Source organism: Coregonus clupeaformis, chromosome 31 (assembly GCF_020615455.1).
Source record: "Coregonus clupeaformis isolate EN_2021a chromosome 31, ASM2061545v1, whole genome shotgun sequence".
In the NCBI taxonomy this organism is placed as follows: domain Eukaryota; kingdom Metazoa; phylum Chordata; class Actinopteri; order Salmoniformes; family Salmonidae; genus Coregonus; species Coregonus clupeaformis.
This window is the reverse complement of record NC_059222.1, coordinates 24,854,944-24,999,122: the sequence shown is the minus strand read 5'-3', so window position 1 is coordinate 24,999,122 and position 144,179 is coordinate 24,854,944. Positions and strand designations below refer to the sequence as shown.

Below are 144,179 nucleotides of genomic sequence, written 5' to 3'. Positions count from 1 at the left end.
TAATGCTTTCCAGATGTTTCAGCAAGGCAAAGTAAAGTTCATCTAACACACCATTTGCAAACGTCAGCCAAAATTATAAACTGTTCAGATACTACACTACTAAATACTAATTGAGTGTATGTAAACTTATGATCCACTGGGAATGTGATGAAATAAATACATGCTGAAATAAATCATTCTCTCTACTATTATTCTGACATTTCACATTCTTAAAATAAAGTGGTGATCCTAACTGACCTAAAACAGGGAATTTTTACTAGGATTAAATGTCAGGAATTGTGAGAAACTGAGTTGAAATGTATTTGGCTAAGGTGTATGTAAACTTCCGAATTCAACTGTATGACATTTATGCCGCTCGTAGCATTGAATGCAAGGGAAGCCAGCAAGCATTTGGCCTCCCTTGACAAAAAAAGTATAAAACATTAGCCAATCAGCGTTGAGCTAAACTGAGCGAGCTCAACTGTGAATGGTCCTGGAAAAAAAATATGTTTCAAGGGAAGCCAGCTGGGATTTGACGTCTCTTCTATCAAATTGCTTTGAGAGCATACGTCATTAACAAAATCAACTTGAATTGTTGCATCTCGTTGTGTTGTTGTCCTCCGGTGGCTAGTTAGCTAGCTAAAATTGGCCATGGATGGAGATAGGAATTTGGACTTGTGGTTTTATTTAATTATCTTTCCTGGCCAATGATTATAACGGCGATTCTGATCCAACCGTTATTTCATACATTGTTGTGCCCCTGGCCTGAGAGGATGGAAGTTCATTATGTACAGTAGCTAGATGTAGAAGGCTAATGTTAACTAGCTAATGTTGCCCATGAATGGAAGTTAGGCTAGCGAGCAAGCATTTTAACCAGGTAGTGTAGGACAACAAAAAATAAAAGTGTGTACTGAATGACAGAGTGATAGACCGTTTCGTCAACATGAAAGAGAGGATGGCATTGGCGTTTCTCTATAAGTAGTCAAAATGTTTTTCTACTTGCACAAATTCGCGCAAGCGCACGCACAGACACACGCACGGGCGCAAACAGAAATGACAGCCACATCATATTTAGCTTATGTTGATTGGACTAAATTGTTTTTGGTATCTTTTAGTTGTCACTCTATTAGACTAAGCATAAATGATTTGATGATGTTGAAATGTTGAAGTTGAAATGGTCCTGGAAAAGTGGAGGCAGCTCCTGTTATGTTTCACTATATTGGATCAGTCCAATATATTGGTATCACTCCGCGGCGGAGGGATACATCCGAGGTGAGGATTTACAGATTTACTCCCGTGTACACCTGTGTCACGGCTGGGGTCCGCCCCTATATATAGACCCCATGGCCGCGACACGCGTTCTCTTTCATTTTCTCGGCGGACATCCGTATGGTTTGAGGTACAAACTTTCTTAAGTTCGCTTGGTAAGTCACTGTTAAGTGTAATATCTTGCGTGGAAGTATACTCACTGGCTGTTTGCAGCCTGGAGCAGCTGGCCACATGGCCAGCCCCTCCTCTTGAGTGCTCCACTCGCTGCGCACGGTTGATCTGTGTCTTCCGCCCTTGTTTTGTCGTACTTGTGTTTCGTTAGCGTTACACTACGACTACGTGTGCATCCATTATTCTGGTGGCTCTTGCTGCACAAACTGTAATTTACCTTACAGAACTGACTGGCTTGTTCTATGTGTGTGTTGTGAATTGCTTTAACATGCTGGTTCTCTGCTAATTACCCTGTAGGGTTTTTTCTTGTTCTTTCCCCTGCAGAGTGTAAGAGTATCGTAGTGGGCTTTCCACTATGTTGAGACATTAACTTTGGAGTTCCTTAATGGAGTTACTCCATCATATGGTGCTCTTTTTACTGCTTGGATATTAAACCGGCTAGGTAACATTGCAAAACAAAAACAAAAAATACAAATAAATCAAATTCATTACCTGGTTGCTGTTTTCTTTGTCTTCCTGTTTTTACCACACATGTCTTCCTGTTTTTATCACACGTGTCTTCCTGTTTTTACCACACGTGTCTTCCTGTTTTTACCACACGTGTCTTCCCCGGTTTTTGCAGAGGTACTGGGTAATTTATCCCTCACCGGGATCCTATTCCTCCAAACGGTTCACGACATAAGTTCTCCCAGAGTGTAGGACCCCTGCTCTGTGGCCTTGTTGGCTTGGCTGAGCTTATGGTTTCCCTTTGTGACAGGTGTGATGGTGGCATTTTTATTTGGATTTCACAAAATAGTCCAAATTGGTGAAGTGAAATGAAAAAAATTACTTGTTTCAAAAAACTACAAAATAAATAATGGACAAGTGGTGCGTGCATATGTATTCACCCCCTTTGCTATGAAGCCCCTAAATAAGATCTGGTGCAACCAATTACCTTCAGAAGTCACATAATTAGTTAAATAAAGTCCACAAGTGTGCAATCTAAGTGTCACATGATCTGTCACATGATCTCGGTGTATATATACACCTGTTCTGAAAGGCCCCAGAGTCTGCAACACCACTAAGCAAGGGACACCCCCAAGCAAGTGGCACCATGAAGACCAAGAAGCTCTCCAAACAGGTCAGGTACCAAACAAGTTGTGGAGAAGTACAGTTCAGGGTTGGGTTATAAAAAAATATCAGAAACTTTGAACATCCCACGGAGCACCATTAAATCCATTATTAAAACATTTAAAGAATATGGCACCACAACAAACCTGCCAAGAGAGGTCCGCCCACCAAAACTCACAGACCAGTCAAGGAGGGCATTAATCAGAGAGGCAACAAAGAGACCAAAAATAAACCTGAAGGAGCTGCAAAGCTCCACAGCGGAGAGTGGAGTATCTGTCCATAGGACCACTTTAAGCTGTACACTCCACAGAGCTGGGCTTTACGGAAGAGTGGCCAGAAAAAAGCCATTGCTTAAAGAAAAAAATAAGTGTTCGCCAAAAGGCATGTGGGAGACTCCCCAAACATATGGAAGAAGGTACTCTGGTCAGATGAGACTAAAATTGAGCTTTTTGGCCATCAAGGAAAACGCTATGTCTAGCGCAAACCCAACACCTCTCATCACCCCGAGAACACCATTGCCACAGTGAAGCATGGTGATGGCAGCATCATGCAGTGGGGATGTTTTTCATTGGCAGGGACTGGGAAACTGGTCAGAATTGAAGGAATGATGGATGGCGCTAAATACAGGGAAATTGAGTTAGACCTGTTTCAGTCTCCAGAGATTTGAGACTGGGACGGAGGTTCACCTTCCAGCAGGACAATGACCCTAAGCATACTGCTAAAGCAATCCTCTAGTGGTTTAAGGGGAAACATTTAAATGTCTTGGAATGGCCTAGTCAAAGCCCAGACCTCAATCCAATTGAGAATCTGTGGTATGACTTAAAGATTGCTGTACACCAGCAGAACCCATCCAACGCGAAGGAGCTGGAGCAGTTTTGCCTTGAAGAATGGGCAAAAATCACAGTGGCTAGATGTGCCAAGTTGATAGAGACATACCCCAAGAGACTTGCAGCTGTAATTGCTGCAAAAGGTGGCTCTACAAAGTATTGACTTTGGGGGGATGAATAGTTATGCACGCTCAAGTTTTCTGTTTTTTTTGTCTTATTTGTTGTTTGTTTCACAATTAAAAAATATTTTGCATCTTCAAAGTGGTAAGCTTGTTGTGTAAATCAAATGATACAAACCCCCACAAAAATCCATTTTAATTCCAGGTTGTAAGGCAACAAAATAGGAAAAATGCCAAAGGGGGTGAATCCTTCGAAAGCCACTGTAGGTAGGTTCTGCTCCACTTATTTTGTGGTCCCAAAAAGAGACGGAGGGTTTCAACCGATTCTGGTATTTTGCAACCTAAATGAGTACTTGAAGGTAATGAGGTTCCACATGCTGTCTCCAGCCCACGTGTTGCAGGCCGTGTCTAGGGACCAGTGGTTTGTTACGCTGGACCTGAGGGATGCGTACTTCCATGTTCCTGTTCACCCAGCTCATTGGCAGTACCTCCGATTCGCTTTCGAAGGGACGGCTTACAATTTCATGGTTGATCCCTTTGGCCTCTCCTTGGCACCCCGCACTTTCACAAAATGCATGGACGCTTTCAAATCAAATTAAATTAAATTTTATTGGCCACATGCGCTGAATACAACAGGTGCAGACATTACAGTGAAATGCTTACTTACAGCCCTTAACCAACAGTGCATTTATTTTTAATAAAAAAGTAGAATAAAACAAAAAAGTGTTGAGAAAAAAAGAGCAGAAGTAAAATAAAATAACAGGAGGGAGGCTATATATACAGGGGGTACCGGTGCAGAGTCAATGTGCGGGGGCACCGGCTAGTTGAGGTAGTTGAAGTAATATGTACATGTGGGTAGAGTTAAAGTGACTATGCATAAATAACTAACAGAGTAGCAGCAGCGTAAAAAGATGGGGTTGGGGGGGGGGCAGTGCAAATAGTCCGGGTAGCCATTATTAGCTGTTCAGGAGTCTTATGGATTGGGGGTAGAAGCTGTTGAGAAGTCTTTTGGACCTAGACTTGGCACTCCGGTACCGCTTGCCGTGCGGTAGCAGAGAGAACAGTCTATGACTAGGGTGGCTGTAGTCTTTGACAATTTTGAGGGCCTTCCTCTGACACCGCCTGGTATAGAGGTCCTGGATTGCAGGAAGCTTGGCTCCAGTGATGTACTGGGCCGTACACACTACCCTCTGTAGTGCCTTACGGTCGGAGGCCAAGCAGTTGCCATACCAGGCGGTGATGCAACCAGTCAGGATGCTCTCGATGGTGCAGCTGTAGAATTTTTTGAGGATCTGAGGACCCATGCCAAATCTTTTCAGTCTCCTGAGGGGGAATAGGCTTTGTCGTGCCCTCTTCACGACTGTCTTGGTGTGTTTGGACCATGATAGTTCATTAGTGATGTGGGCACCAAGGAACTTGAAGCTCTCAACCTGTTCCACTACAGCCCCGTCGATGAGAATGGGGGCGTGCTCAGTCCTCTTTTTTTTCCTGTAGTCCACAATCATCTCCTTTGTCTTGGTCACGTTGAGGGAGAGGTTGTTATCCTGGCACCACACGGCCAGGTCTCTGACCTCCTCCCTCATCGTTGTCGGTGATCAGGCCTACCACTGTTGTGTCGTCGGCAAACTTAATGATGGTGTTGGAGTCGTGCCTGGCCATGCAGTCATGGGTGAACAGGGAGTACAGGAGGGGACTGAGCACGCACCCCTGAGGGGCCCCCGTGTTGAGGATCAGTGTGGCAGATGTGTTGTTATCTACCCTTACCACCTGGGGGCGGCCCGTCAGGAAGTCCAGGATCCAGTTGCAGAGGGAGGTGTTTAGTCCCAGGAGCTTAGTGATGAGCTTTGAGGGCACTATGGTGTTGAATGCTGAGCTGTAGTCAATGAATAGCATTCTCACGTAGGTGTTCCTCTGGTCCAGGTGGGAAAGGGCAGTGTGGAGTGCAATAGAGATTGCATCATCTGTGGATCTGTTGGGGCGGTATGCAAATTGGAGTGGGTCTAGGGTTTCTGGGATAATGGTGTTGATGTGAGCCATGACCAGCCTTTCAACGCACTTCATGGCTACAGACGTCAGTGCTACGGGTCGGTAGTCATTTAGGCAGGTTATCTTAGAGTCCTTGGGCACGGGGACTGTGGTGGTCTGTTTGAAACATGTTGGTATTACAGACTCAGTCAGGGACATGTTGAAAATGTCAGTGAAGACACTTGCTAGTTGGTCAGCACATGCTCGGAGTGCACGTCCTGGTAATCCGTCTGGCCCTGCGGCCTTGTGAATGTTGACCTGCTTAAAAGTCTTACTCACATCGGCTACGGAGAGCGTGAGCACATAGTCATCCGGAACAGCTGGTGCTCTCATGCATGCTTCAGTGTTGCTTGCCTCAAAGCAAGTATAGAAGTGGTTTAGCTCATCTGGAAGTCTTGTGTCACTGGGCAGCTCGCGGCTGTGCTTCCCTTTGTAGTCTGTAATAGTTTTCAAGCCCTGCCACATCCGACGAGCGTCAGAGCCGGTGTAGTACGATTCAACCTTAGTCCTGTATTGACTCTTTGCCTGTTTGATGGTTCGTCGGAGGGCATAGCGGGATTTCTTATAAGCGTCCGGGTTAGAGTCCCGCTCCTTGAAAGCGGCAGCTCTACCCTTTAGCTCAGTGCGGATGTTGCCTGTAATCCATGGCTTCTGGTTGGGGTATGTACGTACTGTCACTGTGGGGACGACATCATCGATGCACTTATTGATGAAGCCAGTGACTGATGTGGTGTACTCCTCAATGCTATCTGAAGAATCCCGGAACATGTTCCAGTCTGTGCTAGCAAAACAGTCCTGTAGCTTAGCATCTGCATCATCTGACCACTTTTTTATTAACCGAGTCACTGGTGCTTCCTGCTTTAGTTTTTGCTTATAAGCAGGAATCAGGAGGATAGAGTTATGGTCAGATTTGCCAAATGGTGGGCGAGGGAGAGCTTTGTATGCGTCTCTGTGTGTGGAGTAAAGGTGGTCTAGAGTTTATTTTCCTCTGGTTGCACATTTCACATGCTGGTAGAAATTAGGTAGAACTGATTTAAGTTTCCCTGCATTAAAGTCCCCGGCCACTAGGAGCGCTGCCTCTGGATGAGCGTTTTCCTGTTGACTTATGGCCTTATACAGCTCATTCAGTGCAATCTTAATGCCAGCATTGGTTTGTGGTGGTAAATAGACAGCTATGAAAAATATAGATGAAAACTCTCTTGGTAAATAGTGTGGTCTACAGCTTATCATAAGATACTCTACCTCAGGCAAGCAAAACCTTGAGACTTCCTTAGTATTTGATTTTGTGCACCAGCTGTTGTTTACAAATATACACAGACCGCCACCCCTTGTCTTACCGCTAGTTGTATGTTGTCCATGTCGTCGTTTCCTGGCACCTCTCACGTCCCGAGGATTGTTGATCCTCAATTACCTGGACGATTGGCTGATTTGTGCCTCAACCAGGACCCTGGTCATGTCAGACAGAGACACGCTCCTGTCCCACATCGGCGGGCTGGGCATTACTGTTAATGACAAGAAGAGTCGTCTGACGCCCACCCAGAGGCTGGTCTTCATTGGCATGGAACTGGACTCAGTCCTCATAGATCACGCCTGCCCACCAGAAGGGTTCAGGCGGCGTTATCTTGCCTCAACCACTTTCGGCAAAGGCAGGTGGTATCCGCTCTGACCTGCCAACGCCTATTGGGCTTGCTGACGGCGGCCTCGTTGCTGATTCCCCTGGGCCTTCTACATCTCCGGCCTCTTCAACGGTGGTTCAACTCCCACCGGTTGCACCCGAAGCGCCACTTTCACCGGCAGCTACGGATGACCGCACAGTGCCTCAGGGCATTGTTGAGGTGGTGCTGTCGCTCCTTTCTCTCAGGTGGGGTGGAGATGCTGAGGATGTGTCGCCTGGAGCTGGTCAGCACAGAAGCCTCCCAGATCGGCTGGGGGGGTGTGACCAAGGGCAGGTCGGCCAGCCGCTGTTGGCTACCCCCTTGGAGCAGCAGGCACATCAATACACTAGAGCTCCGAGCTGTACTGCTGGCCCTGCGGTCTTTCCTTCCCCATCTGAAGGGAAGACATGTCCTGGTGAGAACGGACAACACCACAGTGGTGGCTTACATCAACCATCAGGGTGGACTGAGATCCCACCGTCACCATCTTATGGCACGGGAGCTCCTTCTCTGGGCTCAGGGACGTCTAGCGTCTCTACGTGCAGCGCACGTACCTGGCATCCTGAATGTGGCAGCAGATATGGTCTCGAGGGAGTGCCCGCCACCTTGGGACTGGAGCCTACATTGGGCAATGCACACTTCCCCCTTTGATACTCCATGTCGGAGCCACCAGGGCCTCTGGGCTTGGATGCTGTGGCTCACGATTGGCCAGGGCTGGAGCTTTACGCATTCCCCCCTTTTCCCCTGATCCAGGCAGTGCTGGACAGGACCAGGATGGCGGAGCATCGTCTGCTGCTGGTGGCCCCATACTGGCCCAGACGACCCTGGTTCAGCCTTCTCCTGTCCCTGTTGTCTGGGACACCTTGGCAACTGCCCCTGAGACCCGACTTTACGCCTTTACGCCCTGCTGTCTCAGGCCGGGGGAACTCTATGGCTTCTGAGACCACACCGCCTCAGTCTGTGGACTTGGCCACTGAACGGCACCAATGGTCCATGTTAGGACTACAGCAGGGCGTAATGAACACCATGCAGAGCGCAAGGGCACTGGCTACAACCGCGGCATACCAGTTGTGCTGGCGGTTGTTCTGCTCTTGGTGCACTGGTATTGAGGTTGTGCCCGAGTCATGCGGGGTACAGTATGTCCTCCAATACCTGCAGTCTCGCTTGGATGAGGGCTTGGCTGCCTCTACACTGAGAGGGTATTTGGCCGCTATATCTGCCTGCCATGTGGGGTGGATGGACAGGCCAGTGGGGCGCCATCCTTGGTCTCCAGGTTTATGAAGGTTGCCTGCGTCCAGCTAGAACCCGCTCAACCCATCATTGCACACACACACACACACGTGTCTCCAGAGTGGCGCAGTGGTCTAAGGCACTGCATCGCAGTGCTAGCTGTGCCACTAGAGATCCTGGTTCAAATCCATGCTCTGTTGTAGCCGGCTGCGACTGGGAGACCCATGGGGCGGCGCACAATTGGTCCAGGGTAGGGGAGGGAATGGCCGGCAGGGATGTAGCTCAGTTGGTAGAGCATGGCGTTTGCAACGCCAAGGTTGTGGCTTCGATTCCCACGGGGAGCCAGTATAAAAAAATAATGTATGCACTAACTGTAATTTGCTCTGGATAAGAGTGTCGACTAAAATGTAAATGCACAGGCACACATGAATGCACTCACATGCAAATCATTATGACAGTATACTGTGTCCTGTACATGCAGAGAGGAGGCGGAGGTTCAGCATTTCATCACATGATGATTGAACCCCATTTGCAAAGGTCAGCCAGTTGGATATTAAAGCTATCATAGCTGCTCATAGACCACACAGCTGAGTTCTTCCTCTCTCTTTTCCCTTTCCCCACACTCCCACATTCCCTCTCCTCATTACTCCTTCCCTCCACACCCTCCCTGTCCTCACACGACTCCCCCTCTCACTCTTCTCTCTCTCTCTTACTCCCCCCCGCTACGCTGACTCATACTCCAAAGCCTGCCAGCCGTGCCACTCTGCCCACACAGGCTCCCTCCGCTCTGCTCTCCTCTTGCCACCTGCTGCACAACCAACCAGGAACACTGCAGCAGATAATTACGGCGACTCCCCAGGCAGAATCCGACTGTGAGCCCAGGTTTCCCAGATAGCAAGCACATGCACAGATAGGAGTCTGTCTGTGCCGAGCACACACCCCTTTGCCCTCCGACTCGCCAAGTGTCCTTTTGGGTGGTGGTATAATTTGTATTTTTTTGTATACAGTTTTTGTCATTGTTGTTCTGAACCCACTGCCTGCAAGTCCTTGTGACATCGTCAAGTTTGCCACTACCCACCCCGTCCGTTGGTTGCGCCTGTTGGTCAAGAGGTCTGCCCTGTACTGAGCTTGCGCGCTCCCGGGTTGCAACTGTTTCCCAGTCTACTCTGTACGGAGATTGCGTATGCCCAGTATCCAAACATGCATGGCTTAAGATGCGGTCACCGGTTGAGTGTGTGTAGCTAGCTAACTAGCATATTTACATAAATGATCAACATCAATGATCAGCTGATAGCCCACCCTCTTTTTCCGATGTCAATCATGTCTTTAGGAGGCACGGTAACTAGCTTGCTTACATGCAGCCTTTATTTTCATTTTGAGCACATTTTAATTCTGGCGCTGCCCTACCAGATAGGCAGGCTGAGGCAGGCAGGATGCCGAGGTTCTGGAAAGCACATCTCTGGTCCATTCGGATCCAGGTCTAATGAGTCAATTAGCTCCAGAATTAGCATGATTAAATACCAAAGTGACTAACCAAGCTGGTAGCGCCTAGCAGACCCAGAGTAGCCAAGGGAGGTGATAGGTGGAATTGATGAGGACCCATGGTTGTAGAAAAACAGTACTTGAATTTATTGCAGATGAAGAATTTCAGGATACATGGCTTGTCTTGAAAACAGTTGTCCATAGCAGCAATATTCAGGTTACAAAAAAAACAAAAACAAATACGGATGACGGCGAGTCTAAAGCTCAGCCCTTCAATAGGGTTCCTATCACAGCTAAGACCTCATTTACACCTTGCATGATCCCTATCAGAACAGCTGTGATAGGATAACATTACGAAAACGGGCCTCGTATTTACTTGCAATTACACCTGGTATTAAAATGCGTGCACTCTGGATTGTGTCTGCATTGTGTTCGGATCTCAATTTTCCCTCCCATTTAAGCAGATTATTTTGTGGTCACAATTCAAGTAGTAAATTAAATATTACCTATACATCACATGGTATTGGGTGCTAGGCTATTTCAATGTTTTTTCACAGGTCCATTATTTTCCCATTTCCATCTTATAAGACAGTGGTAGTCACTAATATTTCTGAGGGAGACACTTTTGTAAAACAAAATCACTGGGCAAATTGATTCATATGGCTAATATATGATATCAAATATGTTCATACATGATATTTAAGATACTATTAACATGGACTATCAAACAATTTAAATATCTGATTCTCTATTTAGGACACTTGGGGGTATCAGAAACAAATGTGTGAAAAATATTTTATGAATCTTTTGAATCTGACCTTATTGCCATTATCTCAATAAAAGTTATAGCACAAAGATATGCCAAATCAGATAATGGCATATTCAGTCTGACGGAAGTATGCTTTGGAGTGATTGAAATGGATCAGAAAGGTATTGGAAAGTTCAGGAAAACATCAGGGATCAGGGCTATGCACAGACCTTTCAGGGGGTAGGTACTCAAAATTTAAAAAGGGCACCCACTTGAAAAAAGATCTCGTACTCTTTTAGTTTTTGTTGCATAGGCCTATTTATTTCTGCAACATCACAGTCACTCATTAACACAAATTGTAAGCAAATTCTGTTAAATTCCAGCTGTTCGATACCAAGTGTGCTACAGCTCATAAGAGAATTTGGCCAATTTTCTGGATAGAAAGTGAATTGTAAGAGTAAGAGTGAGGCTATTCCTCTGAACCATCACAGCTTTCCAACCCACCTTGGTACTGCTCCCTTCATATGGAAACCACAAGGTATGAAATACCTAGGGATAAATATCAGGTCACCGATCAATAAGATATTTGATCTAAATGGACCAGGTCTCCTAAAAACCATTAGGGATGACATTAAGAGATGTATAGTTCTACAATTATCACTATGGGGACGAGCAGAGGTGATAAAGATGAACTATGGTTCCTATGTCAGCTATACCACTTCAGTTCCCTCAGTACTGGTTTAAAGAGATACTTCGTTTATTTTCTGGCTTCTTGTGGAAAGATAATAAACCAAGAATGAACCATAAAATACTGTCCATGTCAAGAAACAAGGGTGGAATAGGTGTTCCTGATGTTTATTTGTATTACTTGTCTTATAATGCAAGATACCCATAGGGGTTATACAAATGGATGGAATAGTAGGCAGCTGGGAGTGGTTAGAGGAAAACATTTTAACAGAACATAGCAATTTTAATACTCAAATATGATCATTATGATATTACCCCAAGTTCCACTGTGAGATAGATAACACACTACTAGAGTTTTCATGTGAAGTGGCAAAGATACTGTATAAAAGGTTATCTATCAATGGAGCATCCCTCCCTTCATGTCCAATATGGAACAACCCCTTGTTTACTGCAGGGAGAAAGACATTGGCTAATATTATATGGCAACGCCAAAACATCAGTCAGGTGGGACAGGTCGTAAGGGATGGTGATATCAAATAAGTTAAAGAGTTGATAGCAGAGTTTGGCCTGAATTATATGGCATTTCTACCCTATTTGCAGCTCAAATCAATAATAAAAGGTATTTCCTCCAAGGGTATTGATGTGGGATCTAAAAGTGTGATAGACAACAAACTGAGGGGTGCTGCTAATGAGAAAGGAACGGTTTCCACCTTATACAGGCTGGTTGGCCTCTCCTCCCCAAACAGCAACATCCCTACTCAGTTATGTTGGGAACAGGACTTGGGTGTATCTCACCGCAGTACAGTGGGATGCAATATGGAAAGCACAACATCTATATCCAGCTGTGTAAGGTATAACATTATTCAAATGAAGGTCTTGCATATGGCTTATATTATACCTCACAGATAGAAAAAAATTGATCTAAGCCTTTCAGATTTATGTTAGCATGGCTGCGGTGTGGTTGGTACACTAATGCATCTGTTATGGAAATGTCCAGCTGTCAAAATATTTTGGACTGAGGTAGATGATATGATGTCTGGAATTTTGAATGTATGTATCCCACCTGGGGGGGGGTACAGTTCACAATTGAATACAGACAGTTAATATATTAGGCTATGCTCTTTGATCTACATATGTTCTTATAATGTCCCAGAGACCCTCTAGACCATTGTCATAGTCCTGGAGGGCTGATGCCGTCTGTAACCATGTTTGTAAGTGACAGTCTCTTCCCATTCAACTATTTTTGTTCAACAAAATGTTCAGTAATAGACACATGAATCCAGTTCATATTGCGAGGTTTGTTTTCTTTGCGCAATTCTCTCTCTCTCTCTCTCTCTCTCTCTCTCTCTCTCTCTCTCTCTCTCTCTCTCTCTCTCTCTCTCTCTCTCTCTCTCTCTCTCTCTCTCTCTCTCTCTCTCTCTCTCTCTCTGGTGACTTAAAGAAGAGTAAAGTTAAGACATAAATACCATTAAGTCACATTTTTGTCATTTGAATAATGATTTAGTCAAATCAAATCAACTTTTACTGGTCACATACACATGTTTAGCAGATGTTATTACGGGTGTAGCGAAATGCTTGTGTTTATAGCTCCAACAGTGCAGTAAGATTTAACAATTTACAACAATACACATAATACACACAATCTAAAAGTAAAAGAATGGAATTCAGAAATATATAAATATTAGGACGAGCAATGTCGGAGTGGCATAGACTAAAATACAGTAGAATATAATACAGTATATACATGTGAGATGAGTAAAGCAAAAATATGTAAACATTATTACAGTTTTTCTCGATTGCTAAGACACATTTCTTGAAATCTGCTCTCCTTTTCTCTTAACTGTGAACACAAAACCCAATTTTCAAGCTACATTCACAAAACCTCAGACTCTTCTTGCAAAACCAAACGTTCACCTCAAAACAGTTCAATCTGTGCTCAAAACTGAACTATGTTGTCAAATCGTGCCCCGAGTCAATCAAAATAAAAAACACTACTGAACAGTCACTAAACACTACGTAGAAAAATAGAAAACACAATGCTCAGGACATGAAGCTGGAGAAATAAATGTTTATTGTTCACTGTAGGCTAAATGCATGTTGCAAAACAAAACAAAAAACCTGTGCATTTAGCACTTGTACAAAAAGACAAAACAGAAATCTTGTGCATTTACATGTAGCACTTGTAAAAACAAACAGAAATCTTATGCGTTTGCCACTTGTGTACAGTAAGCCCATGTAAAAATAAAGTACAAAAATATACAAATAAGTGCATTACTCAGCCACAGCATCATGTCTCCGTACTGGGTCAGGCCACAGGACTTCATCCACATCACAGGCCACATTTTGTCTGGCCAGGCAACGGGGAAAAAACCCCTGGCATGCCGTATCCAGGCTTGGCATGCCTCCACACCTATGTCACCACAGGCAAGTCCCATGGCTTGCAGGAGATTTACCCTGGTGTAAGGTTGGCGTTCATATACCTTCCACCGCCATGAGGAGAATAATTCCTCAATGGGGTTTAGGAAAGGGGAGTACGGTGGAAGGCAAAGATTGATAAAACCTTGGTTGATATTGTACCACTCTCTAACCTGGAGGGCTCTGTGAAAACTCACATTGTCCCAAACAACAACATAGATGGGATGCTCATCCTGCTGCCCTAACAAAGCATCTCGCATGTGATTGAGGAAAATGAGGAGCTGGTGAGTGTTGTAGGGCCCCAGGTTGGCATGATGGTGGACAACCCCATGATTGCTGATGGCAGCACATAATGTGACATTGCCACCACGCTGCCCAGGAACACCAACAATGGCCCGATGGCCAATCACATTACGGCCTCTCCTTCTCCTTTTGGTGAGATTAAACCCAGCTTCATCCATGTAGATGTATTGATGGGGTCTTTCCATTGCATCCAGTTGAAAAACCCTCTGTATAAATAGATATAGTTTTGTAAGTGATACGGAAAAAGTGATTTAGGCCACTACAGTAAATCACTACTTAGAGTAATCAACATTGAATGTGTCTGGATATATGCCAACCTGTACATACTGGAATCTTTGCTCTTTGACTCTGTCTGAGTTGCGATCAAAGGGCACTCTGTATAGCTGTTTCATGCGCAGTCTGTTGCGCTTGAGGACACGATCAACAGTAGAGAGGCTGACACTGTTGATACCCTCAAAATTTAAATGGTCCTCAATGATCTTCTGCTGAATTTCGCTCAGTTTAATGGCATTGTTCTCACGGACCATATCAACAATTAGGGTCTCTTGGTGTGGGGAGAACATACCTGTCCTCCCACCCCCATGTGGCAGTCTTTCAATTCTACAAAAAGAGAACATGGAGTTACAAAAATACTAGGCCTACAAACAGTTAGACCAACCCTCCATTACAATACTACAGTACATTGGTACAGTGATGTACTGAAACATATATTTACTTACAGTATACTGTGGTACAGTATATAGTATGTCATACAGTAATTGCTGTCAACATTTACATACTGTACTATAATGTCAAAAAAAGGTAATTACCTGTTCTCTTCTCTAAATCTTCGGATTATGGTGGACACTGTGAATCTACTGATGTTTGGTTGTACCCTTTGTCCAGCCTCCCTCATGCTCATACCATGGACAAGAACATGGTCAATCACAGTAGCTCTGATTTCATCAGATATTAATGTTCTTTGTCTTCGCTGACCACCTCGACCACCTCGACCTCCTCTCACACGAACTCTTCCTCTCAGATTTCTATCCATTGTAGGGCCTCACAAACCAGTGCTCTCTGAACTGGCTTACTGTATATGTTTCCTCACATCATTAGCCACAAGTGTGATCAATTTTGAGTTGTTGTGTTCAAGTGGTGACACCTGTGCTCTAATTGTGTTTGACTTTTGTCACCTGTGCTCACCATTATGCAGCACGGGTGCATCACAATGAAAATGTGTTGGCAAGTTATGTCTAAACAGGTGAAAAGTGCTTATGGTTTTGCCAAAAGAGTGATTGATTCAATCAGTGGGTTCAGGCAACTGAGCATTTGGTTCAGACAATAGGGTTTAGTGTTTTAGCAATTGAGAAAAACTGTAAAGTGACTAGTGTTCCATTATTAAAGTGGCCAGTGATTTCAAGTCTATGTAAATAGGGCAGCAGCCTCTAAGGTGCAGGGTTACGTAACCCAGGTGGAAGCCGCCTAGTGATGGCTATTTAACAGTCTGATGGCCTCGAGATAGAAGCTGTTTTTCAGTCTCTCGGTCCCAGCTTTAATGCACCTGTACTGACCTCGCCTCCTGGATGATAACGGGGTGAACAGGCATTGGCTCGGGTGGTTGTTGTCCTTGATGATCTTTTTGGCTATCCTGTGACATCGGGTGCTCTAGGTGTCCTGGAGGGCAGGTAGTTTGCCCCCGGTGATGTGTTGGGCAGACCGCACCACACTCTGGAGAGCCCTGCGGTTGCGGGCGGTGCAGTTGCCGTACCAGGCGGTGATACAGCCTGACAGGATGCTCTCAATTGTGCATCTGTAAAAGTTTGTGAGGGTTTTAGGTGCCAAGACACATTTCTTCACCCTCCTGAGGTTGAAGAGGCGCTGTTGCGCCTTCTTCACCACACTGTCTGTATGGGTGGACCTTTTCAGATCATCAGTGATGTGTATGCCGAGGAACTTGAAGCTTTCCACCTTCTCCACTGTGGTCCCGTCGATGTGGACGTGCTCCCTCTGCGGTTTCCTGAAGTCCACGATCAGTTCCTTTGTTTTGTTGACGTTGAATGAGACATTATTTTCCTGGCACCACATTCCCAGGGCCCTCACCTCCTCCCTGTAGGCTGTCTCGTCCTTGTTGGTAACCAGGCCTACTACTGTTGTGGCATCTGCAAACTTGATGATTGAGTTGGAAGCTTGCGTAGCCACGGGTGAAGTCATGGGTGAACAGGGAGTACAGGAGGGGGCTGAGCACGCACCCTTGTGGGGCCCCTGTGTTGAGGATCAGCGAATGGAGGTGTTGTTTCCTACCTTCACCACCTGGGGGCGGCCCGTCAGGAAGTCCAGGACCCAGTTGCACAGGGCGGGGTTCAGACCAAGGGCCTCGAGCTTAATGATGAGCTATGGTGTTGAATGCTGAGCTATAGTCAATGAACAGCATTCTTACATAGGTATTCCTCTTATCCATATGGGATAGGGCAGTGTGCAGTGGATGGCGATTGCATCGTCTGTGGATCTATTGGTCCGGTAAGCAAAATGAAGTGGGTCTTAACTAGACTCTGAAAGCACTTCATGATGACAGAAGTGAGTGCTACGGGGCGATAGTCATTTAGTTCAGTTACCTTTGCTTTCTTGTGTACAGGAATGATGGTGGACATTTTGAAGCAAGTGGGGACAGCAGACTGGGATATGGAGAAATTGAATATACCGGTAAACACTCCAGCCAGCTCGTCTGCGCATGCTCTGAGGACGCGGCTAGGGATGCCGTCTGGGCCGGCAGCCTTGCGAGGGTTAATACGCTTAAATGTCTTACTCCCGTCAGCCACAGAGAAGGAGAGCCCACAGTCCTTAGTAGTGGGCCGCGTCGGTGGCACTGTGTTATCCTCAAGGCGGGCAAAGAAGGTGTTTAGCTTGTCCGGAAGTAAGACGTCGGTGTCCGCGACATGGCTGGTTTTCCCTTTGTAGTCCGTGATTGTCTGTAGACCCTGCCACATACGTCTCGTTTCTGAGCCGTTGAATTGCGACTCCACTTTGTCTCTATACTGACGTTTTGCCTGTTTGATTGCCTTATGGAGGGAATAACTACACTGTTTGATTTCGGCCATATTCCCAGTCACCTTGCCATGGTTAAATGCTGTGGTTCGCGCTTTCTGTTTTGCACGAATGCTGCCATCTATCCACGGTTTCTGGCTAGGGTAGGTTTTAATAGTCACAGTGGGTACAACATCTCCTATACACTTCCTGATGAACTCAGTCACCATATCCGTGTATTCGTCAACATATCCCAGTCCGCGTGATCAAAACAATCTTGAAGCATGGATTCCGATTGATCAGATCAGCGTTGAATAGTCCTTAGCATGGGTACTTCCTGTTTGAGTTTCTGCCTATAGGAAGGGAGGAGCAAAATGGAGTCGTGATCAGATTTGCCGAAGGGAGGGCGGGGGAGGGCCTTGTAGGCATTTCGAAAAGCTGAGTAGCAGTGGTCTAATGTTTTCTCAGAGCGAGTGCTACAGTCAATGTGTTGGTAGAACTTCGGTAGCGTTTTCCTCAAATTTGCTTTGTTAAAGTCCCCAGCTACAATAAATGCAGCCTCAGGATATGTGGTTTCCAGTTTGCATAAAGTCCAGTGTAGTTCTTTGAGGGCCATCGTGGTATCGGCTTGGGGGGGGGGGATATACACGGCTGTGACTATAACCGAAGATAATTCTCTTGGGAGGTAATACGGTCTGCATTTGATTGTGAGGTATTCTAGGTCGGGTGAACAAAAGGACTTGAGTTTCTGTATGTTATCACAATCACACCATGAGTAGTTAATCATGAAACACCCCCCCCTCCTTTCTTCTTCCCAGAGAGTTCTTTATTCCTGTCTGCGCGATGTACTGAGAACCCAGCTGGCTGTATGGACGAAGACAGTATATCCCGAGAGAGCCATGTTTCCGTGAAACAGAGTATGTTACAATCCCTGATGTCTAGTTATTGTCAAAATAATGAATACAGTGTCCATTTTAGTCAACTAAATACCCTTTCATTTTAGTCACATTTTAGTCACATCACATTTGTATTGCCTCATGAACCTATAGTAAACATAAATCAGTGACTTCCATGTGAACAAACATATATAGCCTTGTCTGACCAACATATTTTTCTGCATAACATCCTATTCTCTGCCCAACAGAATAAATATTATATTATGTTATAGAAGAATTATCTGGCGAGAGAGAGAGAGAGATAGAGAGAGAGAGAGAGAGAGAGAGAGAGAGAACTATGTCTGTGGAACATTGTTATCAATGTTCCACAGATGCCGCAGCCACATTGATGTCCAAAAGTAGAAAGGGGGCTAATGACTTTGAACGGGAGCTGCTAATGACTGTTTCACCCAGTGATGTAGTTGAGTCCAGTGAAGGCTGCTGAGGGGAGGACGGCTCATAATAATGGCTGGAATGGAGTCAATGGAGTGGTATTACCCACATGGAAACCACGTGTTTGATATGTTTGCTACCATTCCATTGACTCCATTCCAGCCATTATTATGAGCCGTCCTCCCCTCAGCAGCCTCCACTAGTTGAGTCACTAAACCTTGAGTCCGAATCAAGTCTCCTGTGCTCGAGTACGAGTACGAGTCCGAGTCACGAATGGTCAAGTCACGAGTCGAGTCACGAGTCCCTATGGCTGAAGTCCGAGTCCCAGTGCTCAAGTCTGAGTCACTGGGTCCACATTAACTCAAAATAAAGTTATTTACCCAGTTAGATATAGCGTGGTGGCAAGAGGGATTTAGTCAATAAATTGCTTGCTATCCATTTTCCTTTCTTTCTGTTTGCATATAGGCTACTGGTAATGTTACCAGGGCCACGTTCAACAACCCTGTGTTTGGGCACAGCAGACCTCAGATATGCCCTTAAATATTTGTATGTGCAACCTTTGATGTGCAATTATCACAACATAGGTTGTAATATGGCTTTTATCCTGGCTTGGCTCCCCCAGTGATTTTACTGCTTTCAAAACGCAGGGCTCACGGTTTTTCAAATTACTCTACATATTCACTGCAGTTTACAGCCTAGAGTTGTGTACTCACTTGAAAACTAAATAAAAATTTGTCATTGCATTATGTTGTTGTAGGAAGATAGGTAGGATAATTGTCTTGTCCCTAAAAATGTAAAAGGTAAAATCAATAGGGGTGCTTTGTCGGGGTCTGGAAGCGCAGCCTGGAGAGAGCACACACCTGTCATTTCATAATCTGAAAAGGCTTTGATCCATTTTTTTGAGGTGTAATATTTATTTTTTTACAAAACATTAGGAACACCTGCTCTTTCCATGACACAGACTGACCAGGTGAATCCAGGTGAAAGCTTGTGTCACTTGTTAAATCCACTTCAATCAGTGTAGATGAAGGGGAGGAGACAGGTTAAAGAAGGATTTTTAAGCCTTGAGACAATTGAGACATGGATTGTGTATGTGTGCAGAGGGTGAATGGGCAAGACAAAATATATAAGTGCCTTTGAACGGAGTACGGTAGTAGGTGTCAGGCGTACCGGTTTGATTGTGTCAAAAACTGGAACGCTGCTAGGTATTTCACGCTCAACAGTTTCACGTGTGTATCAAGAAGGACATCCAGCCAACTTCACAGAACTGTGGGAAGCAATGGAGACAACATGGGCCAGCATCTCTGTGGAATGCTTTCGACACCTTGTAGAGTCCATGCCCCAACGAATTAAGGCTGTTCTAAGGGCAAAAGAGGGTGCGACTCAATATTAGGAAGGTGTTCCTAATGTTTTGTACACTCAGTGTATATATTCAGTGAGGGAAAAAAGTATTTGATCCCCTGCTGATTTTGTATGTTTGCCCACTGACAAAGAAATAATCAGTCTATAATTTTAATGGTAGGTTTATTTGAACAGTGAGAGACAGAATAACAACAACAAAATCCAGAAAAACGCATATCAAAAATTTTATAAATTGATTTGCATTTTAATGAGGGAAATAAGTATTTGACCCCCTCTCAATCAGAAAGATTTCTGGCTCCCAGGTGTCTTTTATACAGGTAACGAGATGAGATTAGGAGCACACTCTTAAAGGGAGTGCTCCTAATCTCAGCTTGTTACCTGTATAAAAGACACCTGTCCACAGAAGCAATCAATCAATCAGATTCAAAACTCTCCACCATGGCCAAGACCAAAGAGCTCTCCAAGGATGTCAGGGACAAGATTGTAGACCTACACAAGGATGGAATGGGCTACAAGACCATCGCCAAGCAGCTTGGTGAGAAGGTGACAACAGTTGGTGTGATTATTCGCAAATGGAAGAAACACAAAATAACTGTCAATCTCCCTCAGCCTGGGGCTCCATGCAAGATCTCACCTCGTGGAGTTGCAATGATCATGAGAACGGTGAGTAATCAGCCCAGAACTACACGGGAGGATCTTGTCAATGATCTCAAGGCAGCGGGGACCATAGTCACCAAGAAAACAATTGGTAACACACTACGCCATGAAGGACTGAAATCCTGCAGCGCCCGCAAGGTCCCCCTGCTCAAGAAAGCACATATACAGGCCCGTCTGAAGTTTGCCAATGAACATCTGAATGATTCAGAGGAGAACTGGTGAAAGTGTTGTGGTCAGATGAGGAGGAATGCTGCCTATGACCCCAAGAACACCAACCCCACCGTCAAACATGGAGGTGGAAACATTATGCTTTGGGGGTGTTTTTCTGCTAAGGGGACAGGACAACTTCACTGCATCAAAGGGACGATGGACGGGGCCATGTACCGTCAAATCTTGGGTGAGAACCTCCTTCCCTCAGCCAGGGCATTGAAAATGGGTCCTGGATGGGTATTCCAGCATGACAATGACCCAAAACACACGGCCAAGGCAACAAAGGAGTGGCTCAAGAAGAAGCACATTAAGGTCCTGGAGTGGCCTAGTCAGTCTCCAGACCTTAATCCCATAGACAATCTGTGGAGTGAGCTGAAGGTTCGAGTTGCCAAACGTCAGCCTCAAAACCTTAATGACTTGGAGAAGATCTGCAAAGAGAAGGGGGACAAAATCCCTCCTGAGATGTGTGCAAACCTGGTGGCCAACTACAAGAAACATCTGACCTCTGTGATTGCCAACAAGGGTTTTGCCACTAAGTACTAAGTCATGTTTTGCAGAGGGGTCAAATACTTATTTCCCTCATTAAAATGCAAATCAATTTATAACATTTTTGACATGATATATATATATGCTCAACAAAAAAATAAATGCAACATTTAAAGTGTTGGTCCCCTGAACAAGAATATAAACGCAACATGTAAAGTGTTGGTCACATGTTCCATGAGCTGAAATAAAAGATCCCAGAAATTTTCCATATGCACAAAAAGCGTATTTCTCTCAAATTTGGTGCACAAATTTGTTTACAACCCTGTTAGTGAGCATATCTCCTTTGCCAAGATAATCCATCCACCTGACAGGTGTGGCATATCAAGAAGCTGAATAAACAGCATGATCATTACACAGGTGCACCTTGTGCTGGTAACAATAAAAGGCCACTCTAAAATGGGCAGTTTTGTCACACAACACAATGCCACAGATGTCTCAAGTTTTGAAGGAGTATGCTGTAGGCATGCTGACTGCAGGAATGTCCATCAGTGCTGCTGCCAGATAATTTTATATGAATTTCTCTACCATTAGCCGCGTCCAACATTGTTTTAGAGAATTTGGCAGTACGTCCAACCGGCCTCACAATCGCAGACTACGTGTAACCACGCCAGCCCAGGACCTCCACATCTGGCTTCTTCACCTGCGGTATCATCTGAGACTAGCCACCCGGACAGCTGATGAAACTGTGGGTTTGCACAACAAAATACATTCTGCACAAACTGTCAGAAACCGTCTCAGGGAAGCTCATCTGCATGCTCGTTGTCCTCACCAGGTTCTTGACCTGACTGCAGTTTGGCATCATAACCGACTTCAGTGGGCAAATGCTAAGCTTCAATGGCCACTGGCATGCTGGGGAAGTGTGCTGTTAACGGATGAATCCCGGTTTCAACTGTACCGGGCAGATGGCAGACAGCATGTATGGGAAGGAGATGTGTCGCGCTGCATGAGGCAAATGGTGGTCACACCGGTTTTCTGATCCACACCCTTACCTTTTTTTAAGCTATCTGTGACCAACATATGCATATCCCAGTCATGTGAAATCCATAGAATAGGAACTAATAAATGTATTTCAATTGACTGATTTCCTTATATAAACTGTAACTCAGTAAAATATTTGACATTGTTGCATGTTGCATTTATATTTTTGTTCAGTGTATCAACACTAACAGTCAAAAGTTTGGACACACCTACACATTCAAGGCTTTTTCTTAATTTTTTAATATTTTTTACATTGTAGAATAATAGTGAAGGCATCAAAACTATGAAATAACACATATGGAATCATGTAGTAACCAAAAAAGTGTTAAACAAATCAAAATATATTTGAGATTTGAGATTCTTCAAATAGCCACCCTTTGCCTTGATGACAGCGTTGCACACTCTTGGCATTCTCTCAACCAGCTTCATGAGGTAGTCACCTGATATGCATTTCAATAAACAGGTGTGCCTTCTTAAAAGTTAATTTGTGGAATTTATTTCCTTCTTAATGCGTTTGAGCAAATCAGTTGTGTTGTGACATGGTAGGGGGGGTATACAGAAGATAGCCCTATATGGCAAGAACAGCTCAAATAAGCAAAGAGAAACGACAGTCCATCATTACTTTAAGACATGAAGGTCAATACTGAACATTTCAAGAACTTTGAACGTTTCTTCAAGTGCAGTCGCAAAAACCATCAAGCGCTATGATGAAACTGGCTCTCATGAGGGCCGCCACAGGAATGGAAGACCAAGAGTTACCTCTGCTGCAGAGGATAAGTTCATTAGAGTTACCAGCCTCAGAAATTGCAGCCCAAATAAGTTCAAGTAACAGACACATCTCAACATAAACTGTTCAGAGGGGACTGTGTGAATCAGGCCTTCATCGTCGAATTGCTGCAAAGAAACCACTACTAAAGGACACCAATAAGAAGAAGAGACCTGATTGGGCCAAGAAACATGAGCAATGGACATTAGACCGGTGGAAATGTGTCCTTTGGTCTGAAGTCCATATTGGAGATTTTTGGTTCAAAACTGCCGTGTCTTTGTGAGACGCGGTGTGGGCGAACGGATGATCTCCGCATGTGTAGTTCCCACCGTAAAGCATGGAGGAGGAGGTGTTATGGTGTGGGGGTGCTTTGCTGGTGACACTATCTGTGATTTATTTTGTATTCAAGGCACACTTAACCAGCATGGCTACCACAGCATTCTGCAGCAATACGCCATCCCATCTGGTTTGGGCTTAGTGGGACTATCATTTGTTTTCAACAGGACAATGACCCAACACACCTCCAGGCTGTGTAAGGGCTATTTTACCAAGAAGGAGAGTGATGGAGTGCTGCATCAGATGACCTGGCCTCCACAATCCCCTGACCTCAACCCAATTGAGTTGGTTTGGGATGAGTCGGACGGCAGAGTGAAGGTAAAGCAGCCAAGAAGTGCTCAGCATATGTGGGAACTCCTTCAAGACTGTTGGAAAAGCATTCCAGGTGAAGCTGGTTGAGAGAATACCAAGAGTGTGCAAAGCTGTCATCAAGGCAAAGGGTGGCTATCTCAAATATAAAAGATATCTTGATTTGTTTAACACTTCTTTGGTTATTACATGATTCCACATGTGTTATTTCATCGTTTTGATGTCTTCACTATTATTCTACAATGTAAAAAATATTAAAAATAAAGAAAAACCCTTGAATGTGTAGGTGTGTCCAGACTTTTGACTGGTACTGTATATATATATATATATATATACTGTATATTTATAGGCTATATATGTAGAAATTCTGTTTAAAAAAGACCTAGCAAAATAGCCTATCAGAAATAACATCGCCTGTAGCCTACCGGATAATGTAAAGACACGTGTATGAAATTAATTGATGGGGAAAGTCTGAACGGGAGAGAGACACGATTAGGCCTGTATTGTGATAGTGATGAGGAAGACGAAATTGAAAACCATTCAACAAAAATTATATGCCACCTGTCCTGTAGCCTATAAATACTGATCCGTCGTTGATAAAATTTTTTAAAGCAGGTGGTTAAATGTTGACACCACATTTTAATTTGTGTGCGATAGTCTGCTCTGCCCTTGCTCTTTTTCAATAGGTGGAACACTGAGGCGGAGTTTGAATAACGCTGGAATATTTTTAGGCGGGGCACTGACGACGTTAACCACTGAATGTGGTCAGGCTGGCCTGATTGCTTTTACACTGAGCTGAGATAGGAACACAATGCGAGCTCGTCCACCTCTGGAGGTGCTCAGGCAAATCTGCTTACATTCCGAACATACAGTATATGCATATGCAATGCAATGCAATATAATGCAATATTCATTGTGTGCATTTAGACTTGGCATTGACATGCGTTCCTTGTTATGCGAATGCAAATGTAGATACAGTTTGCATTTTTTATGCAAGGTATAAATGGGGTCTAAGACTACTGTAGGCCTAAATGCTAAACAGCATACCTATGAATTACCCCTTTTCCAGCTCTAAACAGAGCCTAACTCTCCCCCTTGGCAGGACTAAGGAGAGTCACCCAGGAAAGCTAACATAAACTGCCTGTACATACAGGACGCAACAAACAAACTGGTATAGAACGAGTTGTAAAATAGTGTTCAACCCTGAACTTTACTTTGTTAATTAGACCAGGCAATACTATGGAAACCATGATATGAGTTAATTGCATTCATTCGTTTAAATGTGCATATTTTAGTCAAGTACACTTTAGTTTAAAAGACAGAGCTGCATCAAAAAGGCTGTGTTTATACAGGCAGCCCAATTCTCATCTTTGTTTCACTAATTGGTCTTTTGACCAATTAGATCAGCTCTGAAAAAGATGTGATGTGAAAGATCTGATGTGATTTGCCAAAAGACCAATTAGTGGAAGAAAAATCAGAATTGGGCTGCCTGTCTAAACGCAGCCATTGACTGATACTTTTAAGCATTTTGGATTATCATGTTGTTAGAAAGTACATTTTAAACACATTTAAAAATGGTAATGAGGCCAGGCTATAGGCTGCATCATCACACTTAGACAGCCACTGAAATTGATTTCAGGAAATGGAGTTGGCAGGGCTGTGGCACAGTATGATGGGAATGGAGAGGAGGAGTGGAGGAAGGGGAGTAGGGTAAAAAGAAAATGGGTCTGGATAGAAGTGGAATCATAGTGGCACAATCCAATACCAGAGCTGTTGAATACTGAGTGGGACATCATCACAGAGCCTGTGCCTTCGAATGCTTGCTCGCTAGTCAAATATTCTGAGTGCACTGCCTTTCAAATAGCCTGTCTGCCCCAAATGTAATGAAAATAATGATCACATCCCTGTATTGATTGAGAGAGAGCGATGTGAATATTGCCCTCTCCTGTGAGGAGAGTGCATCTCCTTCCCCTGTGTGTTGTACCATTCCTTTGACATACACAGCATCCATCACACATTAGTTGCAGATGGAGGTGAAAGGAATTATGGGTCTAACGTGTGACAGAGCCTCCCACACCCACACACATTTACAGCAACACTTCAAACAACCAAACACGCATGCAAACATGTAAACACAAACATGCACACGCAGAGACACACACACCTAAAACAACATGTACGAACATCCGACAAAACACAAACCTGGACCTAACAATACCTTAACCCTCACCAACTCAAGACATGTTTAGTTCTAAATGATGTATAAGAAGCAGAACTGAAAATGAAATCCTCAAAAACTCTCACAGGCAGTAATTTGGTTGTGAGAGGATCACCAAGAGGTACAGTCTATAGTGGATCATTTACGCATTGGATAATACAGTGCTGTAATCTCTCTCCATCGTCCTAGCCGGATTGAGAATGTATGGGAATTTAATGTATATGAGTGTGATTAGACCGAGATCAAACAAGACCATTGTGAGTGAGGAGCCAACTCCTCCTTCTGCATCTAGGAATTCCTGCCAACTGTGCTGGAGCTTTGGAGCTGTGGAGCGCTACTGCCTGTGTGCATTTGGCAAGGGGATATAGTGTCCACTACTGGCCCCAAAGAGCAATTCAGGAACAACTGGTCCATACCCAGAGGTCTCCTGAATGAGAGGATGGCAAGACCAAGAGGGTGGCAAGAGTGGGCACTCGCAAACTCCCCATCATGTATTTAAAAGGATTGATGTCAGCATTGGCTTGTGGGAGTTTCCACCATTGTTACATCAATGCGAGAAAGTGTGCAAGTGCACATTTCAGAAGAAGGGTGGAAAATGGGGACTCACACCAAGAAAGAGGTCTGTTGTTGTTGGAAAGTAGTGAATGTACACAACAGGTTAGGAGTATGTATTCATGTATTCTTTGATCCACATCAATTCCTACTGAAGGTATTCATTGAGGGAAACCAGTACGCACACGTTATAAGGTGAATAGCAGTTGAAATGTAGTGATGGTTTGGGCAGAGCATTTCTAATGTCTTCACATCACTTCACAGATCTCTAAGGAGTTACTAAGCTACAGTGGTGGAAAAAGTACCCAATTGTCATACTTTACTCAAGTAAAGATACCTTAATAGAAAATGACTCAAGTAAAAGTGAGTCACCCAGTAAAATACTACTTGAGTAAAAGTCTATAAGTATTTGGTTTTAGATATAGTTCAGTATCAAAAGTAAATGTAATTGCTAAAATATACTTAAGTATCAAAAGTAAAAGTATAAATAATTTCAAATTCCTTGTCCCGTTCGTTTACAGGTGGGACGGACCAAGGCGCAGCGTGATATGCCAACATGTTTATTTAACGAATATACACACAACAAAAGAAACGGGAAGTCCAAGGTAGCACACAAACAACATACCTTACACGGAACAAGATCCCACAACCCACTAGTGCCAATAGGCTACCTAAGTAGGGTCCCCAATCAGAGACAACGAGTAACAGCTGCCTCTGATTGGGAACCACACAGGCCAACATAGATCTATACATACTAGATCCAAACCTAGAAAATAACACATAGGAACATATACAACATGGAAAATCACACCCTGACTCAACAAATAAGAGTCCTCAGAGTCAGGGCGGATCCGGCTCCGGGCGTGACCACCACTTACTCTCCACCTCCCTGTTGCGCCCCTGGTCTGGTCTGGACCTCGGCGCGCTGCTTCCCCTCTCCTTCCTCCCACGACGTACCAAGCCCTGTCTGGACCCTGGTGTGGGAGACCCCGAACCTGGAGAGGGGCTGACGTCTGGGTCTGGACTGGAACCGCTGACTGGAGCTGGACCCGACGACGGTGGATCGAACTGCTCTGGCTCCGGAGTGGAGCCGCTAACCGGAGCTGGATCAGGCACCGGTGGAGCGGACTGCTCTGGCTCCAGAGTGGAGCGGCTGACCGGAGCTGGACTGGACCCCAGTGGAGCGGATTGCTCTGGCTCCGGAGTGGATCCGCTGACCGGAGTTGGACCGGACCCCGGTGGAGCGGATTGCTCTGGCTCCGGAGTGGATCTGCTGACCGGAGCTGGACTGGACCCCGGTGGAGCGGATTGCTCTGGCTCCGGAGTGGAGCAGCTGACCGGTGCCGGACCAGGCACCGGTGGAACAGGCACCGGGCCGTGCCGACTGGACACACGCACCACTGGCTTGGGCGGGAGCAGGAACGGGCCGGACCGGGCTGACGACGCGCACCACTGGCTTGGTGCGGGGAGCAGGAACGGACTGTACCGGACTGGCGACGCGCACCACTGGCCTGGTGCGGGGAGCAGGAACAGGCCGGGCCGGGCTGGCGACGTGCACCACTGGCTTGGTGCGAGGGGCAGGAACAGGCCGGGCCGGGCTGGCGACGCGCACCACTGGCTTGGTGCGAGGAACAGGAACAGGCCGGGCCGGGCTGGCAACGCGCACCACTGGCTTGGTGCGAGGGACAGGAACAGGCCGGACCTTGCTGGCGACGCGCACCACTGGCTTGGTGCGAGGGACAGGAACGGGTCGAGCCGTACTGGGAACACGCACCACTGGCTTAGTGCGGGGAGCAGGAACGGGTCGGGCCATACTGGGAACACGCACCACTGGCTTAGTGCGGGGAGCAGGAACGGGCCGGACCAGACTGGCGACACGCACCACTTGCTTGGTGCGAGGAGCGGGACTGGGTTCCTTTATAAACCCCTGCTCCTTCTGCTGCCTAACCAGCTCCTCTCGCCGTGCCTCTACACTCTCCTTCTCCCTTATAGCCTCCTGTAGCGCCTCCCTCTGACCTAATAACTGCTGCTCCCTCTGAACCAATAGCCCCCGTAACCTGGTGGCCTCCTCTCCTAACCTGCAGATCCGCCCTGTCGCTGCCTCCTGCTGCCTTGTCGTCCACACCGTGTGCCCCCCAAAAAAATTATCTTGGGGTTGCCTCTCGGGTCTCCGTCGTCGGCACTCCTCTTCCCGTGAGGACTCCTCCGGGAGCCCCCACGATTTAGGGAACAGAAACTCGTCGTCGTCATCCTCTGACTCCTCAGTGTAGTACTGTTCCCACTCCTCTTCCCAAGGTCGTAGGGACCCAATCCGAAACCCAACCGGGTGCAGTGGTCGGGGCTCTTCTCTATCGCTCCCCGACCACCGCTTTAGACCCCCCCAAAAAAATTATTGGGGCTGCTTCTCGGGCCTCCTCCTCGGCCGGCTTCCGTGTTGCCTTCGTTCCTCTCCTGCCTGGGCATGGCCCTTTCCCCGCGAATATCTCCTCCCATGACCACAGTTTGCCCACCTGTGACATCGCTACTCGCTCTTCCTGGGCACGCTGCTTGGTCCTCATTTGATGGGATCTTCTGTCACGTTCATTTACAGACGGGACGGACCAAGGCGCAGCGTGATATGCCAACATGTTTATTTAACAAATAAACACACAACAAAACAACAAACGAAACGTGAAGTCCAAGGTAGCACACAAACAACATACCTTACACGGAACAAGATCCCACAACCCACTAGTGCCAATAGGCTACCTAAGTATGGTCCCCAATCAGAGACAACGAGCAACAGCTGCCTCTGATTGGGAACCACACAGGCCAACATAGATCTATACATACTAGATCCAAACCTAGAAAATAACACATAGGAACATACACAACAAGGAAAATCACACCCTGACTCAACAAATAAGAGTCCTCAGAGTCAGGGCGTGACATTCCTTATATTAATTAAGCAAACCAGACGGCACCATTTTGTTTTTTTATGGATAGTCAGGGGCACACTCCAACACTCAGACATAATTTACAAGCGAAGCATTTGTGTTTAGTGAGTCCGCCAGATCATAGGGATGACCAGGGATGTTCTCTTGATAAGTGTGTGAATTGCACCCATTTCCTGTCCTGCTAAGCATTCAAAATGTAACTAGTACTTTTGGGTGTCAGTGAAAATGTATGGAATAAAAAGTATATTATTTTCTTTAGGAATGTAGTGAAGTAAACGTAAATGTTGTCCAAAATATAAATAGTAAAGTAAAGTACAGATACTCAAAATAACTACATAAGTAGTACTTTAAAGTATTGTTACTTAAGTACTTTACACCACTGCTCAGCTAAATGATAACAAGCTATGGTGAAGAGTCAGTCAATAAAACAATTTACATTACATTTACATTTTAGTCATTTAGCAGACGCTCTTATCCAGAGCGACTTACAGTTAGTGAGTGCATACATTTTCATACTGGCCCCCGTGGAAATCAAACCCACAACCCTGGCATTGCAAACGCCATGCTCTACCAACTGAGCTACACGGGACTATTGAAGAAACACTATGTGGTAAACATATTGTCAGTATATTGCTTATGAGTCGCCTGAAAAGAATAGACCTCCTGGCTTTCACTGGCTCCTATCCCCCTGTATGTAATGGGCCCGGCTTCTCCCACCCTCGCCGTGATTTTTCACAGTTTTCCAGGGACACAGCACCATCCAATGGATAATTGATGAAATCATCCCAGAGATCCCCAAAATGGAGTCCGCGTGGCCTGGGTGTGCCCCACTACACACAACGCGCCATCATAGGAAAAAGGTAAGAAAATGTATACTCTCACTACTGCAAATCATTCTGGATTAGAGCACCTGCTAAATGACTAAAATGTAAATGTAAATCATAGTTTGTGGTCCAGTGACACGCTGGGGCTAAAATTAGACTGTGGCATCCACAGGGTGCCGGTTTTGCCTGACGGCCACACACTGGGGAGTCCAGGATGATGGAGAGGGTGATTACAACACAAAGGAGCCCTGTTAATACTGTATGAGGATGAGTGAGAGAGGGAGAGAAAGGTGGAGCGTGGTTCTAAATGGGACGGTATACACTACATTACCAAAAGTATGTGGACACCTGCTCGTCAAACATCTCATTCCAAAATCATGGCCATTAATATGGAGTTGGTCCCCCCTTTGCTGCAATAACAGCCTCCACTCTTCTGGGAAGGCTTTCCACTAGATGTTGGAACATTGCTGCGGGGACTTACTTCCATTCAGCCACAAGAGCATTAGTGAGGTCAGGCGCTGATGTTGGCGATAAAGCCTGGCTCGCAGTCGGTGTTCCAATTCATCCCAAAGGTGTTTGATGGGGTTGAGATCAGGGCTCTGTGCAAGCCAGTCAAGTTCTTCCACACCGATCTCGACAAACCATTTCTGTATGGACCTCGCTTTGTGCACGGGGGCATTGTCATGCTGCCACAAAGTTGGAAGCACAGAATCATCTAGCATGTCATTGTATGCTGTAGCGTTAAGATTTCCCTTCACTGGAACTAAGGGGCCTAGCCCGAACCATGAAAAACAGCCCCAGATCATTATTCGTCCTCCACTAAACTTTACAGTTGGCACTATGCATTGGGGCAGGTAGCATTCTCTTGGCATCTGCCAAACCCAGATTTGTCCGTTGGACTGCCAGATGATGAAGCCTGATTCATCACTGCAGAGAACACGTTTCCACTGCTCCAGACTCCAATGGCGGCGAGCTTTACACCACTCCAGCCGACACTTGGCGTTGCACATGGTGATCTTAGGCTTGTGTGCGGCTGCTCGGCCATGGAAACCCATTTCATGAAGCTCCCAATGAACAGTTCTTGTGCTAATGTTTTTACCAGAGGCAATTTGAACTCAGTAGTGAGTGTTACAGACGATTTATACGCGCTACGCGCTTCAGCACTCAGCCATCCCGTTCTGTGAGCTTGTGTAGCTTACCACTTGGTGGCTGAGCCGTTGTTGCTCCTAGACGTTTCCACTTTACAATAACAGCACTTACAGTTGACCGGGGCAGCTCTAGCAGGGCAGAAATTTGATGAACTGACTCGTTAAAAAGGTGGCATCCTATGACGGTGCCACGTTGAAAGTCACTGAGCTCTTCAGTAAGGCCATTCTACAGCCAATGTTTGTCTATGGAGATTGCATGGCGGTGTGCTCGATGTTATACACCTGTCAGCAACGGGTGTGGCTGAAATAGCCGAATCCACTAATTTGAAGGGGTGTCCACCTACTTTTGTATATACAGTATATTGTACAGTCAGGTCCATACATATTTGGACATTGACCAAGTTATTATTATTTTAGCTGTCTACCACAGCGTATTGGAATTGAAATGAAATAATGAATATGAGCTGAAAGTGCAGACTTTCAGCTTTAATTTTAGGTTATTCACATCCAGATCGGGTGAACGGTGTAGGAATTACAGCACTTTTTATATGTGGTCCCCCCCCCCCCCCCTTTTTAAGGGACCAAAGGTAATTGGACAATTGGCTGTTCAGCTGTTACATGGCCAGGTGTGTGTTATTCCCTAATTAGTTCATTTACAAGTAAGCAGATAAAAAGTCTAGAGTTGATTTCAAGTGTGGCATTTGCATTTGGAATCTGTTGCTGTTAACCCTCAATATGAAGTCCAAAGAGCTGCCACTGCCAGTGAAGCAAGCCATCGTTAGTCTGAAAAATCAAAACAAACCCATCAGAGAGATAGCAAAAACATTAGCTGTGGCCAAATCAAATATTTGGTACATTCTTAAAAAGAAAAAACGAACTGGTGAGCTCAGGAACACCAAAAGGCCCGGAAGACCACGGAAAACAACTGTGGTGGATGACAGAATAATTATTTCCCTGGTGAAGAAAAACCCCTTCACAACAGTTGACCAGATCAAGAACACCCTCCAGGAGGTATGCGTGTCAACAATCAAGAGAAGACTTCACCAGAGTAAATACAGCGGGTTTACCACAAGATGTAAACCATTGGTACGCCTCAAAAACAGGAAGACCAGATTAGAGTATGCCAAAAAAAATCTAAAAAAGCCTGTACAGTTCTGGAACAACATCCTATGGACAGATGAGACAAAGATCAACTTGTACCAGAATGATGGGAAGAGAAGAGTATGGAGAAGGGAAGGAACTGCTCATGATCCGAAGCATACCACCCCATCTATGAAGCATGGTGGAGGTAGTGTTATGGCGTGGGCATGTATGGTTGCCAATGGAACGGGTTCCCTTGTATTTATTGATGATGTGACTGCTGACAAAAGCAGCAGGATGAATTCTGAAGTGTTTAGGGCTATATTATCTACTCAGATTCAGCCAAATGCTTCAAACCTCATTGGACGGCGCTTCACAGTGCAGATGGTCAATGACCCGAAGCATACTGCGAAAGCAACCCAATACCTTTTTAAGGCAAAGAAGTGGAATGTTCTGCAATGGCCAAGTCAATCAACTGACCTGAATCCAATTGAGCATGCATTTCACTTGCTGAAGGCAAAACTGAAGTTAAAATGCCCCAAGAACAAGCAGGAACTGAACACAGCTGTAGTAAAGGCTTGACAGAGCTTCACCAGGGAAGAAACCCAGCATCTGGTGATGTCTATGGGTACCAGACTTCAGGCAATCATTGACTGCAAAGGATTTGCAACCAAGTATTAAAACTCACAATTTAATTTATGATTATGTTAGTTTGTCCAATTACTTTTGAGCCCCTAAAATTGGAGGGCTATGTATAAAAATGGTTGTAATTCCTACACGGTTCATACAATAATTTTGACAAAACCCTTAAATTAAAGACGAAAGTCTACACTTAAAGCACATCTTGATTGTTTGCTTTCAAATCCATTGTGCTGACGTACAGAGCCAAAATGATGCAAATTGTGTCACTGTCCAAATACTTATGGACCTGACTGTATCTCTGGTCCTCCCCTGTCACCCAGCTGATGACAGATGGGGGAAGCACTGGAACTTCTTCAGCATAGGCAGTGCCCACTGAATGAAAAGCCCTTGTCCTATTATACAGTGTCTCCATAGATTATGTATTGAAATTGTCATGAATCCCGCTTCCTGAGTCTGTTTCTGCCTGTGTTGCCTGTTTTCTGTTCTGGTGTCTGTTTCCTGAGGTTCCTGAACGCACCCTGTCTGGTTGCCAGGCGACGAAGCTAGGCGGGAGATCTCTCTATTACCCGCACTTGCATCTCATCAGCTATCTGCACACCTGGTCCTGATCATCACCTCTCCACTTCATAAGCTCTGACCTGACATCCATTCCCTGCCGGATCGTTAGCCATGAACAGTATGTTGTATCAGCCTCAAGTTTACTAGAGTTAGTTTTGTTCTGTACTTTTTGCTTGCCGTGTACTCACCTCCATTTACTCTGTCTACAGTCATTCTCCCGGAACATTCACCACACCCCTGCCTGGTCGTCGGTGGCTTCTGTGACACCATTGGATCTGCCTATTCACTCCCACCAACTCACCTCCGCTGCCCGCTCCGTCTCCTGGATTATTCTGCTTCCACATTTTGAGTCTGTAAATAAATACTCACCTTCGTTCTACTCACCTTGTCCTGGTCTGCTTCTGGGTTCTGCTTTAGAGAATCGTGACAGAAATATAGTAAAGGAATATGCTGGGAGAGAGATTAAAGAACTAATAAAAGTTCTATAGAGCAATCCTTTAAAATCGAACAAAAATGTTAGCTTTAGATTCTTTAGAGGTTGGTATAAAATGCTACCGGGGTTAGTATAGAAATACTACTATTTGATCTAGACAGAACATTTTCTATATCAAGAGATTCACAGATAAACAGGAAAACGTTGGAAATCTGACTGACTGAATGTCTGACTTTCCAGTAATATTGGTATTCTCCACTGTCTGAAAATGTTTGGTCGACACCCTGAACAGCAAACCGTGTTGTTATGAGAAATAAAAAATGGAGATGAATTTCAAATGAACCCGTCTCCTATGTTTATTGGAGTGAAATCGACAAGAAAACTGGAGAATGAGTCTGGAGGAGGCACACAGACAGACAGACAGACATGTCGGACGGACGGACAGACGGAAGGACGGACAGGTGGAAGGACGGACAGACAGACAGAGGTTCACAGAGAAGGGTGTGTTGCTGAGCATGTTTCTTGCTCTTTGGCAGTCAGTGTACCTGTCTCCCTGCTCAACAGGAGTGGTTGAGGCCTCCTCTCACACCAGACAGGGTTGATAATAGGACTTGACGTATATGAGGCACCAGCTCTGAACTCTCTCCCATCTGCCCTAGAATAGGAGGTGCTATGTTCATTTTGGAAACGCAGCAAAACACAGATGAAAGGGTCATTTTATAAAATGAAAACAACCTTACCAAAAAACAGCTGTCAAACTATTGTTATGCAACAGCTCACTGCATATAGGCAGAGGAATTAACCAGCAGGTCTATGTACTCTCTATTTCTACCACCTACATCTCTTCAGTAGAGTTCTTCCACTGTATCTGTCCTACCCTAAAAACCCATGTTCCACCATGCAACCATAGCTCAGTATGATGTATCCATTTATTTAAAACTATTTACCAACCATACATCTACCCAAAGCACAATTCATCTATTCATTCTGAGTAGCTCATCTATCTGCCCTAAATAACACAGCCCACTTTAGATATTCAGAATATTGCCCATACAGTGCTATGAAAAAGTATTTGCCCCCTTTCTAATTTTCTCTACTTTTGCATATTTGTTATAATGAATGTTATCAGATCTTCAACCAAAACCTAATATTAGATAAAGGGAACATAAGTGAACAAATAACACAACAATTACATATTAATTTCATTTATTTCATAAACAAAGTTATGCAACACCCAATTCCCCTGTGTGAAAAAGTAATTGCTCCCTTACACTCAATAACTGGTTGTGCCACCTTTAGCTGCAATGACTCCAACCAAAAAGCTTCCTGTAGTTGTTGATCAGTCTCTCACGTCGCTGTGGAGGAATTTTGTCCCACTCTTCCATGCAGAACTGCTTTAACTCAGTGACGTGTGGGTTTTCAAGCATGAACTGCTCGTTTCAAGTTCTGCCACAACATCTCAATTGGGATTAGGTCTGGACTTTGACTAGGCCATTCCAAAACTTCCAATTTGTTGCTTTTTAGCAATTTTCATGTAGACTTGATTGTGTGTTTTGGATCATTGTCTTGCTGCATGACCCAGCTGTGCTTCAGCTTCAGCTCACAGACAGATGGTCTGACATTCTCCTGTAGAATTCTTTGATAGAGAGCAGAATTCATGGTTCCATCTATTAAGGCAAGTCGTCCAGGTCCTGAGGCAGTAAAGCATCCCCAAACCATCACACCACCACCAAAAAAATTTATAAAAATAAAAATAAAAAGTTAATATTCTGTGGTTGTCGTCGTCGTCGGGTGAGGTTGTGTCTCTCTCTGGCGGGAGGTAAGCTTGGCTTATATGGCTTATATGGTGTCGAGTAAAGCTTAAACGATGTAGTTAGATTGTAGTTAGGTGTTGTAGGTAGTTATCGTGGGTTATTGTATGTAATTATTTTAGGTATTGTATTCGGCTGAGCCCGGTGAAGCACGAGGCTAGCTAACCCACTACCTGGACTAGCTAGCGGGTAGCTACTGGTAACTATTAGCAACTGTGGATAGTTGTTTCACGCTTGAGTGTACCTGTAATTACGCCAGCTATCTGCCTACAATAATTACATACAATAATGCTTACCATTCAGCTGTTTTTCTAACCTCATTGTCTGAAGCGTTAACGTTAGGTAGTAAGTAGCTACTGTGCTCGAAATGTAGCTAGCTTGTTGCTACCTGGATAGCTACTAAACAATAGCTGGAACGACCTAGCGAACAGACGCGAACTGGCTGAATCGATTCAGTGGCTAGCGTTGCACTTGGCTAGCTAACAGTAGCTGCTAAGGGTAAGTTATAACCTGCATTTGTGTTATGTTTTTACATACTGGTAGCCAGAGTCATTCAAGGGAATTCGGGACATGGGTGACTAGTTAACGTGGACATTCTCTCTTTTTCCCCTGACCCATCTGTCTATCTCCTCATTTGAATTCCATGCTGTCACAGTCACTAGCCCATTCAAGCTTAACATCCTTATCATTTATCGCCCTCCAGGTTCCCTTGGAGAGTTCATCAATGATTTAACCTCCCTACGTCTACCTTTGACTAATTTCTCTCTGCCTCCTTCTTTCCACTCCCCTCCTCTTTTGACCTCACCCTCTCACCGTCCCCCCCTACTCACAAGGCAGGCAATACGCTTGACCTCATCTTTACTAGATGCTGTTCTTCTACTAATCTCACTGCAACTCCCCTCCATGTCTCCGACCACTACTTTGTATCCTTTTCTCTCTCGCTCTCCTCCAACACTACACACTCTGCCCCTACTCAGATGGTAATGCGCCGTCGCAACCTTCGCTCTCTCTCTCCCGCTACTCTCTCCTCTTCCATCCTATCATCTCTTCCCTCTGCTCAATCCTTCTCCCTCCAATCTCCTGATTCTGCCTCCTCAACCCTCCTCTCCTCCCTTTCTGCATCCTTTGACCCCTATCCTCCCGGCCGGCTCGGTCCTCCCCTCCTGCTCCGTGGCTTGATGACTCATTGCGAGCTCACATAACAGGGCTCCGGGCAGCCGAGCGGAAATGGAGGAAAACTAGACTCCCTGCGGACCTGGCATCTTTTCACTCCCTCCTCTCTACATTTTCTTCCTCTGTTTCTGCTGCTAAAGCCACTTTCTACCACTCTTAACCCTAGGAAGCTCGTTGCCACCTTCTCCTCCCTGCTGAATCCTCCCCCCCCCCCCCCTTCCTCTCTGTGGATGACTTCATCAACCATTTTGAAAAGAAGGTTGACGACATCCGATTCTCGTATGTTAAGTCAAATGACACTGCTGGTCCTGCTCACACTGCCCTACCCTATCCTTTGACTTCTTTCTCCCCTCTCTCTCCAGATGAAATCTTACGACTTGTGATGGCCGGCCGCCCAACAACCTGCCCGCTTGACCCTATCCCCTCCTCTCTTCTCCAGACCATCTCCGGTGACCTTCTCCCTTACCTCACCTCGCTCATCAACTCATCCTTGACCGCTGGCTATGTCCCTTCCGCCTTCAAGAGAGCGAGAGTTGCACCTCTTCTCAAAAAACCAACACTCGATCCCTCCGATGTCAACAACTACAGACCAGTATCCCTTCTTTCTTTTCTCTCCAAAACTCTTGAGCGTGCCGTCTTTAGCCAACTCTCGTGCTATCTCTCTCAGAATGACCTTCTTGATCCAAACCAGTCAGGTTTCAAGACTGGTCATTCAACTGAGACTGCTCTTCTCTGTGTCACGGAGGCTCTCCGCACTGCTAAAGCTAACTCTCTCTCCTCTGCTCTTGTCCTTCTAGACCTGTCTGCTGCCTTTGATACTGTGAACCATCAGATCCTCCTCTCCACCCTCTCCGAGTTGGGCATCTCCGGCGCAGCTCACTCTTGGATTGCGTCCTACCTGACCGGTCGCTCCTACTAAGTGGCGTGGCGAGAATCTGTCTCCGCACTACGTGCTCTCACCACTGGTGTCCCCCAGGGCTCAGTTCTAGGCCCTCTCCTATTCTCGCTATACACCAAGTCACTTGGCTCTGTCATATCCTCACATGGCCTCTCCTATCATTGCTACGCAGACGACACACAACTAATCTTCTTCTTTTCCCCTTCTGATAACCAGGTGGCGAATCGCATCTCTGCATGTCTAGCAGATATATCAGTGTGGATGACGGATCACCACCTCAAGCTGAACCTCGGCAAGACGGAGCTGCTCTTCCTCCCGGGGAAGGACTGCCCGTTCCATGATCTCGCCATCACGGTTGACAACTCCGTTGTGTCCTCCTCCCAGAGTGCGAAGAGCCTTGGCATGACCCTGGACAACACCCTGTCATTCTCCGCTAACATCAAGGCGGTGACCCGATCCTGTAGGTTCATGCTCTACAACATTCGGAGAGTACGACCCTGCTTTACACAGGAAGCGGCACATGTCCTAATCCAGGCACTTGTCATCTCCCGTCTGGATTACTGCAACTCGCTGTTGGCTGGGCTCCCTGCCTGTGCCATTAAACCCCTACAACTCATCCAGAATGCCGCAGCCCATCTGGTGTTCAACCTTCCCAAGTTCTCTCACGTCACCCCGCTCCTCCGCACACTCCACTGGCTTCCAGTTGAAGCTCGCATCTGCTACAAGACCATGGTGCTTGCCTACGGAGCTGTGAGGGGAACGGCACCTCCGTACCTTCAGGCTCTGATCAGTCCCTACACCCAAACGAGGGCATTGCGTTCATCCACATCTGGCCTGCTGGCCCCCCTACCTCTGCGGAAGCACAGTTCCCGCTCAGCCCAGTCAAAACTGTTCGCTGCTCTGGCACCCCAATGGTGGAACAAGCTCCCTCATGACGCCAGGACAGCGGAGTCACTCACCACCTTCCGGAGACACTTGAAACCCCACCTCTTTAAGGAATACCTGGGATAGGATAAAGTAATCCTTCTACCCCCCCTTACCCCACCCCAAAGAAAGATTAAAAAACATATTGTAAAGTGGTTATCCCACTGGCTATAAGGTGAATGTACCAATTTGTAAGTCGCTCTGGATAAGAGCATCTGCTAAATGACGTAAATGTAAAATGTAAAATGCTTGACCTTTGGTATGATGTTCTTACTGTGGAATGCAGAGTTTGGTTTTCGCCAGGCATTACTGGAACCATGTCGTCCAAAAAGTTATACTTTTGAATAATCTGTCCATAGAACATTCTTCCAAGAGTCTTGATGATCATCCAGATGCTTTTTGGCAAACTTGAGTCATCTTTTTGGACGAGATGGGTCCCATTATGCCTGGCGAAAACCAAACACTGCCTCCACAGTAAGAACATCATACCAAAGGTCAAGCATGGTGGTGGTGGTGTGATAGTTTGGCGATGCTTTGCTGCCTCAGGACCTGGACGACTTGCCTTAATAGAAGGAACCATGAATTCTGCTCTGTATCAGAGAATTCTACAGGAGAATGTCAGACCATCCGTGTGTGAGCTGAAGCTGAAGCACAGCTGGGTCATGCAGCAAGACAATGATCCAAAACACACAATCAAGTCTACATGAAAATTGCTAAAAAGCAACAAATTGGAAGTTTTGGAATGGCCTAGTCAAAGTCCAGATCTAATCCCAATTGAGATGTTGTGGCAGAACTTGAAACGAGCAGTTCATGCTTGAAAACCCACACGTCACTGAGTTAAAGCAGTTCTGCATGGAAGAGTTGGCCAAATTTCCTCCACAGCGACGTGAGAGACTGATCAACAACTACAGGAAGCATTTGGTTGGAGTCATTGCAGCTAAAGGTGGCAAACCAGTTATTGAGTGTAAGTGGGCAATTACTTTTTCACACAGGGGAATTGAGTGTTGCATAACTTTGTTTATGAAATCAATTAAATAAATATGTAATTGTTGTGTTATTTGTTCACTTATGTTCCCTTTATCTAATATTAGGTTTTGGTTGAAGATCTGATAACATTCATTATAACAAATATGCAAAAGTAGAGAAAATTAGAAAGGGGGCAAATACTTTTTCATAGCACTGTATATCTACCCTTATTACAATTCCTCCATGAACACGACATTTAGTCTTGCTTTGACACGGTTTTCATACTGCTCAGTTGCAAATGCTAACGTTAATTCAAACATACCTGTGATTGCTAATTATTTTGGAACGAAAGGCAGATATGAGGAGATTAACCGCTATCTCATTAATGACATCCTCTCGGTAAACAAATCATTTTTAAAACCGGGATGTACCGATTGCACGGCTATTCATGTGACCGCCATTATTCGGCATGGTACACGATATCCAACGACCAAAAATATAAAAAGGATGCAACGGCTTTACGACCTTGTTCGAAACGAGGCAATGAACACTGATAAATGGCTGAATTAAATCAAAACCAAGTTGGAAATGTGGTACACTGACGATATGGATGGCAAGCTTGTGGAGAAGGGGCGAGATGACCATAGGCATCTGGCTGTCAGGTTGGCAACATTGTTTCCGTCTCTGATATCCGAGGAAAACCTCAGAGCCCACCGTATCCGTTTCATCACTAGCTCTAAACACAGATGCGTGGACAGCATTGTAGCATTCCAAGAGGGCCTGCTCAACCTTTGGAAAGTGACCGAAGTTGGACCCAGCCACAAAATCAACGATGAGTTGATGAGATTCTTTGACCATTGCCAGAAATTTGTTGAGGATGTAGAGAACAACCAAACTGCCCTGGAAGAGGTCCACCTCTTCAAGGCCTCAGCAGAGATGAAAAGAGTGCAGATGAAGATGGCTGACAAGCTGCAAGTTCCATACAATCGGATCACACCACATCTGGTGGAGGCTACATTCTTGTTGTGCTCATATGAGTTTGCCATCAAATCTTTGACCTCCCCCTGGTGCAACCTGTTTGATGAGACTGACGCCCAAGTACTGGAGTACAAGAATGACCTGAAACAGTACTGGAAGAGGGGCTATGGTCATGACATCAACCGCAAGTCCAGTTGCACTCTCTTTCATGACCTGTTCAATCGTCTTGATCAGGCTGCTCATGAGATCAGGTTTGGGCATTTATCTGAGGCCATGACCATCCAGGTGGGCCATGCCGAGACCCTCCTGCCCCTGTTGGCCCTCATGGGCTTCTTCAGAGACGAGACGGCCCTGACTGCTGACAACTTTGACGTGCAACATGGCCGCACCTTCCGTACCAGCCGCATCGTGCCTTACGCAGCCAACCTGCTCTTTGTGCTGTATGACTGCAGCGAAGGACCGGCTGCAGTTCCTCCTCAACGAGACACCTCAGAACTTCCCCGATATAAAGCACCAGGCTCCACTCTACGATACGGTCAGAGAGACCTACAGAGAGCTGCTGCACGGCTGCAATTTTGAGAAGGAGTGCGAGCTGCCCAGACCCAACATAAACTCTGAGCTGTGAACTTGGGGCATGTGAATGTAAAGAGCTCTCTACAGGGGTTGGAGGACTCAAACATCTATGTGTCATGCAAGAGAGGGGTTTTAATGGTTTTGGCCAAAGCAGTTACACTTTGTTAATGGTCTAGCTTTTTTGAAGTAATTCAAGTCAGTGGTTTTACAGATATACAGGTTTCACAGACAGCTTTTACAGGTACACCATTTTTTTAGGTGTCACTTTAGCATTTGAGTTAAGATGATTGCTTTCTTTTCTAGGGTCAGAATCCAGGGTCTTTATTGAACACTCTTTTTAGAGGAGGGAGAGCTTTAAATGTATGTCATTTCACGGTTTTGTATTGATAATTTATAGTAAAGCATATTTTTCAGTTGCCTTTTTGTGTTTGCATACAGAATGCATTTTCCAAAAGCAAAAAGAACCACCTACAGTGAGGGAAAGAAGTGTTTGGTCCCCTGCTGATTTTGTACGTTTGCCCACTGACAGGGAAATGATTGGTCTGTAATTTTGATGGTGGGTTTGTTTGAACGGTGAGGGACAGAGTAAGAATGGGGGAATCCAGGGGGACGCATGTCAAGGATGTTGTAAATTGATTTGCATTTTGATGAGGGAAATAAGTATTTGGCCCCCTCTCAATCAGAAAGATTTCTGGCTCCCATGTGTCTTTTATACAGGTAACGAGCTGAGATTAGAGCACACTCTTAAAGGGAGTGGGGCCCCGTGTAGCTCAGTTGGTAGAGCATGGCGCTTGCAACGCCAGGGTTGTGGGTTCGATTTCCACGGGGGGCCAGTATGAAAATGTATGCACTCACTAACTGTAAGTCGCTCTGGATAAGAGCATCTGCTAAATGACTAAAATGTAAAAAATGTAAACACAGTGAAGTATCCATCCACAGCCCGGTCCATCTATCCTTCCACACTTAGTGGTATTGTTCATCTGTCTAGTACCCTAAATATAGTCCATCTCTGCCACAGACATACAGTGCTTGAGGGTATGGGGAAAATAATGTACTCCTCAAAAAATGTATCTGAGCAAATTATCCAGTAGGATGCAAATAGGGGTCCTTGGTGTCCAGCCTCCTTTTGGAAATGTATTGCGGTGGGGGAAGGTGCAGAGGTTTGCTCTGAAATGAATTGTCCTCTTGTGGGAATATGCTAGAGGTGTGCTGCTGATTAAATGTGGGTGGAATAGTGTGTTGTGCCTCCTTTTCAACCCGAGATGAGGATTTCACAGCTTTCCCATTAATTTCCATTACATTGCTGTAGGAATCGTCTATATTGAGCCCTCTGCATATGAGGGGATAATGAAAGCAGAATTTGGTAACCAGGTAGGTGTTGATTCTACCCCAAGGTTGAAGATATGTATATGATTTCAACAGCTAGTAGTTTGAAATTAATTACAACATGGAATCAACAGTAAGGCCTTTCAACACTGAATAGCACATGAGAAACATGAAAATGCAGAATTCAAGGAAAAGTCTGTGGATGAATTGGAGAAGGGTTCCGAAGGGTTCGCATTAACACCTGTAGGTGTTGAATATGGATTAATTTGTTCTGCCCATGACCTGCTTTCCTCTGCTTTCCTGCCTGTCTGAATGGCTAACCTTCCTGGCTAATTGTAATGATATGGCTAATGTCAATAGTTATCCTGCCTGTCTGAATGGCTAGCCTCCCTGCTAATGTCAGTAGTTTTCCTGCCTGTCTGAATGGCTAGCCTCCCTGCTAATGTCAGTAATTTTCCTGCCTGTCTGAATGGCTAGCCTCCCCTGCTAATGTCAGTAGTTTTCCTGCCTGTCTGAATGGCTAGCCTCCCCTGCTAATATAATTAGCCGTGCAGACGTGTCTGAGGACACTGACAGCCTACTAAACACACTGAACCCAGCTGTACCGGGGCATCACTGTGAGCTGTCAAACACACACACACATCGCCTCCCATCACTTCCTCCCTGTAGAATAGCCCTGTGCTGCACCACTGGAGGGAGAGAGAGGGGGGAGAGGGGGGGAGAGAGAGGGGGAGAGAGAGAGAGAGTGGGGGAGAGAGAGAGAAGGGAGGGGAGAGAGGGGGAGAGAGAGAGAGGGGGGAGAGAGAGGGAGGAAAGAGAGAGAGGGGAGAGAGAGAGAAAGAGGGGGGAGAGAGAGGGGGGGGACAAAGGTGTAGCGGCAGATGGGGCAGAGTAGCTAGAGAGAGGAGAAGAAGAAAGAGAGAGAAAAGGGGCGAGGTAAACAGAAGCGCCAGTGCATTCAGAGATGCATCAGAGGATCATCACCTGTTTCAGGCTGTGGGCATCTTTCCTCACAATTAATTTAATGACACATAAACACACACACACTCGTACGTGCGCGCGCACACACACACACATTCAAACACATCTCCATCCCCACACATCAAAACTCCAAAGAAGAGTAGGATTGTACTTTTACACATTTGCATTTGTACAGAACACATGCTATGAAGAGGAGAGAGGAGAGAGACGAGCAGTTCATGTAATCTCTAGGATTAGTCATCCTCTATGTGCGCTTTGAAAGGAAAAGGCTTGGCTAGCTATCCTGGTGTGTTAACATGGTAGGCCAGCACTGCGGGACACAGACCCCCACCGTGCACCACAGTCCGTGGGCACCAAAGAGCAATGTGTACTGTGTACCCCCCTCTTTGCTCACTCGGCTTCAGATTAGAGCCGAGGGAGATTTGTTGGTGAGCAGAACAGGAGACAGCCCTCCAGTTTAGTATCAGTTTCATACAGCACAGCCTCATGCATATTTAATGCCTCAGAGAGTGGAGCTCAGCTTCAGCGCTGTGAAAATGTGATCGCAGCAAGTCCAATCTCTCTCTTCTATCTAGACAGCTCCAGCCTCTCACTGGGATGCGTGGGCCCTTTTACTTATAGGTACCTGCCTGTGGGTGCGCTCCAGATTGTGTGTGTGTGTGTGTGTGTGTGTATGTGTGAGTACATGAGTGAGTATGCGTATGCATTTGCGTGCACGCGACTGTGTGTATGTTTGGGTGTAAGTGAGTGTGTGCGTGTGCGTGTGGATGAGTAAGAGGACAGTGTGTGTCTGTGTATGATTCCGTGATTAAAGATTGCCATTAGAGAAAGAGCGAGAAGAAGCGGCTTCATGGACAACATGACTCTTAATTAATTTTTAAACAGCCTCCAGAGACCTCTTCGTGAAGCACTTGCATTTATCTGCACAAGACAAATTCACAAACCTTACTGGGGAACAGAAGCCAGTACATTACTAATACACTGTGGACAAAACATTAAGAACACCTTCCTAATATTGAGTTGCTCTCCCCCGTGAACACCTTTGCCCTCAGAACAGCCTCAATTCATCGGGGTATGGACTCTACAAGGTGTCGAAAGTGATCCACAGGGATGCTGGCCCATGTTGACTCCAATGCTTCCCACATTTGTGTCAAGTTGGCAGGATGTCCGTTGGATGGTGAACCATTCTTGATACACACGGGAAACTGTTGAGCGTGAAAAACACAGCAGCGTTGCAGTTCTTGACACAAACCGGTGCGCCTGGCACCTAATACCATACCCCGTTCAAAGACACTTAAATATTTTGTCTTGCCCATTCACCCTCTGAATGGCACACATACACAATCCATGTCTCAAGGCTTAACCTGTCTCACCTTCTTCATCTACACTGATTGAAGTGGATTTAATAAGTGACATCAATAAGGGATCATAGTTTTCACCTGGATTCACCTGGTCTGTCTAATGTTTTGTACTTTCAGTGCATACTTCCATTAATTTTTTTAACTGGTAACGGGCTACCTTCAGACGAGTCTTATGAGGCTTGTGGGCGTCCTTGAGCAAAACGTGTTCGTGAGAGTCCCACCTTTCCATAGAGGGGACATATTAGTGTGTAGCCCAAACTGTTCGGACGCTACAGACAGAAGTTGGCAGATTGGTGGTGCCGACTTCAGACGAGTCCCGTGACGCTTGTGGTGGTCCTAGAGCAAAACAGAAAACACCATAATCTCTTGCACACTCAGTGTACATTTCCAGGAATAACGTTTACCAATTCTACGAGATTCAGCTCAGCTCAGTACCCAGCACACTAGTTGGAGAAAGTAATGTGATTCTTATACTCCAGTGCCAGGCTTAAGCCCAACACACGCGAAATGCTAAAGTGTGAAGATAAGAATATTTCCCAAGATATTGTTATTCTATCCATTTTGTGCTTACTCACTGACTGAGCTACCTCACATGATTACTAAAATGACTGCAACTTCTTCACTCAGAAACCACAAGCAGTCAGCCATGATCACACTGTCTGGACCCACACAAACAGAAACAAGGCTACACACCCACACACAAATAGATACATGTACACTCACATGTCTCCTCCACACTTTTTGCCTTCAGGTATCAATTGCTTAATAATGCCATCGATCCACATTGTTACTAATACATGGTCACTGCCATAATAATAGTTTAAAAGCAAGCAGAAATGTGATCCCTGTGGATGATATACAGACTTGAAAAGTGCTTTGCAAATTAGCAACTCCTTGATGCATCCTAAAGCAGATATGATACAGTAATCATGTATGTCTCTCAGGAGTAGATGCAGAGTGAGAGAGGCAGAGAGAGAGAGAGAGAGAGAAAGTAATTTTAAAAAAGAGAAATAGGTGGAGAGATGTGAGGAAAGAGGGGAAAGAGAGAGAGCTACCTCAGAGAGAGAGAGAGAGGGGAGAGAGAGAGAGAGAGAGAGAGAGAGAGAGAGAGAGAGAGAGAGAGAGAGAGAGAGAGAGAGAGAGAGAGAGAGAGAGAGAGAAAAGAGAGACCGACCAGTGCATGCAGCAGAAAGAAAGAAGCAGCAGAGCTCTGGTGGATAGAGGAAATATTGATCCCAAATTTAATTGGCTCCACACCATCAGTGAGCAACAGCCTTATGCAACAGCCTTATGCCCAGGCTGGTAAATAAACCCTCCAATCTGGCAACCACTGGCTCTCAATATGCAGTGTTCCCCGTTTATAATACATCATCTTATTTTCATTTTAAATACAAGTCTCTTCTTTAAACTGCAACAGAAATGTGTTTTCAAAGTAGCCTTGACTTCTTTGTGCATAACAGTATGAAACCCTGGTTTTCAAACGTGAAATGCCTCTTGGTCTTCTTTATTTGCGTTTTCAAAGAAAATTACTTGTATTTGATAAATGTACGCAAGCGGAAACAAGAGCTCCAGCCATCATGAAGTCTCATTACTGTGTAAGTAAGACCTTCTGGTCATGTTATTTTTTATTTCTCTCTTTCTCTCTCCCCTCTCTCTGTCTTTTTCTCCCTCTTTCCCCAAAGGTGCAATAACAGTTGAGGCTCATGATGTTCTGAGAGATAACAGAGATGTTCATCTACCTTCTTAGTATTCTCCTCCTCACCACTACTGTTAAAATAATAATGCCCTTCGAATCGTGCAGAAATCACATTTCTTCATGTAAGCCTACCAGCTCTTGGAACTAAAACAACAATACTGAGAAAAATCTTCAGTGTTCTGATTTGAAACCCTGTATCCAAGCCATTGTCTGCATCCCAAATGGCACTTTATTCCCTATTTAGTGCACTACTTTCGACCAGGGCCCATTAGGAATAGGGTGCCATTTGCGACAAAAAAATGTTTCATAATATGCTTGGAAGTAATCCCTATCCCCATTTTTTTGGCAAACTGATAATTCAGTAGTTACTAATTGTTAGAGCTGTGTTTCACACATCATGCTCACACATTATCAAACACCTGTTACTTACAGATAGCAACAGGAGAGAATGCTGTGCCTGTGTGTAATCTGCTTGTCTAGTGTACTACAGTCACCAAAGCGTTTCTGGGCTGTACTGAACACTGTAGTGCTAGAAAGAAACAGTGCCAGAATTCAGAAAGGGAAATGTTAGATGTAATAAAAGCCTTACATAAAAAATCAGTTCTCTTGGATCGCCTCCCATCTCTACCAGTCTGATTTGGCTTCATTCATTGTGGTGACGGTGGATAGAAACACATCTCATTTCCCAGCACTGAGGACTTGGCCGGCCAGCCAAACTGTTTCTCCACAGCTGTTTTCTGGACTCTGCTCTTCACTCCCTTTAGCTTGATTTAACTTGAATTTAGTTAGTTCAACGTGCTTTGTCTAAACAGTCCGATATGGTAACAAGTACTGGATGGAGGGATGGAGTGGTGTGGACAGATAAAAGATGAAGAGTGCACCTTAGATGAACCTACATGAACTCTGTACACAATATATAAATACTACTATAGCATAGCATAGAATCCATACAGACATTACACAACCACTCATTGAGAGGGTACTTATTACCACTATGTTATTACCTGGGGTTAGAACAGAACAGGCAGAGCTGAAATAACAGCTAAGAACAACCTGCCTTCCTTGCTGCATCAACCCTAAAGGGCCTGTGTCACCATGAATGGAAAAGTAATTATCTTTCCCCAGAACATGGGGTGCTGTGGGCTGGGAAGGACAGCATGAGGACCAGTGGATAGGAGGGTTGGTCCTCCCCTGATCACCCAGGCACAGTCTCAAAGATCAATCAGGAATTCATCACTGCTAGGCAACACAATAGCATTGCATGGCAGGCTTCGCTACTCAGGCTGCTCATATAGGCTGTACCTTCTACTGGTTTGGTATGCACTGGATGGCCGTCCACACGCGCATCTACAAACACACAGTCACACATACAGACTAGACACATGCTCATACGCTCGCTCTCTCTGTATCTCTGTCTCTCTGTCTCTCTCTCTCTGTCTCTCTCTCTCTCTGTCTCTCTCTCTGTCTCTCTCTCTCTCTCTGTATCTCTGTCTCTCTGTCTCTCTCTCGCTGTCTCTCTCTCTGTCTCTCGCTCTCTCTCTGTCTCTCTCTGTCTTGCTCACACGTACGCACGCACACACTCACTCACAGACACACACACACACACATTCCTATGTGAGACCGGCTGGAGCCCTGAGGAGGCGATAGAGGAGGCAGCTCTTTCATTAGTGGAGTGGCATGGCTGATTAAGCATTCCCCGACCCCCATGCCTGGTTGGCCTAATCGATGATTGGTAATTGGACCTGTAGGGAGGCGACCACTGAGGCGACCAATGACAGGGAAAGGAAGGCCCTCTGGTGTGAAATTAAACAAATGATTATCAGAGGGGGCCCCCGAGGGGGTCACACCACCAGAGAGGAGAACAGGGGGTTGGTTGGTTGAGGATGACCACTCACAATGTCAATGGCTCCTATAACTGAACTCCCCATCCTCTCTGTCTATAGGCCGACTAGGCTGCTACTGTTTCAACACATCAAAGTCTTTGAACTGTTTTGGTTTACAATGACCACAGATGCTAAACGGGCCTTTGAGGTTTGGTTTTTAACAGGGTACCAAGGACGAGCAGTGCTGATTTACAAGTCCAATAGAAAGGAGAACCACATACAATTACTATGTGTAGTTACATTGTATGTTCTTATGGAAAGGGTTCGTCAAATAGTTACAAGTGACAGAAGTGTGAGACATTATGTAAAAAGCAATTCAAATAGCATCCACACCTCAGTGTAGAATGGATAAAGTGATTATCTACTCATATAAGTGGAGAACTCGGAAATGTCCACAGTTCATGATTATGATCAAATTGGAGGGGTTGGAAGGGTAAATGTTTTACATGATAGGCAGACATGTTCTGTACCCACATAGCCTATGGACCACCCCTTCTTCAGTGACCATAGCCTAATCTGATAATAATTGACAGTAGGCTACTGTAAGATGCATAATTACTTTCATGAAGCCTATAGATTGGGTGTCGCGAAATAACAATAAGCCTTCAGGTCAAGTCCATAGTTTAGTAGGCCTTACATTTTCATATTCTATGGGAACCTGACTGAACGTTTTTCTCGATTTAACGCAAACTTTCCTCATCATGAAACATAACTCTGAAACATGTCAAGAAGACGTATCAGGGTGACTAATCTTTATCGATTATGTGGTCTACTTCTGTCTGTGCCTAGGATGATGGAAAGGTATCGCTATCGCCATCTCTAGGCTTGGTAGCCACAAGCACCGACAAGATTAGGCTATTAATGAAGTGGGCTCATAGAGAATGATAGAGTCTTCTAGTGGCCAAAAGGCCGTATTAGCATAGGCAGCGCCATTGAGGGTTTCCACCATTTTAATGAAGTCAACTGGGTGGGACTTCCAACTAAAGGGGCCAGGGTTCCGGCCTAGAAACACGGTTTCGACTGCTCCTACAGTTTTGCTTCGGTACTGCAGTTTAACTGACGCCCTGCCCAGAAAGGCAATTTCTATAGACGGCCACATAGATAAGTCCAATTTGAAAATTCCTAATAAGACTCTTTAGTCATCACCTTTGTGCACAAAACATCCATTGAATTATTCGAATAATTGTCGCTGAGGCCAAAAAAAATTTAATCACTCACAGCCGAAGATATTAACATTTTATAATAATAATAATAATAATAATAATAATAATAATAATAATAATAATAATTTAAATAATAATAAACATTTTATATTCATCCAATGTCTGCCATGTTTTTGGATGACGATGACGTTGTCGCTGCTCACACTACTCACTGAGTGCTAGTGCGCATGTAATTTTGGTCTGTATAAACCGAATGCAACCCAGATATGGAGGGTCCATGTATTGGCTATGCAAGAATTAGTAGATTACCTTGAAAACAACGGTAGGACATCTTGGGTGCAGTCTCCAGTTCTTATTATACTTCAGCACTTCCAACTTCATTGGGTGACCCCTCCTGGTGACCCTGTTGAAATCATGTCCAACCGGGTCATCAGGAGGGATCAGTCAATTGTGAAGAAGAAAATTGACGACTTCAAAATAGAGATTGCCTTAATGGTGAGGCGGATGTGGCACAGATACGAAGATGACTCCTCCATCTATCTCTATAAGTGGACCCCGGATTATAGACAGAATACAATTTACAACATTTTGACCCTTTACAAATGATCAGGTAATAGCCTGGCTAGTTTATATTTTATAAAGGTGTCATATAACCAATGTTCCTTCTAAACTGGGCGCGTGCGCGGCCGTGCACTTCCTCCAGGACTGCCACCCAGAAGAAATATCATGCCATGCAGAGACGCAAGATATTGAATTTCACTGAGTTCGCCCCATTAGTTTGCACTATCAACGTTTTTCTGTCATCGAATCAACATTATAACAGCCCCTTTTCAATGCAACAAAACAAAACAAATCTAACTTTGCAAGACTGACTCTTTGATTTTGTTGTAGGCAGAGCCAGAGCGCAACGGAGTAGAATTCAATAGGCGGGGGTAGACCACGAGCGAGTGAATGCGCTTTTCAGATCAGATCAGAGCGCAGAGCCGCGCGTGTGCATATTTGTTGATATTCTTTGCTATTTAGCGAGTTATTAGCCCGGTTATAGATACGTATAGGTCAGCAATGGGGAGTTACTGCTTCCTACAAGAGCACAAAACGTGTATGCTACATTTCAAGCTGTCTTTGAAAAGCCAGTCAGGTAAAAATATTATGTCTTAATTAAAGGGGCAGTGTTGTGTTTTGAGACAGGCTTGAATGTGTAAATAAGCCAATAGGCAGAGGGGTAGCCTACATTGTCTAATTGTCTGTATGGTAATAATAATTAATTTTTATTTTGTAAAGTGGTTTCTTGCATCATACAACACAATACAATGCAGTTTACAGTCATCTACTTGGCCCATGGTGTTACAGACCAAGTAAAAAAGCATTAATTAATGTCAAGCCCTTCATAATGTGAAAACGTTTTTAAAAGTCTAATGCAATGTATTGAACACCACATATAGGCTACTGTAGGCTATATCATAGAAATCAAAAGCTATTTCCATGTGAAATGTTATGGGATTTGCACCATTAGTTTTGTTGGTAGGCCTAGTTAAGCTCAAATAGCCACAATAGCCTATTGGCTACTGTCTAAAACTGTATGGGTACAGCCTCAGTGTTCACTGTAAAGGAGCGCAGGAAGTTGCACAAAATTCTCATAAATGTCAAGTTTCCGCTCACAAGACCTAAAATTTGCTCAGTGCCTCAAAAAATCAGAGAGAACATTGCATATAACCTCTCCTGCAGACAGCAATGACCATGGGTCCTGTTTCCTCTGCTGTTATTAACTAAGTTTATCTCCAATAGGCCTAGATGAATGCCCCTTTTATCTTCTCCCAGTAAAATACTAATTAGGCTGAAGATTAGGCTAATTTGTGAAAATGAAACAAATAAGTTTTAAGAATATAGTTATGTTTTACTTATTATTTGCTAAAAGCAGTGGTTTATTAGTCTGATCTTCCGTGAATAATCAAATCATCATCACAAAATAATTTTTCTGACTCTTGATCTGTCTTAATCCAATAGGCATACGCATTTCCTCAAGTGAATTGTTTGTTTTGGCCTATTAAAATTCACATTTTAGGATTAAATCGAATAGAGTTTGATAATTTACAGTTCAATAATTTGTTCATTAGAATGCCCTTGTTTCATTAGGCCTACTTAACTCGATGCGCCGCCCAACTTCATGACTTCTAACAAGCGTGTGCCTCTCGTTTCAACTTGGCTCGTGCGTACGGTTTGCGTCTTTTGTCGTTGATGGCAAACACTGAAAATATATATATTTTTGCCCGTTTTACCCTCCACCTTTAATCCCGTCAGTGAAATTTGGTGTCATTTCTTCTTGTCTTGCTCTGACAGGCATGCATGCACCCCAATTTACCCTCGTCACAGGGGGCTCTAATCTACCCATCCGGCGGGGTTTGATCGCAGGCCCGTGTCCTCGGTTCAATGAGACGCTTCATTAATTTTAATATGCGGAGTGTGCCAACAACTGTCAGGACCTCCTAGGCCTATACCCAACCTCACCACGTGTTCCTGGAGCTCTCCAACTATCCAACTCTTAGACCACTCTACAATATGTATGTAGCCTATTATTCGTTATTTACTGGTTTTTGGAGAAGCGGTGGTAAGAAAAGCGTGGGTTACCGCAGTTCTAATGTGCGCGGAGAAAACAGGGGTCACATTTCTTTAGTGGACACCACTAAACTAATTAGTTTAAGCACTGCTGTTAATGTAGCTTTTTAGATACATTTATTTATAATTATTTGACCCAAGGTTTTCCTCTCTTTTGTGAGCGTGAGGCTAGACCCTTGATTTCAAATATCAGGACTACAAATCACTTTGTGAAGATATAAAGTTATTGTATTTGTAGTCAGGATATCTCATAAAGGCCTATATTATTTCATACAATTTATAATTTTCCATGGTTGCAATTATCAAAAAGGTATTTTTTGACTGTTATTTTATAGCAGAAATAATAAGACATTAGCCTAAATCTTAATAAAATAATGAATAGACAACGAGCTCTAAAAGTGGCCTGATCGCACTCTTCCCCAGAGCCAAGCCCCATACCCCCAGTGATCACTCAGATGAACCTAATCCACTTTTGATGAACTTGGTTAATAGACTTCCTGCTGACATTATCAAAGGGATCCAACTCTATTCATTGTCATTACGTGCACACGACCCTCGCCACGCCCATAGCATCCTCACAAGCTTTGGCGTTTGTCAATAAATTCTCCCCTCACACCCAAACTTTTTTAAGGGACGGGTCTAGAAGTTCAGTTACACATCTGCACCGTTGAATCTATACCCTATTCAGGACAATGTCACGCCGCAAAAGTCTGTTTGTGCCATTTATCTCCAGAGACGCAGACACTGGTGCTGATTTGAAAGTGCAAGCGAATCGTATAGACGGTCCACATGGAGCTCTTGTGCAGACCAGTTGGATAGAAGAGAGGGCAGAGCGCAGGGGCAAGTGTGACCCGTACGCTATTGTGGAGCTCAGATTGCCAGGGCTCAGATACATCGAGCAGGACCCGAGCACCGTCGATAGAGCGCAAAGGCGGCGGCGTATGGCTGCAAACTCCCGCGAGAGGAGGAGGATGCTCGGGCTCAATGTCGCCTTCGACCGCCTCAGGAGCGTCATCCCCAACCTAGAGAGCGAAAAGAAGCTGTCCAAGTCCGAGACTCTTCAGATGGCGCAGATATACATCTCGACGCTCAGCGAGTTGTTGCAAGACAGGCCCTGCGGCACGGAATTCAGCACCACTGAACTTGAGAGCACGGAGCAAGTGCGCACGGCCCCAACGGGCAGGCCAACAATGAACTATACAGCAGAACACTCAACGGTTGAACTAACTGGGCCAGGCACATACGATACGACGTGTAGAGACAGTGGAAACGAGATGCGCGCGCCCTGCGAAGACCAGAAGACAGAGTTTAGAGGGTTTATGAACCTGTGGGAGAGAACTAGTGGCACAAAATAAGACTGGTTTTATTTGTTTGTGCTTTGTAATGGTTTATATTTTCCATACAAAACATGTTGATTCGTGTTTGAAACCTTATGTAGATTATCTGGCTCAAGTAAAAACTAATTTTTCAACATTTTGGCATCAATAGGACTTTTTTTCCCCTCAAAGTTTAGGCTACTTTTGCATGTCTGAAAGTTATAGGGGCAGTTTATGCTGCATAAAAGAGCAATATATTATTCCAAAACATGACAGAAAGTACAGGTGTACAAAAGTACACAAAAAGTATCAGACACAGTAGATTTACTGAAAGTAGCAATTTTTATTCAAATTAAAATTATATACAAGTAACCAAAGACATTCTTGAAATTGGTACAAAGATCATGTTCCTGCATTTGGCTTTTTACACCTTTTTAAATCTGTCTTTCAAATAACACAACTGAAAATGCTGTATAAAATAAAAATAGGATTGGATTCAGAAAAGTAGTCTACCATTTCTAATTTCCAATAGGCAATATTTACAAAAGTATTTACATTGTTCCATTCATTTCCAGATTTGTGAATAAAGCTCTTGTAAACTGTAAAGTGTTAATTAAGCTTAAAAAACAACAACTAATGGTGTGGCTCATGACTATAGCATACATCAGATTGAAATACAAGAGGCTTAACAGCTTAGAAAGTATTGATGAGGGTGTGTGCATGAAGATGGCTTAAGCTTTAATGTTTGCACGGCTGTGGGTGTGTGTGTGTGTGTGTGTCTTATAACAGCAAAGAGAAACGAAAACAAAACATGTAAATATACAAAGGGGAATAAATGCAACTTTAGAAAATAAAATGGGGAAACTTTGCATCTCCAATTCTGTACATTTTAGCTCCAAACAGCCCACAGCCACAGCACCCACCAACCTCTCAGCATCCAAGCTGGGATATTACAGTTTTATAGGAGAAAACTATGGTAAACAGCATAGGACCGATTCATTAGCTGACGTCATGCAGCCGATAGCAGTCCCAACCAAGCCTAAATTAAACAAAACTGAGAACACTGGCTATGAAACAGGTTATATAATGGGCATCACATTATGAAACTCAGAACGGAGTGAGTATGGCTATAGCAACTGCTAAACTGAGAGGCTCAGTTCATGAACAATAGCGCTCTTATCAATTCAAGTGCTTAATTTCAAAAGTTTGAAAAGCTAAAAATACTGCAGTCTTTTAGTCCAGTTGATTTCTTATTGAGAAAAGCTTAAAGGAATTGAAGCATTGCAGAGGGGCAGAATATAACAATACCAGACTGGTTTGTATTTCTTCAGAAACAGAAAACCAACACTGTAAAGTGTTCTACAGCCTTTAACAGCTAGGTGAAGCAGTGTGGTCATTCAGACCCAACAGTCTCTCCAGCACAAATGAAAGACAAACATCCATACTTTCCTGTTGGCCATAACCAATAATGATAGGGGGAAGCATAGACTAAATTATGTAGTTCTCTCACGTTAGTGAAAACTACAGATGTGGACCATTTCAGGTCTGTTATTGAATAACTACAATCTCCGATAGTATTGACTTGGACAGAGGTGAGGTGCTCACCAAACCAGCAATTATTTATTATCCTCACCACTCCATGTACTTTTAAACGGAAATAAACTCTATTCGTTCATTTCTAAACCTTTTACACCCTCCACTCAACGACAGAGGTTTTTAGAACGCACACACACAAAAAAAGAGGACATTCGTGAAGGCAATAAAAGCGCTTCAGTGCAGTGGGGCTATTGGGCTCTGGGGGTTTTCAGCATTTCAAAGCGGGCTGAGAGCTTGAGCTTTTGCTTTGCGTTCTTATTCCAGTTGTGTGGGTCACTGCTGAAAGCTTTCTATGGATTCAGAGGGGGGGAATTCAGGCACACAGGCACTTTGATGACAATCGGAAATAAACAAAGGAGGGAGGCAGGGAGAGAGCCATCTTTTACAGCAGGCAGAAAACAAAACCCAATACAATGGAGGATGTGGCAGATGTAGTAAGAAGGCAGCATATCGATTTGGGATACAAGGAGTTTTTATATAAATGTACAACCTGAATAGCACAAATTGGGGATATCAAATAAAGAAAAAAGGTGCCCCCAAAAAAAATCCACATTTAATGAATATCAATCTGAGTCAAATCATAAATTACAATTTCGTGAGGGAACAGAAAACAATGTTTGGAACACAGAACGTCTAGAATATAACGGAATGTTATTCTTATTTTATTTGCTCCGATTTCTCAGGTTATACCAAAAAGACGTCATAATAGGAGAGGTGGAATGCTGAAACAGTGCTTCAGGCCTCACGTGTCTGAGGGGAGGCCATCCCAGTATGTATAGTGAACGTGGTGTTGACGATGATGAAGATGGGTGGTCGTTATTAGCAGGCTGTGTGTGTCTGGAGTTGGGTCCACACAACTGTCCTGGTCTCTGTGTGAGGCGAGCGGTCAGCTCCCAGTGTGGTCCCGCCCCACAAAGCCGGGCCTCTCTAACAGTGCTCCAGATAGTCAATGACCCGAGAGATGGACTTCTGCCCTGCGGTGCCCACATCACACTGTGGAGAGAGGGAGGATGAGAGGGAGGGAGGGAAAGAGCGAGAGAGCAAAGGTCAGTTACCACACAAACACTCTCCACACAACATCCCTATTCAGATATAAGGCTACAGGGACCAGACAGGGATATTATTCATTAGCCCGTACAAACTCAATGACAGAAAGAGGCCACCACAATAAAGACCTTTAAGCAGACATTTGTAGGCAGACATTTTATATTTTAATGTGCGAGAACTTACTGTAAGATTCATGAAATTGAGGAACTTCTTGAGCATTTCTGTCATTATTGAGAAATCTCCTTTGGGCAGGTTCTCTCTCACAATAGTCACATTCATCTGAAAGAGAAGACAATGAATCAACACAGAATCCTTTGTTAGTTCTACTCACATTTCCAATCTCTGATGAAATAAACCACAACAGGCAGATGCATAATGTTATGTCAGATAACAGTAATTCTAGTGATAAACGAATTCCCATATCATCTCAGAGGGAAAACAAACCATCACTGTAACCGTAACCATCAAAACAAAGGTTGGTCGTGTGCAGTAGATTACATGCTGGGTGTCAACAAATGGTGGTGATCCATGTAGAATTGTCGGGTAAAATAAAATGATTGCCAATCTTCTGTGTTCAGAGGCGCTAGGACGGCCGGTCCACTGCTTTTAAGTACACTCTGCCGTCCATTGCTCTGGTGTTTCCTCTTAAAAGCAGTATTCAGGCAAGTTTAGGCTAAAACTTCCAAATTCATTTAATTGGAATGTATCCAGTCCTATAGTGAAGTGAAACAGTTTTTGGTTTTATTTTCAAGGAGTGGGGCATCTTACTCCCCACATATTTTTTTGTTTTATTGGAGAGGACAGAGAGTTAAGGTAGAAGAGAGTGCTACAAGAGCAATGAGCCGGATTCGAATCCATGCTGGAAGCGTTCTGCATGTTATAGGCAGCTGCTTAGACCGCTAGACCAGCCAGGCCACAACCATTTTGTTTTAAAGACAAAACAGAAGTCTGAGGTGTGACCTTGCGAGTTAAAACACAGAGCCCTGTGTAGATTAAAGCTACAGTCTGGGATCGGTACAGGTTTATCAGAGAGAGAGATAATGACCGTGGCACATCAATCACAACCTAACGGCCCATTGGGAGAGACTGTGAGAGAGTCCATTACTAGAGATGCACTAAGCTCTCAAGGCATCATTGAATCGCTAATAACATCTTCAAAAGAGAAAAGGCCATTAAAGCGGGAATAAAAATCAACTCAGCTTTTATTTTCCTCTCGACAGTCGGCCGTGAAACTTTTAAGACCGCAATTCTGAAGGAAAACATTGACGGTCCCTGAGAGGCTTTAAAATGACGGATGTTTACTACCGATGTTCGAATGAGGCGTCGCTGGCGAGTCTATTTGTCTTAATGACGATGTGGGTATTTGAAGTTTACGTTGGGCACATTGGAAAAGAACAGCATATTCAGAAACATATACATAATGGGTGACCTCAGCACTAGCCAAGTGCATCTGTACACAATGGATTGTTTAGCCTTACCTACCTCTAGATAAGAGCGTCTGCTAAATGACCAAAATGTAACGTAAAATGTAGCCTAAAATCTGTGTCTAGTGAACAATCCCAAACTAGGTCCATGTCGCCCATTATGTAATGTGGCCTTGTCCCATTGCTTCAACATGAAGGCCTAAATAAGTTCAGGGTTAGACAGTGTTATGTCGAGGAGGGATCAATGACAGAACTGTTATTACAGACAACTTTTCATTGCATCTTTTATTCATATTTTATTGCCTTCAGTTTTTTAAATATTATTTTTATCTGCTTCATTTGAATGACTTACTGAAAAATGCATTCCATTTTTAAATGCACTTGATATAAAGTTAGATTTGATTATATAGAGAAGCCATGGTGCTTAGTGTGTCAGGAGTGTGGCCTTACCGGACTCCCCTGGCAGAGACAGCCCAGTAGCAGTGCAGTGTAGGAGGCCACGATGCTGTCCTCCATGTGCTTCCCAGCATGCTGAAGAGCTGCAGGGGGACAAATGAGAAAGTGTGAGTGGCCAATATTATTACAAAAAACAATTCAGCAATGCCTAATTTATAATCCAACCATGGATTCTACTCAATCTCTTTTCAGAGTTATCTAATTTCAGTATGGGTCTATTACAGTTGAAGTGGGAAGTTTACATACACCTTAGCCAAATACATTTAAACTCAGTTTTTCACAATTCCTGACATTTAATCCTAGTAAAAATGTCCTGTCTTAGGTCAGTTAGGATCACCACTTTATTTTAAGAATGTGAAATGTCAGAATAATAGTAGAGAGAATGATTTATTTAAGCTTTTATTTATTTCATCACATTCCCAGTGGGTCAGAAGTTTACATACACTCAATTAGTATTTGGTAGCATTGCCTTTAAATTGTTTAACTTGGGTCAAACGTTTTGGGTAGCCTTCCACAAGTTTCCCACAATAAATTGGGTGAATTCTGGCCCATTCCTCCTGACAGAGCTGGTGTAACTGAGTCAGGTTTGTAGGCCTCCTTATTTGCACACGCTTTTTCAGTTCTGCCCACAAATGTTCTACAGGATTGAGGTCAGGGCTTTGTGATGGCCACTCCAATACCTTGACTTTGTTGTTCTTAAGCCATTTTGCCACAACTTTGGAAGTATGCTTTGGGTCATTGTCCATTTGGAAGACCCATTTGCGACCAAGCTTTAACTTCCTGACTGATATCTTGAGATGTTGCTTCAATATATCCACATAATTTTCCTTCCTCATGATGCCATCTATTTTGTGAAGTGCACCAGTCCCTCCTGCAGCAAATCACCCCCACAGCATGATGCTGCCACCCCCGCGCTTCACGGTTGGGATGGTGTTCTTCGGCTTGCAAGGGACCCCCCCCCTCCCCCCTCCCTAGGAGACAGAACGCGTCTCCTTCCTGAGCGGTATGACGGCTGAGTGGTCCCAAGGTGTTTATACTTGCGTACTATTGTTTGTACAGATGAACGTGGTACCTTCAGGCGTTTGGAAATTGCTCCCAAGAATGAACCAGACTTGTGGAGGTCTACCATTTTTTTTCTGAGGTCTTCGCTGATTTCTTTTGATTTTCCCATGATGTCAAGCAAAGATGCAATGAGTTTGAAGGTAGGCCTTGAAATACATCCACAGGTACACCTCAAATTGATGTCAATTAGCCTATCAGAAGCTTCTAAAGCCATGACATCATTTTCTGTAATTTTCCAAGCTGTTTAAAGGAACAGTCAACTTAGTGTATGTAAACTTCTGACCCACTGGAATTGTGATACAGTGAATTATAAGTGAAATAATATGTCTGTAAACAATTGTTGGAAAAATTACTTGTCATGCACAAAGTAGAATTTTTGGAGTGGTTTAAAAACAAGTTTTAATGACTCCAACCTAAGTGTATGTAAACTTCTGACTTCAACTGTGTATTAGGCTTGGTTAGTTAGTTAACTTTGTTCTTTTATTTAACAAGGTAGGTCATCACCTTTGGTAAGGTCTAGCTCCTCGTTTTCCTCCTCCTTCTTGGCCTTCTCCTTCTCGCTGATGGCGTTGGTGTTGTTGTTCTCCGAGGCCACCCATTGGATCTCGCCACCAGACTCCTGCCACTCGCCGCTCTGGTCCAGCTTGGGTTTGGGCACGTCGTTGATGAAGTCATCCGTCTCCGCCTCCGCCGCTATGGCCGCTTGCTCCCGCTGGAGGAAGAGCTGAGGACACAAACGCATACGGTCAGAAAGGTTTACACTTTCATGTAATCCGTTCATCCATATCTATGCCTATGAGATCGCATAATGCTCACTGAAGTGTACGAGGTCTCTATACAACCTGACCTATGAACACACACACCTTTCACACACATCACATCTGCTTTCTAACCCACCTGCACCAGGGCAGCGATGGCGGTGAGCGATCCTTCCGTCTTGAGCTCCTCTTTGTCAGCCACCAGGACAGAGTTGAAGGGAGCTCCTCCGTCCATCTCCATCTCCACCAGACAGTGGCAGTTCCTGGCACTGTACTCCACCAGGTTGATCAGCAGACCCAGACCCTGCATGGAGAACCATCACACTTGAGACATACACAGACTTATATATATATATACACACACATACACACCTAGAGTACCATCATCAAGACCCAGACCCTGCAGACACAGGTTGCGTCCCAAATGACACCCTATTCCCTATAATTGGCCCAGATCAAAAGTAGTGCACTTTAAAGGGAATAGGGTGCCATTTGGGACACAGCGACAATTACGCCTCAAAACGGACACACACACACTCCAATATAGTCCCCTACACTTAGAACCTCATCTATCAACTAGGTCGAGCTGAAACATATTTGAGTAAGTTCCTTACAGAGGAATGTTAATGATGCCTGACAAAGAGTGGTTAAGATGCACACGTAATAGAACTGGGGACAAAAATAACAAGAAAAATCATAAAGCGTCTCAGATTGAGTGTTGATCTAGGATCAGTTTTAACTTCCAGATCACAATGAATACAATTACATGGACAGGAAAGACCTGATCCTAGATCTCCTACTCTGAGACGCTTTATAAATATGGGCCCTGGAAAACCATCTAACCAAAGCCATGGCTACAATGTGATACTTGGTTAATGATGATGCCCACCAGTACTCGGATGTCGAACCTCCTCTCCTGATGAAGGTACTGTGGGACCCGGAGCACACAGTTCAACGCTGTCATGATCATGTCCTCCTGCTCGCCTGTCTTCGTGCTTCCCCACTCTACACACACACGGGGGGTAGAACATAGGGCTGTGACCATACCAGTATCGCAATATTTTCTCCACGGCAAAAATGAAGTAAACCAAACATGGTCCTTTAAAAACCTGTTGTATGTAAAATAGTGTGTGCTATAGCTTGGAAAATAAATACATGTGAATCCGGATGACAACATAATGATGTTTGTTTCCAACATTAGGGCTGTTTTCTTAAAGAAGTTCAATCCGCTTTGTTATGTTTCCTTGCCAAGCTGCTAACAAGTATGGCGATACTGGTATCGTAAAACAAAGTTACTACGGGGCCTCATCAACAGTTATGTGCGTAACACATTTTTTGGAAGCTGAATGTCTTTAGGGGTCATCTTAAAGCACTTCTATGAACGAGCGGTGAGTGCTGCCAAGTGCACAAGATAGTGTAGGTATGCACATTTTCTCAATACCCATAATTTATGACCACCGCAGTGGCATTGGCCCTGTCTGGTCATTCTATGTCCAGATAATACTGTGTGAGACCCCTTTTGGACACAGTGTGTGTGTGTGCGCCTCTCACCATTGTCGTGGGTGAGGTTGAGCAGCACGCCGATGATGGCCCTCATGCAATCCTCCACGGCCTTACCCACATTGCTGTGGCTGGCATATGGCAGGGCGGTGCCCGCCGAGCACAGGGCACTGTTCACCCCAGTCTCCCGGCTGTAGCGCTGGATCATCTCCTCGCAGTGCCACAGGGCCCTGTCAACAACAACACAACACACAGGCAATGGGTTAGCAATGGGTTAGCACGTCCTCATGCAGCCGAAGTCTATGCCCCTTTGTCGGTGATTGGTCAACAGTAAGGATTCTTCAATTAGGTGTTTGTTGTCATTCAACGAGAGACTAATTGTTTTCAGAAACATATTTCACTTGAGAAATACTGCACCAAACATCTTCGATACAAAATTGCGCGACTAAGATCACTCAAAATTAATGACATATTTCTTATCTTCGATCAATTCTGACAATTTTAAGGCTATGGTGTCTCAAGATGGCCAAAGTACTATTGCAGCTTTTTTCAGGTGAAGGTCTTTTAAGGGCGTATGCGCGCACACTCGATCGGTTCGCTTAGCCGACACCTTTATTAATTAGTTTATGTATCAAAGCAAGCACAACATCAGTATGGAACTAGAGGTACTTGGCTATGTAGCTCATTTCCATATATGGTCCCTTATGCCAATGTCTATTCAAGCTTGATAGATTCTGATTTCGGCATTGAACTTTTAGCCTGCTGATGTTGTGCTGGGAGAGAATAGTCTTCATATTTCATGGGAGGATTGTTTGATTGACAAAGACTGGACTGAAAGTGTATGGAAGCGGGCTCTGGAGGGACTTCACACAGAATTAAAAACACTACCACAACAGAGTGCGTCTGGAAAATAAGCTTTAAAAAACGTCAAAAAAAGGGCAACGTTTCTTCCTATGAGATTGTTGTATTATTCAGAAAACGCGATCGTACAAGGAAATGAAAAACAGGCACGCAAAAGATACAAAAGCAATAATACGTGTTTCTCTTCACATATAGACATAGCCCTACACCATTAGTCAGACAGCATCCCGTCAATACATTTGAAAAAGGCAGTGTGCTGCGGGAGAGAACAGAGCGTGAATTTAACCTATAACAAAAGGTTAGCAACAGCCGCGCACGCCGGCAGCATGGCTAACCAGAAGCAAAACAGCTTCATGCAAAATAGCAAAATAATGAGATTAGAGATAATGGGGGTCATTTATTATTAAGGCAGAGAGGAGAGCGGAGGAAGAGTTCATTCATTAGAGTAAGGGAGGGGGGGGCTGTTAATGAGGGCATCTGAGCTGCTGTGTGGCTCGACCCCTCTGATTTCTCCCCCCGTAATTGAATTAGCGCGGCCGGGATGAATGCGGCTAGTGAAGCCACTGTGTGAAATGTGAGAGCGGGTCTTTGTTGACCCAGTCGGAGAGGCCTCCTGGCTGGGGGTGCAAGAGCAGTTCACCAAGGGTGAGGCAGGGGTTAGGAACCAGAGCAGGGCGGTCAGGGTCCCGGCTGCAGTCAACGCACCCTGCCTGGGACGGGGCTAATTCAGTTAAAGACGGAAGAGTTTAAACAGATAAGTGGCTGTGGTGGGACGAGGGTGGTGGGGGACTGGGACATTTGGGGGGTGGCTGACCCTTACAAGGGGAGAGAAATGGGGGTATTGATGGAGGGCTGATAGGTCAGGCAGAGGCACAGAAGTGGCAGAGTTTGCTTTACAGAGGGGCACACGGACAGGGCGAGGGGGGATGCTGTCATTGACATAGTGTTCAAATGTGGAAACAAAACAAAACAGAGCCCTGATGAAAATTGACGTTTCCCCATGTTTCCCATAGAGCTCCATACAGAAAACTTTGTGCATGAATTATCCTTGTGATATAATGTGTCAGTGAGGAGTCAAGTGCATTTCAATCAATCTAAAGGCAAAGAAGAGAAGATCTATGTGAATTCTTGGATTTTTGTTTTTTTGGGTCGCCTAAGTCCAAAAATTGGGATGGAAGTAAGCTGTGTAAACTTAAACGACTAAAGACATATGAAGTATATAGAAAAGATAATGGAACTATATATTTTTGTATAATATCATCTTTAAGAACTAACAATCACCAACAATGAATTCAGCAATACAGTGGGGAAAAAAAGTCAATTGTGCAAGTTCCACTTAAAAAGATGAGAGAGGCCTGTACTTTTCATCATAGGTACACGTCAACCATGACAGACAAATTGAGAAAAATAAATCCAGAAAATCACATTGTAGGATTTTTAATGAATTTATTTGCAAATTATGGTGGAAAATAAGTATTTGGTCACCTACAAACAAGCAAGATTTCTGGCTCTCACAGACCTGTAACTTCTTTAAGAGGCTCCTCTGTCCTCCACCCGTTACCAGTATTAATGGCACTTGTTTGAACTTGTTATCAGTATAAAAGACACCTGTACACAACCTCAAACAGTCACACTCCAAACTCCACTATGGCCAAGACCAAAGAGCTGTCAAAGGACACCAGAAACAAAATTGTAGACCTGCACCAGGCTGGGAAGACTGAATCTGCAATAGGTAAGCAGCTTGGTTTGAAGAAATCAACTGTGGGAGCAATTATTAGGAAATGGAAGACATACAAGACCACTGATAATCTCCCTCGATCTGGGGCTCCACGCAAGATCTCACCCCGTGGGGTCAAAATGATCACAAGAACGGTGAGCAAAAATCCCAGAACCACACGGGGGGACCTAGTGAATGACCTGCAGAGAGCTGGGACCAAAGTAACAAAGCCTACCATCAGTAACACACTACGCCGCCAGGGACTCAAATCCTGCAGTGCCAGACGTGTCCCCCCCTGCTTAAGCCAGTACATGTCCAGGCCCGTCTGAAGTTTGCTAGAGTGCATTTGGATGATCCAGAAGAGGATTGGGAGAATGTCATATGGTCAGATGAAACCAAAATAGAACTTTTTGGTAAAAACTCAACTCGTTGTGTTTGGAGGACAAAGAATGCTGAGTTGCATCCAAAGAACACCATACCTACTGTGAAGCATGGGGGTGGAAACATCATGCTTTGGGGCTGTTTTTCTGCAAGGGACCAGGACGACTGATCCGTGTAAAGGAAAGAATGAATGGGGCCATGTATCGTGAGATTTTGAGTGAAAACCTCCTTCCATCAGCAAGGCATTGAAGATGAAACGTGGCTGGGTCTTTCATCATGACAATGATCCCAAACACACCGCCCGGGCAACGAAGGAGTGCCTTCGTAAGAAGCATTTCAAGGTCCTGGAGTGGCCTAGCCAGTCTCCAGATCTCAACCCCATAGAAAATCTTTGGAGGGAGTTGAAAGTCCGTGTTGCCCAGCGACAGCCCCAAAACATCACTGCTCTAGAGGAGATCTGCATGGAGGAATGGGCCAATATACCAGCAACAGTGTGAAAACCTTGTGAAGACTTACAGAAAACGTTTGACCTGTGTCATTGCCAACAAAGGGTATATAACAAAGTATTAAGAAACTTTTGTTATTGACCAAATACTTATTTTCCACCATAATTTGCAAATAAATTCATTAAAAATCCTACAATGTGATTTTCTGGATTTTTTTTTCTCATTTTGTCTGTCATAGTTGACGTGTACCTATGATGAAAATTACAGGCCTCTCTCATCTTTTTAAGTGGGAGAACTTGCACAATTTGTGGCTGACTAAATACTTTTTTTCCCCCACTGTATATATTTTGTTATGTTTGAGGAAAAGACCACAGCATTAAACATACCAAATGCATAGAATTTCAGGACATTTGCTTTAAAACTGCAAAAACACCGCCAAGATGGGGGCCTCAAATTCTCTAAAATGCAGGCACGACGACAGGCTGACCGCGCCCCCTGCCACAACGACCACCAAAGCCCCCTTTTGATCCAGAAAAACCCCTGATGGCAGCAGTATTCTAAGCCTGTAGCTGTAAAGGCAGATAGGAGTCAGTGGCTCCTGAAGCAGTCAACTGTGGAGAAGGGCGGGGAGTTTCAGCAAACTGATGCATTGGATCAGCACTGCTACCAATCAACCTCAATGATGCCGTCTGGTGATACAGGACTGTGTGTGTGTGTGTGTGTGTGTGTGTGTGTGTGTCGCATATATGTACACTACCGGTCAAAAGTTTTAGGACACCTACTCATTCAAGGGTTTTTCTTTATTTTTACTATTTTCTACAATGTAGAATAATAATGAAGACATCAAAACTATGAAATAACACATATGGAATCATGTAGTAACCAAAAAAGTGTTAAACAAATCAAAATATATTTTATATTTGAGATTCTTCAAATAGCCACCCTTGCACACTCTTGGCATTCTCTCAACCAGCGTCACCTGGAATGTTTTCCAACAGTCTTGAAGGAGTTCCCACAAATGCTGAGCACTTGTCGGCTGCTTTTCCTTCACTCTGCGGTCCAACTCATCCCAAACCATCTCAATTTGGTTGAGGTCGGGGGATTGTGGAGGTCAGGTCATCTGATGCAGCAGTCAATCACTCTCCTTCTTGGTCAAATAGCCCTTACACAGCCTGGAGGTGTGTTGTGTCATTGTCCTGTTGAAAAACAAATGATAGTCCCACTAAGCCCAAACCAGATGGGATGGCGTATCGCTGCGGTAGCCATGCTGGTTAAGTGTGCCTTGAATTCTAAATAAATCACTGACAGTGTCACCAGCATAGCACCCCCACACCATAACACCTCCTCCTCCATGCTTTACAGTGGGAACTATACATGCAGAGATCATCCGTTCACCCACACCGCGTCTCACAAAGACACGGCGGTTGGAACCAAAAATCTCCAATTTGGACTCCCAACCAAAGGAAAAATGTCCACCGGTCTAATGTCCATTGCTCGTGTTTCTTGGCCCAAGCAAGTCTCTTCTTCTCATTGGTGTCCTTTAGTAGTGGTTTCTTTGCAGCAATTCGACCATGAAGGTCTGATTCACTGAACAGTTGATGTTGAGATGTGTCTGTTACTTGAACTCTGTGAAGCATTTATTTGGGCTGCAATTTATGAGGCTGGTAACTCTAATGAACTTATCCTCTGCAGCAGAGGTAACTCTGAGTCTTCCATTCCTGTGGCGGTCCTCATGAGTGCCAGTTTCATCATAGCGCTTGATGGTTTTTGCGACTGCACTTGAAGAAACTTTGACATTTTCTTCTTGACATTTTCCATATTGACTGACCTTCATGTCTTAAAGTACTGATGGACTGTCGTTTCTCTTTACTTATTTGAGCTGTTATTGCCATAATATGGACTTGGTCTTTTACCAAATAGGGCTATCTTCTGTATACTTCCCCTACCTTGTCACAATACAACTACAAATTAACTTTTAAGGCACACCTGTTAATTGAAATGCATTCCAGGTGACTACCTCATGAAGCTGGTTGAGAGAATGCCAAGAGCGTGCAAAGCTGTCATCAAGGCAAAGGGTGGCTATTTGAAGAATCTCAAATCTAAAATATATTTTGATTTGTTTAACACTTTTTTGGTTACTACATGATTCCATGTGTTATTTCATAGTTTTGATGTCTTCACTATAATTCTACAATGTAGAAAATAGTAAAAATAAAGAAAAACCCTTGAATGAGTAGGTGTTCTAAAACGTTTGACCGGTAGTGTGTGTGTGTGTGTGTGTGTGTGTGTGTGTGTGTGTGTGTGTGTGTGTGTGTGTTCACGCTCATACAGTACACTCACTTGGCTGAGGAGCAGATAAGCTGAGAGTCCTTATAAGCGATCAGGTAGCCTTGGTTCTCTGGGTTGTGAACAGTTACCTGCAAAAATCAACAAGACAGAGAAAGTTAATACATTGAATTCTCTGTGTATTAACGGTTAATCTCAAATCAAGAGCACACAACTGCACAAAGAGCCCCTCTAGGAGACTCACATTGGATTCACTTACTGAGTTTATGAATAATCTTGCCTCAGCAACCTGCAATCTAAATTTACACTGTACTCTGGCTGAAAGTAAAACCGAGCACAACTGCAGGCTTAGAGGGGCATGGGCAGCTGTTACTAAGATCAATGTTTCCCATCAATAATTTATAACTGACATTAAAGACATGCTCCGGAACTTTGGCGACTAGTAAGTATTTTTTAAACCTCCGGCTTTGGCCTGGATGTGTCAATGTGTAGTTCATACATGCATAACCTATGAGCAGAATTACTGTCTTACCTCACTTAGCCACGAAACCCCTAGTCTGAAAGCGACTGGTTACTGGAAGCTGTGCGGTGCTATTTTCCCTACATTTCCCTTCGAGGTCCAGCCCCCTAGCAATTCGAGTTCCCGCCAATGAGATTCAGCCGCTCGCCATTTGAGTGACAGCTAGCAAGTTGCACACAGCAGAGCGTGATAGAGAGCAATGACGTGGTGCACATATCTGCACGTGACGTAGTACGCAATTTTCGAGGATCACTTTTGAATCATGAGCGGTACTTTCAGAACTACTGGCTAAAAAGTATACAAAAGTACCAGAGAATATCTTTAAATAAGATATAATAAGTGCTATGACTGGGGCTCCTGACCCGGATTATGAATTTGTCATGTAATTACAGCCTTCTAGTGGTCAGAAGTGTTGTCCAACACAGTAGTGTGTGTGTGTGTGTGTGTGTGTGTGTGTGTGTGTGTGTGTGTGTGTGTGATGTACACGTTTTCCTACCTCATCAGAACTACAATGTTTTAACAAGTCACCAGAATTAGGGCTGGGCGATATCAAATTAATTTGAATTCATGTTTTAGCACTATGTTCCAAATCTCCTTCTCTCCTTCGGTGCCGTGTGCACTATGCACCTTCCCACTCACACAGACAGACACCAAGCCCCACCCCCTGCCACTCACAACAGCGAGACGAAGAGATCACTTCTTCCTCTCCGACAACAAGCAGTTTCAACTCGCTATTTGAATTGGAGGTTTTGTCCGACATACATTGGTCATATGGACACCCAAACACATTTTACTGTAATAGAGGAGAAGTTAACCTTTGTAACAATGCCCTTTTTATATGTCTCAACTCCCAAAATGTAGAACAGAGCAGACCCTACTAAGACAAGAGTATAAACAATATAAAAACACACATACAAACGTCGACTACATCACACCTGCCTAGACCCACAAGCACATACCCGCATCACTTTACGCCACATGGCTTGAAACTGCACCTTTTTGTTTCTCTCCGTAGCCCACGCACTTTCAGTATTTAAATAATTTGATTGTTCCAGTGTGTTAATGATTACGGATTGATTGAGTTCCACATTTTTAGTATAAGTTAAGACGGGAATATCAATTAACATGATTGTGGAAAATGTATGATCAGTTTGTCGTACACGGCATTGCAGTACCATTTACCGCTAGCAGCATTCTAGCCACAGACTTACGAGCTAGCTATCTAGTCTGTTTTATAAATGTGAAATGAGCATTAAAAGATGCATTTGTATAAGGAATTGGCAACTCGTTCTCATTCTGAGAAGTAAGCATCTGATCCAGGTAGATAGGCCACTTGATTTGAACATATAAACAAAGTGAACAGGCTGTTGTTGTTCAAACTTTTGGAGATGGACAGGAGAGTGTATTCATAAAAGTTCAACTGTTCTACCTCGTTAGCAAGCAAATAGATCCAAGTTGGCTTTAAATATAAAGATTAGCTGGCTACTGACTAGCAGTGGGCTTGTGTTTATGAGATTGTTTATGAGACCTGTGTTCATTTGCTATAATGCCTGCTACCAGAAGTTGGTCATTATTAGTGGATGTGCATTATGCATGGATCTTGTTACATTTGTAACAAAAAGGGCATTTTCATACAGACTTGAAAGCCAAATCAGTGATTATTGCAAAAAAGCAGGTTCAAGTATTTTGATAAAATAACTGAATTATTAGTCGGTCTTATGGTTGAAGGCTTATATTTAGCCTAGGTATAATTTTACAAGCCCTGAATTCATTTGATTATTCCCAACTTTTTGAAACGCAGTGTATTGACATTTAACTATGAAACAAAGATTATTTAGAAGAAGAAAAAGGCCATGTTGCCCAGTCCTAACCAGAATGTCATGACATGGTAGGAAAACAAGACATTTATTTTTTCCATGTCCTGAATTTGTTAAAATGCTTTTTTATGCTTAAGGGTTAGGTTTGGGGTTTGGTGTTAAGGTTTGGGTTTAAGGTTAGGGAAAATAGGTTTTGAATCGGAATACATTTTTACTCCCCCAAAAAGTCCTGAAAATTCACAAAAACAAAGATCTGTGTGTACACTCACGCTCTCCAGCACCCGTAGACACCTCTCAGCTCCCCACAGCGATGCCACCAGCTTCTCCTTGTCATCCTCGTGGCTCAGGTTCTCCACACATTCTTTCACTACAGGAAACAAGACACGTCGGTTCAACCATTCAACCCCATCGATCAGGTAAGAGTTTAAGTAATACAATGGAAACGATGTGCACAGATCCCTGACCTCAACCCCATCGAACACATTTGGGATGAATTGGAACGCCGACTGCGAGCAAGGCCTAATCGCCCAACATCAGTGCCCGACCTCACTAATGCACTTGTGGCGGAATGGAAGCAAGTCCCCGCAGCAATGTTCCAACATCTAGTCGAAAGCCTTCCAAGAAGAGTAGAGGCTGTTATAGCAGCAAAGGGGGACCAACTTCATATTAATGCCCATGATTTTGGAATGAGATGTTCGACGAGCAGGTGTCCACATACACTACATGACCAAAAGTATATTTTTGCATCGGCTGAGTCTCAATCCACTGCATCCGCTGATGTCGGCCATCCACATATGCGGTGAAAGGTGGCAGAGCTACACCGGTATTAGTCAGACCATGAGACATCCCGAAAATCGTTCTACTCACGAAAACATCTGTAGCGTGTGAACGGTTTGCCTACAAACTAATATGTCCACTATGGAAAGATGACTCACAAACACGATGGTGTTCACCGTTTTGCTCTACGACCCCCACATGCATCACAGGACTAGTCTGAAGTCGGTACCACCGATCTACCAACTTCTGTCTGTAGCATCCGAACTGTTTGGCTCTTGGACGCCCACAAGCCTTGTCTGAAGGTAGCCTGGAACCAGTTAAAACATTTTATGTTTGTACACACAGTGTACAAAACATTAGGAACACCTGCTCTTTCCATGACAGACTGACCAGGTGAAAGCAATGATCCCTTATTGACGTCACCTTGTTAAATCCACTTCAAATCATTGTAGATGAAGGGGAGGAGACAGGTTAAAGAAGGATTTTTAAGCCTTGAGACAACTGAGACATAGTGTATGTGTGCCATTCAGAGGGTGAATGGGCAAGACAAAAGACTTAAGTGCCTTTGAACAGGGTATGGTAGTAGGTTCCAGGCGCACTTTTGAGTGTGTTAACAACTGCAACGCTGCTGGATTTTTCATGCTCAACAGTTTCCCCTGTGTATCAAGAATGGTCCACCACGCAAAGGACATCCAGCCAACTTGACACAACTGTGGGAAACAGGGCATTAGAGTCAACATGGGCCAGCATCCCTGTGGAATGCTTTCGACACCTTGTAGTCCATGCCACAACAAATTCAGGCTGTTCTGAGGGCAAAAGGGGGTGCAACTCAAAATTAGGAAGGTGTTCCTAATGTTTTGTACACTCAGTGGAAGTAGTTTAGTGCCTAAAAAAGGGGTTAAATATGTGTTTAAAATAAAAACTATTTCCTGACCTTTCTTATCTCTCAAAGATATAGGACAGACACTTCTTTGACTGTTTTTCCATGTATGAATCTGTTATTCAATGTGTTTCTATGGGCAAGCCAAATTCAGAGATAAAAAATAAAATGAATATTTGATATTTTTTTTATACCTTAAGGCAGTGGTGTCAAACTCATTCCTCGGAGCGCCTAGTGCCTGCAGGTTTTTGGTTTTTCCTTTCAATTAAGCCCTAAACAACCAGGAGTGGGGAGTTCCTTAATAATTAATAACCTAATTCATCAATCACGTACAAGGGAGGAGTGAAAACCCACAGACACCCGACCCTCCATGGAATGAGTTTGACACCTGTGCCTTAAGGGGTCCTAAAATTCAAAATCAAAATGATCCTTGGTATGACCGTCTTAAAATAATTCCATATGTTAGCTTAGTAGAACCCCCCCCGGCTTAGCCTCTAGGGGGTAAACCATAAGTGCTCCAGTAATAAGATTGCCTGCTAAATGACTAAAATGTAAATATCTAGGTCTAGCTTACCTTTATCCACTATGTGGTCCAGGCCTCCCAGAAGCCTAAGCTCCTCTTTAAACCAGTCTCCGGCCCGCTTGGAGGTCAGCGATAATAAGGTCTCCATGGCTAAATGCCCCGTCTGCACACACACACAGGGAGTAATGAAAATCAATTTACTTCACACACATACAGGGTATAAATAGACATGACTCGGTGTGTTGTGATTCAAAGATGCTAACTATGACAGATGATAACAGGGTGAGGAATTGGAAGAAAAAAATATTTCCTTCCAGTGATGGAGGGAGTCAGGAGAAATCTATATTGCATGCAGGTGGAATTCGTGTCCAACCACAACAATACTGCCATCTCGAATTTCACTGTCGATAGATAGATATGAATTAATTCTGAAAGTGTTAGCTTCTAACATTAAATATTTAAAAACAAACTGTGGCGATCAAACAATAAGCGAACATTCAGTTTTTCAGATTCTCTAATGATTAATTCAACATGGAAGCTAACAGAAATATAAAGAGATTGAGTCCCTGTGATTATTCTGAATCTAAATGAGTTGGGGGGCCTTGAGGCGAATGGTCAGTCTGCTCTCTGAAGAATAGGACTGCATCCCAAATAGCACCCTATTCCCTACATAGGGCTCTGGTCAAAAGTAGTGCACTATGGGTGACATTTGGGATTCTGACTAGAACATCAGTGGAGAGGATATTTATAGAGGGAATCGAAAACAAAAGGCTAAAACCCAGACATCAAAGGCCCTGTCATCAGATCAAACTTGGTTTTAAATGCTGTGCAGTTTGCCAGTCCCAATTCAAATACATTCTTTCCATTGGCTAACGTGCAAAGCCATTGTGTGTCAGAGGCGACTGTTCATCTATCTCTACAAGGGGATATGTTCATATTTCATGTTTTTTTTTATAACTGTCACCGAGACCTCTCAACGCATCAATCAAGCAGTGTTTTTTCCCCAACAATGCTGAAACAATTTTATCCAAAACATGGCTTATAGTGGCGACGGCCATTAGAGGGGCCAAAGCAGGGCGATTATTTATGTAAATCCAAGATTACATCTACACAACACCTGCTAATCCATACTGATTTAAGGCCTACATTTAAACCTCTAGTAGTCCATCTGCCGCCAAGCTTTACGTCAGGGGTATCAGACCAAGAGACAGGACAGAGGGGGAGGAGAAGAGTTAAAGAGAGACACGGGGAGACAAACAAAGAGGAGGAAAGAGACAGTCTCAGGCTCTGAGCTGCAGCTAGTCTCCATCCTCTAAGCATAAACCAGGGTTATATTCATTAGGCACCAACCCCCCCAAAAAACTGGCCTGAAACAGGGAAGAACTACCTGAACTTGTCCAATAGGAAACACTAATTTTTGTTTACCGTTGCATGCCCTAATGAATATGACTCAAGGTAGACTATCTCTAGGGAACCCGTACCGTGATGTTCTCCAGGTCCAGGTGCTTGTTGTGCACCGTGTCGCACAGCTTGCGGATCTTCTCCTTGACCTTTGACATCTCCTTGGCAGTGAGCTGGTTGTCCTTGGCCACAGAGTGGTCCCCCTCCAGCTCCAGCAGGCGGATCATCAGGTCTAGACTGGCCCGGTCCAGGTCCATGTTGAGTCTGTCTCGGCTCAGGATGTACATCAGACTGGCCGTACACAGGGAGAGGTTCTAGGGGGAGGGAGGTGGATGGAGGGGAAAAGGGGAAGGAAGAGGGAGGAGAGAGCAAGGATACGTGAACCTGATATCGGGATTTTAAGTTGAGTCACTAACGCAGGTTGTGTTACTAATCACCAAGGCCTTTTGTCCCTTGGCAGGCTTCAGTTAAAGGGTTGAGCTTCAACACTGATCTGACAGAAACCAAGTCAAGTTAGCCACAATCTTTGGAGGAGCAGCCTTAACTTACTGGGTGCTGTGGGGAATCATTGAGCGTCTTGAAGACTTGGGCCACCTTCCCTCTGGCCCGCAGGTGCATTCTGAAGCTGGGCATGGCACATCTGGTGGCCAGGCTAATGATACTGCAGGAGAGGAGAGATGAATCAAGTTTTACTGAATTGAACAGAGGGGAGAGGAGGGAGGAGGGTGGTGCATGGGCAAAACCGTGCTCTTAACCACAGACCTAGGATCAGATTAACCTTCCCTTAATCATTATTTTAAAAGCTGGAATCCTTAAAGTGGAACTCTAGTCCATTTCACCTCATTCACCTGATTTACCTAAAAGGCACATCTCAATAGGTGGTCCAGGTATGTCATGACAGTAAAAGTTCAACAATCGTTGGAGGATGTCTTTAATGGTGAAACTGCCACGTCAGTTTGCAATATTACAACAAAGTTACTGCAAACAAACACTTTTTTCCCCTGACATCATTGCACGCGCGATAGAACAGCAGAATATACACTCCAATTTTTATAACCAAGTTGGGCGACGCTCCTCACCTCCACTTTGTCTGCAAAACAAAAACACTAAGAACGTGGTGCCGTTTCCCCTACTGCGGATTCCATCTTTAACCATAAATGAGATGCCAAAGAACCTGACACTGTATCAGTAGCTAGGGCATTTATTAGCAGCTAGTCAGCTGGTCTTACCTAAGGCAGCGTGTGTTGAGGGGCTGGCCACTCTTCAAGCCAGTGGCCAGGTACTCAAAGTCATCGGTGAACTCCTGGTTCTCGCCAAACTCCACCACGTCGTTGAAGTGCTTGACATGCTGGACTACTGTGTATAGCTGGAACAAAGAGTTGATACCACGTTAATGCTTGTTGGGTTCATTAAATCACATGGTACAGTGCAGTCAGAAAGTATTCAGACCCCTTGACTTTTTCCACATTTTGTTACGTTACAGCCTTATTCTAAATTGGATTACATTTTTTCCTCATCAATCTACACAATACCCTGTGAAAACAGGTTTAGACATTATTTACATAAGTATTCAGACCCTTTGCTATGAGACTCGAAATGGAGCTCATGTGCATCCTGTTTCCATTGATCATCCTTGAGATTATTCTACAACTTGATTGTAGTCCACCTGTGGTAAATCCTATTGATTGGACATGATTTGGAAAGGGTCACACCTGTCTATATAAGGTCCCACAGTTGACAGTGCATGTCAGAGCAAAAACCAGGCCATGAGGGCGAAGGAATTGTCCGTAGAGCTCCGAGACAGGATTATGTCGAGGCACAGATCTGGGGAAGGGTACCAAAACATTTCTGCAGCATTGAAGGTCCCCAAGAACACAGTGGTCTCCATCATTCTTAAATGGAAGCAGTTTGGAAACACCAAGACTCTTCGTAGAGCTGGCCGCCCGGCCAAACTGAGCAATCGGGGGAGAAGGGCCTTGGTCAGGGAGGTGACCAAGAACCCGATGGTCACTCTGACAGAGCTTTAGAGTTCCTCTGTGGAGATGGGAGAACCTTCCAGAAAGACAACCATCTCTGCAGCACTCTACCAATCAGGCCTTTATGGTAGAGTGGCCAGACAGAAGCCACTCCTCAGTAAAAGGCACATGACAGCCCCCTTGGAGTTTGCCAAAAGGCACCTAAAGGACTCTCAGACCATGGTCTGATGGAATCAAGATTGAACTCTTTGGCCTGAATGCCAAGCGTCATATCTGGAGGAAACCTGGTACCATCCCTACAGTGAAGCATGGTGGTGGCAGCATCATGCTGTGGTGATGTTTTTCAGCGGCAGGGCTTGTAGCGTCATACCCAAGAACACTCGAGGCTGTAATCGCTGCCAAAGGTGCTTCAACAAAGTACTGAGTAAATGGTCTGAATACTTATGTAAATGTGATATTTCAATTTTTTATTTTTATTACATTTGCTAACTTTTCTAAAAACCTGTTTTAGCTTTGTCATTATGGGGTATTGTGTGTAGATTGATGAAGAAAAAAACAATTTCATCAATTTTAGAATAAGGCTGTAACTTAACAAAATGTGGTAAAAGTCAAGGGGTCTGAATACTTTCTGAATGCACTGTATATGCCCCAAATGGCACTCTATTCACTATATAGTGAATAGGTCAGAAGTTGTGCACCCTATAGGGAATAGGGTGCCAATTGGGATGCAACCATGATAAATCTCCTATAGACTTCATTGTGCAGCAAATGGTAGTGCCCTGGTTCAAGTACTATATAGTATAGTGAATAGAGCGCAATTTCAAACACAGCCCAAGTCCCCCTGATAGTGTACAAACAATAAGGAACCATGCCATCATCACCATATTTCTCGCACATTCTAATCGCATAACACATATCCCTTAATAGTTACGCGACACACTTAAATTGTTAGCATGCTAATGACCAATTCTGATGTGGGGGAGTAGGGTAATAGTTAGTGGATTCGCAGCGAGTGTGGAGCAGGGATGAGGTAGATACTAGATCGAGCTATATAGCTCAATCCTGCTATTCTTAGCATGAGAGCTATGCGCCCGCAGCCTGCCTTTTCGGTCGGAAGCCAAGCGCACAAAAACAAAACAGCAAATGTTAACTGTTGGTGGAGTTTAAGGATGTGGGATGCCCATTACGCTGCTCCTGCTTCTGTGACTGCCCACACTGCAGTTCCTATCGGGGCTAATACTGCTTAGCATGTAAGACACCACACAAATAACTACAGATGGTTACATGAACCATTGTTTAGGAAGGTAGAGTAATCACTTCACGGAGTCTATTTCTAAATAAGATGATTTACACCTGACCAAACCAGGTAAGTATGATCAGGACTAAACTGATTGATCATCCATGAATTTGTTCAAATCCATTTTTAACATTGTAGACCAGGGCCCATATTAAGAAATTGTAAAATTAACTCTGTCCATAAGGTGTAGATAGTAAGTATAGACCGGAAGTAGAGGCCTGGGCGTTGTTGTTCACTAATTTACTCCAAGTAGGGAAAGGATGGTGGGGTTGAAAAGTAATAAAGGGGAATATATATATAAAAAATAAAAATAAACATGGGGGATTGGAAGTGATGCAGACAATTACATTGATAGAAGATACAATCTATCTGCAATATTAAGCTGATCCATTCCCCCGAGAGAGAAAAAAAAAAAAAAAAAGAAAGTGTTCAAGGATCAGGTCCCCCTGTCCATAAACATATTCATTTTTATCCGGAAGGGAAAACTCTTCCTAAAATCAGCACACCTACTCTGAGACTTGATAGACAGCCCCAGGGCAATTTCTTGTGTTTTTATTTTATTCAACCTTTATTTAAGCAGGGAGTCACTTATAGGCTGTGCTTTACAGATACCGAGTTCCAGACCACAATGATGGTTTGATGGGTAGAACAGAGTGTTGTTGTGTTGGTGCTCACCTCCTTGTGCTCTTTCCTACATTTCAGTGCAGTGACGATGTCCTGGTAGGGCTCGGTGGGGAACGACACAGACTTGATGACTTTGGGCGGTGGGCATGGCGGCGCTTTGAACAGGCCGTCGTCTTTGTGCGAGTTGGCCTCTTTGCTGCTCCCGCTCGACTGGCTGGCCTGGTAGAGAGAGAGAGAGAGAGAGAGGGGAAGATAGAGGGGGGAAGGGGTTTAAAGGGAGGAAGGGGGGAGAGAGGCAGAATCGGAGAGAGAGAGGGAATGGGCAGAAATAGAGATAGTGTGTCAGAGGGAGAAAAGCAGAACCAAACACCCGCTCAGCACACGGCCCTGCTGCTGCTGCTGGCGATTCATGCTGTTGAACACCAGCCAACGGCCTCCTGCCCCTTACATAAGACCAGATAAGGCGCAGTAAAAACACTCACATGTGCCCACACACACACAGGCTCTGAGTCCCTTCTAGCAGTCCGAGGGAGGAGGGCATTATAGGGCTAACATTATCTTTAAGACTCAGAAGCGTTCAGAGCAGCGCATTCTTAACAGGCTAATTAATTCCAGGGTTGGCAAGGTGCCACAAAGTGTTAAGAAAGTATTTACTAAAATAAACTGAAGTAAAAAAATTAATAAAAATAAATAGATGAAAAATAACAAATAATGAGAGAGCAAGAATAAAATAACAGTAGTGAGGCTATACACAGGTTGTACCAGTACAGAGTCAATGTGCGGGGGCACAGGTTAGTCTTGGTAATTGAGGTAATATGTACATGTAGGTAGAGGTAAAGTGACTATGCATAGATAATAAACAGAGATTAGCTGTTCAGGAGTCTTATGGCTTGGGGGTAGAAGCTATTAAGAAGCCTTTTGGACCTAGACTTGGCGATCCGGTATCGCTTGCCGTGCGGTAGCAGAGAGAACAGTCTATGACTAGGGTGGCTGGAGTCTTTGGCAATTTTTTGCACATACGTAGCACAGATTGCTAGCTAGATACCTTGCTGGCTAGATTGCTAAACTAACTAACATGCTGGCTAGCTAGCCAGCCAACGTTAACTAAGTGAGAATGTGATGAGGACAGGGCTGCTTGCTTGGTGAAGTGTACTTCTGATTATTTACTTATTCAAATACGCCTGCTGTTTTTTATTTATTTTTTTCCACCTTTATTTAACCAGGTAAGCCAGTTGAGAACAAGTTCTCATTTACAACTGCGACCTGGCCAAGATAAAGCAAAGCAGTGCGATAAAAACAACAGAGTTACATATGGAATAAACAAAACGTACAGTCAATAACACAATAGAAAATCTATATACAGTGTGTGCAAATGTAGTAAGTTATGGAGGTAAGGCAATAAATAGGCCATAGAGCAAAATAATTACAATTTAGTATTAACACTGGAGTGATAGAGGTTCAGAAGATGATGTGCAAATAGAGATACTGGGGTGCAAATGAGCAAAATAAATAGTGTAAATAACAATATGGGGATGAGGTAGTTGGGTGGGCTAATTACAGATGGGCTGTGTACAGGTGCAGTGATCAGTAAGCTGCTCTGACAACTGATGCTTAAAGTTAGTGAGGGAGATAAGTGTCTCCAGCTTCAGAGATTTTTGTAGTTCGTTCCAGTCATTTGCAGCAGAGAACTGGAAGGAATGGCGGCCAAAGGAGGTGTTGGCTTTGGGGATGACCAGTGAGATAAAGCTGCTGGAACGCATACTACGGGTGGGTGTTGCTATGGTGACCAATGATCTAAGATAAGGCGGGGATTTGCCTAGAAGTGATTTATAGATGGCCTGGAGCCAGTGGGTTTGGCGACAAATATGTAGTGAGGGCCAGCCAACAAGAACGTACAGGTCACAATGGTGGGTAGTATATGGGGCTTTGGTGACAAAACGGATGGCACTGTGATAGACTACATCCAATTTGCTGAGTAGAGTGTTGGAAGCTATTTTGTAAATGGCATCGCCGAAGTCAAGGATCGGTAGGATAGTCAGTTTTACGAGGGCATGTTTGGCAGCATGAGTGAAGGAGGCTTTGTTGCGAAATAGGAAGCAGATTCTGGATTTAACTTTGGATTGGAGATGCTTATTGTGAGTCTGGAAGGAGAGTTTACGGTCTAACCAGACACCTAGGTATTTGTAGTTGTCCACATATTCTAAGTCAGACCCGCCGAGAGTAGTGATTCTAGTCGGGCGGGCGGGTGCAAGCAGCGTTCAATTGAAGAGCATGCATTTAGTTTTACTAGCGTTTAAGAGCAGTTGGAGGCCACGGAAGGAGTGTTGTATGGCATTGAAGCTCATTTGGAGGTTTGTTAACAGTGTCCAGTGAAGGGCCAGATGTATACAAAATGGTGTCGTCTGCGTAGAGGTGGATCTGAGAGTCATCAGCAGCAAGAGCGACATCATTGATATACACAGAGAAAAGAGTCGGCCCGAGAATTGAACCCTGTGGCACCCCCATAGAGACTGCCAGAGGTCCAAACAACAGGCCCTCCGATTTGATACATTGAACTCTATCTGAGAAGTAGTTGGTGAACCAGGCGAGGCAGTCATTTGAGAAACCAAGGCTATTTAGTCTGCCAATAAGAATGCTGTGATTGACAGAGTCAAAAGCCTTGGCCAGGTCGATGAAGACGGCTGCACAGTACTGTCTTTTATCGATCGTGGTTATTATGTCATTTAGGACCTTGAGCGTGGCTGAGGTGCACCCATGACCAGCTCGGAAACCAGATTGCATAGCAGAGAAGGTACGGTGGGATTCGATATGGTCGGTGATCTGTTTGTTAACTTGGCTTTCAAATACTTTCGAAAGGCAGGGCAGGATGGATATAGGTCTGTAACAAGCTTCTCACCGTCAAACCACCATGCCTACTCTCTCCCTCACGTTGTGACCTAGGGCTGAATGATTTTCAATGAGCAGCTCATCAACATCGTCAAAAAATGACCGCAAATGAGCAGACGTATTTGTTGATTCTATGTTTATAATATCAGCACTTTATCTGTGGAATAAAGACCGATACAAATATTTCTGAGAACGATTATTATAAGAATCGGCCGATATTAGCCTGTCAACCGATTAAATCGGTAGGGCTCTACAGTTAATTATTACAATAATTCAGGCTTTCGTTATTTAGACCATACACGCAGGCCATATAAAGTGTAAACCAGTGTGGCTGGTAAAAGTGTGAGTAGTCTACTAAATAAATGTAGCCTGTTTATGCAGCCTACAGTGGGGAAAAAAAGTATTTAGTCAGCCACCAATTGTGCAAGTTCTCCCACTTAAAGATGAGAGAGGCCTGTAATTTTCATCATAGGTACACGTCAACTATGACAGACAAAATGAGAAAAAAAAATCCAGAAAATCAGATTGTAGGATTTTTAATGAAATTATTTGCAAAAAAAATAAGTATTTGGTCAATAACAAAAGTTTCTCAATACTTTGTTATATACCCTTTGTTGGCAATGACACAGGTCAAACGTTTTCTGTAAGTCTTCACAAGGTTTTCACACACTGTTGCTGGTATTTTGGCCCATTCCTCCATGCAGAGGGATGTTTTGGGGCTGTCGCTGGGCAACACAGACTTTCAACTCCCTCCAAAGATTTTCTATGGGGTTGAGATCTGGAGACTGGCTAGGCCACTCCAGGACCTTGAAATGCTTCTTACGAAGCCACTCCTTCGTTGCCCGGGCGGTGTGTTTGGGATCATTGTCATGCTGAAAGACCCAGCCACGTTTCATCTTCAATGCCCTTGCTGATGGGGCGGCAGTTAGCTTAGTGGTTAAGAGCGTTGTGCCAGTAACCGAAAGGTCGCTGGTTCTAATCCCCGAGCCGACTAGGTGAAAAATCTGTCGATGTGCCCTTGAGCAAGGCACTTAACCCTAATTGCTCCTGTAAGTCGCTCTGGATAAGAGCGTCTGCTAAATGACTAAAATGTAAAAATGTAAAATGTTCACTCAAAATCTCACGATACATGGCCCCATTCATTCTTTCCTTTACACGGATCAGTCGTCCTGGTCCCTTTGCAGAAAAACAGCCCCAAAGCATGATGTTTCCACCCCCATGCTTCACAGTAGGTATGGTGTGTTCTTTGGATGCAACTCAGCATTCTTTGTCCTCCAAACACGACGAGTTGAGTTTTTACCAAAAAGTTCTATTTTGGTTTCATCTGACCATATGACATTCTCCCCAATCCTCTTCTGGATCATCCAAATGCACTCTAGCAAACTTCAGACGGGCCTGGACATGTACTGGCTTAAGCAGGGGGACACATCTGGCACTGCAGGATTTGAGTCCCTGGCGGCATAGTGTGTTACTGATGGTAGGCTTTGTTACTTTGGTCCCAGCTCTCTGCAGGTCATTCACTAGGTCCCCCCGTGTGGTTCTGGGATTTTTGCTCACCGTTCTTGTGATCATTTTGACCCCACGGGGTGAGATCTTGCGTGGAGCCCCAGATCGAGGGAGATTATCAGTGGTCTTGTATGTCTTCCATTTCCTTATAATTGCTCCCACAGTTGATTTCTTCAAACCAAGCTGCTTACCTATTGCAGATTCAGTCTTCCCAGCCTGGTGCAGGTCTACAATTTTGTTTCTGGTGTCCTTTGACAGCTCTTTGGTCTTGGCCATAGTGGAGTTTGGAGTGTGACTGTTTGAGGTTGTAGACAGGTGTCTTTTATACTGATAACAAGTTCAAACAGGTGCCATTAATACAGGTAACGAGTGGAGGACAGAGGAGCCTCTTAAAGAAGAAGTTACAGGTCTGTGAGAGCCAGAAATCTTGCTTGTTTGTAGGTGACCAAATACTTATTTTCCACCATAATTTGCAAATAAAATCATAAAAAATCCTACAATGTGATTTTCTGGAGAAAAAAATGCTCAATTTGTCTGTCATAGGTGATGTGTACCTATGATGAAAATTACAGGCCTCTCTCATCTTTTTAAGTGGGAGAACTTGCACAATTGGTGGCTGACTAAATACTTTTTTCCCCCACTGTATATTAGATTTTGGGAAATCCCTCCCTATCGCACTCTTTATTGGAATGCACCGAGTGGAATACTTCTCTCCATAGAATACACAAGCGGACTATGTAAATAGCTAACCCCATAGTAGAATAGTTTCAGATTTTTCTATTCATTACTCGTTTTGTTTGCAGAGGAAAAGTAATTGTGGACTGTTCCAGCATCTTCAAAGTGCGTCTCGGCAGAAATATTTGTTTCATGTTCCATATTTTGGGGCCGTGGCGGCAATGATTTTGCTGTGGCGCAGCGCCCCAGCTAACACTGACGAGCATCATTGGTGGTGGAGGGAGGTTGTGAGTGAGTGAGGCTGAGGAGAATGGGAAGGGTGCAGTGTCCACGAGCTGCAGAAATCTCATACCTCTAGCTAGCTGGGGGTATAGTCTGTGGTGGGCGACACCCCTTGGTGTTGACTAGGAGGTAACTTACGGTTGCAGTGGTTGATCGGGGTACGGGTGGCGGGGGCAGCTCCTCTGGCTCTCTGTTCCAGTGTCTGGCGTTGTACACAGCTTTAGTGGGAGACTGCAGGGGGAACAGGAAAACAACTAAACTTACACCATGATGAGTTAAGTACATGAAGTTACGTCACATTTAAATCACACAAAAACCCACATCAGCCCTTTCTACTAGAACAGTGTTAGAACACCTCAAATGAGAACCATTGATCAACACATACTCCAACCATCTGCAACAGTACCCTGTCTAAAAACAAACAAGCCAATTTAAAGTTTAGTCAATTTCTCCTAATTCAAGGTGATTTCTGATACTGGGAGTGATCAGTGTCTTGGAATATAGCACCTCTTCTTTCATTAGTCAGAGTAGAGTGAGATGATACAGAGAGATAGAGTGTGGGTGGGATAGAAGACATTGGTCTTTCTTGGTTCCCGTAACAAACAAGCCCTGTGGGGAGAGCGCGTCTAAATGAATGCCTATTAAACCACGAGCCAGGACAGCTCAAACAGCAGGAATGATTGGAGACAACAGCCAGCACTGTGTACACACACACACAGGAGTGCACACAAAAACCTTGGCTCCTCTCCTTTCTGCTTAAAAGAAGCCCATTGGCTGAACCTGTTGCTGGGATATTAATAATGAACAAAATAAAATAATAAAGAGAGAAAAAACATCGCTGGCTCAGGATAGAGCACTGCAGGAAACAATGAACTGAGTGTACCTCAACTTTCAACCATGATCCTACTCTAAATCAAGTGGACACAGACCGGCAGGTTCACCGCGCCCACGGCAGTGTGAGTCTTGAGAAGCAAGGCATTTTCTGTAAACATGGGCACTATCTGTCACGCAAAAACACACTGTGCACACCAAGGTTTCAAACTCATTCCATGGAGGGCCTAGTGTCTGCAGGTTTTTGTTTTTTCCTTTCAATTAAGACCTAGACAACCAGGTGAGGGGAGTTCTTTACTAATTAGTGACCTTAATTCAATCAATCAAGTACAAGGGAGGAGCGAAAACCCGCAGACACTTTGCCCTGCGTGGAATGAGTTTGACACTTGCGTTAGCCGGTAAATAAAGGCTTTTGGCCGATAAAACTAATGAAAAGCTGATAAATAGAATTGTTACCGGCCAAATTTTCCGGGAGAAAAGAAAATGATCCATTGCAAAATAACGCTGTTTATTCATTGATGGAAATACCAGTCGTTGTGCTCCGACTTCAAAGGCAAATATACTTCATAGGCTAATAAATCCTCAAGCTGCTGGGAAATTAGTGTTGGACGTGTGTTTCTATTATTACTCACACAAAAGACGCAAGGTCCTCATAAGGGACTTCAGCTAAGTGTACCCCAACTGGGCAAAATTGGCAAAGATTGTGTTGATTATCCCCATTGTGTTGATTATCCCCCAGTGTGCCCGCCAAGAGGGGATTCTTTCTCCACAACAGAGTGGACAAAGTAACGAGGCTGACTGGCATCGCAAGCTGCTCCTAGGAGTTGGACAGTTTTGACTTCCCAACAGTAGCGGCTCAAATGCAAGTAAATTAGAAGCAAATTGTGTTAGTCAGGCCCGGTCCTAGCAGTTCTGCTGCCGCCCAAGGCAAGCTCAACATATGCCGCCCCTTTGTCATGTATTGTATAAAGATTTGGAATGGATTAATAGACTATAGTACATTAATGATGTGTATTATGCGTAATTGGTGCATTTCAGTTGAGTTTATGCAGTAGCACTTGTAAACCAAAAACTGTTGCCAACTATTCACATCGGAGAGTACTATGTTGCAATCACAAGGCAGCCAACTGCCTATAGTAGGAAACAGTTATCAATAAGCTTTGGAAACAAGTGCTTTCATAAAAGTATGGTGCGCGCCTCGTTTCACAGAAGCATCGTAAAATAAGCTCCCTCAATGAACCAGCCTTAACGAATTGTTTATTTACATATCGAATTTGATTGTCCAACATCAGTTTAATAATTCCTTCATTTTGTGGTCACCTAGTGTCCTCTTTCCACTGCTGTGATTCTGAATCGCAGCAGGAGTGTGGCGGGCCGGAAAGGTCATGGCTAGAAGGGATCCAGCTTGTCAAATTAATGTAAAAAGTATATATTTTTTTGCATTTTAGCTAAACTTAACCTTTTTATTTATTAAGCCTAACTAAAATGTTCATGCCTAGGCTAAATGAAATTAGAGGCCTAGATTGCATTTGAAAACAGCAGTTTTTTGTTATTTATTAATTAAAATGTTCATACAAATAGCCTTTAGGACAGGTTGTTCACAAATTATATTATACAAATATTATATTTTGAAGTTGTGTTTTATTCCTGTGTAGGCAGGTGACTTGTTCTTCTAGGATAAATGTTTAAAAAATATATTATATTAATTTATGAAAACTGTCATGTTGGTATAAGAACATCATTTCTGACCACCAGAAGGCTGAAAGAGAAAGAGGCTGAGAGCGAGAGAGACAGACACTTAGCAGAAGACTGAGGAGTAATAATTTACAGCTACAGGCGGGGGACTCATGAAAACACACTGGTGAAACCAAGCCATCAGCTGTTGTGGTCCAACACCACACAAGACGGTAACAGGAGCCCTGCTCTGGCTTTATTAGACAAGCAAACATACTTGTATGACGCATGTCTACACCATCTTACACACACACACACACACCAGGGTTTCCTTTAGCCAGTACTTGCTGGCTTTTGTCCTATCACTCCGTGTGCACACTTGTGCCTGCTGCTGAAGAGAGAGAGCGAGAGAGAGGGGCCTAGGCTACCGATGATTGCAAAGATGGAGGCCTTGTGGCACAAAATAATCAAAGGTCTGACTGCACGGAGATGCTTGGAAAAATGGTTACAACGGTGAATAGGCGACTCCGGGATGCTGACCTAGGCAGACTTACAAAGAAAAAGCCATATCTCAGACTGGCCAATAAAAATAAAAGATTAAGATGGGCAAAAGAACACAGACACTGGACATTTTCTTTGCAACTCTGCCTAGGTCAGCATCCCGGAGTCGCCCATTCACCGTTGACGTTGAGACTGATATTTTGCGGGTACTATTTAATGAAGCTGCCAGTTGAGGACCTGTGAGGTATCTTTCTCAAACTAGACACTAATGTATTTGTCCTCTTGCTCAGTTGTGCACCGGGGCCTCCCACTCCTCTTTCTATTCTGGTTAGAGCCAGTTTGCGCTATTATGTGAAGGGAGTAGTACACAGCGTTGTACGAGATCTTCAGTTTCTTGGCAATTTCTCGCATGGAATAGCCTTCATTTCTCAGAACAAGAATACACTGACGAGTTTCAGAAGAAAGTTTTGTTTCTGGCCATTTTGAGCCTGTAATCGAATCCGCAATTGCTGATGCTCCAGATACTAAACTAGTCTCAAGAAGGCCAGTTTTATTGCTTCTTTAAAATCAGCACAACAGTTTTCAGCTATGCTAACATAATTGCAAAAGGGTTTTCTAATGATCAATTAGCCTTTTAAAATGATAAACTTGGAACACAGGACTGATGGTTGCTGATAATGGGCCTCTGTACGCCTATGTAGATATTCCATTTTTTTTCTCCTTTTTTATGAGCCATTTCCAGCTACAATAGCCATTTACAACATTAACAATGTCTACACTGTATTTCTGATCAATTTGATGTTATTTTCATGGAAACAAGGAAATTAAGTGACCCAAAACTTTTGAACGGTAGTGTGTGTGTATATATATATATACAAACAATGGGGAGAACAAGATTTGATACACTGCCGATTTTGCAGGTTTTCCTACTTACAAAGCATGTAGAGGTCTGTAATTTTTTATCATAGGTACACTTCAACTGTGAGAGACAGAATCTAAAACAAAAATCCAGAAAATCACATTGTATGATTTTAAAGTAATTAATTTGCATTTTATTGCATGACATAAGTATTTGATCACCTACCAACCAGTAAGAATTCAGGCTCTCACAGACCTGTTAGTTTTTCTTTAAGAAGCCCTCCTGTTCTCCACTCATTACCTGTATTAACTGCACCTGTTTGAACTCGTTACCTGTATAAAAGACACCTGTCCACACACTCAATCAAACAGACTCCAACCTCTCCACAATGGCCAAGACCAGAGAGCTGTGTAAGGACATCAGGGATAAAATTGTAGACCTGCACAAGGCTGGGATGGGCTACAGGACAATAGGTGAGAAGGCAACAACTGTTGCCGCAATTATTAGAAAATGGAAGAAGTTCAAGATGACGGTCAATCACCCTCGGTCTGGGGCTCCATGCAAGATCTCACCTCGTGGGGCATCAATGATCATGAGGAAGGTGAGGGATCAGCCCAGAACTACACGGCAGGACCTGGTTAATGACCTGAAGAGAGCTGGGACCACAGTCTCAAAGAAAACCATTAGTAACACACTACGCCGTCATGGATTAAAATCCTGCAGCGCAAGCAAGGTCCTCCTGCTCAAGCCAGCGCATGTCCAGGCCCGTCTGAAGTTTGCCAATGACCATCTGGATGATCCAGAGGAGGAATGGGAGAAGGTCATGTGGTCTGATGAGACAAAAATATAGCTTTTTGGTCTAAACTCCACTCGCCGTGTTTGGAGGAAGAAGAAGGATGAGTACAACCCCAAGAACACCATCCCAACCGTGAAGCATGGAGGTGGAAACATCATTCTTTGGGGATGCTTTTCTGCAAAGGGGACAGGACGACTGCACCGTATTGAGGGGAGGATGGATGGGGCCATGTATCGCGAGATCTTGGCCAAAAACCTCCTTCCCTCAGTAAGAGCATTGAAGATGGGTCGTGGCTGGGTCTTCCAGCATGACAACGACCCGAAACACACAGCCAGGGCAACTAAGGAGTGGCTCGATAAGAAGCATCTCAAGGTCCTGGAGTGGCCTAGCCAGTCTCCAGACCGGAACCCAATAGAAAATCTTTGGAGTGAGCTGAAAGTCCGTATTGTCCAGTGACAGCCCCGAAACCTGAAGGATCTGGAGAAGGTCTGTATGGAGGAGTGGGCCAAGATTCCTGCTGCAGTGTGTGCAAACCTGGTCAAGACCTACAGGAAACGTATGATCTCTGTAATTGCAAACAAAGGTTTCTGTACCAAATATTAAGTTCTGCTTCTCTGATGTATCAAATACTTATGTCATGCAATAAAATGCAAATGAATTACTTAAAAATCATACAATGTGATTTTCTGGATTTTTGTTTTAGATTCCGTCTCTCACAGTTGAAGTGTACCTATGATACAAAATTACAGACCTCTACATGCTTTGTAAGTAGGAAAACCTGCAAAATCTGCAGTGTATCAAATACTTGTTCTCCCCACTGTATATACAGTGGGGGAAAAAAGTATTTAGTCAGCCACCAATTGTGCAAGTTCTCCCACTTAAAAAGATGAGAGGCCTGTAATTTTCATCATAGGTACACGTCAACTATGACAGACAAATTGAGAAAAATTAATCCAGAAAACCACATTGTAGGATTTTTTATGAATATATTTGCAAATTATGGTGGAAAATAAGTATTTGGTCACCTACAAACAAGCAAGATTTCTGGCTCTCACAGACCTGTAACTTCTTCTTTAAGAGGCTCCTCTGTCCTCCACTCGTTACCTGTATTAATGGCACCTGTTTGAACTTGTTATCAGTATAAAAGACACCTGTCCACAACCTCAAACAGTCACACTCCAAACTCCACTATGGCCAAGACCAAAGAGCTGTCAAAGGACACCAGAAACAAAATTGTAGACTTGCATCAGGCTGGGAAGACTGAATCTGCAATAGGTAAGCAGCTTGGTTTGAAGAAATCAACTGTGGGAGCAATTATTAGGAAATGGAAGACATACAAGACCACTGATAATCTCCCTCGATCTGGGGCTCCACGCAAGATCTCACCCCGTGGGGTCAAAATGATCACAAGAACGGTGAGCAAAAATCCCAGAACCACACGGGGGGACCTAGTGAATGACCTGCAGAGAGCTGGGACCAAAGTAACAAAGCCTACCATCAGTAACACACTACGCCGCCAGGGACTCAAATCCTGCAGTGCCAGATGTGTCCCCTGCTTAAGCCAGTACATGTCTAGGCCCGTCTGAAGTTTGCTAGAGTGCATTTGGATGATCCAGAAGAGGATTGGGAGAATGTCATATGGTCAGATGAAACCAAAATATAACTTTTTGGTAAAAACTCAACTCGTCGTGTTTGGAGGACAAAGAATGCTGAGTTGCATCCAAAGAACACCATACCTACTGTGAAGCATGGGGGTGGAAACATCATGCTTTGGGGTTGTTTTTCTGCAAAGGGACCAGGACGACTGATCCGTGTAAAGGAAAGAATGAATGGGGCCATGTATCGTGAGATTTTGAGTGAAAACCTCCTTCCATCAGCAAGGGCATTGAAGATGAAACGTGGCTGGGTCTTTCAGCATGACAATGATCCCAAACACACCGCCCGGGCAACGAAGGAGTGGCTTCGTAAGAAGCATTTCAAGGTCCTGGAGTGGCCTAGCCAGTCTCCAGATCTCAACCCCATAGAAAATCTTTGGAGGGAGTTGAAAGTCTGTGTTGCCCAGCGACAGCCCCAAAACATCACTGCTCTAGAGGAGATCTGCATGGAGGAATGGGCCAAAATACCAGCAACAGTGTGAAAACCTTGTGAAGACTTACAGAAAACGTTTGACCTGTGTCATTGCCAACAAAGGGTATATAACAAAGTATTGAGAAACTTTTGTTATTGACCAAATACTTATTGTTTCTGCAAATAAATTCATAAAAAATCCTACAATGTGATTTTCTGGGAAAAAAAATCTAATTTTGTCTGTCATAGTTGACGTGTACCTATGATGAAAATTACTGGCCTCTCTCATCTTTTTAAGTGGGAGAACTTGCACAATTGGTGGCTGACTAAATACTTTTCCCCCCCACTGTGTGTGTGTGTGTGTGTGTGTGTGTGTGTGTGTGTGTGTATATTATATATATATATATATATATATATATATATATATATATATATATATATATATATATATATATATATATATATATAGGTAAAAAAACATATGGGGGATTGGAAGTGATGCAGACAATTACATTGATGGAAGTTACAATCTATCTGCAATATTAAAGCTGATCTACCCCCTAAAAAAATAAAGAGCACGCGAGCAAGAGAGCGAGAGAGCACGCAAGAGCGAGAGAGCATGCAAGAGTGTGAGTAAGAGAGCGCGCGAGAGAGCGAGCACGTGAGAAATAATGCATGAAGCACAACTGGTTATAGAGAATGAAAAAATACAGGGAATTGTTGGATTATTATGCAAAACAGCCACTTTTTTAAAGCAATTTATAAACAAACTGCGATATAAGAATATTCATTGCTAAGAATCAAATGTTTTTGGTTTTTTGGAGGTTTCTTACAGGCTGCTTCCCAAATGGCACCATATTTCCTACAGCACATAGTACACTACAGGCCCTGGTCAAAAGTAGGAACTATATAGGGAATAGAGTGCAATTTGGGACTACACTAAACCAGCAGAATAATGCATTACCGCTGCATGCGTCAAAGTGCCACTTCAATACCCCTGCAGTTAGCCCAGTCGTAATTGAAAGCCCTACCTTTTGACAACTCATGAATACCCCGGTCATTTTGGAGGGCTATCGTTTTTTTTATGCGTTTAGCTCTCCCATTATGTTACCTGCATGGAGGACATTAAAGGGCTATGGATGAGGACTGAGGAGAAGGCACCTCGGAAGACTTGGAAGGCACCTTGGCACTCTACAGGTTTGTAGTAGCCCGAATGCAAAGAAAATCAATTAATGACAAGTTACCTTCACAAACCATCATTATACGAACCATTGTATAAAATATAACCTGCACCTAACAACTAGGGCTTTGACCGAAAAAATATTGCGATATTGGTATCATGGCAAACTATCTCCATAATATACAGTGCATTCCGAAAGAATTCAGACCCCTTCACTTTTTCCACATTGTTACGTTACAGCCTTATTCTAAAATGAATTAAATAGTTTTTTCCCCCATCAATACACACAATACTCCATAATGACAAAGCAAAAACAGGTTTAGAAATGCTTGCAAATGTTTTAAAAATCAATTGAAATATCACAATTACAAAAGTATTCAGACCCTTTACTCAGTACTTTGTTGAAGCACCTTTGGCAGCGATTACAGCATCGAGACTTCTTGGGTATGACGCTACAAGCTTGGCACACCTGTGTTTGGGGAGTTTCTCCCATTCTTCTCTGCTGATCCTCTCAAGCTCTGTCAGGTTGGATGGGGAGCGTCACAGCTATTTTCAGGTCTCTCCAGAGATGTTCGATCGGGTTCAAGTCTGGGCTCTGGCTGGGCCACTCAAGGACATTCAGAGACTTGTCCTGAAGCAACTCCTGCGTTGTCTTGGCTGTGTGCTTAGTGTCGTTGTCCTGTTGGAAGGTGAATCTTCGCCCCATTCTGAGGACCTGAGCTCTCTGGAGGAGGTTTTCATCAAGGATCTCTCCGTACATTGCTTCATTCATCTTTCCTGACTAGTCTCCCAGTCCCTGCCGCTGAAAAATATCCCCACCGCATGATGCTGCCACCCCCATGCTTCACCGTAGGGATGGAGCCAGGTTTCCTCCAGATGTGACGCTTGGCATTAAGGCCAAAGAGTTCAATATTGGTCCTTTAGGTGCCTTTTGGCAAACTCCAAGCGGGCTGTCATGTGCCTTTTACTGAGGAGTGGCTTCCGTCTGGCCACTCTACCATAAAGGCCTGATTGGTGGTGTGCTGTAGAGATGGTCGTTCTTCTGGAAGGTTCTCCCATCTCCACAGAGGAACTCTGGAGCTCTGTCAGAGTGACCATTGGGTTCTTGGTCACCTCCCTGACAAAGGCCCTTCTCCCCCGATTGTTCAGTTTGGCCAGGCAGCCAGCTCTAGGAAGAGTCTTGGTGGTTCCAAACTTCTTCCATTTAAGAATGATGGAGGCCACTGTGTTCTTGGGGACCTTCAATGCTGCAGAAATTTTTGGTACCCTTCCCCAGATCTGTGCCTCGACACAATCCTGTCTCTGAGCTCTACGGACAATTCCTTCGACCTCATGGCTTGGTCTTTGCTCTGACATGCACGGTCAACTGTGGGACCTTATATAGACTGGTGTGTGCCTTTCCATATCAATTGAATATACCACAGGTGGACTCCAATCAAGTTGTAAAAATATCAAGGATGATCAATGGAAACAGGATGCACCTGAGCTCAATTTCGAGTCTCATAGCTAAGGGTCTGAATACTTATTTAAATAAGGTAACTGTTTTTTATTTTCAATACATTTACAAAATAAATAAATAACTGATTTCGCTTTGTCATTATGGGGTATTGTTTGTAGATTGATGAGGATTTCTTTAAAAAGCCATTTTAGAATAAGGCTGTAACGTAACAAACTGTGGAAAAAGTGAAGGGGTCTGAATACTTTCCGAATGCACTGTACACTTCCATAAAAAAATTTAACTGGTACCAGGGACCTTCAGACAAGTCTTGTGAGGATTGTGGGCGTCCTGGAGCAAAACAACCGACATATACATGTTCGTGAGAGACTCACCTTTGCACAGAGGGGTCAGTTTGTAGGCCAAACTGTTCGGACACTGCAGACATTTTGTGAGAATACCGATTTTCAGGATGTCTCATGGTCTGACAAACACCGCTCTAGCTCTGCCACCTTTCACCGCAGATGCGGAACTGCGATATTGGCAATGGATTGCAAAGAAAACAGATATCTCTAGCTTAAAGAGACGGATTTTGATAGGGATTATCTTTATTATGTTAATACAATTTCAGCGGGCCGTGGATATTGTAGAAGGGTTAAAGATCAGTAGTGGAGCTCTTACAGATCAAGTCCATCTAAGCGATTGGAGAATGGGCATTACTGGTTCTCTTGATAAATAAAAGAGAACCATCTCAGAGACTTCAATGACCGTGCTCATCCCTTCATTCATCCACATATAAAATAATCCAACAAGCCGTTTTGGCCTGGCATCTCTGCAATGCATACAGAGTGTAGTCTACTGATTATCTGCTGAATGTTCTGAGTCTAGTTCATTATTACACTACCTGAACGTGTCCAATGAAAAGTGCACTTTTTTTGTTTTCTGTTGCAAAGCGTTTCGCTACGATGTGCCGTTGTGGCCTGATTAACACGACCCTGGACTAGTGTTCTATAGGAACTCTCTCCGCACTCTTACCTTTTTGGGGCCACTGAAGATCTTCCTATTGGTCTCCCTTCTCTCCTTTGATTTCTCCACCTGTTTTGCCTGAGGTCTCCTGGGCATCTCTAGGCCCACAGAGGCAGAGTTGTCCTCTGGGAAGTCCATCACATCTACAGGGGACATGCCAAATGTAGACGTGTTACACTAGGGCAGGAACATCACAGTTCATTACCAAGTCCATATACTTACAGATAGAATAGTGAATCTCTGTGACCAAGTCATTATTAGACTAAAGTATTTAATTAGAATAGATTATGGAAAATCTATATTCAGATCTATACCGGCATGTATAAATGCATGCGGCGAGATATATATATATCACACACACATTCGGAAGTTTACATACACTTAGGTTGGAGTCATTAAAACTAGTTTTTCACCCACTCCACACATTTCTTGTTAACAAACTATAGTTTTGGCAAGTCAGTTAGGACATCTACTTTGTCCATGACAAGTAATTTTTTCAACAATTGTTTACAGACAGAATATTTCACTTATAATTCACTATCACAATTCCAGTGGGTCAGAAGTTTACATACACTAAGTTGACTGTGTATTTAAACAGCTTGGAAAATTCCAGAAAATGATGTCATGGCTTCAGAAGCTTCTGATAGGCTAATTGTCATCATTTGAGTCAATTGGAGGTGTACCTGTGGATGTATTTCAAGGCCTACCTCCAAACTCAGTGCCTCTTTGCTTGACATCATGGGAAAATCAAAAGAAATCAGCCAAGACCTCAGAAAAAAAGTTGTAGACCTCCACAAGTCTGGTTCATCCTTGGGAGCAATTTCCAAACGCCTGAAGGTACCACATTCATCTGTATAAACACCATGGGACCATGCAGCCGTCATACCGCTCAGGAAGGAGATGTGTTCTGTCTCCTAGAGATGAATGTACTTTGGTGCGAAAAGTGCAAATCAATCCCAGAACAACAGCAAAGGACCTTGTGAAGATGCTGGAGGAAACAGGTACAAAAGTATCTATATCCACAGTAAAATGAGTCCTATATCGACATAACCTGAAAGGCTGCTCAGCAAGCTCCAAAACAGCCATAAAAAAGCCAGACTACGGTTTGCAATTGCACATGGGGACAAAGATCGTACTTTTTAGAGAAATGCCCTCTGGTCTGATGAAACAAAAATAGAACTGTTTGGCCATAATGACCATCGTTATGTTTGTAGGAACAAGGGGGTACCTTGCAAGCTGAAGAACACCATCCCAACCGTGAAGCACGGGGGTGGCAGCATCATGCTGTGGGGGTGCTTTGCTGCAGGAAGGACTGGTGCACTTCACAAAATAGATGGCATCATGAGGAAGGAAAATTATGTGGATATATTGAAGCAACATCTCAAGACATCAGTCAGGAAGTTAAAGCTTGGTCGCAAATGGGTCTTCCAAACGGACAATGACCCCAAGCATACTTCCAAAGTTGTGGCAAAATGGCTTAAGGACAACAAAGTCAAGGTACTGGAGTGGCCATCACAAAGCCCTGACCTCAATCCTATAGAAAATGTGTGGGCAGAACTGAAAAAGCGTGTGCGAGCAAGGAGGCCTACAAACCTGACTCAGTTACACCAGCTGTCAGGAGGTTGGGCCAAGATTCACCCAACTTATTGTGGGAAGCTTGTGGAAGGCTACCCAAAACGTTTGACCCAAGTTAAACAATTTAAAGGCAATGCTACCAAACACTTATAGAGTGTATGTAAACTTCTGACCCACTGGGAATGTGATGAAAGAAATAAAATCTGAAATAAATCACTCTACTATTATTCTGACATTCTACATTCTTAAAAATAAAGTGGTGATCCTAACTGACTTAAGACAGGGAATTTTTACTAGGATTAAATGTCAGGAATTGTGAAAAACTGAATTTAAATGCATTTGGCTAAGGTGTACTTCAGACTTCAACTGTATAAATATGAGATGTCTGTCCTCTACGGAAGCACAGTTCCCGCTCAGCCCAGTCAAAGCTATTTGCTGCTCTGGCACCCCAATGGTGGAACAAGCTCCCCCACGACGCCAGGACAGCGGAGTCACTGACCACCTTCCGGAGGCACTTGAAACCCTACCTCTTTAAGGAATACCTGGAATAGTATAAAGTAATCCTTCTACCCCCCCCCCCCTCCCATTAAAAAAAAAAAAAAAAAAAAGTGGTTGTCCCACTGGCTATCATAAGTTGAATGCACCAATTTGTAAGTCGCTCTGGATAAGAGCGTCTGCTAAATTATGTAAATGTAAATGAAAGATCTGTGAGTGGGTGAGTATGAGTAAGAGTCTTTCTCAGTTTTCTTATCAGGACTGTCTGGTTTTGTTCGTTTGTGCTGATCCCAAATACTGCCAAAAAAGTAATAATTGACCCCGCTAATGGCCTTACAGACCTGGCATGAAGGTTGAAACAAAACGTTCCTCGCTTTCCTAATTAGCTTTTGACATAACATTAACATTTAGTGAGGCTCGTGTGTAAAGATCTCGATGTTCATGTTATTGACCTTGCCTGAGGCCTAAGTATGCCCTGCAGGTCTGTGTAATCCCGAGGGGGGTTGGTAGTACTGACCTCGGCTGAGGCCCTGTCCCTGACCTGTGTTGCTGCTGGTTTGACTGTCCAGCTCCTCACTGCCTGACAGGGGGATGTCCACCCTCATCTCCATGGCAGCAAAGGAGGCTGCGGCTGCAGCAGCGGTGGCTACAGCCCTCTTAGCCTTCCTCTCTTTGGCGTGGGACCCCTCGTCTTCGTCGCTGTCGCTGCCGCTCATATCGTCAAAGCCAAAGTACTTAATCTTGTAGTTGGAGCTGCCGGATGCCACGGGGTCAGAACTGCCCTCATCCTGGGTGGCACCACGGCCCGCCTCGTTTTCCTCGAAGCCAAAGAAGTCCAGCTTGGTGTCTTTCTTTGCCTTGCTCTGTGTAGGTCTGAACCTGGGAGAGAGATGCAGAGAAAGAGAGAGAGAAGAATATAATATCATCCAAAATAATATTGCGATATGTAACTATTGATTCCCCTCTCCCCCCATCACTAATAGGTAGAAGGTCGTCACCTGGTGGGCTTGGCCGGTGCTGGTTCCGTCTTCTTTTGCAGTCGGCCAGCCTCTCCCAGGTCTGTCAGCGGGGCAGCCACAGCAGAAGCGGGGTTGTATTCCTCCATGACCCGGTCTTGAATGGTGACGTTAAACATCGACAGGCAGGACGGGTGCAGCACTGTGTAGTCTCTCGTCCTCCCGCGGCCCACTGGCTTGCTGCTGTTCTCTGTATTGTTGGTCTTGAGTGGGCCAGATCCGGGCCCACTACTGAAGGATGTGCTAGTACTGGTGCTAGTACTACTGGTGCTGTCAGAGTCCCCGGCCTGCTTGCCTTTGTTGGGCCGGCGGTAGGTCCGGCAGTTGGTGCTGGCCCTGAGGAGAGACTGGGAGTGGTCCTGGGACTCGGAGGGCTCGATGGGGACTTCAAAGTCCCCCTGGCCCACCTCGTAACTGGGGGTCGGCTCTGGTGATGGCTTGTCCTCCCTGGCCAGACCCAGGCCAAGGCCGTAGCCGCCCGCGCCACCCCACATTGATGAGGGGTTTCTAGGGGGCTCTGGGGTGGGTGAGGTGGGCCCCAGAAGCATCACTGCATCCCAGTTGTCGTAAGAGTCCTTGGCCTCACTCTTTAGGGTGGTGGTCTGAGCGATGGGCTTCTTGTCGCTCTCTGAGGCGTTGCTGTACCATGAGTAGCTGTGTTTCTCTGCAGTCGCACCATCGTTAGACCAGCTCGGTTGGCTTGGCTTGGCTGGAGGAGAAAAAGCAATGTATTAGCACCACATAAGTCTTGGCAGTTACCGTCTCTGACAGAGATGTAGAATACAGCAGCTGAAGTACTCTAAAGCAGTCGACGCCTGCCACAATGCGGCATGGGTGCCATTTTCACAGCAGAAAGTGGAGATAACATGTATTAGAGAGTGTTTAGTGCTAGGGCTGTGAGAGGAGCAGCACACCCTTGTAAAGCTTTCAGCAAAGCTGGAAAAAATCTAAATGCTGAGTCAGATAAACATCTCCAACTCCATTGGTCTTAGTCACCACAAACGCAGCAGACTGGATTAGCCTACATGTGAATATAGGGTTGGAACATTGAAAACACTGGCACCTGTAATTATTTGTGCGCACTTAATGTGGGACTGGGTGGGACAGCAATGGCTTCCAAAACAACTATACTTGCAGTTGAGTTCCAATAGGCTGCTACATACCACTTGCATGCAGGCATGCACATTCTGGTGAATCCCCCTCAAAAGGAATAATACACCCCCCCAAAAAAACATTCCTATGATTTACGGTGTTAAATAACACTAAATATGTGCTAACAATAATGGTTTGTGATTTACTTTATTTTTTGGTCGGTATAATAAGGTTGGGAGTAACGTGTGAAAACCGTTTAGGAAATATTTTGCAGCTCATGTCAGATACCAAACTCACAATGCAATGTGCTCTCTGGGCAGACTGGCTAGCTAGCTAGAAAGCAAACGTAGCTACACACGATAATACCAAAGTCAATATCAGCATGTGATGTAGCTAGCTAGCTGTAAAATCACCTAAATAAATGGCACTATCCATTTAGTAGTGTATAATCTATAATGTTCAACCTGGTACAGGTAACTGCCAAAATAAAAGGAAACCCATTGAGTAAATGATGGATACAAAGTATATTGGAAGCAAGTGCTTCCACATAGGTGTGGTTCCTGAGTTAATTAAGCAATTAACATCACGTTTGCGCTCATGTATAAAAATGCCCAGTTGCCCATTACTTTGGCTACCATGGCTAGAAGAGATCTCAATGACTTTGAAAAAGGTGTCTCAAAGGAGCATAGGGGGTTTAAAGTATGTGTCTTAGTCACCAAATCTCAACCGAATTGAATACTTATGGGAGATTCTGGAGCGGTGCCTGACAGCGTTTGCCACCGTTGCAAAAAATTGTGTCATATTTATTTCTGCAGAGACGCGTTTTTAAATGGATAGTTGTTGGCTCAATGACTGGAAGTCTATGGGAACAGCTAGTATGTAATTGTGTGTTGCACAGATAGTGTTGCACGGTATACCGAAACCTCTGTACTTTTTCGATACTAGAACATAAAAAAACGGTTCGGTACTAGAATGTGTTACTTTCGGTACATCCGTCAAATTAGTCTGGATCTCTCAAGTGAGGTGTAAAATGGGCATTCCTAATTCACAGAAAAGACGTAAAGAAATACTGTCTATAACATAAAATGGGGGCTTGCCTGATAAGTAGTCTACCGTAGATTTTAAAAAAATATATAAATAAAGATAATAGCAATGTCATTGAACAACATTATCATTGAACCAGAAATTGCAGAGTTTTCTGATGAAAGTGATGGGAAAGAAACGGAGATCAACAGTGTTGTCAAGGAAGAAGTGGACTGAGTTTTGAACTGGAATGCCCGGTAGAAGCAGAGTATGAGAAGGAGATGAATTCCGAAGTTTGATTGCAAATGCGGAGAGAGTTGAAGAGAACTCAGAAGGCTAAGCATAAATCAACTCTCACTGGATTACATCTACAAGGAGTTCGTCTGCCGTGAAGCATTCATCCATGTATACAGGTAAGAGCCTAACGTTAGCTTCAATTAGTATCTAATTTTGTTATAAAGTCATTTGCATTGCTAGTTATAACCTACTGTTAGCTAGCTGGTTGGTTAGCTAAGTGTATGACAAACCGTTTGTATTGCTAAACTGTATGGGTTGGAATCATGGTTCATGAACTTGATTAGCTAGCTAGCTACATGTCTAAACAAAATACTACACTTAGCCAGATGATTACCTGACCCATAAACTTAGCCAGGTGTATATGGGGGCTGGTTTGATATACAGTGTGTTTACCAGAGAAAATGTGAAGATCATGTTAGGATATAGGCCAAGGACTAGATAGTGTATTTTTACCTGGAGATGTTCCTTATTGTAGGCTACTACTTTCACCCCTTGTTTACTACACTACCTTAAAATCACTAAATTAAGCAAAAGTGCCTCATCTGAATACTAAAAGAGATGGGTGGGGCTAAGGCTTAAGAGGGTGTGAACGATGATGAATGGGCATACTCAAAAAAAGATGCAAGTGTGAAAAACATTAAAAATAAGCATAACTTTCCCATGTTTCCCCCAACTGCAGTGTATGATAGAGCTTCAAAATGGTATGAGTCTATACTTTTATAAAAAGTACAAAAAAGGCAATCTTGGACATGGTACATTGGGAAATGTAGTCACAAATGTGTCTCACGGATCAAGCCTGTATCAGCGCAGACTACACCTTATCATAGCACGCACCGTACTTGCTCCATTTACTCATTGCTAGCCTGCACTGGGAGTCTGGGCTGCATCATGTTAGCTGCCCACTCATGCTGCACAGAAGTTAACACACTTGAATAATCTGACATGGCATGTAGAAATGTTGAAACTTAATTCCTAGTTGCAAAACAATGTCTGTCCATACAGGCTAGAACACTTTACAATGCATGCATACACTCCGATTATTCTAATTAATAGGTCTCTTTATGTGGATAGTCTAGTGAAAATGTAAACTGGCAGCTTCTTCTGAATAATTCAATTACTGGATGCAATGTAGTAGTCTAGTTTACTGTGGGCTATTTGGAATATGAAACAACTGAACTAGGCCTATATGAGCTTGTTTCAGATCTCCATCCCTGACCTAATCCATCAGGACTGACATGTAGGCTACCATTCATTCAACATGCCTTGTTGTCAAGGGTGAACTGACTATTATCACATCATTAGCAGCCTACTGTTGACATAGAGCTACAGTGAGGGAAAAAAGTATTTGATCCTCTGCTGATTTTGTAAGTTTGCCCACTGACAAAGAAATGATAGATTTATTTGAACAGTGAGAGACAGAATAACAACAAAATAATTCAGAAAAACGCATGTCAAAAATGTTATAAATTGATTTGCATTTTAATGAGGGAAATAAATATTTGACCTCTCTGCAAAACATTACTTAGTACTTGGTGGCAAAACCATTGTTGGCAATCACAGAGGTCAGACGTTTCTTGTAGTTGGCCACCAGGTTTGCACACATCTCAGGAGGGATTTTGTCCCACTCCTCTTTGCAGATCTTCTCCAAGTCATTAAGGTTTCGAGGCTGACGTTTGGCAACTCGAACCTTAAGCTCCCTCCACAGATTTTCTATGGGATTAAGGTCTGGAGACTGGCTAGGCCACTCCAGGACCTTAATGTGCTTCTTCTTGAGCCACTCCTTTGTTGCCTTGGCCGTGTGTTTTGGGTCATTGTCATGCTGGAATACCCATCCACGACCCATTTTCAATGCCCAGGCTGAGGGAAGGAGGTTCTCACCCAAGATTTGACGGTACATGGCCCCGTCCATCGTCCCTTTGATGCGGTGAAGTTGTCCTGTCCCCTTACCAGAAAAACACCCCCAGAGCATAATGTTTCCACCTCCATGTTTGACGGTGGGGATGGTGTTCTTGGGGTCATAGGCAGCATTCCTCCTCCTCCAAAAACACAGTGAGTTGAGTTGATGCCAAAGAGCTCAATTTTGGTCTCATCTGACCACAGCACTTTCACCCAGTTCTCCTCTGAATCATTCAGATGTTCATTGGCAAACTTCAGACGGGCATGTATATGTGCTTTCTTGAGCAGGGGGACCTTGCGGGCGCTGCAGGATTTCAGTCCTTCACAGCGTAGTGTGTTAGCAATTGTTTTCTTGGTGACTATGGTCCCAGCTGCCTTGAGATCATTGACAAGATCCTCCCGTGTAGTTCTGGGCTGATTCCTCACCGTTATCATGATCAGTGCAACTCCACGAGGTGAGATCTTGCATGGAGCCCCAGGCCGAGGGAGATTGACAGTTATTTGGTGTTTCTTCCATTTGCGAATAATCGCACCAACTGTTGTCACCTTCTCACCAAGCTGCTTGGCGATGGTCTTGTAGCCCATTCCAGCCTTGTGTAGGTCTACAATCTTGTCCCTGACATCCTTGGAGAGCTCTTTGGTCTTGGCCATGGTGGAGAGTTTGGAATCTGATTGATTGATTGCTTCTGTGGACAGATGTCTTTTATACAGGTAACAAGCTGAGATTAGGAGCACTCCCTTTAAGAGTCTGCTCCTAATCTCAGCTCATTACCTGTATAAAAGACACCTGGGAGCCAGAAATCTTTCTGATTGAGAGGGGGTCAAATACTTATTTCCCTCATTAAAATGCAAATCAATTTATAACATTTTTGACATGCTTTTCTCTGGATTGTTTTGTTGTTATTCTGTCTCTCACTTTTCAAATAAACCTACCATTAAAATTATAGACTGATCATTTCTTTGTCAGTGGGCAAACGTACAAAATCAGCAGGGGATGAAATACTTTTTTCCCCCTCACTGTATATCAAGAGGACAAATCAATAACTGATTAATTAACATAGGCCTAATAATATTTTTTCCTTGCTCGTCAATGCGCTCGCGCCTACTACCGGTGCGAAGATCAATGCATGTGGGGGGGGGGGATCGTGTCATTTACATAATCTGGATATTTTTTGACGATATAGCGTATCGTATTGACAATGTCGCTATATTATTTTGCTTCATAGTTTGTTCGCCATCTTTTTAAAATAGGGAGCCAATTTGTTTACGGCACTTTTATTTACATGCCTGATCAAAGCTTGTTTTCTCATGGCTTGCTTTTCCCTCTGCAGCAGACATATGGTGAGCAATATGTTCGGAACATCGAATCACAATAAATTCACAGTGCTCTGCAGCTAAATTAATATAGGGGAAACACTGTTGGCTGATATTAGGGTTGGGTGGTATACCGTATTCTGGGGTATTCCAAATACCCTTAGTATGATTACTTTTATAAAATGTACTTACTTTTTAAATAAATACCTGCAGTCAACTTGTGCACAAGGCAATAGATAAAGCAGATCAAGTTCTTCATCTCGCCTGTTAAATTGTTTTTCATTATAAAGCTTACTGGTATTAGTTTCCCAAAACAGCTGTTTGTAAATAAACATGTGCCTGCCTCAAAGAAGCACAATGAACAAAACGGGAGCGTTGTGAGGTGAGTCACTCCTGCAGCGCAGCTATACATTTACATTTTAGTCATTTAGTAGACGCTCTTATCCAGAGCGACTTACAGTTAGTGAGTGCATAATTTTTTTTTTCTTCATACTGGTCCCCCGTGGGAATCGAACCCACAACCCTGGCATTGCAAGCACCATGCTCTACCAACTGAGCTACACAGGACTATAGTGAGGTGATCTGCGTTTTGAGATACTTGCATAACTTTATGAGCTCGGTTGTTTATATTAGTAGTTAATCCGCTATGGAAATTCCTTAGTACTTGTTAGCATTCTGGTAAGTGACGTTTGGGGCTTTATGTAAAAAAACGTTAAAAAAAAAATACACTACATCTCGGGAATGGAAATCTGGATACCGTCCAACCCTAGCTGACTTGGCGATAGGGAGTGCAGGTAATGTTTCAAAAAGCGTTATGAAGTGTGATAGGGAATACATTTATCTCCAGTGATTTCATAGACTACCTAGAAGTTAAATCATGGTGAAAATCGATGTTTTACCAACTCATAGAACGTAGACCAGTCACCACCAACCGATCGTCTGGTCGATCTCCCAGGCATTCCTAGTCGATCTCCAAACATTTCTGTAAAAAACCCAACGATAAATCCTATTTTTATTTATTTGTCTCGCGCTGTTGGCTGTAGGTGCACCCGATTCAGCTGCCCTGCGCGCTAGGTAGGCGAAGTGTTGCCATTTCATGTGTCTGAAAGTACAAACTGCTTTCCCGGCGGGCCCGGAGAGCAAATCAAGTGCACTATAGGCCTACTACTGGCCAATCGGATGGCTCAGATTACCATGTCTGCAGTAATGTAGCAAGCGTAAAAGCAAGCTAAAGGAAAGTTGATACTGTGAAATTTCAAAACCATGACTAGAGAGAACTGTCAACGAATACAGCAAAGAGCTGCTGTTTTTATGCGTGAGTTCATGTTTAAGTTCTTACTCAGCACTGTCAACACATTTTAGTCAACATTTTAAAAACCATAAAATACAGTCTTCCTACACTCATGCTACAACCAGCAATGAAGCTGTAATGAATGAGAAGGAAAGTGTATCGATAGGCTTGCGTTGGTATTATTAGCGGCTTGGGTATTTCTAAATATCGAGCAATATTTCACTTTCTCTGTTCATAGGAGTAACATGAATTCGTGCATGAGGCAGAAATAATGCGGTGCGACAAGTTGTCATCCGCTGAAAGACTGTGTCCCTTTTTGGTCAGTGGAGGAAAGGGAGAGCGGAGGGACGTTGAGCGGCGAACCCTCAGTCTGCTGCTCTCTCCCTCCGCAGAGACTGACCATCAGATGAGGGCAAAATAAAATAAAAATGCAAAGCAAATTATTTAAAATGTATGCTCACTCAGCTGTGCCCCACAAGTACTCCAACAGATGCTCAATTACCGGTGTGATTATATAGCCTACCTCAACATATTTAATATACATATTTTATTTTATTTTTAATGGTCTGAACATGTGCATTGGCAGGGCATTTCAAGCAAAGCCAATATGTGGTGATATTGTATTGGGCCTATAGCCTACTGCACAAACCTCATTGCTAAGGTACTGTTTTTAATAGGTTAATGTTGCAAAGGCTTACATTTTTTAAGTCAAGCATTTTCACTCAGAAAGTAATCGTGATAGAGAAAAGGTTGGTGACCACTGACGCAGACTATCACCAAATTGACAGGAGTTTTATTCTGGAGTGGATTATCCCTTACACAGACTGAAAAATGGCAGATTTGGAAACTGTTAAGAGCCTAAATTGGAATGCAGTGGCTGTACAGTAACATGATATAAATGACATCAGAGCTCAGGCTCTGCGCTTCTAAGCGTTGACTGGATTTTCACTGACAGCTATTCTGAGCACCACATGCAACAAGTTGCCCCCATCCCTCCCGCTAATTGGGCAACTTTTGTGAAATTGTTGTTGTCCGAATGAGGCAAATGCTGTAAATTACGAGGATTCCATGTATTTTGAAAGATGAGACGTTGAGGATTATAATAAAATACTGCTTTGATGTCATACTACAAGCCAAACACCTGTTAGTCCAAATGTGCACTTCACATTTCCATATTTCCGTGTCAACGTTCTTGATCACTATGTTTGATGTAGTTACAAGATGGCAATGCGTCATATCCTGGGTTGTTCTGAACAGAATGAGCCCGTTTAACCATTGAAGAAAATTCACCGTGGAACACCCATCACAGTCATGACTCCTTTCTATGCGCTCCACTTTGAAGAGGTGTGGCCATGTGAAGACACCAGTTAGTCCTCTCCCTCAAACCCTTATCATACCCCACATTTTCCAGGAATATTCTTTTCATGTTACTGAAAGTATCCAAAGTTTTTTTCAGATTTCATTATCAACAAATAAAAGCGAAATGGCTAGCTAGGCAAGGGCTCTCCAACCCTGTTCCTGGTGAGTTACCCTCTTCTAGGTTTTCGCTCCAGCCCCAGTTGTTGCTAACCTGAATCGTTTCATCAACCAGCTAATTATTAGAATCAGGTGTGCTAGATTAGGGTTGGAGTGCAAACCTACAGGACGGTAGCTCTTCAGGAACAGGGTTGGAGAACACTGGGCTAGGCTATATGAACACTGAATAGTTGTGCAGAGAATAAAGCGTACCTTAGGCACTCTCCTCCCCCTGATCATCTCTGACAACACCTAGACGTTTCATCACTGACAAGCGCCATGAAGCCCAAGTCCAAAACGTCCCAAGGAATTTAAAGCTCTTCATCCAAGGGAATTAAGAGAAGTTTAGATGGATATCATACAAAGAAACTAGTCATTTATATTTCTGACATAATTGCTTATTTTTGTGGAACTGACCTTAACTGAGCTCAGTTAGGCCTACTCCATGATTAAGACCATATCACAAGAGAGATGGTACATCCTCGCTCTTTACATCTATGCCTTCAAAATAACTAGTTTGTTCATGGTGTTGTGGTTTTTGCTGTGAATGCCAAGACATTTAATGAATGGGCTGCGTTTGGCATTTCCCTTCCTTCTGTGTAAATTATTTTAATGAGAATGTTTTATTATTTCCAAATCCTTTGCGCTTGAAAAATCATCTGACTGAGAAAATGCCTGATTAGAATCCATCCAGAGCTGTAACAGGCCTGGTTTATTATGCAGTCGGTCCTTTGGAGGGATTTTGAGACTACCCTCTCTCTCCGTGTCTGGGAACTCTCTGACCGCAGAGACGATCACACCGTCGTCACCATCACCGAGCACCTCGGAGTCAACGTTTTTTTTGGGTCCAATTAAGCTTTTAAATAATTAACCACATAAAAAAGGGCTGGGTAGAATGCTATGCTTGATGAGTCCTTAATGGATCTCAATAAGTATTACCATCATTACCAAGTTCTGGCTCTGAAAAGTTTACTTTAATCTCCGGGCTGCTCTGATTAAATTCTCCGCCAGCCAAACAATTAGAGTTTCTACGGGTGAACAAGTGAACACTGGGCCTTGGAGGATATCCTGGGTTTGTGTAGGAACGTGGCAGTGCTGTTGCTAAATGTGCAAATTATTGATAATTTCAGTTCAGTTTGACCGGAGAATATACACAGTGGTACCGTTCACGAAAATGGTTCGCTCCAACAGAGTGAGTAATGTGGCCCGTGGCTTGCTACATAAAGCAGGCAGACATCGAGGTATTCAGTTACTGTTTGATTGAACGTTGAAATGGGCAATACTAGTGACCTAAGAGACTGAGTGTGCTGTTAGTCGGTGCCAGGTGCATCGGTTCCAGCATCTCAGAAATGGACAGCCTCCTGAACTTTTCACACATGACAGTGTCTTGGGTTTACCGAGAATGTGGCAACAAACAAAAAACATCCAGTCAGCGGTAGTCATGTGGGCGAAAACAGCTTGTTGATGAGAGAAGTCAAAGGAGAATTGCAAGAATCGTGTAAGCTAACAGGCGGGCCACAAGCAGGCAAATAACAGCGCAGTACAACAGTGGTGTGCAGAACAGCATCTCGGTATGCACAACTCGTCGGCCCTCGTCACGGATGGGCTTTGCAGAAGACGACCACACCGGGTTCCACTACTATCAGCTAAAAATAAGAAGAGGCGGCTCCAGTGGGCACGCTATCACCAACACTGGACAATTGAGGAGTGTTAAAACATTGCCTGGATTTGCTTGTGGCTATTGTTCCATACTTGAGCCTTATGCTTCAATGCCTATAGAAATTTGTCAAACAAGCCCTTTCTCTAAGTGTATAAAAGCTTACGCACAACACATTGTCCAGTGCCACTGATTTCAATGACATGGACTCGGTGACTGAGTTTCATCAGGAAGTGCATAGAGGACGTTGTTCCTACTGTGACGATTAGAACTTATCCAAACCAGAAACCGTGACTAGACAGCAGCATTCGCGCAAAACTGAAACGAGAACCACCGCATCTAACCACGGCAAGGTGACTGGGAACATGGATGTGTACAAACAGACCAACTATGACATCCGTAAGGCAATCAGAGGCAAAACGTCAGTACAGAGACAAAGTTAAGTCGCAATTCAACGGCTCAGACGAGACGCATGTAGCAGGGACTCCAGACAATCACAGATTATAAAGGGAAAGCCAGCCACGTAGCAGACCCCAATGCCTTGCTTCCTGACAGGCTGAACACCTTCACCTGTTTCAAGGAAAACACAGAGCAGCCAACATGAGCCCACGCCACTCATGGGAACTGTGTGCTCCCGATCTCCGTCGTCAACGTGAGGAAGATATTTAAGCGTGTTAACGCTCGCAAGGCTGCGTCCTCTGAGCATGCGCAGACCAGCTGGCTGGAGTGTTTACGGACGTATTCAATCTCTCACTATCCTAGTCTGTTGTTAACACTTGCTTCAAGATGTCCACCATTGTTCCTGTACACAAGAAAGCGAAGGTAACTGAACTAAACTTATCAAGGACGTCAGCCATACGAGCCACGGCCTGTTCACCCCACTACCATCTAGAAAGCGGAGACAGTACAGGTGCATCAAAGCTGGGACCGAGAGACTGAAAAACAGCTTCTATCCCCAGGCCATCATACTGTTAAAACAGCCACCACTAGACTGCCTCCGCCCAGTCGTCCACTTTGCCCCTCAGTCACTGTCAACAGCCGGCTACCACTGGGTACGCTACCCTGCACCTTAGGTACTGCTGCCATATACAGTGCATTCGGAAAGTATTCAGACCCCTTGACTTTTCCCACACTATTTTACGTTACAGCCTTATTCTAAACTGGAAAAATAATTGTTCTTTCCACCTCAATCTACACACAATACCCCATAATGACGAAACAAGACATTTTTGCACATTTATAAAAACAGAAATATTACATTTAAATAAGTATTCAGACCCTTTACTCAGTACTTTGTTGAAACACCTTTGGCAGCGATTACAGCCTTGAGTCTTCTTGGGTATAATGCTACAAGCTTGGCACACCTGTATTTGGGGAGTTTCTCCCATTATTCTCTGCAGATCCTCTCAAGCTCTGTCAGGTTGGATGGGGAGCGTCACTGCACAGCTATTTTCAGGTCTCTTCAGAGATGTTAGATGGGGTTCAAGTCCGGGCTCTGGCTGGGCTACAAGGACATTGAGACTTGTCCCGAAGCCACTCCTGCGTTGTCTTGGCTGTGTGCTTTGGGTCGTTGTCCTGTTGGAAGGTATATCTTCGCCCCAGTCTGAGGTCCTGAGCGCTCTGGAGCAGGTTTTCATCAAGGAGCTCTCTGTACTTTGCTCCGCTCGTCTTTCCCTCGATCCTGACTAGTCTCCCAGTCCCTGCCGCTGAAAAACATCCCCACAGCATGATGCTGCTACCACCATGCTTCACCGAAGGGATGGTGCCAGGTTTCTTCCAGACGTGACGCTTGGGCAAAGAGTTCAATCTTGGTTTCATCAGACCAGAGAATCTTGTTTCTCATGGTCTGAGAGTCTTTAGGTGCCTTTTGGCAAACTCCAAGCGGGCTGTCATGTTCCTTTTACTGAGGAGTACCTTCCGTCTGGCCACTCTACCATAAAGGCCTGATTGGTGGAGTGCTGCAGAGATAGTTGTCCTTCTGGAAGGTTCTCCCATCTCCACAGAGGAACTCTAGAGCTCTGTCAGAGTGACCATCGGGTTCTTGGCCACATCCCTGATCAAGGCCCTTTTCCCTTGATTGCTCAGTTTGGCAGGCCAGCCAGCTCTAGGAAGAGTCTTGGTGGTTCCAAACTTCTTCCATTTAAGAATGATGGATGCCACTGTGTTCTTGGGGACATTCAATGCTGCCGAAATTTTTTGGTACCCTTCCCCAGATATGTGCCTCGACAATTACTTCAACCTCATACCTTGGTTTTTGCTCTGACATGCACTGTCAACTGTGGGACCTTATATAGACAGGTGTGTGCCTTTCCAAATCATGTCCAATCAATTGAATTTACCACAGGTGGACTCCAATCAAGTTGTAGAAACATCTCAAGGATGATCAATGGAAACAGAATGCACCTGAGCTCAATTTCAAGTCTCATAGCAAATACATACTTATGTAAATAAGGCATTTTTGTTTTTTTATTTGTAATACATTTGCAGAAATTTCTAAAAACCTGTTTTCGCTTTGTCATTATTGAGTATTGTGTGTAGATCGATGATTTAATCCATTTTAGAATAAGTCTGTAACGTAATAAAAATGTGGAAAAATTCAAGGTCTGAATACTTTCCAAATGCACTGTAGTATGTACATAGTCATTGAACACTGGTCACTTTAATAATGTTCACAATTTATACATTACTACGGTACTATTTTTTAAAGTTTGGATTGTGTGCTCAACATTTACTGCATTGATTGATAGGAATTAGGAACATAAGCATTTTGCTGCACCTGCCATAAAACCTGCTAAACTGTGTACCTGACCAATACAATTTCATATGATACAGGTAACTGCCAAAATAAAAGGAAACAAACAACGCGTATATACAATTAAAACTTTAGTGTAACAGTTATATTAAGTAATAGGCCCAGTTACAACTTCTGACAAAGTAGAAACAAAAAAAAGTGGTGTGGGTGGGTGTGCGCATGGGACAGAGGAAGAGCAGTTCTTACACCATTGTTCTAAATTCAATCACCTTCTTCATCCTCATCATTCAGTTCATTCAAATTCAATTGTGAAATCAAGTGCACAATTATCAGTTTCTATCTGGTTTCAATTACCCATTCACGTCATTAATTTAGTGAGGAAAGAAACATTAGCACCTGGGTACCAACGCTTAACACCGAACCCAAAAGCATTATCAGCGTTCTAACTCCTCCTTGCGGTGACGCAATGTACCATACTATACCAAAATCTACCTTAATGCGATATAAACTCTAAACGTTTAATTGAGGAACCACTGTACATCGTTTTCATGCTCATCAAACCATTCAGTGACCCCTCGTACCATGTGGATTAGGGCATTGGCTATGCCGCCATAGGATGACAAGGTAGACAAAATAATGGCCTGCCCAGCATTTTTATACATGACCCCTAAGCATGATGGGATGTTAATTGCTTAATCAACACAGAAACCACACCTGGGTCATTCTCACAAAACTGTCCCCCAAAATATTTTTCTCAAGTGTCATTTTTCACTGAGATAAGAATCTATACTTTTCTATATAATACATTTCTCTGAATTTTTTTTTTTTTAAATCAGATATTATGCATTTTAACAACATTCACAAAATGCTCATTACAGTAACAGTTTTCAAAGTAAAAAAAAGTAATAAACAAATCATTATTTATATTTTTTAACATTGATCCCCTAATGAAAAGGCCTGAGTTAAACATAACACTGAAAATTTAAATATAAAATGAAATTATAAAATAAAACAGTGACTTTTCCCCCAATTTGAGCTCTTTAGCCATGTCGTAATGAGATGGCCAAGTGGTGTAAAGGGAGTGTTGGAGAACGAAGAACCTCATTCTGAAGGCATATAAGCGAATAAATTAACGTAACATCATCCTCTACATTACGCATCATGGGTGAATAAACCTATTTTTAAAAACTGACTGGAGTTTTACAGGAACGTGAAAAAGTGTTACGTAATGAGATGTCCACAAACACCATGTAATTAATATTATAGTTTAATGTAAACTTCAACTAGTATACTATTTTTATGATTTATGGACAAAATACAGTAACATATTTGGTGTTTAATTCAAAAGTTGTTTTGCTGAATATATTTTTTTTAATAAAAATGACCAGAAGATTTTATCTGGACGCATTTCGGTAATGAGAATTTGGGGTGAAAATATACAACATTCAGGTGTAAAATGTCTAAGTCCTCAGAATGACAGTTGATTTTTGCAGATTCATCATGGTTTTGTAACTCAATTTGACACGGACATTTAAAAAACTGGTTTCATGAGAATCACCCACCTGTGTGGAAGCACCCGCTTTCAATATACAGTACCAGTCAAAAGTTTGGACACACCTACTCATTCAACAGTTTCTTTATTTTTTTACTATTTTCTACATTGTAGAATAATAGTGAAGACATCAAAACAATGAAATAACACATATGGAGTCATGTAGTAACCAAAAAAGTGTTAAACAAATCAAAATATATTTTATATTTGAGATTCTTCAAATAGCCACCCTTTGCCTTGATGACAGCTTTGCACACTCTTGGCATTCTCTCAACCAGCTTCACCTGGAATGCTTTTCCAACAGCCTTGAAGGAGTTCCCACATATGCTGAGCACTTGTTGGCTGCTTTTCCTTCACTCTGCTGTACGACTCATCCCTAACCATCTCAATTTGGTTGAGGTCGGGGGATTGTGGAGGCCAGGTCATCTGATGAAGCATTCCATCACTCTCCTTCTTGGTAAAATAGCCCTTACACAGCCTTGAGGTGTATTGGGCCATTGTCCTGTTGAAAACAAATGATTGTCCCACTAAGCCCAAACCAGATGTGATGGCGTATCGCTGCAGAATGCTGTGGTAGCCATGCTGGTTAAGTGTGCCTTGAATTCTAAATCAATTACAGACAGTGTCACCAGCAAAGCACCCCCACACCATAACACCTCCTCCTCCATGCTTTACGGTAGGAAATACACATGCGGAGATCATCCGTTCACCCACACCGCGTCTCACAAAGACACAGCGGTTGGAACACATTTTCACCGGTCTAATGTCCATTGCTCGTGTTTCTTGGCACAAGCAGGTCTATTCTTCTTATTGGTGTCCTTTAGTAGTGGTTTCTTTGCAGCAATTCAACGATGAAGGCCTGATTCACACAGTCTCCTTTGAACAGTTGATGTTGAGATGTGTCTGTTACTTGAACTCTGTGAAGCATTTATTTGGGCTGCAATTTCTGAGGCTGGTAACTATTGACCTTAACCTCTGCAGCAGAGTTAACTCTGGGTCTTCCATTCCTGTGGCGTTCCTTATGAGAGCCAGTTTCATCATAGCGCTTGATGGTTTTTGCGACTGTACTAGAAGAAATTTCAACATTTCAGAAAATTTCCGGATTGACTGACCTTCATGTCTTAAAGTAATGATGGACTGTTGTTTCTCTTTGCTTATTTGAGCTGTTCTTGCCATAATATGGACTTGGTCTTTTACCAAATAGGGCTATCTTCTGTATACCAACCCTACCTTGTCACAACACAACGGATGAGCTAAAACGCATTAAGAAGGAAAGAAATTCCACAAATTCACTTTTAAGAAGGCACACCTGTTAATTGAAATGCATTCCAGGTGACTACCTCATGAAGCTGGTTGAGAGAATGCCAAGAGTGTGCAAAGCTGTCATCAACGCAAAGGGTGGCTATTTGAAGAATCTCAATTATAAAATATATTTCGATTTGTTTAACACTTTTTTGAATGAGTAGGTGTCCAAACTTGACTGGTAGTGTACTTTGGATCCCTTATTTACTGAAGGGTTTCCATTATTTGGAGAGTTAACTTTAGGGCATACAGCAATATGCAGGGATGTAAAATGATGCGATACTGTTTTGTGGTGGACAAGGGCACACACCAGCAAGCAGCATTGCATTGAAACGGGCCCGTAACTAGAGCAACAAGTTGCTGCCTTGATGCAGTAAATTACACTCAGCATGTCTTACTTAAGCCTGTCGCATGCTTCAAAGCTGAAACAGTTCGCGCATATATTACAACGAAATTTGACGTTTTTGTCTGATGGTGTTTAGCAGGGTTTATTTCGAAGTTCGGTAGCCGAAGTCTACGCCCCTTCGTCTGTGATTGGTCAACAGTACTACTACGCCTAGTAGGAGTGGAAACTATGGATGGGATTCTTCATTTTTTCACTTGAGAAATACTGTACCAAACATTTACATTACATTTACGTCATTTAGCAGACGCTCTTATCCAGAGCGACTTACAGTTAGTGAGTGCACACCTTTTTTTTTCTTCTCAAACATCTTAGGTAGATGTCAAATTGCACGACTAAGACCTCTGCAAAAAATTAAAAATTAATTACAGATTTCTTGATTTATCTTGGATTAATTTTGAGGAAGTGTTTCTGGCTATGTTGTTGCTACGGTTGCTCAAGAGGGACAAACAGCAATATTGCAGCTTCTTTCGTTTCTCAAGGGAAAAGTATTTAGGGAGTATGCGAGGCACAGACGTTTGCTTCACCTAGCCGAGATCGGCTAGGAGCAAATAACCTAATATGCGGGCGCCTTTAGCAATGCTGAATACAATCATAACCACCTGCCACAGAGGAGCCGGCCTCCTAAAACGAGGCTACACCTGTCAAGTGGACTGGTTTCATATTACAGAAGAGCATCAACATAAAGAAGACGTGCTTTGGTTGTAATCCACGAGAGCCTGCCAGGCTGACTGTTTTCCAAAGTCAAAAGCTAACAGTGTTTGGAAAGTGGTAAATTGCCGCAAGGCAGGGAGTTGCATTAAAATGGCCACTCGTCTGAATCATGAGGTCAGCTACCAATCCGATGGCTAAATCAGATGGGTGGATGACATATGCAAGTGCATCCTAACTGAATAATTGTGCATATTCTTTTGTAATCTCATTAGAAGAACGGTCTTCTTTAATGCTCAGGATTGGCTCACTAAGTCTAAGGACAATCAATATTTAGTACCTATAATTACCTTATATTAATTTACATTAAATTAATTAGAAGAAATAAATCTGTTTCAATAATTGTAACTAAGGATGGCTGACTTGGCACAACATTTGATCTTAAAGACATGCTCCAGTACTTTGGCAACAACTAAGTATTTTTAAACTTCCCGCTTTGGCCTGGATGTGTCAATGTGTAGTTCATACATGCATAATATGTGAACAGAATTACTGTCTTATCTCAATTAGCCACAAAATCTCTAGTTTGAAAGATACTTTTTCTGTAAGCTGTGCTGTGCCATTTTCCCCCTCGTAGCAATTTGAGGTTCTTGCCAATGAACTTCAGCCCCTCGCCATTTGAGTGACAGCTAGCAAGATGCACACGGCAGAGGGTGAGAGAGCAATGACGTGGCGCACATAGAGTACCAGTCAAAAGCTTGGACACACCTACTCATTCCAGGGTTTTTCTTTATTTTTACTATTTTCTACATTGTAGAATAATAGTGAAGGCATCAAAACTATGAAATAACACATGGAATTATGTAGTAACCAAAAAGTGTTAAACAAATCAAAATATGTTTTATTTGAGATTCTTCAAAGTAGCCACCCTTTGCACACTCTTGGCATTCTCTCAACCAGCTTCATGAGGTAGTCACCTGGAATCCATTTCAATTAAACAGGTGTGCCTTCTTAAAAGTTCATTTGTGGAATTTCTTTCCTACTTAATGCATTTGAGCCAATCAGTTGTGTTGTGACAAGGTAGGTGTGGTATACAGAAGATAGCCCTATTTGGTAAAAGACCAAGTCCAAATTATGGCAAGAACAGCTCAAATAAGCAAAGAGAAACGACAGTCCATCATTACTTTAAGGCATGAAGGTCAGTCAATGCGGAACATTTCAAGAACTTTGAAAGTTTCTTCAAGTGCGTGTCTTTGTGAGACACAGAGTAGATGAACGGATGATCTCCGCATGTGTGGTTCACACCGTGAAGCATGGAGGAGGTGGTGTGATGGTGCTTTGCTGGTGACACTGTCTGTGATTGATTTAGAATTCAAGGCACACTTAACCAGCATGGCTACCACAGCATTATGCAGCGATACGCCATCCAATCTGATTTGCGATTAGTGGCACTATCATTTGTTTTTCAACAGGACAATGACCCAAAACACACCTCCAGGCTGTGTAAGGGATATTTGACCAAGGAGAGTGCTCAGTGCTGCATCAGATGACCTGGCCTCCACAATCACCTGACCTCAACCCAATTGAGATGGTTTGGGATGAGTTGGACCGCAGAGAGAAGGAAAAGCAGCCAACAAGTACTCAGCATATGTGGGAACTCCAAGACTGTTGGAAAAGCATTCCTCATGAAGCTGGTTGAGAGAATGCCAAGAGTGTGCAAAGCTGTCATCAAGGCAAAGGGTGGCTACTTTGAAGAATCTAAAATATATTTTGATTTGTTTAACACTTTTTTGGTTACTACATGATTCCATATGTGTTATTTCATAGTTTTGAATTCTTCACTATTATTCTACAATGTAGAAAATAGTAAAAATAATGAAAAACCCTTGAATGAGTAGGTGCGTCCAAACTTTTCACTGGTACTGTATGTGACGTAATACGCAATTTTCGGGGACCACTTTTGGCTCGTGAGCGCTACTTTCAGTACTGGCTAAAAAGTCAAAAGTACCGGAGAATCTCTAACAAATGAAAACAGCCAAATTGCAAGGCAGAGGAAAATTCTATGGATGCACAATATTCAGATCCCTTCGACCCTACACCCTCTGGAAGCCAAGGTCTTCTGGCTCCATCTAACATTATAAAATGTATTATTAGTCCTACTTTGCAACATGAGTGTCCTCCTACCTGTTGTGGGGGTTGTGTTGAAGAACCTGGCTGTGTCCTCGGTGACCCTCAGTTGGGTTCTGTCAATCCCCAGACTAGAGGTTGCTCTACTGGGAGCAAGGCTGGTTCTGCTGCTGGACTCCAGGGAGAATCCTGGCCTCCCTGTCAGGGGCAGCTCTGTGGATGCCGGCTTGACTGGGGAGGCCTTTGTCTGTGGGACGCGAGAGGTGACCGTCTTGGACTCCTCATCGCTGTCAAACCCAAAGGGGTCCTCTGAGCTCTCGTTGGAGAGTTTGGGCCTCTTGGGCTGCTCTGCCACCTCAGTCTTCTGGCCGGGGCGCTTGGAACTCACCTTGGCCTTGTATGTCGTCTCGCCCCATTTGGTACTGAGCGTGGCTCTCTTGTTGGACAGGACCTCGTCAAACTTGGATGATGAGCCGTCGCCTCCCTTACGGCTGTAGGTTTTACCAAATCTGGACGTCATTGTGACACCTGTTTCATATTCTCTGTGATGGGTACAAAATATGAAATGCATTAGTTGCAGTCATCATAGGCAATTTCTCATCAAAGCAATCACAACATTGTGGTTGAAGTTCACTTTTACTGTAATGTTTTGATGTAATAAATCTGGATTATTGGGGTTTTAGTTCATCACTACCCAAATGTTATTTGGAAGGTGTCCTTTCACCACAATGATTTTGGACCGTGTGATCTTCATTATCTGGTTCAGTAAACTGAGACTCCGACTGCTCTGGAAGTGGCTAACTCAATGTGCACAGTTAGCTAAAATACATCCCCATTAGCTTAGACACTATAACATTAGGTAACTAGTTAACTAAATCAATCAGCTGACGTTATTGAAGAATAGTATGTCTAACGTTAGCAGTAGGACATATAAACGAAGTTTACTAACGTTAGCTAGGATAATATACTAACTGGTAGTATGTAGCTACTAATTGAGTGTTCAACAACCAAAACAGACCCATATGGCTAGCTAGTTACGACGTTAGCTAGGTAGCTAGATCAAGTAGCTAGATAGCTAACGTTCGCTGGCTAACTAGCCGCTAGCGTCATGTAACACAGTGGGGGTTGACTTCCTAACTAGGTACATAATAATTATTGCGAAAAATCTAAAATAATGCAGCCAGTTACAGTAGCTAGCTTACGTTAACTACTTGGCTAGTAGCTAGCTAACTAGCTAGCTGGCTCAGGCTAACAGACGCAACATGATTGATGACATCACATTTTCACATTGATTTTAAGGTTTCAAGTAGTTTGAAAATCAGTGTATATTTCACAAAATTGCATTGAATATACAACTGCCTCACTTACTTGGTGCGCTAAAAGACCGAACCACTCAACAACACACTCTGAAGAAGGCGGCCGCTTCCCGCACCAGATAGGGCCTCCCTGACCCTGTTCAAAGCTCGCTTGCACAACAATATAAACAAGGCTAAACTGCCTTTAGTAATGACAGATATAGGACAGTCAAAGACTGTAAAAAGTTCCGTGTGTCCTGGGTAACAATGTTATTTTGATAATGTTGGTTTTACGTCTGATATATTCATTTTTTCAAGCTATATCAAACTCGATTGTCTCCTCTGTGTTGCACTGACGGCTTCCAACAGCGTTGAGGGAGTTATTTTACGATGTCCCGGCTTGAACCGGTCAATGGCCCGTCACGTCATCGGGCGAAAACTGGGAAGGAGGAGCGCACTTCTCAAATCGAATAGTAATCTGCGCCGCTAGGTCATGTTATCAACATGACAGCATGGTGCATCTTTTCCATAAAATAAATGTTTGAATTTTCCCCAAAAAAATTCATTGGGAAAGCAGATAATGCGTTTTTGTCAAAAACAATCTTTTGCATGGGAAAACACAGAATCTTACTAATTAATACACGTGCTTAATTACGTCACTTTTGTTTTGAGCCAAATTCGCCGTTGTACAGAGCGGGGCACCTAGCTCACGGCCGGGAGGCAGCACGGTTCCAAATCGAATGCAATCAACTTTCAGCCGGTGCAAAACACGCTTACACGGGCGCCCGGGCGAGATTAATCGAGTACCCTCACTGTCACCTCGCCGCTAGTACAGTGTGGTCCAATCAGGAAGATAGATCTTTGAATGTGACGGTGAACTAGCGCTGCGAAGCACTATTCTTCCTTGTGATTGGTTCGAAAGCCGAGAAGAACTGAACTGCTACTTATTTCATTGGACTGTGGAAAGTGCTATCTGGGATCCGTGGGACGTCCCTACCCTAAACCCTAACTCCTGCCCTAACCCTAACCCCTGCCCTAACCCTAACCATAACCTAACCCGAACCTTAAGTCCTAGTGCAGTCAAAAACGTGATTTTTCTGTGTTTTATATTTCCACACAATGAGTTTGGAATAATAGGCTACTGTGAAAATTATGATAATGCCCTTTGTAGGAGCTGTCTTAAAATACCGGCTTCAATTTCAGCCTGTTTTGGTGGGATGGAGTTTTAGCCTGCCTTGTGACATCACAACGGAGTCTCCAACAACTGGATGTTCCGGTTTTCAGGAGACTTCTGCTTTTGGACAAAGGCAAATCTCCATCTTAACTCCTCTTCCACATTTACTGGATTGGTTGAATAGTGCAGAAGAGAACCTCCCACTACAGTTTTTTTCCTTCTTCTAATCAAGACAAGTATGTAGGGGATCTAGTTTCAGGCATTTATTTTATGCCTACTACATTAGGTTATTCCCAGACAGTCCCAGCAAAAATCTTGCTTGAGAAATTGCTCTTTGCTAAGAAGCTATTTTTGTTTCTTTTTGACAATTTTAATTTAAAACAATCACATTAAGGTACTCAATTGTTACCGAGAAATTATTTGATATTGAGATAAAAACAGCTGCATTGAACTTTTAACCCTTAACTTAACCATTTTAAATTTAAACTTCAATGGGGTAGGGATGTGCCAACGATTCTGGATAGCAAGGACCATTGGACTGTTGGTGAGAGGTGTCCTCTTTGGGGGTGTCGAAGCTAGTGGAATTAAATAAGTATGGTAACTGTAGTGAAATTGGGTTCTGAAATAAATTAATAATAAATAAATCAAATCAAATTGCATTTATATGGCACTTTTGACTAGGTGCTGGCCTAGATCCCAAAGTAACAATTAGCCTACAATGACAAGGAGAAAACAAAACATGAAGACCCTATCAATTGACAAAATTAGCCCCAAATAAAGTGCATTCTAAAGTGAAAGACACTATACCATAAAGTAGTTGAAAATGTTTCCAACTGTCCTAGAGAAGTCTATAGGCCTACAATCAAATAAGGGATGGTTTTATGGAAAGGCATAGTTTGACGGACCAGTTCCATGAAATGATGCCTCCCATCAGAACATGCGGACCCAGATACCTCGTCAGAGTATCATTCCTCTGAAAAAACAGTCAGTGTCGTTTTTTAAATGTTTGGTTGATGGTCATGTGGGCGGCTGAGTACGTTTTAAACATAAATATTTACTGTTGTAGGTTCCCATTCACCCGGATAGATTTGTAGGCTATATATTCTGTGATTCATACATGTAGCCTACACATGAGATTATTGCTTACATCTTTGATGTGTGAAGTACATTTTGTATACAGTAACTATGTTGTGTTGTAGGCCTATCCACACCCACTACTCATGTGGTTTGAAATGTGAATATATTTGTGTACGTGTGCACTTCTGTTTGACCTGATCAAGTTTCAGCTAGCTAGGCGGTAATTCTGTTATTTTCAAATTAATTGATACCCAGCTGTGATTGACTTGGACATAATATCTCTCACTTAATTTCTGTCCTGACTGGAGTTGTTGGGCCCACATAGTTTGTGACATGAAGTTGAGAGTAAAATACATTCACTGCTATCTACTGGAAAGGCTTTTTGACGTGGGGCCTAATGTGTAGTCCTAGACATGATCCCTATAATAATATGGTCACACAGATCAATTACATTTCAATGGTCAAGGAATGGAACCGTGCGCTGTTCCTTGCGTGCGTAATAATCACCTGTCACTATTAGAACATCTTGATTCTCTGTCCATATCGGAGAGAGTTTGCCCATTTTATGTCACCCAAGTCACACTTTCTTTTTCTCGGTCTCTGGTGTGAAGGGGAATCCTTCGGGCGAAGACGATGACGCATATATTGCCAATGGGTGGGTGTGGATGCAGCTCGCGCAACTCCATGGGAAAATTCTTCGGAAACCGTTTATCTCATAAGGGTGTAATGTATGGCTTTCAGCCCATGTAATGTGGTCAAACGTTTTGAGAATGACACAAGTGTTGGTCTTCGCAAAGTTCGCTGCTTCAGTGTTATGAGATATTTTTGTCAGATGTTACTATGGTATACTGAAGTATAATTACAAGCATTCAATAAGTGTCAAAGGCTTTTATTGTCAATTACATTAAGTTTATGCAAAGAGTCAATATTTGCAGTGTTGACCCTTCTTTTTCAAGACCTCTGCAATCTGCCCTGGCATGCTGTCAATTAACTTCTGGGCCACATCCTGACTGATGGCAGCCCATTCTTGCATAATCGATGCTTGGAGTTTGTCAGAATTTGTGGGTTTTTGTTTGTCCACCCGCCTCTTGAGGATCGACCACAAGTTCTCAATAGGATTAAGGTCTGGGGAGTTTCCTGGCCATGGACCCAAAATGTTGATGTTTTGTTCCCCAAGCCACTTAGTTATCACTTTTGCCTTATGGCAAGGTGCTCCATCATGCTGGAAAAGGCATTGGTCGTCACCAAACTGTTCTTGGATGGTTGGGAGAAGTTGCTCTCGGAGGATGTGTTGGTACCATTCTTTATTCATGGCTGTGTTCTTAGGCAAAATTGTGAGTGAGCCCACTCCCTTGGCTGAGAAGCAACCCCACACATGAATGGTCTCAGGATGCTTTACTGTTGGCATGACACAGGACTGATGGTAGTGCTCACCTTGTCTTCTCCGGACAAGGTGTTTTCCGGATGCCCCAAACAATCGGAAAGAGGATTCATCTGAGAAAATTACTTTACCCCAGTCCTCAGCAGTCCAATCCCTGTACCTTTTGCAGAATATCAGTCTGTCCGTGATGTTTTTCCTGGAGAGAAGTGGCTTCCTCCAAAAGCCTTTGCCTCACTGTGCATGCAGATGCACTCACACCTGCCTTCTGCCATTCCTGAGCAAGCTCTGCACTGGTGGTGCCCTGATCCCGCAGCTGAATCAACTTTAAGAGACGGTCCTAGAGCTTGCTGGACTTTCTTGGGCGCCCTGACGCCTTCTTCACAACAATTGAACCTCTCTCCTTGAAGTTCTTGATGATCCGATAAATGATTGATTTCGGTGCAATCTTACTAGCAGCAATATCCTTGCCTGCGAAGCCCTTTTTGTGCAAAGCAATGATGACGGCACGTGTTTCCTTGCAGGTAACCATGGTTAACAGAGGAAGAACAATGATTTCAAGCACCACCCTCCTTTTAAAGCTTCCAGTCTGTTATTCTAACTCAATCAGCATGACAGAGTGATCTCCAGCCTTGTCCTCGTCAACACTCTCACCTGTGTTAACGAGAGAATCACTGACATGATGTCAGCTGGTCCTTTTGTGGCAGGGCTGAAATGCAGTGGAAATGTTTTTTGGGGATTAAGTTAATTTTCATTGCAAAGAGGGACTTTGCAATTAATTGCAATTCATCTGATCACTCTTCATGACATTCTGGAGTATTTGCAAATTGCCATCATCAAAACTGAGGCAGCAGACTTTGTGAAAATTTCTATTTGTGTCATTCTCAAAACTTTTGACCACGACTGTAGGAGTGAATAGGGATAAGAAGAGCATGGACGTGCTACCTAACATTTCTATCATAACCATGTGGTCATCATTTTTTTCTCTCTATCTAATCGATTTTGACTGGTTATGTGTGTCCAGCTGTCTGCCTTGTAACATATGGGTCGTCAACAGAGACAAGCAGGCCACACCAACCGAGACAAGCAGGCCACACCAACTGCTGGCAACTGTGTCACCCTCTTGGCAGTGACCTGCTGGGGCAAGCACAAGCTGAGAGAGCCGTGAGAGTGGGCATCAACACATCACTCAGGACCATAAGGACAGGTGTGTGTGTCCGTGGCTGTGACCTATGTCTACTGTGTGACAGAAGTGTTGACATTTATTATCCTAAGATGGTCTTGAAGGGTACAGTATGGAGATTAGTTCAGGTTGGCAGAGGGCCTTGGTTCTTCAAGGTACCACAGAGTTCTTAGCCAGCAGAAATCTGTACGTAGCATGCTGTGTCCGGAGTGCCAAAGTCAGTGTACCCCAGCCAAGAGCCGTGCCTACCAGGAGGGGTGCTAGACCCGATCGGTGCCAACCACACCAACCTGGTGTTGAGAAACTGGCAAAGTTGTGGGGAGATTGGCACCTGGAGAGATCTGACAGCAGTCTTTTTCCAACGAGACTGGCAGTGCCATCCCAGAGACAGTTAGGCCTTTGACATCTTCCAGATACGCTGTGCGCATCTGTGAGAGCAGAGGAGAGTCACAGGGGGAAATGATCGCAGAGAAATGTAACTATTATGAATAGTTTGCGAAGGTTACGTTGGGATGCAAAATACTAGATCAAGTTGAAATTATACGTTTTTAAACACTGGTCATTTGGGAGCTTTTACATTATCACAACAATTTCAATGCAAATCCAACCTCCACCTCCTTCTGTCTGTTTTCCAGCTGACTCTTCACAGCCCCGCACGCATGATGAGCCCCCCCTGCCACAGCTTACCCTCCCAGCGGGCACCAGCCTGCCCAGCAGCCCCAGACGCTGGTACGCTGCCAGGCCCTGCCAGGCCCACAGGGGCACACACTGACAACCATAGAGAAACAGAGACAGAGGGAGGACAGTTGATCAGACATTTGGGACACATCTCCCACCACGGGCCTGCTGCCAGCTGCATGCAACCAGTATGGAGCAGGCTGCTTGCCACATTGGAACATGATTATCTTTAATTTGGTCTGCTTTTGTGTGGAGTACAATGGCCACCATAAAGGGGGCTGAGCCACCTGTAGAGTTAGTGAAATGGTCACGCTTGGAGCATTTGGGCTGGACAGGAGGAGTGACATGATGGTTGTGTTCTGAAGTGCTCACCTTGTGTTAGTTTGTTTGCTTTTTCAAGTCACAGACAAGAGTTAAATAAGTGTTTACAGTTTTGAGTTTTCAATATGCATGTGTATGCTTATGATGTTTCTTTGTTTGTATGTGTTATGTAGTGTGACAGGTCATCCCAGCAAGGCTACTCCAGAGGACCTGTTCTACCTCCTGTCATGCAGGGTTGTCCATAACAACCAACCAGGTTTTAATTTGTCCGTCCGTCCGTCTGTCCGTCTGTTCTCTCTTTCTCTTTCTCTCTTTTCCACTCTCTAGCTTTCTCTCTGTCTCCTCTCCATTAATGTTGTTTTCATTTTTTTTCTCACCTCTTGCTCCTTTTAATTAAGTTAAATATTTACAATGTTGAAAGTAAAGCAACAAAATGCTTGGAAGGTGCTGCCTCACTGAAAGGTTGACAACCCCCAGTGGAAAAATGTGCCATGAAAGGTCACGATACCGTAGCAGTGGGAGCTGTCAGAAAAAGTAACGTAAACAACAACAACAACTCGCCTGGCTCAGTGTGTTGTCTGTCTGTTTGTTGTCAATATGTTGCCAGACGTGGTGTTGGAGTGCCTGGGGAGCCAGTGGGAGCTGCACTGCCCTCATCTCACCAAGTCAGGCACCCTGAGTGACCTCTACATGTCAGCCAGGCAAAAGAGGGCAAGGAGCCTTCAGGACAGTGCAGGTGCACTGCTTAAATGTGTCCCCCCATCTGCCAGAGTTTATCTGAGTACAGTATCTCTGCATCTCTTACTGACTGCCACAAAATTCAGTTGAGTAAATCATGACAAACTAAATTTAAACATTTGGTCACAGCTGACACAAATTACTCCCATGAATGTGAACCTCTTCCGCACGTGTGCAAAACCTCTTTGCACAATTGTTCAATCAGCAATCAGTCCTTATTCATGCATAAAAGAGGTCACCTCTGAGATTGCTGTTTGCAAGAATGGACCAAGTAAGAGGCATAGGACAAGGACAAAGGAGAGGGAGAGGGGCCCATAGAGGAAGATAGTTCAGCTCTCAGTTAAAATGGAAAAAGATCAAATAAAGCCTTTTTGTTTATGGATATGCATGCTCTTGAGTGACATTCTTTCTGCTTTGGTCATCTTTGGTAAAATCATTTTAGGTAAAAAGAATACAGCCGTGATAATATGTTTACTTGCCTTTTATAGTGCATACTATAATTATGCTATCAACAAATGGCACAGACATTGTTAGGGTATATTGATAGTTGTAGTTAGTATTTATTGGGCCATTGTGTAACGATTGATTGAAATAACTCTTCATTAGATAACAAGTTGTATATTTTGATGGACGTAGTTGATTTTGTGTCATGTATTTAATGGTTTGAGAGTCTTCATGCATTTTGCAGTTTGGGGCTGCGTGTTAATTGTTTAGAAAAAGTTAATTCTGTTTGGACAAATGTGCTCAAGCAATCGAGAAAAACTGTATCTGTGCTGAGTGTTGGAGATAACAGTATTAGAGCCCTAATGTCTCTGCATCCTATCATTGGTCCTATCTGGTGTGGGAGACAGACAGGGCCCTAGTCACAGAAGTTATTGCCAAATGTTTGTCCTCTGATAACATTTTGAGGAAATGTGTTTTATAGTGACAATCCGGAATTCATTTTCTAGGAGGACAGACAACTGGTTTTCGTCAGTCCCTTCTGCAAGGACAGATGTGATTAGGTTTTTGGCTTTGTTCTCCCCCAGCATATTGGTTTCATTTGTCATTCAGTAAACCAAACTAAGAAGTTGGTCCTTTAAGTGTTGTCTTGTAAAAAATATATATATATTTTTTTTTCCTCTCTGCCTTATCATTGCAATATTTGTATCTTAGGTGTATCTTTAAGTGTATGTGTTTGTGTGCATTTGTGTGAATATCCATGTCATCTGATTACTTCTGCCATAGTTGTAGCATGTGTTTGTTCTTGCATGGACCAGAAAGTCGTAAGAGTGGGAGAGACAAGTCACACAGCCGACCAGGCAGCAGCAACTCCAGCAGGGACAAACAGAATGGGAAGAAACCCACAGGCCCCCTGGTCCTCCACCTCTCTGTGAAAGGTGCTGCCATCACCAGAGGGTAGCTACAAGAATCATACACCCATAACATACATTTTTCATTGGGGACATTAAAGTAAATCCTAACTCCCATTGACAAACCGTATATATTTGGTTCAATTACAGTTCATGTACCCATATCGCTCATACAGTATACTGATGGCTGATTAATGAAATGAATGGTCAGACTGTTAAGCTTGTGTTTTCCCCTAGCCCTCTCCTTTGCCCTCGGGAGAGGGGGTGCTCTCTGCCACCGCCCTGCTGGGCCTGCCACACCTCTTCCAGAGATGAGCCAGACTACCACAACACACTAATGGTCTGGGGAACCCATAGGAGTGTATATTTGTAGCACTAACACACCTGATTCAACTAATCAAGTGTGTGATGAGTAGTTGAATCTGACAAGCTAGTACTGGGTTAGAACAAATATGTGCACCCCTGTGGGTCACCAAGTTCCATGTTTGAACTTTACCATACTAGACTGTATAGTCTCTGTACTGTAAAACAATGCTGTGGCTGCAAACACTCAGCCAAAACCGATTAATCATATTTTCAACAAAAACAAGGTCAAGGAGGTACAGGGATGAACTTTTCCCTGCTTGTATAAAGTGATGTCAGATTGGATAACTGATTTCGTAACTTATCATACTATGATGCCTCCAGAATACACCCCATCTCTGTAAGGGTTGGTGTGAGGTGTGACCCAGGTGCGGTGCAGGTTAGACAGTAGGCAGTAGGCAGAGATGGTGAAACAAGGAACTTTACTGATTGTCCCGAAGCCAGGACACAAAATAACGGACTTTACACGAAAAAGAAAGGCGGAGCAAATAAGACTCCAAAAAACAGGCAGACAGCCAAAAATACAAAATACTAACTATGACTGAAATAATAAATAAATAGGGAGAACACTTCTCACGTACCTGTCCACACGTCCCGCGATCAGACACTGATTAGTACTGCTTGGCATAGTGCAACAAGCAGAGAAAACTGAGCAAGGGAACACAGTGAAGTGAGGGCATAAATACACAGGTGAATCAGATAGACACAGGTGACACCAATAGGAAGATGATTAGTCCCGACTGTGAGTGAGGAGGTGCCTAAGGTTTGTTGGAGGATGACACCTAGTGGGTTTCTCCGAAACTGCGACCCCCTCCTGTAACAGTGCCCCCCCCTCCTTGACGAACGGCCCCAGGGGACAGGTGGCGACGGGCTTGAGGAGGGACACATGGTATGTGGGATGCACCTGCATGGTGGGGGGAAGTTGGGGCGGTAGGCCACTGGGTTGACTCGCCAGACCACTCTGAATGGCCCGACGAACCGGGGGGACAGCTTCCTGGACTCCACGCGGATTGGAAGATCCCGCGTGGAGAGCCACACCCTCTGGTTGACCTGATGTTGAGACCTGACGAGGCTCGCTTAAGCGCCGCCCGTACCTGCCTCCAGGTGCGGCGACAGCGACTGATGTGGGGCTGGACCGACGGGACTGCAGCCTCCTCCTCTTGCTCGGGGAATAGGGGGGGTTGGTACCCGTATTGGCTCTGGAAGGGGGACAGGCTGGTGGACGAGCAGAGAAGGGTGTTGTGGGAATACTCCGCCCACGCCAGTCGCTGACTCCACGTAGCTGGGTTGCTGGAGGCATAGCACCTCAGCACCCCCTCCAGATCCTGGTTGACGCGTTCCGTCTGCCCAGTCGACTGGGGATGGAAGCCAGAAGACAAGCTGACGGAGGCACCGAGGCAGGTGGCAAACGCCTTCCAGAACTGAGGGCCCCGATCCGACACCACATCTTGGGGAAGGCCATGGACCCGGAAAACGTGCTGCACCACCAACTTAGCCGTCTCCCGGGCCGACGGGAGTTTGGGAAGGAGAATGAAGTGGGCAGCCTTCGAGAACTGGTCCACAATGACCAGGATGACTGTGTATCCATCAGAGGGGGTAGGGAGGAAATGAAATCCAGCGAGATGTGGGACCAGGGGTGCTTGGGGATAGGCAGGGGTCGGAGCAGCCCTGCCGTGGGCTGATATGAGCTCTTCGTGCGCGCGCACACCGGGAAAGCTGCCACGAAGGCGCGCGTACCCCCCTCTGCAGATGGCCACCAGAACAGAACCTCCTACGCAGGAACTCCAATGTCCTGGTGCTCCCCGGATGGGGGGTGAGGTCGGACGCGTGTGCCCACTGAAGCAGTCACGAGAGTGCAGCCTTGGGTACGTACATCCTCCCCGATGGACCTCCGCCCAGATCGGGCTCCCGCCGAATCGCTGCTCTGACCAGCTTATCGATTCCCCACGAAACTGGGGCAGCAATCAGGGCATTGAGGACAATGGGGTCGTCCCTCTCCACCAGGTCCAATGGGTCGAACTGCCGGGAGAGCGCGTCAGGCTTAGTGTTCTTCGACCCCGGATGGTATGAGATGGTGAACCAGAACCTGGTGGAGAACAACGCCCACCTAGCCTGGCGCAAGTTGAGCGTCTTGGCCCCCTGAATGTAGGCTAAGTTCTTGTGGTCAGTCCATACGACAAATGGATGGGCGGCCCCCTCTAGTCAATGTCTCCACTCCCCTAGGGCGAGCTTGACCGCTAGCAGCTCACGGTTCCCCACATCGTAATTCCGCTCCACCGGGGACAGCCGACGGGAGAAAAATGTGCAGGGGTGAGTCTTACCATCCGTGAGGAACCGCTGGGACAACATTACTCCCACCACAACGTCTGAAGCATCCACCTCCACAATGAACGGCAGGGACGGATCAGGATGCCCGAGGACCGGGGCCGATGTAAAGCGCCACTTCAGCACATCAAATGCGTTCCCCGCTTCCGGGGTCCAGGCAAAGGAGCGTACACTCGTCTGGGTGAGGGGTGTCAGGGGAGCGGCTAGGGAGCTAAAATTGCAAATGAATCGCCTATAAAAAGTAGCGAACCCTAAAAACCATTGTAGTTGCTTGAGGGATGAGGGCTCAGGCCAGTCCAGTACCGTGCTGACCTTGGCTGGGTCCATCCGTAGGTCCCCCTGGGTGACGATGAACCCCAGGAAGGAGACTGTCTCAGTGTGGAACACACACTTCTCCGCCTTGACATAGAGCTGGTGACGGAAAAGGCGTTGGAGGACCTGCCGAACGTGCTGCTGGTGTTCACTCATGTCCTTCGAAAATATGAGGATATCATCCAAAAACACGAAGACGCTGTAGTCGAGGAGGTCCCGGAGCACGACATTGACCAACGCCTGGAACACCGCAGGCGCATTGGCTAGACCAAACGGCATGACTTGGTACTCGTAATGCCCACTGGGTGTGTTGAACGCCGTCTTCCACTCGTCCCCCTCCCGAATTCTCACCAGGTTGTAAGCATTACGTAAGTCCAGCTTGGTGAAGACGCGGGCTCCCTGTAACGACTCGAATCGTCATTAGGGGGAGTGGGTAGCGGTTCTTAACCGTGATGTAGTTGAGCGCCCGTTAATCAATGCACGGCCGCTGCCACCGTCCTTTTTCCCCACGAAGAAGAAGCCTGCGCCTGCGGGTGAGGTAGAGGGACGGATGTGACCCTCGACGAGTGCCTCGTCGATATACTCCCTCATGGCCAGCGTCTACGGCCGGGAAAGGAAAACAATCGCCCTCGTGTGGGCATGGCGCCCAGCAGGTGATCGATAGCGCAGTCGTATGGCCAATGAGGAGGTAGGCCCTTGGCACGCCTCTTACTAAACACCTCCCCGCACTCCGAACCACCTCCCAATACTCCCGAGGAACGCCTGCCAGGTCTGGGCCGGTGACGGAGTCTGTAGCTGCCGTCCTCCCGGTGGCAACCGCCGCTAGGGCGGTAGGCGGTTCGGAGTGCGGGACCTGGGGAAGAGGTGAGGACTGGTAGGTGGTCTGGGACGGTGATTTGGGCTGATGAGTGATCGGTGGAAACCGGAACAGGACGGGGGCGGCGCCTCCCTCCAGGATGAGCCGCCTCCCTCCAGGATGAGCCGCCCCATGGACCAATCTATCCGGGGTTTGTGGGCGACCAGCCAGGGGTGAACACTCCGGAGAGTCCACAATGAAAAACTGGATATCCTCCCATAGCCCCCCGCCACCCGGACACATACGGGAACAGTGCGCCGGGTGATGAAGCCCGACCCCAACGGCCGGTCGTCCAGGCCTATGACCGGAACCGGCTCGGAGAGGGAGCATAACGGAACGCTCCACCCTTGGGCCAGCCCCGCGTCCATCAGGTTTCCCGCGGGCCCACTGAACCCTGTCGGGGAGAAAAGTCTGGGATTCTCTGGAGTTGGGGTTTCGGTTCAGGCTCACTAGCACCCGTTCCGATACTAGCGAGCCCTCCTGTTTCCCGGCTTCTCCGGGCATGATTCGCAGTGGTGACCTGTCTGGCCGCAGTACAGGCAACGCACCCAGCTGCATAGCCTCCTCCTGAGGCGTCTCCTCCCTGAATCGTTGGAAAGCCTCCGGGCTGATAGGGGGACACGGAGATGCGCCTTGCGTCATGCCTCTCTCGTGCGCCCTCTCACGACGCCGATTGTCTATCCGCACCGAGAGGTTGCTCAGGCAGCTCCCTGAAGGAGAGTTCGTCCTTCATCCCCTCCGATAGCCCCTGAGCGTAAAGGACGACCGGGGTGTCCTCCTCCCACCCGAGAGGTGTCGAACACCTTGCGTAGCTCCCGGGTGAATAGGTAGGAATCGGAGCATGCCGGAGTTTGGCTCTCGGAATCAGATAGACACACGTGACACCAATAGGAAGATGATTAGTCCTGACTGTGAGTGAGGAGGTGCCTAAGGTTTGTCAGAGGATGACACCTAGTGGGTCGCTCCGGAACTGCGACCCCCTCCTGTAACACATCTCTTGTGGGACCGACCTCAGTTGGCCCGATTGAAGTGGTTGATTCATGTCCATGAGACTGGGTGGGGATGGGTTTGAATGAGATGAATCCATGTCAACCATGGCCATATTTCCTCAGCTTGTCCTGGAATGTACTGTAAGATATTTTAAGCTGAAATCAGAAACGGCATTTAAGAGTCCCACCCAGTCAGTGGTGTAGTGGAGGGTACACGTCTTACACCCACTTATTTTTAGTTAGCATTGCATATACACACTATTTAAATCCCTACGATGCGTATCAAAGTAGTGTAGTGGAGGTACAGTATACGCCGTATCAGTTATTAAGGCTGATGGAATATTTAGCCTCAAATGTTGATGAACTATTTCTAAACATTTCAGGCTCAGCAATGTGCACGCGTATGCGCAAATGTTCCTAAATGCAATTTGCGGGAAAACCCCTTTCTTAGATGCGCACTGCACATGCGAGTGGTTTCATGTACAGAGATAGCAATGTCCGTTAGAAATTCAGAAAGCGGTGAGATTAAAGATGCAACAACTATCATGGGTTGCTAAAATGAATAGGACAATGCCTTTCACAGCTAGACAATGAGAGAAAGAAAACCAATAGAACAGGAGAAAGTATATGAGGAAGTCTTTATAAAATAATTGCCTCCACGTTTCTATGGTGGGATTTTGGCTATAGGCTCCTTTGAAGCAAGGTAAGGCATGCCTCATAATATTATGCAGATTTTAGCATGTAAATCTCGGTGAGGCAAACTCCCAATTTTTTGGGGGATGCATGCCATCAAAGCCACTACACAACACAACACTAAACAATATATTCATTGCACTATAATGGTGACAAAGGGTTCCCACAAACTGCCTACATAAAGCTGTCCCAACAGCAGAGCTTTCTTTTCAGAACCATGGAGTGAATCCTTACCACTGCCACACCTGGCTATCAGCGGAGCCTTGTCTGGCAGCGAAACAGTTCATTCAGCCTCATTTACTGCCTTTAAAAAAAAACATAGCTGATATGGCTGACTTGCTTAAACAAATGTGGTTTCTACTGTACAAACTATGGCATAAGGGAACGATGAGTGGATAAGAGGCAATCCGTCATTTCGATTAAGACATTGATGAGCGAGCTAGGACGGATGTAGTCAATATAACTATTTGTTCAGCACTTTTGAAATGTACAGCGACAGAATTCAGAACATGGGCCGTTCTTACAGTATTCTCCCTGTACACCAAGTCAGAACCGTAGGATAAATAAAGGGGGCATATAAGCAGACAATGAAAGCTCTTACAATATTCAATGATTACATTTCCCCAAAACAGGCTATAGGCTACATGTGCACCACCAAGTCAGAACAGTAGGATAAATTATGAGGGGGAAAGGGACCAAATTATTAGGGTGAGGCACATGGGCTACTAACAGCTTACTACACAACATACACTTAGTATTACTTTCTTAGCTACAGTATACATATCTCCCTGGCATATTACATAATTTATGCAGCAGCATACAATACATTTTTGGACACCTTGTTGTGCTGTGCTCATTTGAACAGGAAGGTGACGCGGCGGTCCATGTGGGCAAATTTTGTCATCAAACTTTGTCATCAAATTCTGGCATTCTCTGGATTTATGCTGCTTTCAAGACAACTGGGAACTCGGAAAAAAACAAGGTTCAATCATGACATCAGTGATCTTCAAGGTCGGAGCTCTAGAAAGAGGCCTGAGTTCCCGACTTGGATTCCGAGTTGTGTGACTGTTCAAAAGGTATTTTCCCAATCGGAGCTAGTTTCTTTTTTGAGTTCCCAGCTGTCTTGAACTCACTGAAGTCTGAGATTTCCCAGTTCCGAGTTTCTAGTTGTTTTGAACGCGGCAGAAGTCATACTGGATTGACAGCATGAATGTTCATCCTTTTAAGCTTGGAAAAGAACACCTTAAACCCAGACTTGGGCCACACACCCACTCTACTGAATACCAGGCTAGTGATTGCTTTGCAATGCCTGCAGATCGCCATTGATTCCTTCCAAACCAATCAATGTTGAATTTGCGATTTCCAACTTGTTGTGTAATGTTTATGTTCAATGGCCGATGAGCACCGATTCATTTTATCTATAATTTCTCTTCATATGACAAGGATCGAAAAGGATTTGCCAGTAGATTGTCGACGTGATTCATGATGATGACTGCTTGCTAAGATTTTGAAAGGATGATGTTGACATGATCAGTCCATTAAAAGCTACGGTAGATATAACGTGATTTGACTTCATTTTATCTGTGGCCAATGACCTTGAGCCTTCTTGGATGGGCACTTCTAATTTAACTCTATGGCAGCACCCAATGAGCTTGAATTTTTGAGCTCTCCCCATAGATTTTGCGGGTACGTAGTGTCTCCATGAGTGACAGAGCACTGAGCCAATCACGGCTCAACTAGAGAACATTACCAACCCCTACTCTCCGTATTTTCCGCTGGCTGCCCCACAACCACAGAAAGCAATGAGCTAAGCTGAAACACCTGCATTTTGGAGCTGCCTTAGTCAAGTAAGCAAAAAAGAGACCATGTTTGTATGCAGCTTTATTAACTCAAAGATTTTTACATTGTTTGCAAACTGATATGTGACACGTGTTAATGCCAAAATAACATGCAAAACAGGCAACAACATTTTTTTTTTTTTTGCTACAGGTGGGGCTCAAAACTGAATGACTGGTCGCCACTATAATATTAAGTAAAACACCCAGGTTTCAAACAATTAAGGAACAGGACAAATATAGAGATGCTAATGATAGGCCTAACTGTACTCTGGTAGATAGAAAGGCTTTTCCAAAACCCTTCTCAATTATATCTTAACTAGCTACAAAGTAGCCTATGCCTACCAGGCAGAATGATATCATGATTATTTGCATCAATCCAGTGACCATATGTTTTGCAAACTCCACCTCATGTGCTACAGAAACACCTCTAACCAAACAACAATGCTTGGTGCATGAGCGCTTGAATTAAAGGGTAACTACACTAAAAAATATATATATATATTAGATTTTTGCCAGAACTTAAAAGTGATCTCCTGATGTGGTTTAAGCATTGTTATGGACTTACAACATCCAATTTAGTTTTTTTATTAACAAAGTGTGACTTTGAAAACAAAAACCAGAAAAATCTGAAACCTGTGAATTTTTGAGTCAGTTGACAGCCTTGTTTATCTGTTTCAATAGTAGGCCTATTATTAGTCTACTTGCACAGTACAGCTTGGGTTGTCCTGACTGTGAAAGACCAATATGGGATGTATAATTTTTGGTCATTCAGTGTGTCACTGTTTCTCACAGAATTTCACACACAGGGAGCCTCTCCTTCACCCAGGCAGGCCGTTTGGGATTTTTTGGGCAAAATTATAGTATATCCACTTCTCCAGGCACCACTACACCACTGCACCCGGTCACTTAAGTCACCCTGGCCTGTATCGTAAATAAAGCAGACGTTTATTATGGTTTGTGATTGACAGGTGCCTAACGGAGATGATAAATAAGATCAGCTCCTCCACTGTGTGTGACTTTCGTCGGGTGTCCTGCAAGGTAAGCTGGGGTAAATAGCATCTGCTGTGTGTGTGGGTGGGTAAAAAAGTTACTGCTCAAAAATATACAGTAGGGGGAGCCAAATCTCCTCAAACACATATGCACTGCTTGAAAAGCAAAAAGGAAAGATTATAACCATAAATAGGTTCTAAGTGGCATAGCACCCATTTGTGGTCATCATTTTTGCTTTTCAATTACGATTCCCCTCCAAGAGCACTTGTGGTTGTTGTGGAATACCTGAAGAGCTCCTGCTACCTTTCTTCAACATATGCACTGCTGTCTGAATTGTGTTTCCATGCATGTTTGTCTATGTTGTTGTCTCTGTGACATTTTGTTTGTGTGCATGTTGATATATGTTTTTGTGCACATCTGTGTGCGTGTGTGTTTGCTTATTTTTCTATGTGGCTCAGTATAAGGAAACCAGTCTTCAGAGAGCATGTGAGCGATGGATGGAGCTTTACCTGGTGACTGAGTTGAGATGTTTCATCTACCTTAGAGACCTACAGCTCAGATCCTTCCCTACCATAGGTCCATTATTACCTTTTTCTCCAGGTACAGATCACATAGGGCTCAAGGTGGGAGTCTTCAGGCGTAAGTTTCATTTTGTGTCCATTAGCTCTAGAAAGAGGCTTGAGTTCCCAACTTGGAATTCCGAGTTGGATGACCGTTCAAAACATATTTTCCCAGTTGTAGCTAGACCCTTAAACCCAGACTTGGACCACACACCCTCCCCACTGAATAGCAGGCTAGTGATTGCTTTGCAACGCTTGCAGTTAGCCACTGATTCCTTCCAAACCGCTCATTGTTGAATTTACGATTTCCAACTTGTTGTGTAATGATTATGTCCAATGGCCGATGAGCACCGATACGTTTTATCTATAATTTCTCTTCATATGACTAGGATTGAAAATGATTTTCCAGTAGATTGTTGACTTGATTCATGAAGATGACTGCTTGTCTAGCTTGCTAGCTAAGATTTTGAAAGTATGATGTTGACATGATCAGTCCAATAAAAGCTACGGTAGATATAACGTGATTTGACGTCATTTTATCTGTGGCCAATGACCTTGAGCCTTCTTGGATGGGCACTTCGAATGTAAATCTATGGCAGCACCCAAGGGGCTTGAATATTCTAGCTCTCCCTGTAGATTCTGCAGTGACGTAGTGTCCCCATGAGTGACAGAACACTGAGCCAATCACGGCGCAACATTACCAACCCCTACGCTCTGTATTTTCCGCTGGCTGCCCCACCACCACAGAAAGCACTGAGCTAGGCTGAAACACCTGCATTTTGGAGCTGCCTTACTCAAGAAAGCAAAAAAGAGACCATGTTTGTATGCGGCTTTATTAACTTAACATTGTTTGCAAAGTGATATGTGACACGTATTAATGACAAATTAACATGCAAAACAGGCAAAACTGCCCCACCTGCCCTGAATGAAGGGTCGCCACTGTGCACTATAAAGGGAATAGAATGCATTTGGAACACAACCTGTGTCATCAATAAATACTTAAACACATGCGTCAGCCAGACAGCCACTCACAAAGTATAATCTATCCATGGTGCTGAAATTGTGACATGTCTATGTGAATCGATGATAGGCTTTCTGTGGTGCCAGAGCATGTAGCCTATAGCTTTGCTTTAGCTAACGGATAAATGTTTATTGGTAGGCCTATCTGGTCGTCATTTTCTCATGTTAAGCCTAACATTTCACAATAATTTGTATTATATATACAATTATCCTCTATAGGCTACCTGAACCTGCACGACATGAGCCGTCCTCGTGCTCTCCCAGCTTGGCTAGAAAGCTGTGCATAAAAACAGTCTGTTAATGCCAAATAATACTGTCAGTCCACCCTAAACACTAGCATACTATGGATTGTTTCATTATACAGTCTAGCTTCTTGTCACAACTTCCTCCGAAGTTGCCTCCTCTCCTTGTTCGGGCAGGCTTCGGCATTCGTCGTCACCGGCCTTCTAGCCACTGCCGCATCACATCTCATCATTCCATTTGTTTTGTCTTGTCTATTACACACACATGGTTCATATCCCCTCATTAGTACGTGTATAAGTGTTCCCTCTTCCCCCTTGTCCTTGTGGGTGATTGTTTATTATGAGGAGAGTGTAGCTCGGTTGAGCTACGTGTATTTTGTATTGCCGGGGTATATTTTCCCTGTGTTCCTGTTTTGTTCCAGTGCGCCTGTTTTGCGCACTGGACTGTTTTGACGCTATCCTGCGTACCTCTGTATTCCGGAAAAAACTCTGTATTCTGTGATTTACCCTCCTGCGCCTGACTCCTTCAAATCACCCATCACAGAATCACCCACCAACTATGGAGTCAGCGGGAGAGGAGCGCATGCCTGGAGTCGTGGCACGGGTCCAGGAGCATTCGACGATGCTAGCCAGCTTGGGAGAAGCGATGGATCGGGTTCTCCAGGTCGTCCAACGCCTGGAGAGGACCCGATCTGTCGAGACCAGCTGGGCGACCGGATCCAGCCACCCACACCCCAGCACCCAGAGGGATCCATATATCCCGACCAAGGGATTTCGACGGGACAGCTGCTCTCTGCCAATGATTCCTCCTCCAACTGGAGCTCTGTTATTCCAGCATCAGCCCGGCCCCATTGGAGTGGGAGAAGGTGTCCGCACTCGTCTCCTGCCTCTCTGGGAAAGCCCTGGAGTGGGCCAATGCGGTCTGGAATGAAGGAGAAGCCGCGTTGGACAACTACGGGGAGTTCGCTCGCCTCTTTTGGGCTGTCTTCGATCACCCACCCGAGGGTCGAGAGGCAGGCGAGCGGCTGGTCCACCTGAAGCAGGGGACGAGGACCACTCAGGACTTCGCCCTGGAGTTACGGACTCTAGCAGCTGGGTCCGGGTGAAACGAGCGGGCCCTCATCGACCACTTCCGGTGCCATCTGTGGGAGGACGTCCGAAGGGAGCTAGCCTACCGGGATACCATGTTGTCCTTCACTCAACTGGTGGACATCCGCTTGGACAACATGCTGGCGGCCAGAGGACGTCCTGGAAGGGGTCTACCCGTTCCAACCCCGCCCGACTCAGATCTGGAGCTGGGTGGAGCAGCAATCCGAGAGAGCGGAGGACGACAGCACCAGTGTCACTCTGGTGGCACGAGAGGACATTTCACCTCACGATGTCGTCAGCGTTCTTTTGGGTCTGGAGGCAGCAGGCAGGGCACTCTCACGTCACCCCAGGTATCGAACACCCACACTCGTTCAGAGCCCTCTGCTGTGCACTGTAACCTACCCATCCACTTTCCTGATCACATTGTAGTTCCCCAGTGTAAGGCGCTAGTCGATTCAGGCGCAGCTGGGAACTTTATGGACAGGTCATTCTCACACAGTCTAGGCATTTCATTGGTTCCCCTATCCATTCCACTCCCCATCAGAGCACTTGACAGTCGACCATTAGGGTCCAGGTTAGTTAGGGAGGTTACAGCACCAGTCACTATGGTTACCCATGAGACTCATCGCGAGCAAGTCACTTTTTTATTATTGAGTCTCCTGCTTTCCCTGTAGTATTAGGAATTCCTTGGTTAGCACTCCACAACCCCACCTTCTCATGGCCGCAGAGGGTTCTCACGGGGTGGTCGCGAGAGTGTCAGGGTAGGTGTCTCGGTGTTCCGTTGGTGCAACCACGGTGGAAAGTCCAGACAGTACCTCCACTGTGTGCATTCCCCCCGAATACCTCGATTTGGCGCACACGTTTTCCAAAACGCAGGCAACCAAGTTACCACCTCATCGGGCGGGGGATTGCGCGATAAACCTCCGGGTATATGCTGTGCCTCCCAGGAGTCATGTGTATCCCCTGTCACAGGCTGAACCGGAGGCTATGGAGACATACAGTGGGGAAAAAAAAGTATTTAGTCAGCCACCAATTGTGCAAGTTCTCCCACTTAAAAAAGATGAGAGGCCTGTAATTTTCATCATAGGTACACGTCAACTATGACAGACAAAATTAGAAAAAAAATCCAGAAAATCACATTGTAGGATTTTTAATGAATTTATTGGCATATGATGGTGGAAAATAAGTATTTGGTCAATAACAAAAGTTTCTCAATACTTTGTTATATACCCTTTGTTGGCAATGACACAGGTCAAACGTTTTCTGTAAGTCTTCACAAGGTTTTCACACACTGTTGCTGGTATTTTGGCCCATTCCTCCATGCAGATCTCCTCTAGAGCAGTGATGTTTTGGGGCTGTCGCTGGGCAACACAGACTTTCAACTCCCCTCCAAAGATTTTCTATGGGGTTGAGATCTGGAGACTGGCTAGGCCACTCCAGGACCTTGAAATGCTTCTTACGAAGCCACTCCTTCGTTGCCCGGGCGGTGTGTTTGGGATCATTGTCATGCTGAAAGACCCAGCCACGTTTCATCTTCAATGCCCTTGCTGATGGAAGGAGGGTTTCACTCAAAATCTCACGATACATGGCCCCATTCATTCTTTCCTTTACACGGATCAGTCGTCCTGGTCCCTTTGCAGAAAAAACAGCCCCAAAGCATGATGTTTCCAACCCCATGCTTCACAGTAGGTATGGTGTTCTTTGGATGCAACTCAGCATTCTTTGTCCTCCAAACATGACGAGTTGAGTTTTTACCAAATCTGACCATATGACATTCTCCCAATCCTCTTCTGGATCATCCAAATGCACTTCAGACGGGCCTGGACATGTACTGGCTTAAGCAGGGGGACACGTCTCGCACTGCAGGATTTGAGTCCCTGGCGGCGTAGTGTGTTACTGATGGTTGGCTTTGTTACTTTGGTCCCAGCTCTCAGCAGGTCATTCACTAGGTCCCCCGTGTGGTTCTGGGATTTTTGCTCACCGTTCTTGTGATCATTTTGACCCCACGGGGTGAGATCTTGCATGGAGCCCCAGATCGAGGGAGATTATCAGTGGTCTTGTATGTCTTCCATTTCCTAATAATTGCTCCCACAGTTGATTTCTTCAAACCAAGCTGCTTACCTGTTGCAGATTCAGTCTTCCCAGCCTGGTGCAGGTCTACAATTTTGTTTTTGGTGTCCTTTGACAGCTCTTTGGTCTTGGCCATTGTGAAGTTTGGAGTGTGACTGTTTGAGGTTGTGGACAGGTGTCTTTTATACTGATAACAAGTTCAAACAGGTGCCATTAATACAGGTAACGAGTGGAGGACAGAGGAGCCTCTTAAAGAAGAAGTTACAGGTCTGTGAGAGCCAGAAATCTTGCTTGTTTGTAGGTGACCAAATACTTATTTTCCACCATAATTTGCAAATAAATTCATTAAAAATCCTACAATGGGATTTTCTGGATTTTTTTTTCTCAATTTGTCTGTCATAGTTGACGTGTACCTATGATGAAAATTACAGGCCTCTCTCATCTTTTTTAAGTGGGAGAACTTGCACAATTGGTGGCTGACTAAATACTTTTTGCCCCACTGTACGTCACCGAGTCCCTGCGCCAGGGGTTTATATGTTCCTCCACTTCGCCCGCCTCCTCAAGTTTATTTTTTGTGAAGAAGAAAGACGGCGGTCTGCGTCCTTGCGTTGATTATCGATCACTGAACAAGGAGACGATACGATTTAGTTATCCTCTCCCCCTCATTCCTTCGGTGATCGAGTCAATGCATGGGGCGCGCTTGTTTACCAAATTAGATCTCCGGAGTGCGTACAACCTGGTGTGTGTCCGAGAGGGGGATGAGTGGAAGACAGCATTCAGCACAACCACAGGGCATTATGAATACCTGGTGATGCCTTACGGTTTGATGAATGCTCCATCCGTCTTCCAGTCCTTTGTGAACTAGGTGTTTTGGGACATGCTTGGTCGCAGTGTAGTGGTCTACATCGTTGACATTCTGGTGTATTTCCGCTATGCGCGTCGAGCATGTGTCCCTGGTTCGCAAAGTGCTGGCCCGACTGTTGGAAAATGACCTTCATGCCAAGGCAGAAAAGTGTCTGTTTTTCCAACAGTCCGTCTCCTTCCTCGGATACCGCATTACCACCTCAGGTGTGGAGATGGAGGGAGATCGCATTTCAGCCATGCGTATTTTGCCAACTCCAACCACGGTAAAGGAGGTGCGGCGCTTTATTGGCTTTGCCAACTACTATCGGAGGTTTATCCGGGGCTTTGGCAAGGTCGCAGCTCCCATCACATCTCTGTTGAAGGTTGGGCCGTCCTGGCTCCGCTGGTCTGCTGAGGCTGACAGGGCCTTCAGTAACCTGAGGGGTCTGTTCACCTCAGCCCCGGTACTGGCCCACCCCAATCCATCACTACCGTTCATAGTGGAGGTGGATGCGTCCGAGGTAGGGATAGGCACTGTCCTATCTCAATGCTCGGGCACGCCACCCAAGCTCCGCCCCTGTGCCTTCTTCTCCAAGAAGCTCAGCCTGGCAGAGCAGAACTACGACATTGGTGATCGGGAGCTGTTGGCTGTTGTCCGAGCCCTGACCGTGTGGAGGCACTGTCTCGAAGGGGCGAAACACCCTTTCCTCGTCTGGACGGACCACCGTAACCTGGAGTACATCCGGGCAGCGAGGAGGCTGAACCCTCGCAAGGCCAGGTGGGCCCTATTCTTCACCCGGTTTGATTTCACTCTATCATACATCCCGGGTACGAAGAACGTGAAGGCAGACATATTGTCACAGCTGAACGACACAGAGGAGAGGCCCAGAGACAACACCCCCATACTCACGGCCTCCTGCATTGTGGCGCCGATAGTATGGACGTGGATATAGAGCAGGCGTTACGCACAGAGCCATCTCCACCTCAGTGTCCAGCTGGGCTGCAGTACGTGCCTGCTCTTGTCCATGACCAGCTGATCTACTGGGCACACACGTCCCCTTTCACTCTATCATACATCCCGGGTATGAAGAACGTGAAGGCAGACATATTGTCACAGCTGTACGACACAGAGGAGAGGCCCAGAGACAACACCCCCATACTCCCGGCCTCCTGCATTATGGCGCCGATAGTATGGGCGATGGACGTGGATATAGAGCAGGCGTTACGCACAGAGCCATCTCCACCTCAGTGTCCAGCTGGGCTGCAGTACGTGCCTGCACTTGTCCGTGACCAGCTGATCTACTGGGCACACACGTCCCCCTCCTCTGGTCACCCAGGTATCGCTCGAACAGTGCGCTGCCTGACTGGAAAATACTGGTGGCTTACCTTGGCTAAGGACGTGAGGGTGTATGTCTCCTCCTGCTCGGTGTGCACCCAGAGTAAGGCACCTAGGCACCTCCCAGCGGGTAAGTTACAGCCATTACCAGTTCCACAACTAAGTATTGATTTCCTGACTGATCTTCCCCTCTCTCAAGGTAACATCACCATCCTGGTCGTTGTGGACCGCTTTTCCACGGCCTGCCACCTCCTTCCTCTGCCCAGTCTCCCCACGGCCCTGCAGACTGTGGAGGCCCTGTTTACACACGTCTTCCGGCACTACGGGGTACCAGAGGACATAGTGTCTGACCGGGGTCCCCAGTTCACATCCAAGGCCTGGAAGGCATTCATGGAACGTCTGGGGGTCTCGGTCAGCCTGACCTCTGGTTTCCACCCCGAGTCTAATGGGCAGGTGGAGTGGGTAAATCAGGATGTGGGTAGGTTCCTATGGTCCTACTGCCAGGACCGGCCGGGGGAGTGGTTGGTGTTCTTGCCATGAGCCGAATATGCCCAGAACTCTCTCCGTCACTCCTCCACTAACCTAACGCCATTCCAATGTGTTTTAGGTTACCAACCGGTTCTGGCACCGTGGCACCAGAGCCAGACCGAGGCTCCTGTGGTGGATGACTGGTTTCGGTGCGCTGAGGAGACGTGGAACGCTGCTCACGTCTACCTCCAATGCGCTGTTCGTCGTCAGAAGGCCAACGCTGACCGCCACCGCAGTGAAGCCCCGGTCTTCGTACCGGGTGATCAGGTCTGGCTCTCGACCCGGAATCTGCCCCTCCGCCTGCCCTGCCGGAAGCTGACCTCGCGGTTTGTGGGGCCGTTCAAAGTCCTGAGGAGGATGAATGAGGTTACTTATAGGTTATTACTTCCCCATGATTATCGTATTAACCCCTCATTTCATGTCTCTCTCCTCAGGCCGGTGGTGGCTGGTCTGCTCCAGGAGTCTGAGGTGTGGGAGGTCCCTCCGCCTCCTCTGGACATCGAGGGGGCCCCGGCGTACTCCGTCCGTTCCATCCTGGATTTGAGGCGTCGGGTGGGGGGCCATCAGTACCTCGTGGAGTGGGAGGGGTACGGTCTGGAGGAACGGTGCTGGGTCCCGGTGAGGGATATCCTCGATCCCTCCCTGTTGTGGGATTTCCACCGTCGCCATCCGGCTTGCCCTGCTCCGCGTCCTCCTGGCCTTCCCGAGGCCGGTGTCGGCGCGCTGCTGGGGCTGCGCGTCAAGGGGGTGGGTACTGTCATGACTTCCTCTGAAGCTGCCTCCTCTCCTTGTTCGGGCAGGCTTCGGCGTTTGTCATCACCGGCCTTCTAGCCACTGCCGCATCACATCTCATCATTCCATTTGTTTTGTCTTGTCTATTACACACACATGGTTCATATCCCCTCATTAGTATGTGTATAAGTGTTCCCTCTGCCCCCTTGTCCTTGTGGGTGATTGTTTATTTTGAGGAGAGAATAGTTCGGTTGAGCTACGTGTATTTTGTATTGCCGGGGTATATTTTCCCCGTGTGCCTGTTTTGTTCCAGTGCGCCTGGACTGTTTGCGCACTGGACTGTTTTGACTCTATCCTGCGTAACTCTGTATTCCAGAATAAACTCTGTATTCTGTGATTTACCCTCCTGTGCCTGACTCCTTCAAATCACCCATCACACTTCTATCTATAGCCATAAAAATTACACATCAAATAGCCTAACAATGAGGAAAAAAGTAGTCAGCTTGAGGATAAATTTTGCCACTATTGTTGAACTCAGCATGTTTTGTCTGGCTAATAGCCTACACAAATGGGCTCCAATCTCTGGTAAATTCAATCAAATTAAATTACATCCAATTTGAGAGACTCTCCCCATGTCTTCTGAAGTCCTGTTTCTGCTTCTCTCTCTGTGTCTGTTTTGCTCTTTCTTTCTTTTAGAAAAAAGTATCTCTGTGCTAGTCTCTCTTTTCTTTTTACCTAGAGGCCTATAGTAGCTACAGTATGCGACTGCGTCGCCTTGCATTTTTGTGTGCAAATGTTTTCACCAAAGCCTGTAGGTCCAGGTTGCAGGCCTGACTGTTTTCTATACTGAGAAGAAACAAATACTTAACTTCCTAGTAAATATGGAAATTAAAAAGGTTATGATTGACTTTTTGGAGAGTTAATGTCAAAATTATTTATAAAATAAAATAGAGCTTGTGGGCCCCCCCACCTTGTGTGGGCTGCGGGGGTGTCCGGTATGCCAGTGATCTCTTAAGTCATTTCTTGTACATTATCTCATTTGTACTATAGATCAGTGGTGGGTAAATGCTTTTCAAACTAACTCCACTAGGTGTCACTAGGACTATCAGAACCGTAAATCCGGATATTTTCTCTCAAGTGCATGTGGCAAGGTTAAAAGCAATAACCAGCAGATAAATTACACCAAGTAAACACAGTGTTGAACAAGGAGTGAATGGCTGTGTACCTATGTCCACTGCAGAGACTGAGACACTGGGACCATGCCATGTCTGTGCTGGAGTGTGAGAGGCACCCCTGAGAGGCACCCCCAGAGCGGGCCGTGTCCTATCAGATCAATGTGCAGGCCCGTGTGCACAGCCAGTGGCAGGACTTCAACAGTAGTCCCATCAACCAGGAGTTTGGGCTGAGCAAGCGCACCTGCAAGAACCAGGTATGGAGGCATGAGAAGGGATGATGCAGGAAAAGGGAGGGTGGAGTCAGTGTCTGTGTGATTTCAGGACAGGAGATAGGGTCTAGTACTTTCAGGATATGAGCATTGCAATGTTGTGATTTAGTTGGATAAAAGTAAATTGATAATTTTGGGTAGCTTAAACAAATAAACTTCAAGAGGATTGACTCAGATACTAGCTAACAGGGCATTGTATTCCAATTTCTGTTGTATTTAGAGGGTTCTGGTAGCTGAGTACTGAACTGCTGTACATCTTCTTTCCTCTGTGTGCAGGTGTTCAAGGTGAAGGGCCTCAGCTTGCCCATCTTCGTGACCTTTGCCCTCACCTTCCCTGCAGTCTGATCCCCAGCCAGTCAGTCTCCATGGTGCTCATTATCACACGTAAACATCACACTTCCTGTCTGATTTAAAGTATCCAGACATATCCAGGAGGACTTTTCTCAGTGGTGTAGCCTTGATAGAAAATAAGATGTGGCAAATCTGTTAGGCAAACAGCCTGTTTTAACCCAAGCCAAGCTCAACCAAGCTACGCCCATTGACTAAACCGGTTAAAAGAGCAGTCTTCCTCTGAGACAGGTCATGGTTTACTCTGTTGAAGTAAAAGGGCCACAATTACAGTAATTATACAAGGAGCAGATTCATGCACTTTCACATCACTTGGCAGTATGAGATTGTGTCCCAAATGGCACCCTATTCGCTATACAGTGCACTACTTTTGACCAGAACCCTATGGGCCCTGGTCAAAAGTAGTGCACTATAAAGGGAATAGGGTGCCACTTGGGATGCAGCCTGTGCCAGCTGTAATGTATCCTAACTACACAACCTGGTCTCAGAGCATTTCATATTATTATGTATGTAGATCCGATGACATTCCATTTAGTATGATATGTTACGTTTCATACACTGACCTCTACTGGACACCATACTTACAAATATAGTTAGGATTTTGTACAGGGTGTTTCCTGGTAGAGCAGGGGCCCGAACCACATGGAGCAACATTTATGAAGCCTCCAGACAACTGCTCACCACAAGGCCAAGAACTGCCTTCAAAGAGCTATCACCACAGAGAGGGTGTGCAACGCCCCTTGTGGTTCAGCCTGGTCTCATACACTAGACGTAACATAGTAAACGTTAGTGAGGCCATTCATTAGGCCATTCACTGAACCTTCTTCCAGCCAGGACAATGGCAACAATAGATGAAAGAAGATATACACAAAGCAAACATTTTACTTCATAATTATCAGCTAGATATTGAATTGTAATAATCTAGCTAGCCAGCTAGTTAAACAGGCAAAAATGACCTTAAACTAATGTTATGCAAGGTAGATGTACATTTTTTTGTAGGTACCTACCAATTCTTTGTGACTAGCTAGATAGCCAGTTAGCCCTATTGACTTACTATGGACTTACAGTACCCATTCACTGAACCATCTTCCAGCCAGGACAACAATGGCAATAGAGACGAAACAAGATATACACAAAGCATCTGTTTTACTTCATAACTATCAGCTTGCTATATGTGAATCTTAATAATGTGGCGAACTAGATAGTTTAACAGGCAAAAATGACCTAAAACTAATATTATGCAAGATGGATGTCAATTCTTCATGGCTATCTGGCTAGCAAACAGTACTAGTAGCTAGCCAGTTAGCCCTATTGACTTACATTTACATTTTATTCATTTAGCAGATGCTCTTATCCAGAGCGACTTACAGTTAGTGAGTGCATACATTATTTTATTTTTATTTTTTTCATACTGGCCCCTCATGGGAATCGAACCCACAACCCTGGCGTTGCAAACACCATGCTCTAACAACTGAGCTACATCCCTGCCGGCCATTCCCTCCACTACCGTGGATGACGCTGGGCCAATTGTGCGCCGCCCCATGGGTCTCCCGGTCACGGCCGGCTACAACAGAGCCTGGATTCAAACCAGGATCTCTAGTGGCACAGCTAGCACTGCGATGCAGTGCCTTAGACCACTGTGCCACTCGGGAGACTTATTATGGTCTTGCTGTCTACGGTACGTAGGTAGGTAAACATGCCAAAATTAACACAGCATGTATTTATTAACATATCAAGATACAATAGTGTAGTCAGGCAACATATGAAATGTGAATAGGCAACATTTCATCTGAATTCAGAGTTTATTTTCTC

At 44.5% G+C, this 144,179-nt stretch overlaps 2 protein-coding genes and 1 pseudogene across 3 annotated transcripts; 2 read left to right on the top strand and 1 right to left on the bottom strand.

Annotated features, from left to right (window-relative positions):
• Positions 1-39,921: 39,921 nt before the first annotated feature.
• Positions 39,922-41,452, top strand: LOC121546998 (annotated as a pseudogene).
• Positions 41,453-52,481: 11,029 nt separating this feature from the next.
• Positions 52,482-53,725, top strand: LOC121547301 (neurogenic differentiation factor 6-B-like). The gene has a single exon (XM_041858490.1). The coding sequence runs from the start codon at positions 52,945-52,947 to the stop codon at positions 53,605-53,607; it is 663 nt and encodes a 220-aa protein (XP_041714424.1). The 5' UTR covers positions 52,482-52,944; the 3' UTR covers positions 53,608-53,725.
• Positions 53,726-53,891: 166 nt separating this feature from the next.
• LOC121547299 (wings apart-like protein homolog) lies at positions 53,892-116,283 on the bottom strand. Of its 2 annotated transcripts, none has more exons than XM_041858488.1 (20): positions 115,962-116,283; positions 114,651-115,135; positions 95,704-96,430; positions 95,223-95,584; positions 92,645-92,778; positions 82,405-82,497; positions 76,969-77,136; positions 74,250-74,386; positions 73,570-73,681; positions 73,101-73,334; positions 71,671-71,782; positions 69,709-69,806; positions 67,157-67,233; positions 61,463-61,641; positions 60,801-60,916; positions 60,051-60,215; positions 59,658-59,877; positions 58,086-58,174; positions 56,395-56,490; positions 53,892-56,157 (listed from the first exon to the last, which is right to left on the bottom strand). In XM_041858488.1, the coding sequence occupies exons 2-20, from the start codon at positions 115,111-115,113 to the stop codon at positions 56,092-56,094; spliced, it is 3,648 nt and encodes a 1,215-aa protein (XP_041714422.1). In that variant the 5' UTR covers positions 115,114-115,135; positions 115,962-116,283; the 3' UTR covers positions 53,892-56,091. The 2 variants fall into 2 exon arrangements, with proteins under 2 accessions (XP_041714422.1, XP_041714423.1); XM_041858489.1 differs by having other exon boundaries at positions 95,247-95,584.
• Between the last annotated feature and the right edge of the window lie 27,896 nt (positions 116,284-144,179).

What these genes read in the sequence shown, in the direction of transcription:
- LOC121547301 (XM_041858490.1), top strand. Translation starts at nt 52,945, where the DNA reads ATGTCACGCCGCAAAAGTCTGTTTGTGCCATTTATCTCCAGAGACGCA.
- LOC121547299 (XM_041858488.1), bottom strand. Translation starts at nt 115,113, where the DNA reads ATGACGTCCAGATTTGGTAAAACCTACAGCCGTAAGGGAGGCGACGGC. An exon ending in GGGACAGGGCCTCAGCCGAG is followed by an intron (nt 92,779 to 95,222) that starts GTCAGTACTACC and finishes TGTCCCCTGTAG; the next exon opens with ATGTGATGGACTTCCCAGAG. An exon ending in ATGATTCCCCACAGCACCCA is followed by an intron (nt 73,335 to 73,569) that starts GTAAGTTAAGGC and finishes CCCTCCCCCTAG; the next exon opens with AACCTCTCCCTGTGTACGGC.